Source organism: Balaenoptera acutorostrata, chromosome 2, assembly GCF_949987535.1.
Source record: "Balaenoptera acutorostrata chromosome 2, mBalAcu1.1, whole genome shotgun sequence".
NCBI classification, from domain to species: domain Eukaryota; kingdom Metazoa; phylum Chordata; class Mammalia; order Artiodactyla; family Balaenopteridae; genus Balaenoptera; species Balaenoptera acutorostrata.
Window position 1 is genome coordinate 157,812,700 of NC_080065.1, and position 144,179 is coordinate 157,956,878.

The 144,179-nt window shown below is 48.0% G+C and overlaps 1 protein-coding gene and 1 non-coding gene across 2 annotated transcripts; both read right to left on the bottom strand.

The window, feature by feature from the left end:
- Positions 1-364: 364 nt before the first annotated feature.
- On the bottom strand, positions 365-112,875 carry SH3PXD2B (SH3 and PX domains 2B). The gene is made up of 13 exons (XM_057541101.1): positions 112,631-112,875; positions 81,250-81,330; positions 67,294-67,369; positions 60,707-60,783; positions 48,327-48,418; positions 39,862-39,887; positions 32,684-32,818; positions 27,808-27,912; positions 23,078-23,195; positions 20,011-20,237; positions 17,912-17,961; positions 16,916-17,035; positions 365-6,980 (listed from the first exon to the last, which is right to left on the bottom strand). Exons 1-13 carry the CDS (start codon positions 112,703-112,705, stop codon positions 5,424-5,426), a joined length of 2,739 nt encoding a protein of 912 aa, XP_057397084.1. The 5' UTR covers positions 112,706-112,875; the 3' UTR covers positions 365-5,423.
- LOC114236402 (U6 spliceosomal RNA) lies at positions 81,034-81,140 on the bottom strand. The gene has a single exon (XR_003622371.1). It is a non-coding gene; the product is annotated as a U6 spliceosomal RNA (small nuclear RNA).
- Positions 112,876-144,179: the final 31,304 nt, after the last annotated feature.

The window sequence follows — 144,179 nt, forward strand, 5'->3', positions numbered from 1 at the left end:
TGGCTTGGGCAGTCCCTGTGGCCCAACCGTGGCTGCACCCTCCTACTTCCCTGCCCATCAGTAGGCAATGCCAGCGAGAGGTTCAAACTCCCTGGACATGTAAAGTTTTCCACCTTTAGGCACAGAGCCGAGATGTGGGAGATACCCAGTGAATACAAGGAAGCTTTCTCTTGGTTTCTGGACATTGCAGTTAAAAGAATCAAAGTACACTAGGGCCCAGAGAGAGGAGTCATCCCTATTTCTGAGCAATGCCCAAACCTAGCTCACACAGGCTTCTGTTTTTTGATCCCCAAATCCAGGCCAAGATGCCAGGGCACAAAGCGACTCACCCTTTCTTCAGCCAAATAAAATCCATAGACACATCTTCACAATGAAGCTTGAAACCAGTCAAGCACTTTTTTTTATTAAAAAAAAAAAGAAAAAGTCTAATGGTAAAGTATATAGTCTATACATGCTACAGCTAATTCATTGTTCATCACCCCTCCCGCCTCACATTATATATCCTCATGTATTTCTCGTGTGTGTTAAAAGGAAACAAAGACACCCCCAGAATGTGTCAACTTGCCAAGGGTATGAGGAGTGCTGAGATGTCCGGAGATCTCCAGCATCATCCTGTAAGCAGACGTGAGGTGGTGGGACAATGCTATCAGGGCCCACTGCTCCTGGAGGGATGCAAGAAATGGCCTAGTTACTTGGTGGCTCCCTGAAGCAGGAAATGTGGGTTGCAGCCAAGGTGACCAGTTTGTTATCACCCCGTGAGTGAAAGGGGTGCTGCTATTAACAATTGCATGGGCACAATGTCACAGACGGGCATACACTGGGGTAAAATACGGACACCTTAGTTGTGTTAGGATTGCTTATTGCCATCATAAGCCTGGTGGGTGCACCTCCTTTTGTATGTTTATAGAAGACCTGAAAGTGAAGGCTGCTGGCTGTGGCACTGGGTTTGGCCTCTTCAAGGACAACAAAAGTTGAGTCCCTTGTTCCTGACTGGAGCCAAGAAGGCCTATTTGGGAGTAGACGATAAAAACGGGAAAGGTGGAATGTTGAAACACAATGGGTGGCTTGAAAACTCCACAAGGTAGCACCAGAAAGCAGACGTTACCCCATGGGGCTGGACGGTCAAGTCTGTGAGAAGGGTCCTCAGCAGGTGGTCCATGAGCAGACAAAGACTCTGGAGCCTCCTGGTTTTAACTCTGCAACTCCACAACTCTGTCTGTGACCTCCACGGGCTAAGGTCCATCTAGACGTTAGAAGCTTAGCCAAGTTAGGAGCAATTCCTCCAGGCTAAGGGAGGGCTTGCCGCACCCTCAGGCCTCAATGCAAGCCAGTTTCCTACTCATTCAGGCTGCACGGTTTGACAATAGGGACTCTTTGGTCTATGGTCTGGTATGGTTGTTTGCAGCAAAAGCCCTGAAGGACGGGCTTGACAACCAAGGAGGGGACAAGACTGCCATGCGTGACTCAGGCTGTTACGTATACATTGTCACAGCCCAAAGTGAAGGGCAAGACCTGACCCAACCCTTAAAAACTCAAACAATGAAAGGATGGGAGCCAAGCCGAGCCACGAATGTTCTCGTTCTTGATGATGTTGAGTTGCCAGCTACCTGAGGCCAGGAGCGATTTCTACTTCATCCCACTCAGTGCCGTGCACTCGGTACAGACTAAATAAATACTAGACTGTCCATCCCTCAGCCTAAGAGTAGGGTCTTCCAACCTTGGGGAGATTTGGCATCTGTCCTTTAATGTGGCAAGTTTGTTTTCCTACATTCTACCTGGTAAGGAAATCCCCTGTGGGCCCAGAAATGTTTTAAGGTCAAGAACTTTGTATAAGAAATCAATCATGTGGTGGGGCTTTGTGGAGGACGTGTAACATGACTATTGGAAGCCTGGCGAGGCTCTAGCAATTTCCCGGCAGGGCAGGGCAGGGCTTTAAAAATGGTTTGAGCTGCAGTCCAGCTCCCCAAGTCTCATCCTGGGACAAGGACATAAACCCATCAAATGGCAAAGAAATTCTGAGTAAAAAACTTGAGTAAAGGCCTATTTTATCAAGTGGTGGTCCTAAAATGCAGATTTTCCAAAGATTTGGTTGCTATGACTACAAGCTATAGTTTTGCCCTAGGGTGTAAGATAAAATAGCCATCCCAAGAAAGTATGCAGGGGTGAGGAAAGGAATAAAAGCCATCCTTGCCTGCCTTTCTGGGCTGGCATTTGGCCTGTGACCTACTGACATGTGTGATCGTGGGGTCAGGAGAGGAAAAACCTAAATTAAGAGGGAGGGTCCCCCGTTTCCCTGGAAGCACCAGGAACATTTCATTGTTGATGGCAGAGGAAATGTCATGGGCACTGGGGAGAAAAAAACTGGATTCAAGTCTCAGCTTGGTCAATATTTGGATGACGCTGACTTCATCCTCTGAACCTGTGCTCTCATGACAGATTGGGGCTGACCCTAGGCACCTCACAGGGTTGAAGTGAGGATGAAATTAAAGGAGGGAGCGTGCGTAGGCACCGGTAACCTGCCCGGAGCCTGGCACAAAAGTTATTCCTATGGCCCCTGGACATTTGCCACGGTGGTGACTCCAGGGGATTTTGCATCTGCTCTATCAAATGTGCACAGAATGGTGGCTACAGTCCTGGATGGTATCAACCTAAGCCCCCAGGTGAGGACAGCTAGGGAGAGCCACCGGCCATCAAGACCGTCCCTTGCAGCTGCCTGGGGAAGTGCCCTCACCGTGGTAGGAGCTGGAGAGAGGAGTCCTCAGGCCACAGATGTGTCCTGAGGAAAGAACAGTGAACAGAGAGAAATGTGGCTGTAGTACCTTCCGTTCATGCCAGAATAATAATAATAAAAAGGCTAATTACTTTTTCATGTGCAGGGAAAATTTTCTATCCAGAAAAAGGCGGAATTAGCCCATTCCCACCCAGCTGACCCCTGGGAGGAGGAAATGAAGCCAAAGACAAACGCCTTCAGCGGAATCTGCACACAGAAATCCAAGCTCTTCACAGCCAGGCACGGAGTCACCCGCAGCCTGGTCTACACCCAGCGCCTAGTACATAGTAGGCACTCACAAAACACTAGAAAAAGGTCAATGAAAGCTGAGAGATAATCGGAAAAAAAAAAAAATTCAGAGTTTTGTCTTTTGAAATGTAGTCAAATCCTGCATGACAGCTTCACGAATGGTGTTTAAACCAAAATAGGTCAAAAACTCAGGAAAACGTGCTGTGGGGCCTCCTCCCGAGTGAGGGGACCTTGGAGGGTGGATGGCCCTCTCCCATTCTCCCTTCTGCCCCTGGCTGCCATCTTCCCCCCAAGGTTCTGGGAACAGGGCTGGGGGCAAGTGGGCGCGGCAGGGCACCTCAGGGCCCTGTCCCAAGATTGTCGGGGCGTGGGATTTACAGACCTACTGAAGGAGGGAATAAAGATGCGATTGTGGATCAGGGGAGAAGCACCCAGAGCCCATGTGGCAGTGAGGAGGGGTGGGGAGGGGAGGGGAGGGGAGGGGGGAGTGGAAGAGAGCTGTTTGCACATAAATTTTGGCACTGCAGGTGGACGGCGAGCATCCCTGGGGAAGCTGCCCTTGTGGTCCCAAAAGCATGGCAGCAGCTGACTACTCTGCATCAGAGATCTCTGGGGCAGGACAGGGCCACTTCCTCTTGTCCTGCAGAGTAGGCTGGGATGAGGAGGGGTGCTGCATTCTCACCCCCCAAGGCAGCCTGGACCCTAGGCAAGAGCTCTGGGCTGGAAGCCAGAAACCCCGGGTCCTCATTCTCGTTCTGCAGTGTAGCTGTGTCTCTATGTGACTCAGTGAACCACATCAGTCAAAATGGGTGCAAGGGCTGCCCTGGGTTCCTTCCAGGGAGACCACAGAGAGGGAGAATGCATGGAAAAAAAAAAAAAAAAGAAAACTACTCTTCGAGTGCCAGAGAGGAGCAGGAAGCAGCAGCAGAGAGAGACAGGAGGTTCTGCCTGGCCCTCGGGTCCCTGTCTCCTTATGGGACTACTGCCTACTCTGCCCAGTTTGCTGGAGACTCAGCTGCTGGCCCTGGAGCCACCAGGGTCCCTCAAGGCTGGCATGTGAGACCACCTTGGCTCCCTTTGCTCCATAAGCTCTATCCCCCGGCAGTGGGGCGGGGGGGGGGGGGGGGGGACACCAGCATAGGAGCAGGAAACAGGGCTCTGTGGCAGCACCGGGGCCCTGGGCAGCCGCTGTGTGGAGCAACCGTATGGGGTCCAGGGCAGCCTTCAGCAGATGCTACAATGGGTCGGAGGGGTGTTGGGTGTGAGAGCAGCCACCCGGCCCCCACGTGCACACCCCAGGGCAGCCAGTTGGCCGCCTGCTCCTGAGGGCCAGCTGGCGTCTCCCTGTCTCCGCCTGGCTTGCCTCTTACAGGGGGGAAGGGCACAGGCATGGAAGTCAGGCCAGCCTGGATGCAAATCCCCTTTCCTCCTCTTCCCAGCTAGCGTGCCCTTGGGCACATTGAACCCGAGTTTCCCCATCTATAAAACAGGTATAATAGTATCAGAGAGGGCTGCTGTGAGGGTTCAGCATGAATGTAAAGTGCCAAGTACAGCGTTTGGCACCTACTAGCTACTCAGCAAAGAGGAGCTCCCAAGGGGCGTGGCTTGTGAACGGTCCCCTTATTCAAACAAACCTTGAGATTCTTGCTCTAGGTAGGCAGAAGTGAAAGCCCCCCCCCCCCAAAAGTGGGCTGGGGATTCCTGTTTAAAAGCCCTGGGTTGGACCACAGCCTGCAGCAGGAAAGTGGAGCATGCTTGGAGCTGGAAGCACTCCTTTAGAACCGATCAGGGTCCCAGCACAGAAGGGAGGCAGGGTGGCTGGGAGGACCTCCAGGCCCACTCTTGGGGCAGTTGCATCTGCTTGAACCTGAGAGGCCGGTGGACCTGAGGCCTCGGGGAAGACATCACCTCCCTGGAACTGGCAACGGAGCTGACTTCTACAGGATGAAGTTCTTTCTGGGACCAGGCATTTTGGAAACCGAGTGAATCAAGTTGCTTGACATGAATGAACTGGGTGGGGTGCTGGGGCGGCGGGGGGGGGCGCTCTCCATACTCTGCCTGATCCGAGCAACAAGAGACCCTTTCTGTAGTTTCTCCAGATGATGGATTCCGGTCCTAGAGGCCTCAGAGAGTCATGGTCCAGCTGTTGGGTGGGCAGGGAAGCTGGGTGGCAATGCCACTGGCCTTAAGGCAGGGATGCTGAGAGAAAGGGGTGTGGCCTCTGAGCCTCCAGGGGATGCTGTGATGGGAGGGATCCCTCTCCACCCAGAGAAGGGAAGAAACCACAGTATTCCAGTCTTCCTTCCTTTGAAGCTGCGTGGAGGATGATAAATTAAGAGGCATATTAAATATGTAGGTAAAGCCGGCAGGGTCGTGCAGGACTTCCAGGCAGGAAGGGAGCAGGCTAGGGCTTCTTTCTGAGATAGTTGGAAGGAATCCACCCTTCCCAGGAGGGGGCCCCGCTTTGGACCTGGCAGAACCACCAGCCGCTGCTGTTCTTTTCCCGGACCTCGAACACCGTCCCCTCCTGGAAGCTGCTGGTACCTTCGTCTCCTTCAAAGTTGGCCACGGCCACATACAAGTCCTTGGGGCCGTCTGCATTGGGGAAGGGGGCTGCGGCCACTTTCTCCTTGTTTTCTCCCATCTTGCCCATCATCCGTGGCCCCAGCCCACCTTTGCCTCGCATGTCATCCTGTCCCCCTGAGGAGTTGGAGAGAAAAGGTTTGGCTTTTGGGGGGACAAGCAGGGCCCGGCCTGGGACAGGGGCTGCCTTGCCTTCGTTGGGCTCCCGCTGCGGCCCTCTGACCTCTGGAAGGGGCCCTCTGACCTCTGGAAGGGGCCTGGACGACGAGGAGCTTTTCTTGGGGGGCGGTGGTCTCCGAGGAGGGACCACAGGTCTCTGCTGGGAAGCCTCTGGGAGGGGAACTGGCACATTCTTAGACACGGGATCTGCGGTCTTGGCTGGCCTTGGAGGGGCTCTGCAGGACGTCTCCTTTGGGCTGAGCCCATTCTGTTTGCTCGTCCTGTCCTGGGCGCGGCCAGGCCCCTCCCCTGGGAGGAAGCCACGGCTGATGGCCACGTCCTGGCCTCCCCCAGCCTGGGGGCTGCTCTCTCCGTCCAACGAGGGTTTCTCTTGGGACTTGGCGGGCCTGAGCTTGCTCCTAAGGTTACAGATGTCCACTTGGTCTTCACCCTGAGGTGGCTCTGTCCTGGAGGAAGGAGCTGGTTTTGGCCTAACCTGAGGTTTGGACTTTAAGAAGGGATTCTGGGGAACAGCTTCCAGCTTCTCCTCCGGTGGGTCAGCTTTGGATTTGGAGACAGGTCGGAGGTTGGGCTTCTTCACTTCCTTGGCCAATACTTTGTGGCCACACTCCAGCCCCATCTCGTTTTTCAGCTGGAACAACTTGCTTTTGTCAGGTTTGGGCTCTGGTCTCCTGCTGTCCCGGGCTGGAGGCGTGTATTTGGTTGGGATCATTGGCAAGATCATGCCAGGAGGCTTGGGCGAAGAACCTCTGAGCTGCTCCATCCTCTGTCGCTCCTGCAGCTCCCCTTCCGACTTGATGATGGATTCTTTCCGGGGAGGGAGGCTGGGCTTCTCCTCCAGGTTGGGGTCCGAGATCTCCTCGTAGCCTGCACACGAGGACGTGTCTGAAGATGCTTTCCTTGGGACCTCCTTACCACCCTTCCAGTCTTTGGACCATGGCATGGCGGAGTCCACAGCCCCATGTGGTGCATCGGGTAGGGGCCGAGACGGGCCGACGGCTTCACTGCCCGTGCAGTTCTCCATTGCTGCTGCATCTCCCAACCGGAGCTGCGTCACCTCATTGGGCAAGGGAGCCAGAAAGTTGGGTCTTGAGGCATTGCTGGTCTTCTTATACTTATCGATGAAAGTCGCTGGGGCCCATCCTTCCTTATCTTCAATCTGAATGTACCACCAGCCGCTCAAGTTCTTCTCGATCACCTGGAAGGGAGGGCAGAGGAAAGCACTGAGTAGGTATGGTGTCAGGGCCAGTGGGCCAGGATGGTCTGGGAGAACCCACATGCAGCTGGGGTTCTGGAATCAGGGATTTTACATTCGTCAGATTCCCAGGCAATATCTATGGGGGACCATCTATGAGACCGCTGTGTATCAGAAACATCTTTTTTTTTTTTTAGATGATAACCAAAGGGTAGAATTTTTTTTTTTTTAAGATTGATTGATTGTTATGTTGGGTCTTTGCTTCTGTGCTAGGGCTTTCTCTAGTTGCGGCGAGCGGGGGCCACTCTTCAGCGCGGTGCGCGGGCCTCTCACTATCGCGGCCTCTCTTGTTGCGGAGCACAGGCTCCAGACACGCAGGCTCAGTAGTTGTGGCTCACGGGCCCAGTTGCTCCGCGGCATGTGGGATCCTCCCAGACCAGGGCGCGAACCCGTGTCCCCTGCATTAGCAGGCAGGTTCTCAGCCACTGCGCCACCAGGGAAGCCCTATCAGAAACATCTTACATGGGGGTAGGTGCTCGTGTAATTTTGGATTTCCTCAAAATCAGTCCTTGAGACATGAACTTGGGTGTAGGTAGTTAATTTGAGAGATGATTCCAGGAAGCCCAAGTGAGGAACTGAGGAAAGAGAGAGCCAGTTAGGAGCAGGTTAATGCTCTTGGGCCAGTGGGGCTTAATTTAACAGGGGTCCTCTGAGAGACTGTGCAGAATCAGACATTGGGGGTGGGGACTCTTATCTCCTGACCCCTAGTCCCTCCCCATCCCCAAGACATTAACCCGCCCCCTTTCTGGGTGATGCCCTTAGGCAGGCATAGGAGGTGGGAAGCAGTTGCGGGGTTGGGATACAGGGCAGGCCACCAGCAGTGTCTGCTAAAATTCTGAAGAAGTTCAAGGCAAACCCCCAATACAGCCCAAACTAGCCTTGATCGTTGCTCCTTTGGTTGAGCACCAGACAAAGCAGGTGGCTGGTGTTTATATGCCATGCCGTATGAAAAATGTGCATCCTTAAACGTGGGGATCACACCTAGCTCATGTTTAGGTACAGGGGAACTGATGCTGATGGAGGTACAGCAAACTTTCATCTCATCGCCCTCTGCCTCTGGGATACACACCCATTGACTGGAACGGTGGGTGGAATCACTCATGTTATTTAATATCTTATGTTTCCTGTCTCCTTTTTGTTTAGTACCATGTGGCTGAATTCACATGGGTGAAAAGTGCACACGCTGCATGTTATGGGCTGAATTGAGTCCTCCCCAGATTTCTATGCTGAAGCCCTAACCTCCGTACCTTAGATTGTGACTGCGTTCGAAGACAGAGCACTTTAAGAGGTAATTAGGTTAAAATGGGGTCATTAGGGTGGGCCCTAGTCCAATATGACTGTTGTCCTTATCAGAGGAGATGAGGACACACAGAACATCCAGAATGAGGGACGACCGCGTGTGAACACAGAGAGAAGGTGGCCAGCTGTAAGCCAAGGAGAGAGGCCTCAGGAAAAGCCAAACCTGCTGACACCTTGATCTTGGACATCCAGCCTATAGAACATGAGAAAATACATCTCTGTTGTTTAAACCACCCAGTCTTTTGTGATGGCAGCCTGAGCAAACTAATAAACAGCAATACCGCAGCAGGCTCTGTGCACAGGAGAGCTGATTAATGATTACAACCACCTGATGAGATGGGGATTGTCATCCCATTGCACAGATGCAGAACCAAGCCTCAGGAGAGCTGAGGAACTCGCAGAGGGTCACGCAGAAAGTCAGTGGGGGAGGCAGGAGTCAAAGGCAGCCTGGGGGCTTCCCTGGTGGTGCAGTGGTTGGGAATCTGCCTGCCAATGCAGGGGACACGGGTTCGAGCCCTGGTCTGGGAGGATCCCATATGCCGCGGAGCGGCTGGGCCCGTGGGCCACAATTGCTGGGCCTGCGCGTCTGGAGGCCGCGATAGTGAGAGGCCTGCGCACCGCGATGAAGAGTGGCCCCCACTTGCCGCAACTAGAGAAAGCCCTCGCACAGAAGCGAAGACCCAACCCAGCCATAAATAAATAAATAAATAAATAAATGAATAAATAAATTAAAAAAAAAAAAAAAAAAAAGGCAGCCTGGTGGGCTCCAGAGCCTGAGCCTTTACTACCCAGCCCTGCCCTGGAAAGTGGACCCTGCTTGGGGGGAAGCCGTGCCCGAGGTGAGAAAGCGCTAGGGGCCGAGGGCTGTGGGTATGGTTCTGCTGTTGCACTCTGCCACCCAGATCAGAGAGAAAGGCAGCCACAGACCCAGTGCAGGAGCAGAGGCTGGCCTCTGGGGCTGCAGTCCTGGGTTCTGGTTCCGGCTGCCTCAACAGCCCTGGGTAAGCCACAGGCCTGAGATGCCACATCACAAAACAGAGAGGATGGTAAGAACAGTAATGCCCACTTGTAGGGTTTCCATGATGACCACATAAGCTAATGCGTGCAACAGCACTTGGTAAAGGCTGAAAGGAAAACGTTACCTATTAGTATCAAATTACAGGGGAGAGCACTGAGAACGCAGCAGGCACGTGGCAGGCATATACTTAACACGTCCCACTGGAGTCTCTCCAGGAAAGGGTACTGATAAATGGAAGCCCTTTATGTGCTGGTGACCAGCATCTTATCAACACTTGGTAGCTCTGGTAATGACTGAAGGTGATTCTGGGCATACAAGTCATTGTCGGCACATCCGTGAATTCAGCAACTCTAAGACTAAGTATGTACGTGAGCAAATGAAAATAGAACAATAATCAAAATGAAATCTATCAATGAGGATTTGCTAAGCTTACACTCTACTATGTACTATGGCAGAAGCTCTCAACATTTGTGTTCTTAATTGCGATGTATGGGAGTTTTCATTTACTAGAGAGAAGCTAAGAGCTATTACGAATACAGTCAGTCATACCTCATTTAAAAAATTTTTAAAAATCAATTAATTAATTAATTAATTTCTGGCTGCGTTGGGTCTTCGTTGCTGCACGAGGGCTTTCTCTAGTTGCAGTGAGCGGGGGCTACCCTTTGTTGTGGTGTGTGGGCTTCTCATTGCGGTGGCTTCTCTTGTTGTGGAGCACGGGCTCTAGGCACGTGGGCTTCAGTAGTTGTGGCGCACGGGCTCAGTTGCTCTATGGCTTGTGGGATCTTCCCGCACCAGGGCTCGAACCTGTGTCCCCTGCATTGGCAGGTGGATTCTTAACCACTGCACCACCAGGGAAGTCCCCAGTCAAACCTCATTTTATTGTGCTTCACCTTATTGCACTTTGCAGATACTGCATTGTTTTTGTTTTACAAACTGCTCATTTTCACAATATTTCAAACTTCTTCATTGTTATTATATGTGTAATGGTGATCTGTGGTCAGTGATCTTTGATGTTACTATTGCAAAAAGATTATGACTTGCTGAAGGCTCAGACGATGGTTTGCATTTTTTAGTAATTAAGTATTTTTTAACTAAGGTCTGCACTTTTTACTTTAATACATTTATTTATTTTATTTGTTTATCTTTGGCTATGTTGGGCCTTCGTTGCTGTGCGCGGGCTTTCTCTAGTTGCAGCTTTCTCTAGTTTCTCTATTCTTTAGTGAGGTGCTCAGGCTTCTCATTGCAGTGGCTTCTCCCGTTGCAGAGCACAGGCTCCAGGCACGCGAACTTCAGTAGTTGTGGCACACGGGCTGTGCCACAGGGAAGCCCAGTCTGCACATTTTTTTAGACATAACGCTATTGCACACTTAATAGATTATAGTATAATGTAAACACAACTTTTATATGCACTGGGAAACCAAAACATTCATGTGACTTGCTTTATTGTGATACTGGCTTTATAGTGGTAGTCTGGAACTGAACCTGCAATATCTCCAAGGTTGGCCTGTAAAAGCAAATGCAAAATCACAAGAATGGAGATGAAAGAAAATAGCCTGGGCTTTAAAACCAGAGAGATTTGGGATCAAATCCCAGCTCCACCACTTACCAGCTATGTAACCTTGGACATTTACCTAACCTCTCTTTGTCTCAGATACATCTGTAAAATGGGCTGGGGACTTCCCTGGTGGTGCAGTGGTTAAGAATCCGCCTGCCAATGCAGGGGACACGGGTTGGAGCCCTGGTCCGGGAAGATCCCACATGCCGCGGAGCAACTAAGCCCGTGCGCCACAACTACTGAGCCCGCGTGCCTGGAGCCCATGCTCCACAACAAGAGAAGCCACCGCAATGAGAAGCCTGCGCGCCACAACGAAGAGGAACCCCCGCTCGCCGCAACTAAAACAAGCCCGCGTGCAACAACAAAGACCCGACGCGGCCAAAAATAAATAAATAAATTAAAAAAAATAAATGGGCTGAATGTATCGACCTCTTGGGACTTGTGTGAAGATCAGTTATGAAGGATGTAAGGTACTCGGCACAGATAAGTGTCTGTATCAACATTTAAAAAAAAATAAAATGGGCTGAATGTATTGACCTCTTGGGACTTGTTTGAAGATCAGTTATGAAGGATGTAAGGTACTCGGCACAGATAAGTGTCTGTATCATCATTATCATCGTATCATCATTAGTAAAACATGTTTTGAAGATACATAGACCAAGCAAGGAACTAAGGTATTCCTTGTAGCTCCACTGCTAGAACACTGTAGTTCCATGAATGAATTCTGAACACTAAGATGATGTTGAATTGAACCAGGAAGCAAAACTGGAGGAGAAGAAAACAAAGGATACAGCGTTTATCATAAGAAAAGAACTCTTGGTTAAACCAAAAACTGTAGGGTGAACTATTTCTCCCTCAAGTCCTTCAAGTCATCACTAGCAGAACCTATGCTGACATCACAGAACAGTAATAAAGCAGAGAAGTTTCAAGGATGGGTTACATCTGTGCTTCCTGGAAAGGAATGCTGGGTATGTGAGCTATTTATTGGCTCAGCTTTAGCAAAAACAGACAGAATAAAAGCCAGAAACGAGACAGGGGAATGGTTCTGGTTGAAGTGGGGGGTGCAACCTTGGACAGAGACTCCCCAACACCTCCAGAAGACCCCAGGGATCCATTTACTCCCTACTGCACACACAGTCAGCCCTCAGCTTCCGTGCATTTTCCGGAACACCTTGAGCTGCCCTAGGTGGATTTCAGAATGCTCTGGGCCAGGGAGTGCTGGTGCGTATGGGCAAATGCCCTGTTTGCCAGCACGCTCAAACAATGGTGTGTGTTTGTACAAAATGCTGGAAACTCATTGTCTTAAAGGAGAAGAAGGTTTTATCATGTTTTTCAGTGCTCTTGGGAAAAAACAAACAAACAAACAAACAAACTTTTATAATACGCAAGCCAGACTTCTGGTTTCAAGATGGGAGATGGAATGAACAGCGGTTTCCCCTTAATGCAATAAAGCCAGGAAACAAATGAATATCAGTACAAAGCCAAGCGCAGAAAGACGAAGGGGAGAAGTTGGTGGACCAGGAATTGTGAGGAACCACTGATGGGCAGAAGCTGCAAAGGGGGGCTGTGGCCCAGGACTGCTGCAGGGGGTTTTGTTGCAAAAGGTAGTAGCAGTGTGAGGCCTGCCAGACTTCGACAGGGAAGAATCTGAGACTAGGAAGGCCCAGGGGCAAGTGACAGGGGATTAACTGGGATACCACGGCAGAAGCCACAAGGCTGGTTGACCCCTCTATGCCCTTTATTCCATTCCTGTAGGGTAGGTGGTATGAAGGAGGTGATTGTTCACGAGTGGAACAGTGAAAGAATGAGCTTGGGTCAGAGACAAGACACTGCTCAGTGGCTGGCTCAGAAGTCCCCGATCTGGCACTGAAGCCAGTGGAAGTCAACCAGCCCTTTGTGTACACTCCCCAACTGGGCTGTTTGATTGCTGCCTCTTCTTGTACCGCCCAAGACAAGTCCTAACACCATGAAAAGAACTGAAATAAATACCAACACCACTGCAAAGGATTTACAACCGAGGAAAGAGATCATGAACAATAACATATTTAATATCCTTAGACAGATATAGAGGGGCATCAACATCATGAAAGAACAGGCTATTATGAAACAAGAACACGTAACTATGAAAAAGAATAAGTGCTCTTGGAAATAAAAATGATAGTTGTTGAAATAAAATAAGAAACAGACTGAATTGTTAAAGAGCAAATTAATGGATAAAAGATGAAGCAGAATGCTCTAGGAATGCAGCACAAAGGGATGAAGGTGGAAAATATGAAAGAAACGTTAAGAGACATGGAAAATAGGGGCAGAAGCTCCCATTCTGTTTCATAACCATTCCAAAAGGAAGAACAAAAAGAGTGAAGAGAGTCATTATTTAAAGAAGTAAAAGTGATGGACTTCCCTGGCGGTCCAGTGGTTAAGACTCCGTGCTTCCAATGCAGGGGGCAAGGGTTTGATCCCTGATCAGGGAACTAAGATCCTGCATGCCATGCGGCGGGGCTCCCCTACCCCCCCCCCCAAAAAAAGAAGTAAAAGTAGGAAAATTTCTAGGAAGATCTCCTGAGTCCTTAGATTGAAAAGACCCACCACATGCTGAGCAGGATATAAAAATAAAGAAACATACGTAGACATGCTTTAGTGAAACGTCAGCATTTTAAAGACAGTGAGGAGCTCCTGAGAAAATCAGAGAAATGACAGCTAATGAAAAGGAGAACAAGGACCAGGTGGATAGTAGCTGCTTCCCAGCAGCACTAGATGCAGGAAAAGAATGGGACAATCTATTCAAAGTGCCAAGGGAAGATGACTGGAATTCAAAACTCAATCACTGAAGAATGAGGGGAGAATAATATTCATTTTTCATAATGTCAAGAAAGCATTATGTACACAAATGAGGGCCTGCCCTTAGTTAAGGATTGAGATGTATGGTCCCATAGAAGCTAACGGAAGGGTAGGGAAGGGACACCATTGTGAACCCGGGGAGGCTTCCCAGAGGAGGCAGGGATTTGAAGAATGAGGTGGATTTTGATATGCCAAGTTCAGTTCTGAGAATGGCCTTGAGAGCCTTCTATAAGAAAGCAGGTAGTGGGCTAGGAGCTGGGTTAAAGGAAGGTTAAAGGCAGAGAGAGCAAGAGAGGTGGGGAGGGGCCAGTTGAACCAGTGGGGTTCAGAGGAAAGCAGTGAAAATAAGGCTGAATAGCAATGGGAGGAAGAACAGCCCTTGATGCGGAAAGATGTTAAGAGACAGGCATATGTTTCATGTCAGAAAAACATACATGTTTTAAACAGCAAAATGGGGGAACTGGGCACAGAATTATCCTGAAGCACAAGCAAGATGGCTGTGAGTTCTCTCTGTGGATGTGAAGTCAGAAAGAACAGATTGGGAGGAAAAAAAAAGGAGCAGATAAAAAGCCTTTTAGAGCCTTGGAGGTATTTTCACTGTCCCCTCAGTTTCTCTGTGAGGATTGGGATTTGCATTTTAAAAAATTAGTTTGACAGGCTTCAACCCAGGTTCTTTAAACACCCCTGCAGAGAGCCCTCCTGCTGTCTGCATGGATTAAAGGACACTTGGCTTGAGGAGAACTTTCTGGAGAGGCTTGGGCAGAATCAGTGGTGGTGAGACCCAGGATGCACCTTCGAGAAGTCACCTCCTCCCGGGCTCACTGGGCAGCTGCCCTGGGACTCGAGGGGAAGAGAGAGGGGGGTCAGGAGGTGTCAGAGCGGGAGGGAAAATGGCGGGTTCTTTGGAGGCCTAGAGAAGCGACTAAAGACCCTTAGGACACATGCCGCACTTATGCACTGGCTCAGTAATCACTTGTTCACTCTTTACGTCCTTCGTTCATTCAAACGTTCATTCATAAAGGAATGGCTCTCTGAGCACCTACTGTGGACCAGCCCCAAGGCCAGGGTTAGGGATGAGAATGAAGAAGAAAACACTCCCCTGGTTTTCTGGGTGTTAGCAGGAGGCTAGTGGGGAGATGGATTTTCATTGATTCAACAACATTTATTGCAAATCTATCACGTGCCAGGCACTGTGCTAGCTGTGGGGATACAGAAGTAAAAAACAGATATGGTCTCCATCCTCCTGAGATCCCCAAATACTGGGCAGATAAACAGCAGGCTGTCAATAGCCCTGGTTCTAATCTGGAGACAGACATGGGTTCAAATCCTGACTCTGCCACCTTTTGGCTGTGTGACCTTGGACAACACCTTTTTTCTGAGCCACAGCTTCCTCCTCTGAAAAATGGGGATTGTAATAGTCCTGCCTCACAAGAGTAAATGATGATATGATTAGGCGAGATATGGCATGTGAGGTGTTTAGTGCAGTGGCCGGCACCTAACTGCTATCCCATTACTTATGGGCTTTCCTGGAAACATGGGAAACACCTTCAAGCTCTAACCCCATGAGAAAGAAAAGAGAAATGGGAGGGGAGAAAGGATTTATGATGGCCTTTACGCAGGGAATGGAGTAGACAAGCAAAGAAGTGGGAAGTAAAGGGGAGAGGAGAGGCAATCAAGGAAGGAGGAGGTGATAAAAAGAGGCAAATCTATAGACACAGGAAATAGATCAGTGGTTGCCTAGGGCTGGGGCAGGGGCACTGAGAGGGACTGAGGGGACGTGGGGAGGGACTGCTAATGTGTACAGGGTTTCTTATTTGGGTGATGAAATGTTCTAACGTTGATTGTGGTGATGGTTGCACAACTCTAATTAAACTAAAAACCACTGAATTTTATACCTTAAATCACTGAATCGTATGGTATGTGAATTATATCTCAATAAAGCTGTTACTAAAAAAAAAAAGAATACAGAAATAGGAGATGGTGCCTAGAATCAAAAATCTCAAGTAGTACAAGCTTTTGTACAGCAAAGGAAACCACAAACAAAACGAAAAGACAACCCATGGACTGAAAAAAATTATTTGCAAATGATACGACCAACACGGGCTTAATTTCCAAAATATACAAACAGCTCATATAACTCAACAACAAAAAACCAGACAACCCAATTGAAAAATGGGCAGAAGACGTAAACAGACATTTCTCCAAAGAAGACGTACAGATGGCCAACAGGCACATGGAAAGATGCTCAACATCGCTAATTATTAGAGAAATGCAAATCAAAATTACAGTGAGGTATCACCTCACACGGGTCAGAATGGTCATCATTAAAAAATCTACAAATAAATGCCGGAGAGGGTGTGGAGAAAAGGGAACCCTCCTACACTGTTGGTAGGAATGTAAATTGATACAGCCACTATGGAGCACGGTGTGGAGGTTCCTCAAAAAACTAAAAATAGAGTTGCCATATGACAATGGCATATATCCGGACAGAACTCTAATTCAAAAAGATACATGCACCCCAATGTTCACTGCAGCACTATTTACAATAGCCAAGACATGGAAACAACCTAAGTGTCCACTGACAGATGAATGGATAAAGGTGTGGTGTGTACACACACACACACACACACACACACACACACACACACAATGGAATACTAGTCAGCCAGAAAAAAGAATGAAATAATGCCATTTGCAGCAACATGAATGGACCCAGAGATTACCATCCTAAGTGAAGCAAGTCGGAAAGAGAAAGATAAACATCATATGATATCACTTATATGTGGAATCTAAAATACGACACAAATGAACTTATCTATGAAACAGAAACAGACTCATAGACAGACAGAACAGACTTGTGGTTGCCAGGGGGGAGGTAGGTGGGGAGGGACAGACTGGGAATTTGGGATTAGCAGATGCAAACTATTATATATAGGATGGATAAACAACAACGTCCTACGGTATAGTACAGGCAACGATATTCAATATCCTGGGATAAACCATGATGGAAAAGAATATGAAAAAGAATGCATATATATGTATAACTGAATCACTTTGCTGTACAGCGGAAATTAACACAACACTGTAAATCAACTATACTTCAAAAAAATAAATTAAAAAAAAAAAAAAAGCATCACAGGTAGACAAAGGGAGACCACGCCCACTCACCTCCACCTTCAGGCCCGCCTGGAAGCTGATGCCATCAGGGATGGTGGTCTGGAATTCAGCAATGGTGTAATATTCTTCCTCCACTTGGGGTGGGATGGGAGGTTTGGGCAGACCTCGAGGCTGGTACAATTAAACACAGTGTTAAATCCACTATAAGTCCATTCCCATGGCGCTGAATGGGAGGCGCTAAGGGATTGGGGCACACAATCACCCTCAAGGGGGCGCTGGTGGACCCATTTGGATTCTAGGACAAAACAAAGGGGACCACTCAGATCATCGTCTTCTAGATAGGTCACTGGCCTTTCAGCTTTAGGGCAATGAGAAAAAACATGGGACATCTGCCTATAATCATGAAAATTTGGGGCAAGACAATATTCTCTGAACTTAAGAGGCAACAAGGGTTGTGAAATGAACACAGGTTTGCCAGTCAGACCCATTGGTGTGACTGTGGGCAAATCCCTTCCCCTCCTGGAGGTCTCAGTTTTATCTCCTGTAGAATGTGGGTAATAACAGGATCTACCCGGTGGGGTCACGGAGAGCATTCAACGAGTTCATGTAGTGAAACACCGGCATACTGCCTGGCACCCAAAAGGTGCTCAATAAATGGCAGACGTTAAAAAAAGAAAGCCCATTTTCAAAGTATTATTTACAGAGTTAAAAATGGAGTATGAAAGTAGAATATCAGAATGGCACCACAAGCGAAACGTGTGCCTTATCCCACTTTGGTTTCAAGTTACGTTATTCGAGAAGACTTATCTAAGATAAAGCGGAGTGGGCTCAGGAAGCAGAAAGTACATCCTGAGACCTAACTGTCACAAATCCATGGGCGAACTGTTTGATCTCCCTGGACCTCAGTCTTTCCACCTGTCAATGGGATTAGCTTCACAAGGCTGCTGTGTGGGCAGGAAAGAGTGCATCCTTGGAGAAGGCGAGGTGAGTGTCGGGGGGCTAGTCTCAGGTCAGGGTCTGGCTCCCCAGTTGCAAGGGTCCACTTACTATGGTCATATCCCGGCGAGGAGGGGGTCTCTGTCTCATCTTGGGTGATCCTATAAAGAGACGACAGATAAAATTCCTGAGGTGGACACCACGAGAGATCTATTCTCTCCTGCAGGAGATTAGGCGTCACATTTGGCACAGGCATCAGTGAGCGACTGCGATGCTTCCTGTGGGAGAGCCCAACTAGGAAGGGGACGCTCAGACTGGGTTCAGGACTCTCCATCAACAAGGGGATGGTGCCCAGTCCTGGAGCGATGGAAAGCTTTCCAGCAAAGGCAACAAGTGCAGGCTTCAGAGTAACGCAGAGGTGGGAGGCTACAAGTTATGTGACTTTGAGCCGCATGGTCCTCTTCTGGAGAGGGGGTGATAATGCCTGCCTCCTGGAAGCAGTGGTGGAGATGAAAGTCAACAATACAGGTGAGGCTCTTGGCATGTGGCAAGCACACAGTAATGTTACTGCCCCTGGCTTTGTGCTCTGGAACAAACCCAAATTAAACAATGCATAAACAGAGCCAAACAAACTTGGACTGAGGACTTCAGGGGTTTTTACTCTGGAGTTGGGCTGCTCTGGGTCTCAGGGTCAAGAGGACGACTCTGCAGTGGTCCAAGGCTCCTGGCTAAAGGCAGAACATTGAGGAAGGCACCCCACATGCTGTCAGAGCTGGTTTAGCATGGGTCTACACAGAGGTGTAGTTTGGTAGTTGGGGTGTAGAGGAGACTGCTAAACTCTTAAATACCCATTTCTCCTGTCTTCTATTAGAAAAATATCACAACAGAGTTTTAGCCACTTGACTGCCTACAGTCAAGACTACTACTATAAAGACTACATTTCCCAGACTCCCTTGCAGCTAGGTACTGCCATATGACTAAGTTCTGGCCAATGGGATGTGAGAGAGTAACAAGTCTGTAGCTTCTGAGTCCAGTCTTTCCCTGCCTCATTCTCCTTGGCTGGACTAGTGGTGAGCCCTCCTGGACCAGGAGGATGAGGGCAACACAAGATAGATACAGCATAACAAGACTCGTGACTGGATAGAGTTGCCATAGCAGCTCTGGACATATACCTGACTGCTCGGTGAGAAAGAAATAAACATCTAAATTACTTGCACCATTGTTATTGGGTGTATGTGTGTGGTAGTAGTGGGGAGTCTTTGCTTGAGCATCTGAACCTATATATCCTAACAGAGACACGGGCTTTCAGATTTTCACTCGCTCCTCTAGTGTTAATGGGAATCCTCCTATGCTCTTGCCCATGATAGGTTCCTGCCATGGCATGTCAGTGTTTTCTCAGAGTGGCTGAGAACAATTGAGAGACTCAAGAAGTTCATTGACCATAAGAGTCACTTTAAACAGCTGGAGAAGCCCAGCAAGGGGCAAGTGACTGCATCCTTGTGGCTAGTTTTTAGTCCTTTCCCAACAGACAGATTCCTTCTGCCTTGTACAGGGTCACATGCTTGAGGCTGGCATCCTGGGTATGCAGCAGACAATAATGAACCTACTCTCAGGTGTGCTGGGAACATTAAATGGTAAAATAGATACAAGGAAGCTTTGAAAAGCAAAATGAGTAAAGAACAATCTTCGGAGTAAACCCAACACAGGGTCCACTTTTTCTTCCCCTGGCTCAGAAATGAGGCCCTGCAGAGAGACCACTGGCACTTGAGTCAGAGGGACCTGGGTTCAAGTCCCGGCTCCACTGTTCACTAGCTGGGTGGCCTTGGACAAACCCCTTCATCTCTGTTTCCTAATCTGTAAAATAAAAGGAGTAGGTCCTTCAAAGGTTGTTACAAGGAATCAGTGAGACTGATTATAAGATTCCTGGCACCTAGTAGGGGCTTGAGAAACAGGAGCTCTGGCGATATGAGACAGTGGAAAAAACATGGTTTGAGTAGGAAAGTCATGTCTCTCCACTCAGGTTCTGCAACTTGCTGGCTGAATGATCTGGAACAAGTGACCTGGGGTTTGTGAGCCTGTTTTCTTATCTACAGGATGGCGGGCAGCAGGGCTGCCGTGAGGATGAGGGACAACATGTGAGGACCTCTGGGCACAGAGCCTGGCACACAGTAGGTGCCCAGCTGCCGGGAGCTCGGGTGGGCGTCACTTACTCTGCTTGACGTCACTGTCGGGCGCCGGGCGGCCTTCAAACCGGCCATCCCTCTGGTTGTTGAGCAGCTCCTTCTCCCGGCCCACGGAGTTCTGCTGCCGGGAGACGCCGTCCAGCTCGAGGACGCCTGCGTGGGCGGGTGAGCCGGGGCCCAACTTTGGGGCTAAAGGCTCCCCGCTGCTCTTCTTTAGGTAGGAGGCTGGGGCCCAGCCCTCTTTGCCCTGGTACCTGGGAGGAGGGGGAAGGATGCCCGTCAGGCTTTTCTGCCAGGCCCATGGGAAGAAGCTGCGCTCCTACTGTGAAGCCCACTTCGGGTCCCAGATGGCAGGAACGATGGACCACGAGTGCCCAGGGCCAGGGGCTGGCACACTGCTTGCTGCCTCCTGATGAAGCCTAAGCCCTCAGCTGGGCCTCCCCAATCTGGCCTCTCCTTACGTCCCCAGCCTCGGCTCTCACGGCAACCCCACGTCCCGCCCACCCCCACACACAGCTTGCGCTCTCCCAAAAGTTCCACCATCTCTCACCCCCCTGCCCCTGCTCTTAGAGACCCTCTGCCGGGAAAGCCCATTCTCTTTTGTGCTCCTTTTTCCCAGCTCTGCTTAATACCATGCCCCCTCTCAAGCCTTTCCCGAGCCTCCCTCCACGGTGCCCCCACTGTCTCCTGCACACCCCACAATCCCAGCACCTATAACACACAGTGACACTTGGCTGTGACGGTCCTGTCTCCCCACTTAGATCTCGAGCTCCTGGGGGCGGACATCATGGATGATTCATCTCTGTGTGTGAGGGCCCTCGCTCCCAGTGAGTTGAGTGAAGAAAAAAGGGGGCAAGTGGACAAACTGCCAGTGGACCTGGCAAGGGTGAGCAGCCACAAAGCTCTGCTACAGTCCTGGTCCCCGTACAGTCATCCCCACTGGGACAATGATGGTAACGAAAAGTGACACTCAGTAGGCACCTACTCCACGTCATTCCTGTTCCAAGCACTTCACAGCTATTGCTATAGTTCATCCATCCAACCTGGGGGTTGGCAGAAATGGATTCAGACCTAGAACGCTGGCACCAGAGTCCGTGCTGCTTTGCTGCCTCTTCCCAGAAGCCCCAGTTCCCGGCACAAAGCCTGGCATAGGCGGGGAGGGCCTCCAGTCATATTGCTTAACAAGGAGATTAAACACGCATTCAGATGAGAACGAAGCAGGTCGGGGGTTGGTTCCAGGGTTACCACAGGTCACTGAGCTTCGGAGTGACTGAGACCCTGACAGACCAGCTCACTGAATTCCAAAGGGAACTGAACGAATGTAACAATCATTTAATTCTCTGCACTATGGAGGTCGGTTCGATAGCATGACCAGAGGGGTTGATTGGCACCAGAGGTGTGCTGAAGCCGGCTCACGCCACTTGTGAGAGCCAACTGTTCATCTCTCTTCCCAACTCGGCGTTTAGCGCCACCACAGTGGGAGCTTAAAATCTGCCACGGTGGGAGTAGTTACACCACGGAAATTGGCAAACACCGCAACTCAAGAGCATTTTCCCTTGGAGAGCTGGCTGTTAAAATTGCCAGCACCCCACTGGTCTGAACCACAAAACAGGTGCCCACACCTTCGGGGACGACATCTAACAGACTGGAGATGATATATGGCAGGGTCACATCTCTTGTCAAGAATCACCTTAAGAACTAAATAGCACTGCGTTTCAATTAAAAAAAAAAGTCCTTTATAACTGGAAGCAAACTTAAGAGGAGGCAGCAATCTGCAGTTTGGTGTCTATCAATCTTAAAATATCCTCTCAGAAGGACTAAACCTTGTGCTAATTGGAAAACGTTAGACTACACGCAATCCGGGCATCACTATGAGATAGTTCATCACTTGGGGGCACAAAGCCATAAGCAGAGAGGCAACACATGCAACGCTGAGTGGGCTTTGGGGTCAGAAAGGTATGGGTTCAAAACCTGGCTCGGTCACTTTCTAGCTTCAGTCAAACCTTCTGAGGACCGCGGCAACATCCACTGCAACCTCATGAGGGACCCTGAGCCCAGTCGAGCCACCTGAATTCCAGAGCCACTAAGTTTGGGGATAAATTGTTATACAGCAAGGTAACACATACACTCCAGATATGTGAGTTATCATTGTCATTACTCTGGCTTCAAACCTCAGTTCTGAGGAAGTCTTCCTGACTCCCGGGCTGAGGAGCCCTCTTCTGTGCTCCAAAGTCCCCTGTGCAGCCCTCCTACACCCCACTTGCCTCCCTGCCCTGTACTCGTGTCTGAGTCTGTCTTCTATGCCTGTGGGTGTGAACTACTGTCTCTTTCTCACTGTTGACTCACCAGCTTTCAGTAGAGAGCTTGGCCCAAAATAGATTTTGGTGTACGTTTGCTGAATGAATGAAGGGTCACACACTCAGCCCCATGTGAGTGGTCCCAATGTCCTGCCTCGTATCAGGGCACAGACACCAGGTGGCAGGGACCTCAGGCTTCTTCTCTTGCCCGAATTTCCTGAGGTTGCACCCTGCCCGCCCGGGTAACCAAGGAGGGAGAGTTCCCCGGACTTTCATTACTAAAACTGGGAAAGTCCCAAGCAGAGCAGGACGAGTTGGCCACCTTACCTACCTATGAGCTTTCAATTCCATCGCATAGGTGAAAGAGCTGTGACAAAGTGTTGGGAAAGCCGGTCTCCACTGGACTCTGAGAGATGACGGCAAATGATCAGCTTTAGGACGGGCTACTGTCCGTGTGGTGTATAGCGTCCTGTTGCTCTCAGGGCGGGGCTGGAGTGGGAGATCACTCACACAGGGCAGCTTCAGCCTCCACTTACTCATTACGAGACACATCTGGAGGTGGAGACCAGTCTTGCTCAATTGGGTTACTGCTATCGGTGGTTCAGTGTGTTTAGAGACGGTTTTGCTTATTATGTAGTTTTAGAGAAGGATATGGGTAGGGAAGGAAGCCAAACAGCACAGAGGAGAAGCGTCCTTTTATAGCTCAGGCTGAAACCTCACCTCCTCTGCAACTGCTTACAGATATCTGTGCAGCTGGAGCCTATATGACCTGAAACCCACCCAGCTGCAGAGGGTACCTGATCTTCCACCAGCCTTCCAGGTTTTTCTGGATGACCTCCACCACAGCTCCTCTCTCCAGGTTCATTTCATCTTGGTCACGAGCTGTGTATGGGTAGATGACTGTGTACTTCTCCTCTGTGGGGACAAACAGATGTTGGGGTAAGTCAAGGACACTATAAGCCCCGGGACGTTGATGGCCAAGGCTGTGATCTGAGAGATGCCCTCGTAAGGACGGATTTCCTCCAAAGACTTCTGTGCACCATCTCTATTCCCACCCCCCCCGCCCCCGGCCCCCAGTAAGCGACCCTCACTTAGCCCTGGACGACCCTGTGCAAGCAGCAACAGGACACAGGACAAACGGCAGGTCAGTTCCTCTGAAATCCCTCAGCATCATACATTTGCACTCACCTTCCTCAAATCTGTGCCTCAAGGTCACCTTCCTTGACCTTGCCTTATGTAATAGCCAGACCCATGGCACCCTCATCCCCCTTACCCGGGTTTATTTTCCCCCCTTACCAGGAATTACCTTCTAACATACCAGATAATTTACTTATATTATGTTCCATGTCTGTTTCCCCCGCTAGAGTAAGAGCTCCAGGAAGGCAGGGGTTTGAGTCTGTCTTGTTCATTCCTCTACCTCTAGCACTGGGCACGGTACTGGGAATATTTAGGAACTATTTAGTAAAATAGTCAATGTTTAGTAAATGAACAAGTCCCGAAGGCCTGGTGGGAGTCACCTTGCTCATGCTGCAGCAGGGGCAAGGCGGATGTTAAACCCTCTGTGGCTCCTCTGCAGTTCTTAGTGGCGGAGGGTCAGGGACAAGCTGGATTTGGCAGCATATGGTTTGGGGTGGAATCACTACCAGGGAGGAGACAGCTAGCAATGTTCATTACCTAGCTGGTAGCTGATGTCCCTTTTTCATTGTTTTCAAGCCCCTGGATCCAACCACACCTGAAGCTTCAATTTTATTTTTTAAAATTTATTTTTTTAATTGAGATATAATCGACTTATGGGTGTACAACATAATGATTTGAGATATATATCATGAAATGATTGCCTGCTTCTATTTTCATTAACACCACTGGGGTGCCTTCCATCCCACTCTCAGTGGTTCCCTGCTCCTACCCCCAAAGCCAAGAGAGCTGCCTCCGGCTGTGTCCCTTCCACAGCAGGACCGTACCCCCGACCCCCTGCTGGGCCCCGCTGGCAGGGTTGTTCATTGTCACACTCAGCCAGGGCCCTCCAGAGAGCAAGAGCATAGCTCCCATCCCCAACACTGTCAGCAGTGACTGCTGAGACAGATAACAGATGAGTGTCCCAGGGGAGCCAGTGACGACAGGAGAGGGCTTTCCTGTTTTGGTTACATTGCAGCCCGCAGGGAGGGACTGAGCCAGCTGTGGGCTGACGTTGACGGTTAGTGTGTCCGGGCTGCCTCTCTCTCTTGCTGGGAAAACACCACAGGGAGGCGGAAAACACACAGGGCGTTTATTTATTTATTGATCTGGCCCCCTGACCTGCTCTGTGGGGGTTGAGCTGACTCAAGCTGCACACATCCTGTATACAGCGCAGTCAGCTGTTCTCCTCACTCACAGATACAGGCTGGGGTATGGGTGCTGTGAAGGGTGCTGGGGGTAACTCAACCCCGTGGATGCACAGGTTTCGTCTGGCCAGGTGAGAAGGGGCACTGCCTGGGTCCCGGACTAAGTACTGTCAGTACTACAGGCCCTGGACTCCTGGGGATTCTCTAGCACCCAGAGACCCTCTCTGGGCTCTGTAGGATGCTCAGGGTTCCCTAACAAAGGGAAGTGGGAGACCTTGTAGACTGCACGGTGGGTAACACTGCCTGCTTACCATCCGTCTGCCCTTCCTCTGGTGGCACTGCCAGCCTCCAGCCACATGTTTGGGTGAGGCTGACCTCGCCACCACCCAGAGGGATGGGGAGGGTGCATGACGCTGGCCTGGCCAAAGTGACTGGACGCCGTGATTAGTTCAGGGATGGCATGTGACCCAACTGGGTCAGTTGGAACCAACTGATTGTGTTGAAGGAGAAGCATTTTCTTTGGTGGGTGTCCCTGAAGGGTGCCTGGAACTACTGTCACCATGAGACAATGGTTCCAGCAAGGTGGAGAATGGGAGCTGAGGGTGGTGAGAATAAGCCTCAGGTGCCAAGGACAGGTAGAAAGGGAATGTTGCCTGCCATTCCAGTAAACAAAGAATGTTGCCGGCCATCAAGCCATGAGCCACTGCAGTCATCCCCAGCAGTGCACCCTGAGGGGAATTTGGGATGGAGAAAAACAGGAAGCATTCTGTGCTCTGGATACTGGCCTTAGATAGTTAAGATGCATATCTAAGGAATAATTTCAATGAGACCAGATTCTTGCATCTTTCTATTCATAGAAAAGCACTAAAATCATTAACTTAAGATATCTGTTTTTTGTGATTAGCAGTAATCTTTTGATGTTAGACTACATGTTTTGTTTTGTTTTGTTTTTCCAGCCAAAAACTCCTATGTATCCTGGTTCCTCCCTTACCTCTTTGGAGCAGTTCCTCAGAGCTATCTGAGAGGCTGTCTCCCGGCCTAGAGTCCTCAATAAGGTGCCTGTATAAAACTTAACTCACAACTTCTTGGTTGGGCATTTTTCTTCAGTTGGCAGACATTTTCAAGCTCCTGGATCCAGCCATGCTAGAAGCTGACCCTACCCTAGGGTTTTCAATGATATGAGTCAATACACTTCCCTTTTGCTTAAGCTGGTTTGACGTGGGTTTCTTTTCCCTGGCCACTCAAATGCACCTGATGAAGGGAACAGGTCACTGGCTCAGCATTACAGGGGCCCCCAGGCATCATTTTTTAACCTGGGAAACTTTAGGGCCCCAGGCTGACAAACACCCTAAGCTCCCTCCTCCCAAACCTACATGCCAACACACATGGTACAGACCAGATCACCGTTTCTCACATGCAGCAGGCACGGGCAGTCCCAGAGCATGCAGATGCAGGGACCCGGTTCCGAATACCGAGCGGGGAGGAAAACTCCAAGGTAGGCACCTTGACGCCAGCTGATGGCATACAGGTCCCCCAGAGTCCGGCGGCGGCCCATGGGCCGGGGCAGAGACCAGTATCTCCATGAGACTGGATGGGCGGCATGTGGGGGCGAAGGGCAGAAGGCAGAGGTAAGAAGAAAGCACTTCCAGTGTCTTGAGGCAAAGGCGGCACCAAGCACATCCTCCCACTTAGGAGCAATTATTTCTGAGTCTATGCCACGCCCCAGGTGTCTCAGAAGGACCAAATCCCTGAGTACTAACCTTGAACTTGAATGAAGAGCCACCCAATAGACACAATGCTACTCCCAGCATGATTATGAAGAGGTACTAAGAGAAGCCCTCACGGCAGGGGGAAGAAATGTACAAACCCTTAGGAAAATGTGGTCTCTCTCCCATCTTCTAGCTGTGTGACCCCGGGCAAGTGTCTCTACTTTCTGAGCTTCTTTTCTCATCTGTAAAATGGGGACAATAATCAGTCCCTTACAGAGACATGCCCCGTGGTAGGTAGGCATCATTAACTGTCTAAGGGAGCTATAGTTTCCACGCAGCACATGACTACCCCTTAATCTGAGTTGATTTTTGCACTTTCTCCTCATTAGCCCCACCCCTAGAGCCTGGTGGGCCCCAAAAACGCAGAGCAAAACAAAAGGCATTTTACTCTGCGGGTGCTGGTTGCAATAAAACTAAATGCAAACCACATATGCGTTTCTTTTTTTTGCTAACCTTTGAGCATAGAAATATCCCTTCTCCTTACCCTCTTTTCTGTTAAATACATACTCAAGTGGCTTTGTGTTTTCTAAACAGTCAACTAAAAGCCCCAAATATTCAACCCTAGGTAAGGCATAGCTCTATGATAATAACTGTTCCTAGTTATTTATTGTTTTAGGTCCTTTGCCAAGTGCTTTGCATGTGGGATCTAATTAAAAAAAAAAAAATCCCATGACGTAGATACCATCGTTTCCATTTTTAGAGGAGGTGGCTGAGGCATAGAAAGGTTAAGTTGCTGGCCCAAGACCGCTCAGCCAGTAAGTGGTACAAATTCAAATTCAGTGGTGAGAGTCAAGTTCAGGTCTGACTCCAAAACCCTACTGTTTATTAGCTAAAGTGAATTCATACTCTAGATTTAGGAATGCTCCTGGAGGGAAAGGGGAGTTGGCTGGGCCTTAAGATTTCTGACACAGCGGGAACCACTCTTTAGGATACCTGTAGGGAAAGTTCTCTGGGAAACAGAAGTGTGTGTGGGTGAGTGGAGAGGGTCAGCTCTGATCCCGACACCCAGTCCGGGCCATTAAACCAACACAGAAAGCAGACAAAGCAGAGATCTTTACGGATGGCTTCAGATGTCTTGTAAATGAGCTTGGAGCAGCCCCAACACCTTGGCCATCAGAATAATTCAAGGGAGGAAGAGTGAGGTGTTGACAGCGATCTGGCTGGGCCCCATCGAGGTCCCATGGAGGTATCAGGGCCCCAGCTCCAGCCAGGCTCACCTGGGTTGGCTCCCCAAGGCCCCTAAGAAAGGGCGGGCTTGCTCTGCCCCAACCCCAGGGCCTGGCTTCAGGTACACAGGCTCTTGGGCCTGAGTTTGTGAGCCACTGAGGCTGGGAGGCAGAGGCTGAAGGGAAGGGATTGGGTGAGGAGGCCCTCACATGGGTGACGGCCGGCGGCACAGGTCTCCCCGGTGAGCCCGAGGCCCCGGCTGCTTCCTACCTTCTTCAGGCTGTAGGGAAAACTCATCCTGCACACCATCCTGTCCTTCGAGGCAGGTTGCAGGGACCCAGCCCTGCTCTTCAGCGGTGCTGACGAACCACCAACCTGGGAAAATGAGGGTGCAGACTGATGTTAGTTGGGTCAGGTGTGAGGGCCGGGCGTCAGAATACAATATTAGATTCAGCCGCTACAGGAACCAACGCTCAGCGTAAGGCTCAAAAGTCACCATTTTATTAGTAGAACACAACTACCCATGTTAGCTGACTGCTAACTGCTAGAGACAGGCTAACAGGAAACCTGCTCGGGAGTCGGGGATGGGGGTGGGGAGAGAGGTTGTCCTAAAGGATGAGAGTAGAGAACGTAGCTCCCTTCACTAAGCTGTGCAAGGCACTAATCATTTTACTTGCATTATCTTATATCATCTTCACATTATCATTCCTACTGCACAGACGAGGAAACTGAGGCTCCAAGAGGCAAGACTCGTGCAAGTTCACACGGCTTACGGCTGAGCTGAGACTTGCACCCAGGGCTCTCTGATACTGAAACCACTGCCCTAATAACTTATCTGAGACACTGATTTTGCATCTGTTCGTGTCAAGGTAAATCTGGCTGCAGATATAACAGTTTGAGAGGCTGTTCACTGAGACTCGGGCCCTCCCGTTTTAGAGAAAGGGCTCTCATGGAGCCTGTGGTAGGCAGAATAACAATGCACATGGCAAAGAGTTCGAATTAAGGTCACAGATGGGATTAAGGTTGCTAATCAGCTGAACTCCCAAATAGGAGGTTATCCTGGCTTATCTGGGGGGGCCCAGTATAATCACAAGGCAGGCAGAAGAAGGGTCAGGGGGAGATGTGGCTAAGGAAGAAAGGCACAGAGAGGGGAAACACTGCTGGTTCTGAAGGTGGAGGAAGGGGTCACGAGCCAAGGGATGTGGCTGGCCTCTAGAGAATGGAAAAGGCAAAGAAGCAGATGCTACCCAGGCCTGCAGAAGGGAACACAGCCCCAGCAGTGCCTTTATTTTCATCCACTGGGGCCCATTTTGGGCTTCTAACCTCTAGAACCATATGATGATAAATTTGTGTTGGTGTAAGTCACTGAATTTGTGGTAATTCGTTATAGCAGCCACAGGAAGTTAATACAGGGCCCAGCTGGCTCTGCACAGCATAAATGGAAAAATAGGATCTGCTCCCCAAGATCACAAACCTCCAGGCCCTGGAGACCCCAAAGGAGAAGAGAAGGAAGGGGCAGACTCTGGACTAGCTTCCCGGTCTTACAGGGAGGCCTTTGCTTTTGAGCTCCCTGAGGCAGAAGCCACCTTCTGCTTTACTCGACTGGGTGCACCTTTTAAAATACACGTTTTGGTGGTGGCTGGGAAGTGTGTGTGTGTGTGTGTGTGTGTGTGTGTGTGTGTGTGAATGAATGGGGTTGATAAACCTGCGGAAAACCGGAAATCAGAAATATGCCACATATGCCTTCCTAAGGACTCCTATTTGTAGGTATCCGTGCGGGGTTAAGGAACGTGTCACAACAGCAATGACAGCAAAGATGCGCCAGACCGTCTCCCTGCTTCACACCTACGACTGACTGGCTGAGTCCTCACAGCAGCCTGTGAGCTGCATTCTATTACTGCCCCATTTTACAGATGGAGAAGCCAAGCTCAGAGAGGGGCAGTGACTTGACCAAGGTCACAAAGAAAGTGGCAGAGCCGGGATTCGACCCAGGCCATCTGGCTTCACAGCCTCAGCTCTTAACTACTGGCACAAATGCCTCATGCTTTGCTGGAGGGAGAGTAAATTGGTATGGCCACAGTTTGGAAGCAGGTCATTTGGCTGTATCTTAACATTTAAAGTATGCATATCTTACGGTCCAGCAGTCTTCTGCGTACCTAACCTAAAGAAACACTCACCTGGGCTTCCCTGGTGGCGCAGGGGTTGAGAACCTGCCTGCCAATGCAGGGGACACGGGTTCGAGCCCCGGTCTGGGAAGATCCCACATGCCGCGGAGCAGCTGGGCCCGTGAGCCACAATTACTGAGCCTGCGCGTCTGGAGCCTGTGCTCCGCAACAAGAGAGGCCGCGACAGTGAGAGGCCCGCGCACCGCGATGAAGAGTGGTCCCCAGTCGCCGCAACTGGAGATAAGCCCTCACACAGAAACGAAGACTCAACACAGTCATAAATAAATAAATAAAAGAACGTGAATTTCAAAAAAAAAAAAAAAAAAACACTCACCAATGTGCACACAGATATACTGTTCATACTAAAGGAAGATATGGCTTATAGTATGCCATATTTTCAAATAGTATGCAGATGTTAAAAGAATAAGAGCTAAATGTTGACTTAAGAATAAGCATGTTGCAGGTCAAAATGTATAGAATGATACACCACTGGGCTTAAAAAACCTACAAAATTATATATAGACCCATGAAATATGATGTGTATGTATGCGTGTATGTAGTTATATATATGTACGCATGTGCACATATATGTATACACACGTGTACAAATGTGTACATTGTGTACATACATATATACCTGTACAGAGTTTTCTTAAAAATAAATAAATTTATTTATTTATTTATGGCCGCGCTGGGTCTTCGTTGCTGCGTGTGGGCTTTCTCTAGTTGCGGCGAGTGGGGTCTACTCTTTGTTGCGGTGTGCGGCCTTCTCATTGCGGTGGCTTCTCTTGTTGCAGAGCACAGGCTCTAGGTGTGTGGGCTTCAGTAGTTGCAGCACGCGGGCTCAGTAGTTGTGGCTCGCGGGCTCTAGAGCACAGGCTCAGTAGTTGTGGTGCACGGTGCTTAGTTGCTCCGCGGCATGTGGGATCTTCCCTGACCAGGGCTTGAACCTGTGTCCCCTGCATTGGCAGGCGGATTCTTAACCACTGCGCCACCAGGGAAGTCCTATCACTGTACACATATTTATACACATGTGTGTATACATTTATCAAGAAGCATTCACCCCAAACTGATAGAAGGGCAATCTGGGTTTGGAAAGGGGACTAGGCCTGAAACTAGCGGAAAAAAATAGATTTTAACTTTATCATTAATGTTTCAAGAAGAACACAGCCATATATTACTTGGGTAAATAAAAGGTAATTAAAAACAAATGTTGAGTTTGTTGGCCACTTGAAGATCTGGACATACGCCTTTTCCCTGCTGTCCTCTAGACACACCAGGCTTGGCCCCCACCCCATCCTGCCTCCTCCCCTTCTCCCAGCAACGTGTTCTTCCTGATGTTGCTCAAGCGGGCAAAGCAAAGCGGGGTGGGGGTGGGTGGGTGCTCCCTTCTTCCATCCCCACGGAGCGTCCCGGTCATACCCACAGACTGCCTGTACTCATTTCTAGGAATTAGAACGTCACATGGCCTTGGGGCCAGCTGGAATTGGTTAGGAACTCCAGCTCGGCAACCTGTCACAAGATCTGGGGTGAGTGACTGAGTTACTTGGAGTCTTGGTGTCTTCAGCTGTGAAGCAGGGATAACAACTGCTGTACTGTGTAATCAAGAAGTTTTGGTTGGCTAATGCTCATCTCCTGACTAATGGAAACATGCTCCAGAGGCTGCTGGAAACAGTCTTTCCCTGTTTGTTGGACCTTAACTAGTCACTGGGATATCACAGAGATTGGCCCACTAATATTGCTAGTCAATGTCACATTTTAGCTACAACAAAGCCAGTGGGGGTTTATGCCACTTTTTCCTGGAAAGGATCCACTCATCCCTTGCTCCTTGCTCTCTGTCTTCAATGGTACCAATGCCCTATTGCAGCTAAAGAAGGCAAAAGGGAAGGAAACACATTTTTGAGCATCTATGTGCCAAACACAGGCTTAGGCACTCTCTATGTACTGCCCCATTTAATCCTTGAAGCAGCCTCCTTAACGAAGTGACCTGGATGGCTGTGAAATGCAGAGTTCAGGTGGAAACCCAGGCTAAGTGTCTCAGTCACATCACATTCTGTCCCGGCCAATGTACAGGCAGACCTCGTTTTACTGTGCTTTGCTTTACTGCACTTCATGGATAATGTGTTTTTTACAGATTGGAGGTTTGCAGCAACTCTGCATCAAGCAAGTCTATTGGTGTCATTTTTCCTATAGCATTTGCTCACTTCGTGTCTCTGTGTCACATTTCGGTAATTCTCCCGGTATTTCAAACTTTTTCACTCTTATTATATTTGTTATGCTGATCTGTGATCAGTGATCTTTGATGTTACTATTGCAAAAAGATTACGACTCGCTGGAGGCTCAGATGACGGTTAGCATTTTTTAGCAAAAAAAGTATTTTTAAATTAAGGTATGTACATTGTTTTTTTGACATAAGACTACTGCACACTTAATAGGCTACAGTATAGTATAAATGTAACTTTCTTTTGCACTGGGAAACCAAAAAATTCATGTGACTCGCTTTATTGCAGTGGTCTGGAACCAAACCCACAATATCTCTGAGGTCTGCCTGTAAGTGACCAGTGGTCCCTGTGATGGCACGTGGGCTGAGGCAGTGTGTCCATCCCACCAGAGCCCACAGCTGACAGAACCTTCATGAGGACTCCCATGGTAGCCAAAGGCAAATCAACAGAGCAAATTTCCAGTGGAATGCTGGACTCCGTGTCTCCAAGTACTCTGAAACCAGAAGGAATGTTCATAAAATGTGAACCTCAGGACAAGTCGACAACATCTGACCCAACAGGATGCTGGTGAGCTGTGACCAAGTGGAGTACTCAAGCACTATGATCAAACAAGGCCAGCTTTCTAGGAGGCCATCAACCAGATCCATGGAAACTGACCAGCCTGGATTGGCCATTGCAGCTTCTGCACTCCCAAGCGTTTCCTGTCCCAGAGGCTTGGTGACAGTGTAGGGTGGAAGGGAGGTGGTCTAGGTCCCCTACCTGACTCGTTCTTCTCGATGATGTCTACCACTTGCCCCACGCTGAGGCTGATCTCCGAGCTCTCCTGCTTCTGGTAGTCTGCCACCACTACATACTGCTCCAGGACCATGGGGTCCACCGAGGTCAGGTCGCCCCCTGGGGATACAAAATGCCATCACACAACCCATGTGTGAAGGAACAGGAGCCAGGGGGTAGGGTGGGTCAGGAGGACATTCCAAATAGAGAAAGAAGCTGTGACAGGACTTGTCTCAGGGTCACCTCATCCATTTATTCTTTCATTCATTTGCTCACTCAACCACCAAAATTTACCAAGTGCCTGTCCTTGTGCAGGCACTGTGCTAGGCACTAAGGATTCAGAGCTGATGTGGTACTTGCCCTGAAGAAGCTGACAGCGTAGTGGGAGAGTTCATTCATTCATATCTATCCATCCATTCATCCACCTGCCATTATTCACCCATCATCGTCCACCCAACTGAACATCCATTCATCATTCATCCAACCAAACATCCATCTGTCTAGCTATCCATTGCCATCCATCCATCCAAAATCACTCATCTATTAATTCACGAAGTCACCAGTGACGTTCCAAACACTCTATTAGATGCTGGGCATACTAAAGTGAATGAGACAGACATGACTCCTAGCCTCAAGTAGCTCAGTCTAGTTGGGGAGAGAGACACGTATACAAGTATACATGATTGCTAAGGATACAGGATAATACTAGTTTTTGATTGATGCATTGCTGGAAACAACCAGGATGCCAGACAAAGAATGAGTGGGAAAAGGATGCTACATTAAATGGAGCGGTCAGCAAGACCCCTCTAGGGAGGGGACATAAAGCAAAGACCTCCGAGGCAAGGAGGCATGAGGAGAATGGGGACAGAGTGGTGCAGGCAGACTGTGCGATGGGAAAGGGCCTGGAGCCTTCTAGGAACTGGCAGGAGGTGGCTGAAGTCCAGGAGTGAGCAGAGCGCGGTCCTGTATGAGATCACCCTGGCAGGCATGGGCCAGAGCAGGCAGGGCACGCTGGGCCAAGGCAAGAAGTTCGGATTTTTTGAAACCCTGAAGTAGAAAGCCACTGAAGGAAGGGCCTTTAAGAAGGGAATGACAAGATTTACATCTTTAAAAAGACAGCTTTGGCTGCCACATGGAGACTGGATTACAGCCTGGCAAGAAAAAAAGCAGGAGACCAGATGGAGGCCATGGTGTTTGCAGACAAGAGATGATGGTAGCTTTGGACCAGGGCAGGGGCAGCTGGGGAGAGGAGCCCCTGGGGAGGCCATTTCCACAGGATGTAGCGCTGTGTGGCCCTGGTTAAATACTAAGACATATCTGATAAGTAAGTGAAAAGATATCACAGAATATGGATGATGTCAAGGGACATGTGAGTTCAGACACTCCAGAGAGAGGGGGCAGCACTTTTAGAGCATCAGGCTGAATGTGATGGGAGGGCAGCCTGGCTTTTGTGGCCACTGGGCCCTGGTTTTCTGAAAGTCCTGATTCAAAGGATTCCCTTCTCTTGTTTCCATAAACCACTGAAATATCCATTTATACATTTCTGTGTCCAAATACACCCATAACGAGCCGATTTCGTGCATCTGTTCCCAACTCTGTTGGGTAGTATCTTATTGAAATTGGCCATGGTGGGAGTATTTACACCATGGAAAATGGCAAATGCCACAAAGCAGGGCTTCCCATCAGAGAGCTGGTTGTGAAGTATTTACCAGCACGCCGTTGCACCCCAGCCTCTGGCATCTAGAAGCAGCACAAAAGCCCTTTGTTAGAACCACGCGTTCTCCATTTCTGATGCGGAAAATCAGAGCAGGGCGTTGCAGCCGGGTGAAGAAGGGTCACCGCTTCTTGGCTCTGTGACCATGTTCTGGCCATTCACCCTCCCAGGCTGAGGGTAACGGAGGGAAATGGGAGGGCCCCAGGGCAACCTTGCCACTTGCACCCTGGGTGGAGAAAGCATGAGAAGAGAGAAAGAGAGGAGAAAAAAGAGACGGAAGATGGGGGATGAAGGCTCAGAAGTAGACTGGGAGGGAAGTAGCCCCACATGAATGCCTATCACAGGCTACACACTGTACATAAACTACCTCGACACAACTGCCCTGGAAGGTGGGTCTTACTACCCCCATTTTATAGACAAGAAAACAGAGGCTCAGACATATCAGGTGACTTGCCTTGGATCTCACCGCTACCTGGTGACAAAGCCAGATCTGAACCAGGTCCACCTGGTGGCAGTAGGTAAGGAAAGAAAAGATGATAGGAAGGAAGGGTAGTCTGAGATCTTGCTCTCCTACCCCACAGGTCCCCATGACCGCCCCCCAAGTCTTATGTCTTTGCAGCTCTTAGGGTTATCTTCACTACTGCCAGCCTTCTCCTCCTCTGTCACCTCCCACCCAGGTCAGGCCGCAGAGCTGACCTCCTTCCAGCCTCAAGCATGAAAGACCGCCCAAGACAGCCCGGCTACTTAAGCGGTTACATCGTTCAGTGGCCCCAGAGCAGGCTGGTCACTGCCCCCTTTCTGCTGTCCCTCTAGACAGTGATCTCTTGACTGTCTCCTTAACCCCCCGGCACTGTGCTTCTAAGAGGTACTCTTATGTGAATGAGTGAAGGCAGACGCTGGCTTGCTAGAGGCTCCTGGCTACTTGTCCTGGTCATTGTGAGCTGGGGACACATTCCCCAGTGAATGCAATAGGTAGAGACTGGGGTCCACAGTTTTTACCCCAGAATATAATCTGCCTCAGGGCTCAGAACCCGAGGAATGCATCTGCCCTTCTGTTTTAACCTCACGTGGGCTGCATCCAGGTAGCCATGCTTCCCTGTGCCTCAACTGGAGACAAAGAACTGGAGAGAGGAGAGAAGCACCCACTTCACAGTCAGGCTGGAAGCCTGCTGCCCGGGTTAGTGGCCAGAGACAGCCCAGGTCTCCCAGGCAGGCGGGCAGTGGGCTGGAGGGGCCAGGAGGTGTCCGTGTTCACGCGTGGGGATTCTCTGCTGCCCCTTGTGGCAGCCGTCAGGACTCCCTCCCGCAGAGCCATGGGTCTGATGTGGGAGGACCTTCTTGCTAGCACTCCATCACCTCGCTTCACCCACATCCTCACTACGCCACATCCTTTTCACCAGGGTCTGAGAAAGGCTTCTTGGGGCCAGGGGTGTGCAGGTGGGACACCCCGTGATTGGTCTCCATCCTGCCCCTCCAGTCCGTCCTTCATACTGCAGCCAGAGAGCCTGCTCAGAAGTCACAAAAATGGTCCATTTTTGTGCAAGGGGAGCTAAGAATGTGTTTTTATACTTTTAAAGATTTGTGAAGAATAAGAAGGAGAATGAAAGGAAGAGGAAACAAAAAATTATTATTAGTGACAGAGTCTGCACGGGGCTTGCAAAGCCTAAAATATTTACTCTCTGGACCTTTAGAGAAAAAACATTTGCCAACCTCTGGACTAGAACATGAATGGCATCTATCAAGGCTCAATAAATATTTGAACGAAGGAATGAATATTTTAAAACAGCTTTAAGTGACTTCCAACCTCAGGGAGACATTCAAATGCCTTCTCTCACAGCACTTACAACATTTAATTTTGTTTACGTATCTGTCTTTTCTACCATACTGTGAGGTTACTTCCCACATGGTGTTCCCATGGGGGGAACACCTTTTGCATTTCCCGGGGACCTAGAACACTGTCAGGCACACAGTAGGTGCTTAATAAACACTGAATGAATAACTGTGTCTGTCTTGTTCACTCAGCACAGAGGCTCAATGAACATTTGTGGTGTGAATGAACAAAGGATGAATGGAGACATCCAGAAACCCTTCCTGCCCTACACGGCTCAGGCCTCCTCCTGAGAACACACAGTGCTGAGTTACTGGCAGGCACCTGTCTATCTTACGAGCAACCAAATACTACTCCTTCTTGCCTGTAAGAAGGGATAGAGACTTTGGATAAGTCAGGGTCCAGTTAAGCCAGGTTACTCTGTCCAAAAAGTTCAATTGTTGCTACCCGGTTTTAACAACTGCTGGTGGCCCAGTTGTACCACATACAATTTCCAGCACTCTGATCAATGGGCTGATCTATTCATTTCTGCACCAGCTCTCCTAACCAGGCTGCCAACTGATTTGGGGTAACTATGAGCAGGGACAGGATCAGGGAATTGGGGGACTCACTGCGAACAAGACATGAAGCCAGGAACTGAGGAGGGCAGGGAACAGGGTCGAGGACTCTAGGCTGGCACGAGCACATCAGGTGCAGGCACAGGGCTCAGGGCTGGCACTTCTTCCAAGACTTGCTCAGGGGCCAGGTCTGAGCCTTACATATCCTTCCTGTTCTTCTATGACAGTAGCTTTTATTTCTATTTATTCACTTTTTATAGGAATGCGTTAGCACTGTTTTTTTAAAAAAATATTTACTTATTTATTTATTTGGTTGAGTCAGGTCTTAGTTGTGGCAGGTGGCCTCCTTAGTTGTGGCTTGCGGGCTCCTTAGTTGCAGCTCGCTGGCTCCGTAGTTGTGGCATGCGAACTCTTAGTTGTGGCATGCATGTGGGATCTAGTTCCCTGACCAGGGATCGAACCCAGGCCGCCTGCATTGGGAGGGCGGAGTCTTAACCACTGAGCCACCAGGGAAGTCCAACAGTAGCTTTTAGACTACTTTCCTGCCATTAAGTGGCTCAGAAAAGAGTGCATGGAGTTGCTTTTTCAGGACCAGTTCTTCCACGGCAGGATGCCTTCATTTTATCCAGAGCGCTCAACTTATCAAAACACCATTCATTTGATCTACTAGGAGTCTCTAACTAGGCTACGTAGACCATTTAGGTGTTAGGTGGAGACATCTACTGGTGGAGTGTGATATTGCAACCAGGCTCTATAATGCATAGTAATTGCAGTATCTAAAAGTTGATGCAGTTAGAACTAAGTTCTAGGAGCTACAAGTGTGAAATCAAAGTATTCCTAGATGAGAAATGTCATTCTTGTGGTCCAGCAGGGAATAAGAGGGAAGGAAAAGGTCAGGAGAAAGGAGGAGCTTTGACAGTGGAAGGGTGATTTTATCATTAAGGAAGTGCTATGAAATATTCATGGGACTTCCCTGGTGGTCCAGTGGTTAAAACTCCGCACTTCCACTGCCAGGGTCTCAGGTTCGATCCCTGGTCAGGGAAATAAGATCCCGCATTCCATGCAGCGTGGCCAAAATACAAAAAACAAAAACAAAAAAACCCCAAACAAACATAAAATATTCGCCAAAGGTAAAGTGCCTCATCTACCACAGAATTTTTAACATGATGAGTAATGGTAAAATATGCCTTTCTTCCTAGAAATTCACTATACTTCCAGTCTTGCTGAAAGAGCCAGTAAACAAGAGAATATTTCAATAAGTAAAGGGTAGAAAAATCAGGAAGAAAAGATGCTCCTTAAATAATCACATGATCTGTGAAATTTTGGTGGGAAGATTTTTTTCCTGCAGAATAAGCAGAATTTGAGGTCACATTAGCCAAAGTCTGCAGAAACCAGCCAGGCAGCCAGCCACAACAGGGAAATTCTGGAGAGAGATAAGCCTTCTTTAACTCAGAATTCTCACACAGAAATTTCAGGGCTTGGGCTGTCAACCTTAAATCCTTTTTGAATTTAATCAAGGAGGCTTGTTCTAACATAAAGGAAGTGTTCAAAGGTCAGATAAAAAAATAAGGCTAGTCCCAGCATGGGTTCTTAGTCTGAATGAAGAAAGATGCTATTTTCCACCCAGTTGAATTATAAATAAATCCATCTCCCATCATTGCAGGTGAATGATGTAACAGTGGTCACCACAAATTAGAGCTTCTTCTCTCTTTTCCAGACCAGTCCCCTCATCAAGCCTGTCCTGACTGAATACTTTTGTTTTCACAAACCAGAGCTGTCTGTTTCTTCTCTCCCTCCCACCCGTCCCCTCCGGGAAAGTCTCCGCACACTCAAAGCCAGAAACTCTGTGACCAGACCAAGACTGTCTGCTTCTCTTCTCCTCTCTGCTCTTTTCTAAGAAACATATCATTATCCTCAGGGCTCAAGGGCTATTTGTAGCTTTAGCAGGATGCCACGGCTCCGGCCAGTACCTATTAAGCTAGAAAGCAGAGCTGTAAACAGATTGGTTAGGAAAAGACCGGCGTTCACTCCAGATGCCATACCTTGAGGCAAAGAAATCCAATTCCTCTCCACTCTTCCTTGCAGGAATGGCCTTGGGGCCCATAAAGCTGACCACAGGCCTTGTACCCAGGGAGCAGTAAAGGGACCAGAGTTGTTGAATTTGGAATTGTTACTGATGCTGGACAAGAACACCTGTGTGCTCTGAATTAATAGCAGTAGCATAAAAACAGCACAAACATGTGTCTCTTACAACATGCCAGGCACTGTTCTAAGTGCTTTATACATATTATTATAAATTCTATAATACTCCTACAAGGTAGATTACTATCCTTATGCCCATTTTACAGATGATGAAACTGAGGCCCATGAGAGAAGGCATCCTTTTCCACTTTTGGAATCTCTGCATGGCCTCCTCTCCACCCATCCTTATCAACCCCCTCAAACTTCCTGGAGTTCTAGATAAAGAATTTAGAATTCCAGAAAGCTCTGAAGACCACATTGGCTCCAGATGTGGTATGGGCTAGGGCCTTTGCAGATGTGCAGGATGTTCTTGGGTTGCAGGAGGACAAAGCTGGGCGATTGTGAATCTAAGCTTATCAACCCCAGGCCTGTGAGAACTCAAATCTTTCCTCTGTGCATATTCAAATTCTCATCTTCTCTTTTTTGACATAAGGGTCCTGCTGTCCAGGGAACGGAAAGGGTGTTAGGAAGGAAGAGAATTGACTGTGGGGAGAGTGAAGTGAGTATGGGAGCTGCCTGCAAGAGCAGTTGTCACCGCCCAGATCAGTGGCTGATCGAAGGAAGCACAGAGCCAGGCCTGGTGCCGAGGCTGGCGAATGGATCAGGCCCAAATCGACTGCATGCTTGCACCTCCCAGCCTGCACGCCGTCCCCTCAGCCCCGAATGTCCTTCAACATCCATCCATCCATCCATCCATCCATCCATCCATCCATCCATCCATCCACATCACTGTATCCCCCATGTAGTGCCCAGGGCCTGGGCATCGCTCAGTAGGGGTATGCTAAACATCGAATGAGTAGGAGAAAACAGAAAATATTCTTACCAGATTTCTTTTTCCCAACATGTTCCCTGTACAGGAAAGAATAGGGGTGGGAAAGAGTAATGAGTCAATATCTTTTCTGTATTGCTATGAGTTATTCCGTTAGGAAACTGAGATTTTCCATCCCACAACATCTCCAGTGAATGAGTGTAAAATCCAAGCCAGTCCCAGGGACCCAGATTCTTTAAATTAAAAAAAAAGAATTCCTTTTAATTTTCTCCCTTTCCCTGATAAGTGCTCTGGTGCCCTGGGGACCAGCATCTCCACTCTATTTGTAGAGTAGGGGGCTCTGGGGAGGAGCTGATAGGCAGGGGGTAGAGGTGGGTATGCAGTCTGAAAACAGGAGTTAGGACCTCACACTGCACTAAGCCTGACGCCCTCCTCATGAGGCACGGTGGAGGCCTTGCCTCACTTCTGAGCAGTGCCCTGAGCTGTACAATTGGAGCAGGAAGTGCTCGGTGGTGAGTGGAATACACTAAAACCGGGGAGACATCTGGCTAGCAGTGAACCCAGCACATCTCCCTCACGGTGACACAGAGGACACTATTATGGGCTAGAGTCCATACAGAATGAGTAATCGCTCCCATACACTTGTCAACCACGTCAGAGTTTATACACAGAACTGCATTATGAACAAAATGTTACAAATCAGGTTTTACAACATACTTTTAAGTAAATTATCCCATTAGTAAAAAGCTTTCCGATGTTATAAAAAGTAAAGGGAGGTGATAGGATGGTTGGGTTGAGATAGATATTGTGGCAGCAGTAACATTAGCTAATACTACAAAATTCCTAATAAACGCTATTACCCTGTGCTAGGACCCTGCTAGGCACTTTTAGTTCACTCATTTAATACTCATAATAACCACAGGAAGTAAGTACTCTCTTGGTGCCCATTTTACAGATGAGGAAAATGAGGCACAGAGAAGTTAAGTAACTTGCCCGAGGTCACACAGCTTGCAAGAAGCACAGCCAGGGTCTGAACCCAGGCCTATCTTCATTTTAAAAAATTGAAATATAATTCAAATATCATAAATTTCATCCTTTTAAAGTGTAGAATTAACTGTTTTTTAGTATATTCACAAAGTTGTGCAACCACTGCCATCAGCAAATTCCAGAAAATTTTCATCACTCTCAAAAGAAACCCTGTACCCCTTAGCAGTTCCTCTCCATTTCCATTCCTTCCAGCCCTTGACAACTATTAATATGCTTGCTATCTCTAAGGATTTGTCTATTCTGGACATTTAATGTGAATGGAACCATATAATAGGTGGCTTCTTGTGACTGGTTTCTTTCATGTAACATAATGTTTTCAAGAGTCATCCACGTTGTAGCACATAACAGTGTTCATTCCATTTTATGGCTGAATAATATCCCACTGTGTGGATAAACCACGCTTTATCTGTTCATCAGCCATTGGGCATTTGGGTTGTTTCCACTTTTTGGCTATTATGAATAATGCTTTTATGAACTTTGTACACAAGTTTTTGTATGGACATATATTTTTATTTCTCTTGATTATAGATGTAGGAATGGAATTGCTAGGTAATATGGTAACTCTAGGCTTAACTTTTTTTTTTTTAAGATTTTTTTTTTTTTTTGATGTGGACCATTTTAAAAGTCTTTATTGAATTTGTTACAATATTGCTTCTGCTTTAATGTTTTGGCTTTTTGGCCCCGAGGCACGTGGGATCGTAGCTCTCCGACCAGGGATCGAACCTGCATCCCCTGCATTGGAAGGTCAAGTCCTAACCACTGGACTGCCAGGGAAGTCCCTAGGCTTAACTTTCTGAGGAATTGCCAGGCTGTCTTCCACAGTGGCTGCACCATTGTAGATTCCCACCAGCAACATAGGGAGATTCCAGTTCCTCCACATCCTCAACACTTGTTGCTATCTGCCTTTTTGATTCTACCCATGCTAGTGGGTATGAAGTGGTATCTCACTGTGGTTGGAACTTGCATTTCCTGATGGCTAAGGGCGCTACGCTGAGCATCTTTTCATATGCTTCTTGGCCATTTTTGTATTTTCTTTGAAGAAATGTCTATTCAGTGTCTGATTTTAAAGTCTGGGTTTTTAACCACCATGTAATCATGCTTTCGGTGTAACCTCGAAAGCGGGGGAGCAGGGAGCTAAGCCAAGCCCTGGAGCTTCGGGCTGCCCTCCTGTGTGTCTGGAAGGAGTAGCAGGGCCGGGCCCAGGGCTGGGCTGGGCCAGTCAGTAGTGATGTCCTCTGGCCAGGCATTACCCAGTGAGGCTCAGTGTCACTCCCCTGTGCAGGGGAGGGGGAGGGTGACAGTGGAATATCCCGGCTCACATTTCCTGCCACTCATTGTGGACAGGGTCCTGGTCAGAATGCTGTACCTGGACTGGCCCGCAGAATCCTCACATCAACCCTTGAGGGTCACTCCATTTAGCACGTGGAGACACTGAGGGCCAGAGAGGTGAGGCGTCTCTCCCAGGATTGGAACCCGGGAAGCCTGGCTGGAGCCCACTCTCCTGACCACACCCTGGACGGTCCGGTGGGGGATGTTGCCTCTTAACTGCTGGCTCCAGGACACACCAGCAAAGGTCTCTTAAGTCTGCTTCCATGTAAAGCCCTCTTCCCTCGCTGCCATCCAGGCTGAGGCCTGAGCCATGGTCTGGGATACCTGAAATCCCAGCTCCCACACTACCGTGTACCCCTGCTAGTTGTCTCTCTGTCCTAGCTGGAGCATGGGGGTGAGGGGCAGCAGGGGGCTCTCGGTTTCAAGCAGCAGCTTGTGTGGGCTCAAGCAGGCACGTTATTTTCTGTGCGACATGCTTAGGGTGATCGCAAGTTTACCCAGGAATGGTAGCGAAAACCTTCCTCTAAGAGCACCATTCATTTCTTTCCTTAGAAACTGCTGGGAAAGACTCCCAGTCTCCATCACAAGCCGTAACTCAGGTCTGAGCATCAGAATCCTGACCAAGGGACCAACCCCACTGAGCACCTGCCCTCACCATTCATTACTGCCTAAACAACAACCGAGGCCCAGCTGAGGCTGCCTGCTGTGGCCCCAAAGCCACCCTTGGGGTTCTCAGCACCCTCCTTCCCTCCCTCCCTCCCCTCCCCTCCTTCCTTCCTCCCTCCCTCCCTCCCTTCCTTCCTCCCTCCCTTCCTTCCTCCCTCCCTCCCTTCCTCTCTCCCTCCCTCCCTTCCTTCCTTCCTCCCTCTCTCCCCCCTTCCTTCCTTCCCTCCTTCCTCCCTCCTTCCTCCCTCCTTCCTTCCTTCCCTCCCTTCCTTTCCCTTCAAAGTCCGGCTTAAGGACAGGAAGGCATCACTAGGTAAGCACCTGCCATGTGCCTGACACTATCACTACCCTTTATGAGCAGGACATTGCCTAACCAAGATGAGAGCAAGGTTAGCCATGCCCACTTTACTGATGAAGAAAGAGAAGCTCAGAGAAGTCAAGTCACTTGCCCAAGGTCACACAGAGGGGAACAGACAAAGAGATTGAAAACTTCCCTTTCCTTCCAGGAAGCCTCTTCGAACTAATACATCTATTTCAGCAGGATGCTGGTTAGCTTATCTCAGCTGTTACTTTGTGCTTTCTTGGGGTACAGTCTAGGCTGTGTTTTGTATTTTTAGTGGATGTTCTATTTGTGCATGTGTTTGTGTGCGCACAGGCCACACGTATCCACATGTTCACATGGCCTTTCCCACCAGTATAGAAGCCCCTCTGAGGGCAGGTGCTGTTTTTCTCTTGTATTATTCCTGAAGGAAGAAAGGGAAATGATCATTAAACACTATAGATTGTGGTCTTTTTTTTTTTTTTTTAAACATTTATTTATTTTATTTATTTATTTGGCTGCACCGGGTATTAATTGCGGCATGTGGGATCTTTAGTTGAGGCATGTGGGACCCAGTTCCCCGACCAGGGATCGAACCCAGGCCCCCTGCATTGGGAGTATGGAGTCTTAACCACTGGACCACCAGGGAAGTCCCTGTGGTCTTTTTTTGTTTTTAAATAAATGGAGCAATAAGATTTCTTCTAGCCGGTCAAAAGGTTCTAACCAGAGGAAAAAACTTTAGATTCTCACCACATGCCAAATGTTGTAATGACTTCTAATCGATTTAATGAGTAAATATTAAAAGAAAACCCAAAGCATAAATCAACTAGAAAAAAATTAAGGGAACTATCTTGCACCTGAATGGTGACTGTCCTTCTTAGACTGAAAGCAAATGAAAGAAGTCACAACTAAAAAATTGGTCACCGGATTTGACTTCACAAAAATATAAAACTTATGTACATCATAAAATCCAGGAACAAGATATAAATGCACAATAAAAGGGACAAATATTTACCACAAACACGGAAAAGGCTAATTCCTTACTATATAAACAGCCTGTACAAATCAAAAATAAAAATAGCTCAAAAAATGTCCACTGGCCCCTAAGGCCCCAAAGGCAGGAACTAGGCTTGTTTTTCTGGACTTTCAGTGTGGGTGGCAGTTGTGGGAAATGTTTGGGGAGTTAACACACTTGAATGGTTGACCCTGTCTTTGCTGGGTTTTGCCCAGAGATGTGGGGGAAGGGAGAGCCATCTGGAAGGCCTGAGATGAAAGATTCTGGTCCTCCCATATGAGAACAAGCATCTCCACATGGTACCCACTTCTTCCAGTGATGTACAATAATCAAACGAACCAATTAGCTTCTCTCTTACCATCTCATAAAAGATCGCAGAACCCAAGCATCCTGGCCCTGGCAGCCAAGGAGATGTGAAAACTGTGTACCTACTATGTGCCAGGCACTGTGCTCAGCACTTCACACACATAGATTCAAACCTCACAATGATTGTGGGTCCCACATCCATGGATTCAACCAACTTCGGATTGAAAATGTTCACGAAAAAAATTCCAGAAAAGTTCAAAAAAACACAACTTAAATTTGCTATGTGCCTGGCAACTATTTATAGAGCATTTATATTATATCAGGTATTATAAGTAATGTAGAGATGATTTAAAGTATATGGGAGGATGTGTGTAGGTTATATGCAAACACTATGCCATTTTATACAAGGGACTTGAGCATCCGTGGATTTTGGTATCCATGGGGGGTCCTGGAACCAATCCCCCTGCCAGTAATGACGGATGACTGTACTATTATTCCCATTGAAGAAGTGAGGAAATGGATTTACCTTAAAAGTATAAGAACAAAACTCTAACTCCAGGAAACTGGGGAACAGGTCTATCTTTTGAATTATCAAGCATAATACCCAAGGGGGCTCACCACGATTTCAGCCTCCAAACTCCAGAAAACTAGCTGCTGACCATGTCCTAATTTTCCCACTGTTATTTCATTTCAGTCTCCCAATAACCCCATAATGTGGGTGCGGCAGGTGACACGGTCTCATTTCACAGATGAATTAAGCGAGGCAGAAGGGGAGGGGAGGGGATTGCTCTGCCCGGGTGGAACAGCTGGCTGCCTGGCCAGCAGACTGGAAGCTCCCTGTGGGCACAGACTGCATCTGCCATGTCACCTCTTTGTCCCCCCGTGCCCAGCCCGTGGGCCTGGCATTCAGCAGGTCCTCGATACCTATTTCCTGAATGGATGAACAATGCTGGTGCTCCGGACCGGGAACAGCGCCGGGTCTAGAACTCCCAGTCCTATGTTCCTTCTACAAGCCCAAGCCAGCCAGCAAGTGGGGAACGTCAGGCTGTGGTCACCAGAGAGCATGACAAAGCCCCCAGACAGCCTCCCCGACATGCCGGCTCCTCTAGAGGGCTGGCTCCCACCCTATGTTCCCCAGTGTCCTTCCTTCCTGCACGAAGGTGCCTGGACTCTTCTCAAGCACAGAGGGCTGACCCTAGCCTGGCTCTCTCCCATCTCTGTTGATAAGTTGGGCTGATGCCTGCTCGGAGCTGGGGACCCACTCACCACCCTCGCCAGGCAGGAGGCCAAAGACATCTGAGCATTAACATTCAGAAGGGGCGCCTGGGTGGCCGTTCTTAACCTCAAGTCCCTGAATGGGATTTGGCACAATTGAGGACCTCCTGAAACGGGGCATTTTTCTCGGGAGAAGGAAGAAAGCTTTTATTGGATTCTCCAAATGGTCCACGATCCCCCCCAAAGTTAAGATCTCTGGGAGGCTGAGAAGAAAATCTAGATGTCACTGACCCTGTGGCCCAAGGAACCCACACCCAGGTCAGATCTGCCCCTCGGGGGCTGGTTTTCCTCCTTCCCTGCCTGTGGGCACTGAGTCAGGTTGGTGAAGCACGGCCAAGTGTTTCTCTCCACATCTTGTCATTGGATTCCCAAGCAAAGCTGCGAGGGAGGTGCTGTCAGACCCCTCCCACGAGACAGGAGACAGGTGCAGGGGTGAGGAGCAGCCTGCCCAGAACCACTCAGCTTAAAAGTGGCCAAGCAACCTTCCTTGTGAAAGCCCATCACCTGGACGTCTTGAACAACTCTGGGAGTAAAAACAGCTACAGTTGGGTATCCAGAGAGGGAAAAAATACCACGGGCCACCACTTTTTGAGCACTTGGCAGGTTCCTGGAATTTTTACTTGTGGCAGCCATTCCATCATCACTGTAATCGTAAGGCTCGCTGCTATTCCCATTTCACAAGGAGTGAAATCGAGGCCCAAGGCTACACAGCTCATGAGTGGTAGAGGCGAGATTTGAACCTGGATGTACCCAACTGCAAACCCAGACTCACCCAGACTCTGTCTCTTAAGCCCAGTTGTCCCTTCTGTGGGAGGCACACACACAGAGCTTATGTGAAGACTCAGGCAGACCTGGGGAAGATCCACCTCGGCTCTTCCAACCTGTGTGACCCTGGACAAGTCTCTTTCCTTATTGTGAACCTCAACTTCCTCATCTGTAAAATGGGAACGATAGCTCCTACCTGGCAGTTTTGTGATAGAATGAAGTAGAAACTGAATATGTTAAGCTCCATATTCTTTGATTCACTTCACCTAGAAATTAGAATCAAAGCCAGGGGCTACCAGCCTGAGTTAGCAGTTTAACCCTGACTGCCTGGGAGCACTGTAGACAAAGGTCCCTTGAGAATATTTCACCATGTCATGTTATGTCCATAAAAGCTGGGGACTGTTTACTAGGCACAAATGCTAAAGACACCAAGAACAGAAATATTAGCCGGGATGGGCTGCAGGCCCATTAGCAGATTTACAGTTATTCTGTATCTTTTCAAAAAAAATTCATGTGTTGGCAAGGCATTCCCTTGCGATGTTTTGATTCAAAAGATTTACTGTGGTCCCTTACGGAATGTCATTCCCATGCTTCTGTGTGTTGGCTCTGAGAAGCTGTATTCACTTAACTCCGTGCTTGTCACAGGAAATGGTATTTATTGCAATATGCTGACTGTAGAAAGTTTCATCTGTGTGGCAGTTAAACCATTAGTCCTGAGCGATCAGCTCACCCTCTGTGATCTCCGAACTTGATTCTGCATGTAGCCGCGTGTATATATATAAATGGCCTGATTTCATGTGTTAAAACTCTTTGCTGCTTTCTCCTTACAGGTCTATTTAAAAAGTAAGCTTTGTGAGTTCACCAGATTCACTTCTAGAAAGCAACATGAGTTTTTCTAGCTCAGCCTACATAAAGTGCTTAGCACATGAACGCTGAACCGATGTAAGCCTGGGTCATTACTGCTGTCCTGGGCAGTGAGTTACACTCAGAACTAAGAGGAGCAGTTCACACTTCTCCCGTAACAGCGCCTGGCTGGCACTTCTCAGCCCTTCCTGACGGGGTCCCAGTGGACCCCTAACCCTGCCAGCTCTTGCTCCTGTGACTCAGGACGGTCCAGCACCTGTGGTCTGTGTCCTCCTCCCCCACTGCGATTTCTCCATTAGACAGATCCCTTCTTTCTGCAGACGTATATGATGCCTTTCCCCAAAAAGCGCTTTTAAAAAAGCATCATGCATCAGTCAGTGTTTCATGCTGGCACGGCTGTTGGTGCCATCAACTCTTGGCCAGCAGGCGGGTGGTACTGAGGTTCTGTGCGATGTGCACTGGGGGGCTGGGGAGATGCACTGCTTGGCATCAGGGAGCGCAGCCTGTCCGCTGCAGGGAGAAGTGAGATCAAACCCTGGCCCCGTCATTCACTAGCGACGGGACCTTGAGCAGGTCTCAGTCAGTCACTCACTCACATCCCTGATGGTCCTGGGCACATCTACCTTTGAGGACAAGGCACACAGTCTCTGCCTCGAGGGCTCACCGTCTCCCCTGTTCAGGTATGGCGGGTAAACGCAGTGCATTAGGGAATTCAGTAGTGCACTCGGCCAGCTTCCTTCACCTGTAAAACTCAGCTACGGCTACCTGCAGTCACTACGAAGGCTACCTGAAGTGAGGCCCGGCAGGGGCTCCACTGATGTAATCTAGTTTAATTTTTACTTAGCTTTCCTCCCATTCCTCCTGGGGCTGGCCGGCCCAGCGGGAAGGAGGGCTGTGAGAGTTAGCTCTAAGGAGATCCACAAACCAACTTACTCTTTGGGGGGATTCAGGTCCTCGGGTCTTGTTTCAAAGAACTGCAGCACCTCATCACACTGAGAGATGTAGGGGGGCAGCTGGATCAGGGCCTGGAGAAGAGACACACAGGTGAGTCCAACGGAAGGGAAGGGGTGTCAGGAATGCCATTAAGTCAGGAAGTCCTCAGACCCGGGCAGGCATCAGGATCACCTGGGGGGCTGGGCCCTACTCCCAGAGTTTCAGATTCAGTAGGTCTGGCGTGGGGCCTGAGAATATGCATTTCTAGCAAGTTCCCTGGTGATGTTGCCACTGCTGGTTTGGGGACCACACACACACCCACACACAGTAGATATACACACATATATATTACAGACATATCTGGACAAATAATATGTACATATTTAGACAAAGCAATAAATTGTGAACAAGGTCCTACTGTACAGCACAGGGAACTATATCCAATATCTTGTAATCAACCATAATGGAAAAGAATATGAAAAAGAATATATATATGTATAACTGAATCACTTTGCTGTACACCAGAAACTAATATAACATTGTAAATCAACTACATTCATTAAAAATATAAAAATTGTGAACTTCATGCCATGTCATTATTCTTCTACATCACCATCTCTACTGGATACTGGGTGTCTATTAGATAGATATCTCATGTTTTATTCAACTAGCTGCTTACCGGTGAACATTTAGGTTATTTCCAACATGTCTGCATGTCCCAACTCATGGATCTGAAGTGTTAAAGTGAAGGGACTATTTTATGATTTGGGTAGAAGTTAGAAGTTCCCAGATTAACAAAAGGCTGAAACACCTGGGACATCCCAATGCCCAAGTCCATGTTAATCTGCCCTTTTGGCTCATCAGTTACAGGAGCCTCAACTGTCCCTGCCCATGGGCTGGATCAGGAGGTAGTGAGGGGCACCAAGTGGGCCCAGGCATTTATTATGCTGGTTTCTCTACTAACAGGTATTCATTCAGTGATTCAATAGACATTTTCTTTATGCCCAGCCCTGCACCGATTTCTGTGGAAACAGGACAGAATTATAGGGTACATCCCATTATGAAATGATTTGAAACAAAGACATGGCTCCAAAATGAATAAAGAGATTAGTTTAACAAATGTTTCCTTGAGCCCCCCTCTGGCACAGGTTCTGAGGATGCAAATCTGAGTGCAGTAGGGCTGTTTCGTGCACACACTCTATTATATACTTCTGTGCAGGGAGAGGGCCAGTGCAGAGGCATGAATTTAAACAACACAGGCGTGCTGTGGAGTGAGGCGGGACCCTGCTCTCTCCGCAGATAGGCCTCAGTTCCCTGGTGCCTCTCATATGCCTTCTTGCCATGCTGAGTGTTGAGTCTGGAGTGGAAAAGACGTGTCTTGTATCTTCTGTAGAAGAGGCCTCTAAAAGCTACCCCCTCACAAAGTGATTTTCCAACCCTGCCATTGGGTTATGATGGACTAATGGAAAGATGGATGGGGGTCTCCAATGTGGTACCTTCTACAAGGCTTTCAGAAGTATTTTGACCTGTACGATCTATTTTTCCAATTTTTAAAAAGTATTAATTTTTAAATTAAATTTTACCACAAATTTTATTGTGGTAAAATACACATACATCATTACCGTCTTCGCCTTTTTAAAAAAATATTTATTTATTTATTTATTTATTTTTGGCTGCGTTGGGTCTTCATTGCTGCGCATGGGCTTTCTCTAGTTGCGGCGAGCGGGGGCTATTCTTCCTTGCGGTGCACAGGCTTCTCATTGTGGTGGCTTCTCTTGTTGTGAAGCATGGGCTCTAGGCACACGGGCTTCAGTAGTTGTGGCTCACGGGCTCTAGAGTGCAGGCTCAGTAGTTGTGGCACAGGGGCTTAGTTGCTCGGTGGCATGTGGGTTCTTCTCGGCCCAGGGCTCGAACCCGTGTCTCCTGCATTGGCAGGCGGATTCTTAACCACTGCGCCACCAGGGAAGTCCCTGCTCTTCACCATTTTTAAGTGTACAATTCAGTGGCATTAAGTATGTTCACACTGTTGTGGAACCATCACCACCACCCATCCATCCAAGAACTCTTTTCATCTTGTAAGACTGAAACCCTGCACCCATCAAACAACAACTTTCCACTCCCCCTCCCCAGCCCCTGGCAGCCACCATTCCACTTTCTGTGTGTATGAATTTGCCTACTCCAGGTACCTCATATAAGTGCAATCATACAGTATTTACCCTCTAAGTGACTGGCTGATTCACTTAGCATTATGTCCTCAAGGTTCACCCACATTGTAGCATGTGTCAGAATGTCTTTCCTTTTCAAGGCTGAATAGCATTCCATCGCACGTGTACAACACATTTTGTTTATTCATTCACCCCTTGGTAGTCACTTGGGTTGCTGACCTGACATGACCTTTGAGTCAGGCTCTGACTTTAAGCCACTTCCCCTCTCCTGATGCATGACCTGGCCCAAAACTAAAGTGGGGAAATCTGTAAGGTAAGTGGACATGTTTTAGTAGTGTGCCTTCCCTGGTCACTGTCTACTTTCTACGCTGGATAAAGATAGGATGAAGGATGCTGACCTAAGGGCCTGGTATTTGTGGCTCATTGATTTTTGCTCACTGATTTTTTTTTTTTATTAGCCTTGAAGTATCTCCTGCTCTGTAGCAAATCCCCAGGGACCAGCCTTTTCCAGGCCAGAGGCAGAGAGTGGATACATCCCATTTCCCATTTCTGACCCCCTTCTCTTTCTGGTTTGGAGCAGGGAGCATTCATTTTCCTGCTGTCTTGGGGCTCCCTGTGGGTCGCTCTTTCCTCTGAAATCCTGCAGCTCTTGCAGTTGGAACCACATAATGAAGAGGCTGATTATATGCTGGACCGTGGTGTGTCCTGGCTGCTTCGTGGGCAGAAATCGTGCGGCTCCCCCCAGACTGCAAACACAACGTTCCCTTATGTTGGCTCAGCACTTGATGGCTCCCAAAATGTGTTCGTCTGCATCATGTCATGTCATCCTGAAAGGGCTGGCCCACTTTAGAGATGGTGAAACAGAGGTTCTGGGGAAGTGACCAGGACTTGAGCCCCAAACCAGCGACTCCAGCTCCTCTACCCCAAATCCAGAGGAGTTCCTCCTGCACCTTCCCACATGCCTTGACAGTGCTGGGAGGACCCTGATGCCTGGTTGAAAGTATCTGCTGGATAAATGATGTGAGGAAGAGGCCTGGCCGTGGCCACGTGGCCCTGGGTAAGCCCTGAGGTGGCCATGGTTTCTGCCTAGAGGGGGCCTCTCTGCTGAAATGGGCAGAGACCCCGAATGGACCAGTGCGGAAGGGACGACGAGGCCCATGGAAACCTCCCGACAGTGCCAAGTTCTCTTTAGGTTTTGAGCAAATCCTAGGAGGTAAAAGCCAAACCAAACCCCCAAAGCATAATACAAAGCCAAGTTACTCATAAAAGGCAGCACCAAATGCTTTGATATTTGCCCCTTTCCTGTGGAACGACAGGATAACAGCAAAAACATGACCTGGGGCATAGCAATAGTTCCGCTTCTGAAATACCCCAGAATTGTCTCGTGTTTGGTCAGTATGACAAAGAACCGCAGTTCCAAGAAAACCGTGGTTCTGTTCCGCATGGAATCCTGGCCCTTTGGACAGACGTGGCTGCTCGATGCAGGGTCAAGAGGAGAGGTGAGGAGGGCAAGTCCTGCTTGCCTGTGTAATAATGAAATTTCAGACAGATGCAGCTCCTGGTTCTGGCTCTAGCCATGTCCTATCACCTCTGAGCCTCAGTCTGCTCATCTGTAAAATGGAAATAACTAACACCCATCCTGGAGGGCTGTGCTACAGAACAAGTGAGCAAGTGGCTGTAAGGTTTCCATCATATACTAGCTGCTTGATAAACATTCAGTTAACCCTCTGGCTCTCTGGACTGTACCAAGTACAATAGTGTGCTGTGGGACTTCCCTGGTGGCACAGTGGTTAAGAATACGCCGCCTGCCAATGCAGGGGACACGGGTTCGAGCCCTGGTCTGGGAAGATCCCAAATGCCACGAAGCAACTAAGCCCGTGCGCCACAACTACTGAGCCTGCGCTCTAGAGCCCGCGAGCCACAACTGCTGAGCCCACGCGCCTAGAGCCTGTGCTCTGCAACAAGAGAAGCCACCACAGTGAGAAGCCCACGCACTGCAACAAAGTAGCCCCCGCTCGCCGCAACTAGAGAAAGCCCATGCGCAACAACGAAGACCCAGCACAGCCAAAAATAAATAAATAAATAAATAAATAAATAAATAAATAAAATTTTATATATATATTTAAAAAATAATGTGCTGCTTCCAGGGGCGATTTTAGAGTCAGCAAGGTGATTCAGTTCAATCACAACGCCTCGGCTAGAGAGAGAGAGTTTGTGGTTTGTGTCTTCAACAAAATTTTAAGTGCACAGCACAGTACTGTTGGCTATTGTACAGCAGACCTCTAGAGCTGATTCCTTCTTGCTTGACTGAAACTTCATGCCTGTTGATTAGTAACTCCTCATTTTTCCCTCCCCCCAGCCCCTGGCAACCACCATTTCACTCTCTGATTCTATGAATTTGACTATTTTAGATAACTCATGTAAGTGGAATCATACGGTATTTGATCTTTCTGTGACTGGCTTATTTCACTTAGCATAACGTCCTTAAGGTTTATCCATGTTGTTGCGTATTGCCGAATTTCCTCTTTTTTTTTTTTTTCTTTTTAAAATTATTTATTTATTTTATTTTATTTTTGGCTGTGTTGGGTCTTCGTTTCTGTGCAAGGGCTTTCTCTAGTTGCGGCGAGCGGGGGCCACTCTTCATCGCGCTGCGCGGGCCTCTCACTATCGCGGCCCCTCCCGTTGTGGGACACAGGCTCCAGACATGCAGGCTCAGTAGTTGTGGCTCACGGGCCCAGTTGCTCCAAGGCATGTGGGATCTTCCCAGACCAGGGCTCGAACCCGTGTCCCCTGCATTGGCAGGCAGATTTTCAACCACTGCGCCACCAGGGAAGCCCCCCCGAATTTCTTCTTTTTAAAGGCTGAATAGTATGCTATTGTATGTACAGGCCACATTTAGGTTGATTCTACATCTTGGCTATTGTAAATAGTGCTGCAACGAACATGGGAGTGCTAATATCTCTTCTAAATCCTGATTTCAATTCCTTTGGACAAATATCCAGAAATAGGATTGCTTGACTATATGGTAGTTCTATTTTTAATTTTTTGAGGAACCTGCACACTGTTTTTCATAGTGGCTGCATTTTGCATTCCCACAAACAGTGTGCAAGATTTCCAGTTTCTCTATATCCTCACCAACACTTGTTGTCTTGTTTTGTTTTTTTTTTTACATCTTTATTGAAGTATAATTGCTTTACAACATTGTATTAGTTTCTGCTGTATAACAAAGTGAATCAGTTATATGTATACATATATCCCCATATCCCCTCCCTCCTGAGCCTCCCTCCCACCTTCCCTATGCCACCCCTCTAGGTGGTCACAAAGCACCGAGCTGACCTCCCTGTGCTATGCAGCTGCTTCCCACTAGCTATCTGTTTTACATTTGGTAGTGTATATGTTACTGCCACTCTCTCACTTCGTCCCAGCTTACCCTTCCCCCTCCCCGTGTCCTCAAGTCCATTCTCTATGTCTGAGTCTTTATTCCTGTCCTGTCCCTAGGTTCATCAGAACCACTTTTTTTTAGATTCCATATATATGTGTTAGCATACAGTATTTGTTTTTCTCTTTCTGACTTACTTCATGTTATTGTTTTTGATACTAGCCATCCTGACAGATGTGAGGTGATATCATATTGTGGTTTTGATTTGCATTTCCCTGATGATTAGCGACACTGAGCAACTTTTCATATACCTGTTGGTCATTTGTGTATCTTCTCTGGAGAAATGTCTATTCAAGCCTTTGGCCCATTTAAAAATTGGGTTATTAGCTCTTTTTGCTATTGAGATGTATAAGTTCCTTACATACTGATATTTTGGGGATTAACCCCTTATCAGATATGTGATTTGCAAATATTTGCTCCCATCTTGTAGTTTGCCTTTTCACTCTATAGATTATTTATTTTGCTGTGCAGGAGCTTTTTAGTTTGATGTATTCCCACTTCTTTATTTTTGTTTTTGTTGCCTATGATTTTCGTGTCATATCCATGAGATCATTGCCAAGAGCCCTGAAATAAATCCATGCATATGGTTAACTGATCCTCAACAAAGGTGCCAAGAATACACGGCAGGGAGAGGACAGCTTCTTCAACAAATGGTGCTGGGAAAACTGGATATCCGTATGCAAAAGAATGAAATTGGGCCCTTATCTTATACCGTACATAAAAATCAACTCAAAATGGATTAAAGCCTTAAACATAAGACCTGAAACTATAAAATTCCTAGAAGAAAGAACTTCCCCAACTTGCTTCCTGCGAGCGTGACCAGGCTCTGCAGAGCTTCCTCTGGTAGTAAGCAACAGAAGCTGGCTAGATTAAAAAACAGTTTTTGTTGCTGTTGCATCACTGTTTTTATTTTTACTTTTAGGGTACGTGATACCAGTTTTACATTGTGGTTGTGATATAAAATTTTCTCTAAAATATATATTTTTAAAGAAGTTAAAAAAGTGAATTAATATAAAGAAAAATATTAATAATAATATAGGTAGCAGAATATGGTAAAAATCTTCAGGGGAGGTCTCAAGGGACTGGAGTCTGGTAAACACTACTGTTATACTGCTTACAGAGTTTACTTTAAAATATTAGGGTTGGCCAAAATGTTTGTTTGGGTTTTTCGTAAGATGTTATGGAAAAACCCAAATGAACTTTTTGGTCAACCCAATACTACAGCACAGTAGAGGGGGTGGGGGAGGGAAGTGTTGGGAGTTTGGGATTAGCAGATGCAAGCTATTATATATAGGATGGATAAACAACAAGGTCCTACTGTACAGCACAGGGAAATATATGCAATATCCTATGATAAACCATAATGGAAAAGAATATGAAAAAAAAAAATATATATAACTGAGTCACTTTGCTGTACAGCAGAAATTAACACAACATTGTAAATGAACTATACTTCAATAAAATAAAAAATAAAAATAAAAAAATAAAATACTACAGCACGGGCATACACACTCACACGTTCAGAGGTGTGTATGTGTGTGTGTTAGATTTAACCTACACTCTAATAATGGTGAGTTAATATCTGAAGTACCCTCATCGGGAATGAACACTTCAGCAAGTAGGAGACTCTAATCACAAGTTCTCATTTCAGAAAAGGCTACTTTGGGGCTTCAGCTATCTTCACCTCTGACCAACACTGTAGCCTCTATTTACTAGCATAACAGTTGTTAGAAATAATTTTCTTCACTGGTGAAATGAGGGGTGGCCCTTGCATGAACAGAATATGGCGAGCCCAGCATTATACATCTTTCTTCATGGTACCCTGGTTCTAGGATTCTGAATCCTCTGTGTTCTACCTCTTCTTGAAGATTTTACTGTCAGACCATGGTTAGGATTAGCTGGTCCTGCCACTAGGATACCACTGCTTCTGTCTTAAGGAAACTTTCATGCAAAGTGATGTCAGACAAGACAGCTGGTATTTCACTGAGTTTATACAACAACTTGAGAGTCTGTTTAGGGAGCTGCTTGATAACAAATGCTTGTATGTGTGGCAGGATTTGGCTGAGTCTCGTTTTCATTGTGTCTTTTGATGAACAGAAGTCCTTAAATTTACTGTAGTCAAATAAATCAATCTTTTTATGCTTGGTACTTTTTGTGTCTTTAGAAGTCCCTCTATACCTAGAGATTATGAAGATATTTTCCTATTTTTATCTTCTAAAACCTTTTATAATTACCTCTTAACATTTAGGTCTTCAATGTACTTGGAAATGATTCCATGTGTGTGCAAGGCAGGGGTTAGTTATCTTTTTTGTTTTTTCCAATACGGATACCCATTTACTGAGGAATCCTACCTTTCCTCAATGATCTACAAAGCTGCTTTTGTTAGTATCAAAGTGTCCAAATACACATAGGACTGTTTCTGGGTTCTCTATTTTGTTCCAATGGTTGTCTGTCCTTGTGCCAACACCATACTATGTTAAATACTGTAACTTTATGATAGGTCTGGTAGAGCAGAAAGTTTCTTCCTAGCTGGTAGCTAGGTTTGGGGACATCTACAGCCTTCCTCTATCTTTACCTATTGGAAACTACCAATTTCTATCAAGATAAGGCGGACAGCGATAGATCAAACTGGCTTAAGTCAGCTCACAACAATGTCAATAACAGAGACCAAATGTTACATAAAGGTCTATGCAGTCTCTAAAAGACTTCACAGGCCTTGTAACAAAAGGGATGGTTTCATCTCCTTCCAGGAGGGCAGTTCCCTTGAAGCTAAGCCCAGGGAATTTGGCCAACTAAAACCCCCAAATAACTGCTCTGCTTCTTATGATGCATTAATAGCAGGGGTGGTAACTTCCATGCGGCTCATGTAACATAAGGTAACATAAGCAGTTTCTTCCCTGTGGTTAATCCAGGTCAATTCATGATCTCTGGACCATTCCAAGCATAGCCAGATGCAGGCAGCTGCTGCTGTCCCTTATCCCTCCAAGATTTTATGTTTCCTTTTCCAAATCAAATGTCCAGGGGTTCGGGAAGCCCTGGGTGAGAGGAAGGTATGACTGGAGAGAAGTTGGGTGGGCTGGGGAAGAAGCAGGAGAGCACATTTGGGCCGAGGTTTCTGGGAAGGTACCAGGTGGAACTTGCCAGCTGGCTAAGGTGACCCCAAGGGTTCAAAGTTCTTCCCAGCAGGGCCTGGACAAAGGAATTTTAGGCTCTAGAGGTTTGGAAAAGGGCAAAGAGCAAAGATCTGAACTTTCCTCTGAGATCTGGGAGGCAGCAGTGGTGTCTTTGTGCCTGAATGACGAGCCCTGCCCCTCATCCCCATCCCTTTTTTAAGGGTATCCTTAGGAGAGAGAAGAGTCTGAGTCTATCTGCTTCTATGAAACACACGCTTAACTATTTTGGCCTCTTGAATTTGTACTTTCTTAGAGAAGCCATAAGTGGTATGCAAGTGCCAAGTCCTAAAAGGGCTGGGTTCATCTCTCAAAGTCTCGAATACTGTTATTGTGAGTAACTTTGTTGGGCCTCCATTTCCTCATCAACACGAAGGGAAAAAGAACACGTCCTCCATGTTATTGGAGGGATGAAACGTGGTCATGTCTGGTAAAGAGGAGATGGTCAATCAGGAGTGATTTTCTGCCCTTCCATGACATCTCCTGCCAAGAGAGGGGCGTCTATCCCCACGCTTTCCCCCTTCAAAAATTTTTCTACAGACATATTGAGGTATAATTTATGCACCATGAAATTTACCCATTATAAGTACACAATTCAATGATTCAAATTCAAATTATAGAGTTGGGCAACCATCACCACATTCTAGTTTTAGAACTTTTCCATCACCTCAAAAATGTCCCCAACCTCATTTGCAGTCAATCTCCATTTCCACTGTCCCAAGGCCCAGGAAACTACTGACCTGCTTTCTCTAAATTTGCCTTTTCTGCACATTTCATGTAAATGGAATCATACAATATACAGTCTTTTGCATCTGTCTTCTTTCGCATAGCATCATGTTTTTGAGATTCATTCATCTTGCAGGATTAATCAGTATTTCACTGTCAAACAATATTCTATTGTATGCCTTATTCCACATTTTCTTTATCTATTCTCCAGATGATAGACATATGGATTGCTTCCAATTTGGGGCTATTATGAATTAATGCTGCTATGAACAATTGCATCCAATTCTTTGTGCGGACAGTTTTCACTTCTTGTGAGTATGTACCTGAGAGTAATCGTATGATAAATTTCACTTTTGAAGAAACTGCCAAACTGTTTTCCAAAGTGGTTTCCATCATATGTCTCCAGCAGAATAAAAAGCTCCACTTTCTCTCACATCCTCTCCTCTTGTGTGTCTTGTTGATTACAGCCATTCTGGAGGCTGTGTAGGCATCTCATCATGGTTTTATTTTTCATTGCCCTGATGATTAATGATGTTGAACAACTTTTTATGTGCTTATTAAGCATTGCATGTCTTCATGGGTGAAGTTTCTATTCAATCTTTTGTCTATTTTTAAACTGGGTTGTCTTTTCATTTTTGAGTTGTAAGAGTTGTTTATATAGTCTCAACACAAGTCCTTTCTCAGATATATGACTTACAAATATTTTCTCCTAATCTGTGGCGTGTCTTTTCATTTTCTTCATGATATCTTTTGAAGCACAGAAATGTGTAAGCTTAATGAAGTCAAACATATCAATTTTTCTCTTTTGGTGTTATATCTAAGAACTCTTTGCCTAAACCAAGGTCATGAAGATTCTCTTTTATGTTTTCTTCTAGAAGTTTTATGGTTTTAGCTTTTATATTTAGGTCTATGATCCATTTTGAGTTGAGCTGATTTTTTATGCATGGTGTGAGGTCAGGGACCAATTTTAAAAACTTATTTTTTTGCATATGGATATCCCATGATCCCACCATTTGTTAAAATGACTACCCTTTCCCACTGAATTTCTTGGTACCTTTGTTGAAAATCAATTGAGTATAAATCTGAAGAGTTTACTTCTAGACTCTCAGTTTTCTTCCAGTGGTCCATCTGCCTATCCTTACACCAGTACTACAATCTTTTCTTTCTCCCCCCAATAAATAAATAAATTATTTATTTATTTATTTTTGGCCGTGTTGGGTCTTCATTGCTGTGCGGGAGCTTTCTCTAGCTGCAGTGATGGGGGCTACTCTTTGTTACAGTGCACGGGCTTCTCATTGCAGTGGCTTCTCTTGTGCGGAGCACAGGCTCTAGGTGCGCAGGCTTCAGTAGTTGTGGCTCGCAGGCTCTGGAGCGCAGGTTCAGTAGTTGTGGCGCATGCGTTTAGTTGCTCCATGGCATGTGGGATCTTCCTGGACCAGGGATCTAACCCATGTCCCCTGCATTGGCAGGTGGATTCTTAACCACTGCACCACCAGGGAAGTGCTACGCCAGTACTACAGTCTTGATTACTGTAGCTTCATAAGAAGTTTGGAAAATGGGTAGTACAATTTTGTTCTCTAATTTTGTTCTTCTTTTTCAAAATTGTTTTGGCTATTCTGAGCCCTTTGTACTTCCTCATACACTTTAGGATCAGCTTGTTCATTTCTACAAAAAAGCCTACTAAGATTTTGGCAGAGATTGCATTGACTCTGTGCATCAACTGGGGGAGAAATGCCAATTTAACACTGTTGAGTCTCCTAATCCATTAGTATGGAATGTCTCTCCATTCATTTAGAATTTCTTTAACGTCCCTCAACCATGTTTTGTAGTTTCAGTATATAAACCTTGTACTTCTTTTATTAAATTTATTCCTAATTATTTTATTCTTTTTGATGCTATTTTGAGTGGAATTATTTTCTTAATTTCATTTTTGGGTTGTTCCCTACTAGTAGATGGAAATACAATTGATTTTTTAATATTTGTCTTGAGTCCTGTAATCTTACTAAGCTCATTTATAAGTTCTAGCAGGTTTTTTTGTGGACTCCTTATGGTTTTCTACAATAGAATCATGTCATCCGTGAATCAAGGCAGTCTTACTTCTTCCTTTCTAATCTGTATGCCTTTTATTCCTTTTTCTTGCCTGCTTAAACCAGCTAGAATCTCCAGTAAAATGTAGATCAGAGGTGGAGAGAGCAAATATACTTTGCTTTTGCTCCTGATCTTAGGGGGAGAAAGCATTCACTGCTCCATTTTTAAGGCATTTTTTCTATTCCTACCCTTCTCCAATCAAACTGCTAGTGATTTTAAGTTAGAGGAATAAATACTAAAGATTAGGGAAGGTACACAAAGAAAAATATGCTTCTTGACATCAGCCTCAAATCAAACAAAACATAACCAAAAGGCAGGGAGGCCCCTTGTGGTTGAGAACATTTAAGGGATTGGAAGCCAGCTGCACTGTCCAACAGGGGTTGGCTGAATAACTTCTAGAACATTCATGCACAATGGAATACTACGTAACCATTAAAAGCTGGTTCAAGAAGATTTTTTTAATAGCATGGGGAAATTCTTTTAATATGAGAGAAAAGAAAAAGAGCAACAAAAATAACACATATGGGATGATCTCAACACCATAAAGAAATGCATGCAGAGAGAAAGGAAATATGTAAAAACCTTCATAATTGCCATCTCTGAGTTAAAGGATCACGGGTGATTGGTTTTTCTAATTTCTTTACATTTTTTTCACCTGTACAGATCTTTCACAATGGGCATCCTGTAGTCAGAAAAGGAAAAGGAAAACAAAGCAAACAAACAAAAAACCCCCAGAACTACCCACGGGGAAGACACGAGACACAGGGAAGTGTTGGCGTTTCTCAGACTTACCTTACAGTATTCATCGATTGGTATCAGGCGTTTGACGGCCACGTCCCGAATGTGGCTCCGTCGGAAGAGAATCTTGCCTGCAGGAGATGAGAGTGCACACAGCGTTGTAAGGGAGCAGTGACAAGCTCTCAGCAGCCTGGGAGGATGAGGACGTGGCTGCCTCTGGTAGGCCTGAGTGGTACCTAAATCCCTGGCTGCCATCCATACCTGCTGCTGGACGTCCACAGGGCCTGGATGACCCCATGCTTGGTCCTCCAAAGCCCTGTTCACAGCTCTAGTGCAAGGGCTTGAGGGAGTGGGGCTCAGTGGATAACTTTTGGTGAGATAAGGGAGGCTGGAATCAAACCAAGGAAGGAAGACCTGATGATCGGAGGTCCCCTGTCCAACTGTAAGATTCTCAGATGCCGTGAGCACTTCAGCGAACACTCAGATATGCCCTCACCCGACAGCTCAGTCTCCTTCTCTCCTCTTTTTTTGCATACTTTCTGCTCTAGTCTGATGTTTTCCCAATACTCCACACTCTCTCATAATTCTGTGCCTTTCCCTCTGCCTGGAATACCTTCCCCATCCAACCTCACCCACTACCCCTGCTGGGAAACTCTTACACACTTCAAATGGGTTAAGAGTTCCAGTCTCTTTCAGAACAGACATGTGGTTGCCAAGGGGGAGGGGGGGGAGGGAAATATTGGGAGTTTAGGATTAGCAGAGGCAAACTAGTATATATAGGATGGATAAACAATAGGGTCCTATTATATAGCACAGGGAACTACATTCGATATCCTGTGATAAACCATAATGGAAAAGAATATGAAAAAGAATATATATATATGTATAACTGAATCACTTTGCTGTACAGCAGAAATTAACACAACATTGTAAATCAACTATACTTCAATAAAATTAAAAAAAAAAAAAAAAAAAAAGAGTTCCTGTCTCTGATTGTACACATCACATTGTCGATTTACATGTCTTCTTCCTTCCTACTAGTCATGGGGCTCCGCCCAAATAGGGATTGACTGGGCTTTAGTCAACTTTTTGCCCCTGCCACATGGCACTCACGTTTGATCAATGCATGAAGGTGGATTCCACCCGCCAGGATGACAAATCCCTTCAATTCCTTCCCCAATAAGTGTTTGTAACAGAGGGCTCCAAGCCCTCCTACCACACCGAATACTAACACAGTCCATTCACTACTTGCTGGGTGACATCTGAGCCCTGGGCTGTGGTACCAGAACCTCCAGTGTGACATATGGGCAGAGCACATGGGTCACAGGCAAAGACAAGTATATAAATGATGCCACTGAGGGTCTCAGGAAATAATCTAAGATGCTGAAACATTACGGGTGGGGTTTGTTTCAAGCAAATCAGCGGGTTCCCGAGAGTCTTAAAGGAGATCCTGTCATGGGGAGATGGTGGCAAAGCTCATGCACTGAGGATCCAGACAGCATGGCCACACCATTCTGGATTTGTCACAGAGATGGGGGCCAGAAAATCAGAAATAAGACATCAAGGAGCGACAAAGAGGTGGGGGATGGAGACAAGCCCCCCTGCCACACTCATGCGGGGCGACCAGGAGGTCTCTAGGGGTCAAAAAGGAAGGCACAGGGAGACCACAGCTCTCCAGACTGCAGAGCATGGAGACCTACTAAGAACTTCACCTACTTCTGGTCCAAGGAGGTAGGTCCTGGAGAAGAATTTGGGTTACGAGGCTGGCAGGGCGAGGAGAGGTTAACCACTGATCTGAGATGGTGCTGGTGAGACTGCTGTCTCCATGGGTCAACCTTGGGTGAGCAGGGACAAGACGGTAGGAAAGGCCCATAAAGAGTTTTCATCATAGGACAGAATCGAAAGGGATGATGGGAAACAACCTATTGACTTTTAAAGATTTGCAATGCAAGGTGGTCAGGGAGATTTGTACCCAAAAAGACCATATGGTTAAGGTCACATTTAAAATAATCTGACAACTTGCTCTTGGGCAAAAAGGCACAATCAGGAAATGAAGTAGATATGGTCAACCTAATAGTAATCCTTTTTTTGTTCATTTCTATTTAATTAAAAAAGAACCCACAATGAGATGAAATACATATTCCTTATATTCTTTAATAACAAGGATCTCCTTTCTTTATAATGGTGATGGGTTTAATTCTGATGAGTGAGTCAAATTTCTGATACACCACACTTGTTAGAAGAGAAAAAAATCTAGGAGAAAATGCATCACAGGGTTCATAGTGCTTGTCTCTGAGGGTAGAAGACAAAGCCTTTTTGTGTTTTCTTTATACTTTCCCCAAAGTGCCTACTATAAACATTGATTGCTCTGGGAATCAGAAAATTTTCATGTCATTTAAAACGAAAAAAGCAAATTGTGCAGCAAAGTGGGAAGGAGTTTACAACCTGGCCTCCCTAGAACCGATGATATTCCCTCATTCACTCCCTAGGGGCAGGCTCTGTGTGAGCCCTCTGTGTGCAGGCACTGGGGGCCTGCCTTCCTGGCACTGGTGCTTTCCAACAGGGAGGGCCCCTGCTGACATTCTGGGTGGGGCAGTCCTTCCCTGGGTGGGAGTAATAATTACCACCCTCATGGGTGGGACCACTTGAAGATCAGAATTCCTAGGAGAATCCTGAACCTTCAGGAAAAATAAGAAGTGTGTGCCTGTGAAGAGAAATCCTACACAGCAAACGCTTCCTGCCCTCTAATCTATTTCTCAAAATGGGAGAAGGGGTGCCTATCAAAAACATTTTGGTGCCTACCAAAAACATTTTGGTCCCAGTTTGGTATAATTTCCCCTTCTATAAAATCAGAGGAAGGGTGGAGAGAGGGGTGTACAGGCCTCTTACTGAGAAGGCTGTGACCTGACTCGAAAAATTTATAGTGGGCATGGTGCTAGCACCGGTCCGGCACAGGCTCACCTCAGAGCCACCATGGCCCAAGAGAATTCGCCTGAGGCCCGGCCTGCAGGGGCTGGGAGAGGACCAAGAGCTCAGGCGCCTTCAACGTCTCCTGGGGGTGGGACACAATGTCACTCTTCTTCCTGTGTGGCCTCAGTGAGTCTCTGGGCACATGTCAGGTGCCCTGCCAGCAGTGGGGACAGGAAGTCCCCTCGGCAGGAGTAGCACGTGCTGGGGAGGCCACAGGCTCCACAGGGTCAGGGAGGCCCCAGGCCAGTCCCAGGGGGGTCTATTCCTTCCTGTGCTGCCTTGGGAAATGCATTTACCTGTCAGAGCCTCAGTCTCCTCATCTGTAAAATGGGAGAGCAGCCCCTATCTCTTAGTAGTCACCTCCGTGATACACCAGCACAGGGCTTGGCCCTCCCTAGGTGCTTAAAAAAGGGTAATTACTTTGTTTAAAAAATAGGTTACATGATACTGCCTTATATTCTACAAGGAAGAGCACCTCTCCTTTCCCCAACCCCCAACTTGGTTTCTTAAGACCTGCCTCCGACAGGCTAATTCATCATTCATCCACAGCGGAGTGGAGTTACCGCTCAGGCCCTGGGCTGTGGGGCAGAACAGAGTGGCCAGCGCCCCCCTGGCCGGTGCCTCCAGGTGAAATGCGGATCTGCGCCTGCTGTGAAGCTTCTGTGTGAGTCACGGAGAAGGAGGGCTAGCGAGCCCCCACCCAGCCCTCCCCTCAGGCCAGCCTTCCTGGAAGGGGAAGGGTGCTCAGAGGAGAGAACAGCCTTTGGTGGGAACGAGCAGGCTTCTGTTTTCCAGAGTGGAGGAAGGCCAAACTGTAATTCTTATTTTTCAAGCTGCATCCTCTGCCAAGTTGGCTTCCCCAGCTCTTGCTGGGATGGAAAATTGCACAGGGCTGCTCTCCCCACCCCCCCGCCTTTGTGCTAACATGAAACTCGCTTTTGTTCTGCTGACGTGGCAGTCTTGGCAGAAAACTGACCCCTAGGAGAGGGGACGTTTCTCCCACCCGTCCCTGCCCTTGGCCTCGGCCTCAAGGAAAAGCTAAGAGGTGGGCTGGGAAGGGATGCTCCAGGGGTCTTAGGGCCCAACGGGGCCTCTCCAAGCTACAAGTGGGTGTCCTGAGCAGGAACAACGGAGCCAATTCCCTGAGAACAGCATTTTCATGAATTCGTGGGTGGAAAAGGATTACGTAACCACGAAAGCTTTCAGGGGCTGGGGAGAGGGTCGGCTCAAGTTCTTCCCTGTCCTGGGAAGTTTTTCCAGAGCTGGTTTTGCCTTTCACCAGCAAAGAGTTATAACTCACTGCTTTCCTTTTTTTCCTTGAAGAAAAATATACATTTAGAGCCCATTTCAACTTAAATATCCAGATTGATCATTTAAGTAGGACTCCAAGATATGAAAGGCCCCAAAATTCCAAAGGAATGTCCCAGGACCCTATTTCTGCCTTTACTGAGAACCTTCTATGTACCAGGGAGAGACGTTTGTGAAGCAGGGGTCACTGTCCCATTTTACAAATGAGAAACTGAGGCTCAAAGGTGGGGGGAGATGTCGTATGCTTGAGGTCACAGGACTGGGCCTATTGAACTCCAAAGCACATGCTTTGGGCGCTGAGATGTGGTTACTTCAGCTGGCATACCGGCTTTCCTCCAATAAGGAAAAAAATTCCAGTGTTCTCTCCCCACGGAAGAAATAAAAACATTAGGTTTTTTTAGGCAAATGATCTCCCAGTAAATGGGGGCCTGGCAAATACATCTACCCTGTCTCTAAACTCACTCAATGATGACAATATCCAGAAGAACACACTGATGTGCTGATTGCAAAATCCTGGAGTGGGGGAGGGGAGAATGGGCTCCTGGGTGATCCATCTCAGGGCCTGCCCCCTTGTCTGCATTACGAAAAAGATTTAAAGGGCTGCCAGCTCTAAATATTTGTGATTTAGGGTGATTGTCAATTTGCCGATTACCTGTACATAAAGATACTAGTAAGTGCTTAACTGCTGCTAGTTACATATCAGGCACTTACCTAATCCTCCTAACAACTCTATCATTTAAGTACCATTATGATCTCCAGTGTGCAAATGTAGAAATGAAACTCCATGTGCTTAAGTAATTTACCCAAGGGAACAGAGTGGATGATTAGGGGCACTGGGATTTGAACCTGGGCTGTCTGACTTTGGGCATGAATTCTGAGCCCGCCATACCTGTGACTGAATCCCAGCTCTGCCATTTATGCAAGTGATTATAGTTTCTCTGAGCCTCAATTTCCTCATCTGTGAAATGGGCATAGTAATGGCTGCCCTGCAGGATTGTTCTAAGGATTAAACAAGCTAATGAATGTAAAGCACTTAGCCCAGCGACTGGCCCACAATAGAGAGCTAATAAATGGTAGCTATTATTACTTGAAGCTATAACATTGGTTTGGGTAACCCAGTTTTTTGAGTTGAAGCCTTGATGTTATTCCTTTCGTAAGAATTTTTTTTGGGGGGAAAGGGACACTGAATGTCTTGAGAGCAGGGACCAGCCATGGTTGCATGAACTCCTCCACAGTGCCTGACACTCAGAAGGTGCTTGGCCCACTCAGGCGGGTATGCAGGCAGGCAGAATTTCTTACATGGCCCCCCAAAGATGTCCCACCTTAATCTCAGAGCCTGTGAATATAACGGAATCTCACTCCTGGGATCATGTTATATGATATGCCTCAGTTCATTTCAAGAGAGGGAGATTACCCTGGATTAGCCAAGTGGGTACAAGGTAATCACATGAGCCTTTAAAAGCAGACAGTTTTCTCCAGCTGGTGGCAGGAGGGGAAGTCAGAGATTCCAAGCACAGGAGAGAGATTCAGTGCCCTGTTGCCAGCTTGAAGATGGATGAGGAATACAGGTAGCCTCTGGAAGCTGAGGGGGTCCCCAACGGACAGCCAGGAAGGAAATAGGTATCTCGGTTCTAGAGCTGCAAGGAACTGAATTCTGTCAACAGCCTGAATGAGGTTGGACGTAGACTCTTCCCCAGAACCTCCAGGTAAGTGCCCAGTCCAGCCAAGACCTTGACTTCGGTCTTTTAAGACCCTAAACAGAGAACCCAGCTGAGCCTGCCTGGACTTCCGACCAACAGAGCTGTGAGATAATAAATGGGTATCGTTCTAAGCTGCTAAATGGGTGGTAATTTGTTATGCACAACAGAAAACAAACACAGGGGGTGCGGTGGGGGGCTGGGATGAATTGGGAGATTGGGATTGACATATATACGCTAATATGTATAAAATAGATAACTAATAAGAACCTGCTGTGTAGCACAGGGAACTCCACTTTGTTGTACGGTAGAAACTAACACAACATTGTAAAACAACTATACCCCAATTAAAAAAAAAGAAAGAAAACAAATACAGTAGCCATTTTAATAGATGCCACTCACTACACAAACTGTATGACCTTGAATTATTCTCATTTTAGAGATGGGAGAAACCGAGGTATCCCAGAAGTGAAGTGTCTTGCCTAAGGTCAAGCAGCTGGTAAATAGCATAGCATCTAACTCCAAAGCCCATATTCTTAGGCACTGATTTCAACAAATGACTGAGGTCTGGTCACTGGGACAATGCCTCAAGGAGGAGGAGGGGAGAGATCTGAGAGCTGTGTTGGGAGCCCAGAGGCCCCATCTGAGAGCATGTGTCTCACTTACCTGGAAGAAAGGGAATGATCCGCTGTTTGGGGTCCTTCTGTCCTCCTTCCATGGGAAATTTGTCCAACATCTGCATCTAAATGGGGAGAATAACAAAAAAATATGATAAATGCATCTCTGACGTTTTAAAGGAATTATGTGAACTGTGTGATTCGATATATAAAAGCTCACTTTGTTCAGCTTTTCAGAAACCCAAACTAATGGGGAAGCCAGTGTCAACTGGACCTAGGATATCCATGTAAACAATTCTCTAGGTCCATAGCTGCCAGACTAGTGAAGGCTCAGAGCTGGGAGGGACCATTCTCAGTTTCCCCGGGCACTCCAGCCACAGGACCTGAAGCGTGAACAACACCCCCAGAGCCCCCAGATTTCCACAGACGGCAGGTCATCCTGTTTCCTAAGAACTGCCAGGCTGTGTTCAGGAACAAACTATGGAGACTCAATTAATCTGGTTAGGTCTATACCTGCGAGATCATGACACGCCCCTGCCCCACTAAGAATTCCCCAGGCTGGCTCAGCTCCATGCCTGGCTCTGTGTCAGGCACATGGGGTGCAGCGATGAAAAGATTCAGTGTCTAGAGAGAGACTGACAAGTAAAATGGTCATTGCAGGGTGGTGTAGGAAGCACCTAGAGAGGTAGGTGCAGGCTTGCTGTGGGGCTAGAGGAAGCACAGGGATGGGGCACCCAAAACGAAAACCTTTCATGTTTTCTGATAACATTAAATGCCTCTCTGACATTTTAAGGAATAAATGTGAAGTATCTGACTGGATATACAAAATCACCAGGATCTGCTACTTGTGGTCGGGGGAAGTGACATACCTCGGGTCTCATCCTTAGTTGGCCATAATGATACCAACTGCCAACATGGCTTTACAGATTAAAGCTGGGCTGTGTGGTCATTAATGCTGTCACCAGATTTCTGGTTCTTCTCCTGAGCGCTTGGTAGATTTGTACGTCCCCACCCCCTTGAAGTGGGAGACGTGGCCAATTAAATGTGAGCAAGAGAGACATGGCTCACTTTGGGGTGGAAGAGTTAGGAGTGGTGCTTGATTCACCACTCTTCATTTCCATCTGCCACGTGATGGCCATGCTCCAGAGTGTGGCTTCTCTGCCAGCAAGGGTCCAGAGCCCCCAACAACCTCTGATGGACATGTAGCCTGAGTGAGAAATAAACCCTGTGTACAGTGAGGCTAGTTGTCATAGCAGCATATTGTAACCCATCCTGATTAGTATATGGGCCCAGGATTCAAGCAGAAGAAAAGGGAGTCCTGAGCCTCCTGAAGTGACGGCTGAATGTGAGAGGCCTGCCCATCATTTTACCTCAAGGAGAAAGTCACCCTGGCACTCAAGATGTGTCCCTCTGGATGTGGAGAAAAGGGAACCCTTGTGCCCTGTTGGTGGGAATGTAAATTGATGCAGCCATCATGGAAAACAGTATGGAGGTTCCTCAAGAATCTAAAAATAGAACTACCATATGATCCAGCAATTCCACTCCTGGGCATATATTGAAGATACATGCACCCCAACGTTCATAGCAGCACTATTTACAATAGCAAAGACATGGAAGCAACCTAAATGCCCATCACTAGACAACTGGATTAAGAAGCAATAAAAATAAAAACAAATTCACGAGAGGGAAAAAAAAAAGAAGATGTGGTGTGTGTGTGTGTGTGTGTATACACATATACATACACACACACACACACACATATACATACAATGGAATATTACTCAGCCATAAAGAATGAAATTCTGCCATCTGCAGCAATATGGATGCACCTAGAGAATATTATGCTTAGTGAAATAAGTCAGAGAAAGACAAATACTACATGATATCACTTATATGTGGAATCTAAAAAATAATACAAATGAATGTTTATGCAAAACAGAAACAGACTCACAGACATAGAAAACAAACTTGTAGTTACCAAAGGCGAAAGGGAAGGGAGGAGGGACAAATTAGGGGTATAGGATTAACAGATAGTAACTACTGTGTATAAAATAGATAAGGAACAAGGATATACTGTACAGCACAGGGAATTATAGCCATTATCTTGTAATAACCTATAGTGGAGTATAATCTACAAAAATACTGAATCACTATGTTATACACCTAAAACTAACATAACATTGTAAATCAGCTATACTTCAATTAAAAAAAAATGATGTATCCCTCTGATAGCATAAAAGCAGCTTCGAATAGCTTGGAGAAATAAGCACAGCTCTGGTGTAGGGGGAGGGAGGAGAGACCTGAAGTGGGAGGGAAGAGAAACAAGTTTACATGCCAAGCACAGGTTAGATTCTTTAGACACATCCTCTCACGAAATCTGCAGAATACCCCTTCAAGGTGGACATTATTATCCAGGGAACTGAAGTCCAGAGGAGTGAAGAAATCTGCAATGGGCCTGCAGCCAGCAAGGGGCAGGGCCAGAGACAGAAGCCCACAGCTTCTCTGCCATTGCATCACCCGCCTCTGAGATGCTACGAAGGCAATTAGAAAGGATTGCTCCCCAGCGCTCAGGAAACAGGGCCATTTATCCAGGCTGGAGCTCCCTGCCTCCTTAGCACTGTTTTATGTGACACCCCTGTGTAGGAGGGTCAGACTCAGCTTAGCTGGCAACCCTAAAGGGCTGCCCATGAGGCTGTGGTTTTATTTGTGATTTCCAACTGGCCCCTATTCTGTGCTGTGCGGTGATGGGGAAATGCTTGGTTCACCATCATTCAGCAGCTGGTGAGGCCACAGTGGGCCTTGCTGGAAAGGGAGGCTTCCCTTTTTGAATCCCAGGAGCTTTTCAATGCTGGCACATAGTAGGCACTCAATAAAAATTGGCTAAACCAATGAATGCACCTGAGTGAAATGTGGGGGTGGAGGCAGCTTCAGATGTTTGCTGAGTACCTCCGATTAATAATATTCACGTTACTAATATTAAATAATAATTAGTAACCACTACTAACTGGTTTGACTGTTTACAGTTAATCCTTCTCAGACATATGATTTTATCTGTCCTTCATAATAATCCTGTGAAAGCAATGAACAACCCCCATGTCACAGAGGGAGAAACTGGGGAGCAGGACACAATGAACTGCTTGAGGTCACACAGCTAAGTGGTGGCCCAGCCAGTTCAAGTATCTTAATCTAAACCCCATTCTTATCCCCTAAGATCACTCTCCTAGGCAGCTTCGGAGTGTCACATGAGCATGAAAAATCAGCCTGAGACCAGGTAAGTTTCATATTCCATGCACAGGCAAACAGCATGCTTCTTTTTTTTTTTTTTTTTTTTTTTTTTTAAATGAGGATCTTGTATCAGATGCGTATGTTTGATTGATTGATTGATTGATTGATTTTGGCTGTGTTGGGTCTTCGTTTCTGTGCGAGGGCTTTCTCCAGTTGTGGCAAGCGGGGGCCACTCTTCATCGCGATGCGCGGGCCTCTCTCGTTGCGGAGCACAGGCTCCAGACGCGCAGGCTCAGCAGTTGTGGCTCACGGGCCCAGCCGCTCTGCGGCATGTGGGATCTTCCCAGGCCAGGGCTCGAACCCGTGTCCCCTGCATTAGCAGGCAGATTCTCAACCACTGCGCCACCAGGGAAGCCCAGCATGCTTCTTTTTTAAAAGCAGGGTGATTAATCAACCTTAGCTGCAGCATCGTTTTAGAGATTTATAGGTTTGGCCTAACACTACATTCTTTTTTCCTTCTCAATTTTATTTGTGAAGACAATGTTGGAACACCAATCAGGGGCACTATTTTTTTTTTAAAGGTATACCCCAGTCATCTGTCCACTGTACCCCGCTTATATGCGCTCTCCCGGGTTCCTGTTGAGCCCCTATCTGAATGTGCACACACCGGCTAAAGAAGCCCTGCCCAGCACTGTATTTCCCTGTGGTCTTCACAGCTCTGTCTTAGAGAGTTACTCTCTCACCCTGTGTCCTCACTTGCTTCTATCCAGATAAGCGGAGCTCGAAGAGCTGAAGTGTCTCCCCAAGCGTTATTAATTTGAGGCAACAGACCTGGGTTTAATGTTGCAAACTCTAACCACAGACATTATCCCTGGGGACCAGACAGCCCTGGGGTTTAATCCTAATGATTCCTCATGCCAGCTGTGTGTCTTGGTGAGAGACCTCGCCTGATGAGTCTGATTCACCACCTGCAGAACGACAGACACAGCCTGCCGGGCAGCGTGGTTGTGTAAATGAATGGCTGTACGTGAACTGTATGTGGGGATGCACTGGGTCCTCAGCAAGAAATGCCCCCTCCTTGCACTCTGCCCACAGTGAATGTTATTCTGAGAATTATTTGGGAAAAATTTTCAGTATTTAATGAGACTGCATGTGTGTTTTTGTGTTGAGTATACATAACATAAAATCGATCATTTCAACCATTTGAAGTGTACAATTTAGCGGCATTAAGTACATTGTTGTGCAACCATCACCACCCTCCATCTCCAGAACCTCTACATCATCCCACACTGAAACTCTATATCCATTAAACACTAACTCCCCATTCCTCTCCTCCAGCCCTTGGCAACCACCATCCTACTTTCTATCTCTATAAATCTGACTATTCTTGGCACTGCATATAAGTATTTGTCCTTTGTATATGGCTTATTTCACTTAGAATAATGTCTTCAAGGTTCATCCGTTTCATAATATGTGCTGGAATTTCCTTCTTATTTATTTATTCATTCATTCATTTATTTATTTATGGCTGTGTTGGGTCTTCGTTTCTGTGCAAGGGCTTTCTCTAGTTGCGGCGAGCGGGGGCCACTCTTCATCGCGGTGAACGGGCCTCTCACTGTCGCGGCCTCTCTTGTTGCGGAGCACAGGCTCCAGACGCGCAGGCTCAGTAATTGTGGCTCACGGGCCCAGCTGCTCCGCGGCATGTGGGATCTTCCCAGACCAGGGCTCGAACCCGTGTCCCCTGCATTGGCAGGCAGATTCTCAACCACTGCGCCACCAGGGAAGCCCCTCCTTCCTTTTTAAGGCTGAATAATATTCCACAATGAGGCTGTGTTTTAAGGCTGGTAAAATTCCTCCCACTACCCAGGTCTCCTCAGTGGCCAGAGCTGGGCCTTCCAATAGAACTTTCTACGATGATGGAGATATTCTATATCTGTGCTGTCCCTTATGGCAGCCACCAGCCCTGGACGGCTACTGAGCACTTGAAATGTGGCTCCTGCGACTGAGGAGCTGAAGTTTTAATTTTATTTAATTTTAATTAACTTAAATGTGCATTTAAATAGCCTCACATGACTAGCGGCATAGGGCTGGACTCATTCTCCTCTTTTAGCCATATCTAGCTTTATTTCATTTTATCATCCCGTCAATGGTAACTGCAATCTGTATGACTGCTATTCGCAAGGACAGGTGATCAGAGGCCTGTGAGCTATTTTGTTTTTGGTTTTAGCGTGTCTGGGTTCACAGGCCACAAGCTGCTTCTATCCGGGGAACTGTCACACTTGGCAACCACAGGCTTTGAAACAGACACGGGTGGCATTCCAGACCCTCTTTAGGGACCCCCAGACCCGGGATGTCTGCAGCAGCAGGACCAGAGGCGTGCCGGGCAAAGTCCAACTGCAGACGGTATCCTTGGAAACGGGAAAGTCCACACCCCTCCCCCCAGATAATAAAAGGAAGTTGGGCTGAGGGTGCAGAGGACTGAAAATTGAGGAGGAAAGTGAGTCAGTCTTGGGGGGTAGGAAGGGGGGGGGAGCCACGTCAGGCTGCCACATCACAAGGGGAACGAGAGAACGCTCCATCAGCAGTTTTTAAGACACAGCTTGTGGTGGAGGGAGAGGAGACAGGCTGTCCAAGGAAAATACCGTGGAGGCTGGCGTGGAGGTCCACACGTGGTTCGCGTTAGCGGCAGGCTGGACTTGGAGAGGTTTCCTCCCTCACTGTGACAAAGGCCCCGCGTCCCAGAAGGGCAAGAGCAGGCAGTGCAGAAGGGCCGGGGTGACCATCGTGGGCAGCTGCAGGCTGGCGGGGAGTCACGTGGTTCTCAGAGCAGGACACGACAGCATACCTGGGCCTGCTCTACAGCACGTGGTTGGCTGTCTTTGGGGACTCTGTCCCCTCGATGAGCTGCTTTGTCTAAATGTCGGCATGCCCCTGGACATGCCCCTTGGAGCCTGCCGCCCGCCCCTCCTTGTCCGTCCACTTCTTTCCTGCTTGCTGTCCCTCCCAGTCAGGGCAGCATGTTCTCAGCCCGACCCCCTCACTGGGCTGCCTGGTGGCCTGCCCCGCCCCCCTCACTGGTACGTGGTAGGCACTTGGGATATATTTATGCAAAGAATGAATGAATCAATGGATGAACAAATGGATGAAAAAGTGGTTAACTGCTTTGGTCAACCATTGTCTAGGAGGGGAGAAATTATGTTCCAGGTGGCGGCAGCAGGACCTGCATTGGGCCTTAGACGCAATTGACCAACACACCTTGCCTCTTTCTGTTTTCCAAATAAAGAATTGCAGTTGGCCCCTCCATATCCTTGGGTTCCATATCTGCAGATTCAACCAATGGCAGATCAAAAATATTCGAGGGGGAGAAAACTTCCAGAAAGTTCCAAAGAAGCAAAACTTGATTCTGCCATGGCTGGCAACTATTTACATAGCATTTACCTTGTATTTACATAGCATTTACATTGTATTAGGTATTATAAGTAATCTAGAGATGATTTAAAGTATACAGGAGGATGATATAAGCAAATACTACGCCATTTAACATGAGGGACTTGAGCATCGTCAGATTTTGGTATCTGTTGGGCGGGGGGCATGAAGCGGGTGGTGCTGGAACCAGTTCCCCCAGGGATACCAAGGGATGACTGTGCTGTGTGAAAAAAAGGCAGCTACCATATTTTCTCAGCTCTATACCATCAATATGGCAATGGCTTTTCAGAGGGAAGGGAACAAATATTCCATTAAGCGTATAAAACATGTGGGAGGCACACCCCAATTTCAGAAGATAATGTCTGGGGAAAAGAGTGTGTCTCAGGGTCCAGCAAAGGCAGTATTTGAGTACAGATGGTTGGTGGAATCCTAGGCCAGGTGTTGACTAGGAGCTCGCTGGGATGTCTTCCCAGCTGGGCAAGGCCTGCCTAGGGAGCAAGAACTTCAGCCCCGCCCCTCCTACACCTGCTCCCAGCAAAGATGGGAGAATATACTCCCTTCCCCTTGGCTTCTGCGGTGGAGCCTGGGGGCTTCTTGGCAGACAGTCCCCAAAGCTCATTAAGTGCATCTGGGGCTACCAAACTCTCAGAAGGGGGACAGGCTAGTTCTATCCCAACAGAAACTGGAAACAAACGATGTTTGCTGTGTGACCTGGGACAGCCTCTCCTGTCGCCGGATCTCGGTTCCCTTCTCTGGGGAAAAACAAAGGCACAGATCAAGATGCCGCCTCCGGCTTGCCTTCAGCTCTGTGATGTGCTGCATTTGGGAAACGGATCCCCCGGAAAGCCTCCGTGCCTGGAAGCAGTCCCCTAAGCATGGAGCGTTCCTGCTTACAGGACACGTGTCATTGGTGCTCCTCTCGAGAACTCCCTGCCGGGCAGGGTGACCCAGCTGGCTCTGTGCATCCCCCTCACGCCACCCCCGCTGTCAGAATTCTGCAAGATGCCCAGCTCACGGTCCTGCTCTCTCACACTTCTGCATCTTCGCACACATGGTTTCCTCTGTGTGGGATGCCCTCCCCCATTCTGTCAGTGGGGCAACTCCTTACTCATTATCAAGACCCTGCTCAGATGTCACCTCCTCCAGGAAGCAAGCCCTGCCTGAGTTCCCTGGCTGGCACAGAGGACACTCTTTGAACACTTGCAAACATTTCACTGTGCCCTCTGTGAGGGAAGCCCTGGCTCCAGGGATGACCATGACCCTCGGCCTGGGGGATGCAATGAACTAGTGGGAAAACTCAGAGGGCAAAGGTCACATGGCACAGGGTGAAGCGGACCCGTCACGCATCCGAGGCGTGTCTGTGCAGGGCTCGTGTTCAGCTCAGAGCAGTCCTCTGCAGGATAGACTATGCCTGCATCTCACAGGGAGGTGCCGAATGGGCCTTCAGAGGGCAGCTGTCTTCAGAGGACAGAACTCTAAGAGTAGACAGATTCGAAGGCAATCCTGGACCTCCGGGAGGCAGGAGCACAGGCTTCAGACTCAACCACACCTGGGCCTGAGTCCAGCCATGCTCCTTATTAGGCACGTGACTCTGCCTCTCTGAGCTTCCCTTCCCCCATCTGTGACATGGACACAACACTGACTTCATGCCTGTAAGTGAGGACTAAATGCGACGGCGTATAAATGGACGTCTAGAGCATTTTAGTAAACAGTCGCCAATATTGTTATGACGTCATTCAACCAGCCACATTTCCGCTAGGCGCTGCCCTCAGCTCTCCAGGCATTCCTGTCCCCGCCCAGTGCCCTGTTCGGAGGCCAGCTCCCTCTGTTACACTCTGATGGACTCTCCAGAGTGTGCCCAGATGAGGGCAGAAAGGGAGGTTCAGAGAGGCTGAGGGCCCTGCCCAAGGTCACACAGCCAGTCAGGCAGAGGGCTGGGACCTGACACCAGGTCTTCCCACTCCAAGCCCAGGGCTCTACCGCCTGCGCCCTCACGTGAGTGAGACACGTTGCCAGATGTTAACCAGTAGTGGTGGGCATGACTATCAGAGTCCAGCTTTCCTGAGACAAGGGAGTTGGGAAATCATATCAGAAGGTGATCTGTCAGAAAGGGGACCTTTTTGCTGGTGACTGTGAGTTTCTTTTCCCATGAAGGAGCCTGAGTCATGCTCCTTCCTTCTACCCCAGTGGCCTCTCTGCAGACTGTTTCCTCTGCCTGAGTGTCCTGCCCCCACCAGAGGGGACATTTACTTTTTTGTCATTTACAGGTTATTTTCCCTTCTTTGGCAGCACGTCTCTGATTTCCTCTGGGGAATCTTCTACTCCTCTATTAGTCAGCATGGATGTGATGCTGATTCTACTCCAGTTCCTGGGCTGGCCCTGACTGGCCTGGCCATTACCCAAGATGAACCAATGAGACTTGTGCTGAAACCGTTGGGGTGTTCTCTTTTTCCCTTAAGTCACTGAGCTGACCGCTGGATACAGCTGGCTGGGAGCTGTGGCTGCCACCATACCAGACAACACCCTGCCTGGACACAGAGGAGACCAAGAAGTGGAGAAAGGCAGGTCCTGGTTGACCCTGTGGCCCCTAGATCCAGCCATACCTGAAGCCAAGTACCCTTAGTCTTCTCAGTTCCATTTAGCTAATCAATGTAATTTTTGAAGAATCCATATGGACTGGGTTTCTGTCATCTGCAACTAAAACACTTCTGACTAAAACAAGGTCTCATGGCCAGGAAGTGGCAGCATTTGGATAAAAGCCCAGGGTCTTAACCATTCTATTAAACTGGCATCACCGCCTGCTCTAATCTTCATGCCAGTTCCTAGCAGCAACTCACGCCTATCAATAATCCCAACAGCTGACATTAGCTCAGGGCTCGACAGCCCAGAAACTGCTCTCACACACATCATCACATTTTTACAAAAAGAAATTGAGATCTACTTCACATACCATAAAATGCACCCTTTTAAAGTGTTCAATTCAGTGGGTTTTAGTATATTCCCAAGGTTGTGCAACCATGACCACTATCTAATTCCAGAACATTTTCATCACCCTAAAAAGACACCCAGTTCCCATTAACAGTCTCTCCTCCTTTCTCCCTCCCCCCAGCTCCTGGCAACCACTAATCTGCTTTCTGTCTCTATGGATTTGCCTCTTCCGGACACACATCATCACTTTTAACTCCAAAGGAGCCTTGTGAAGTAGCCACTTGTAAGAGCAGCACTGCACAGCAGAGTGACCAAGACTGTGGACCCTGGTGTTGCCTGCCCAGCTTCAAATCTGAGTTCTAATGCTCATCGGCTGTGTGACCTTGGGCAAATGACTTAACCTTTCTGAGCCTGGGTTTCTTCATCTGTATCATTTGATAAGCTTGACATGAGGATTAAATGAGTCACTACATCTTGATGCTGAGCAGGCAGTACCTCAGGAATGCCAGCTGTTTCCTTATCATCACCCCCATGCTACCGATGAAGAAATCACAATCAGGCACAGAGGGGTTAAGGGGTGTGCCCATGGCCACACAGAACAGGTGGCTGGGCCCCAAGTCTCCTGACTGAGTCGTCTGCTGTTTCCATTACGCCACACTGGCCGAGCTGTTCCTCCATGAAAGCTTGACCCTCCCCATACTCTGAGCCAAGTTACTTCTGCAAAAGCCAAGGCTACTCGCCAGACAGGGAGGGAGGGGAGGGGAGAATCATGAAATCATCCAACTTCAGGGTGTCGCAGCCCCACGCGAGCCGGCCTCCTTGCCTGGTCCCTGGGATCAGCCCCTTCTTCCAGCTTCCCTCTCTCAGGTGCGGGGCTGGGGGGCGGGGCAGGCCATTTCCAGGACAGCAGGACCCTCTGGAATTCCAGGACTCTCCCACTCCAGTTGCCCATCTGGGACTCTTTAAAGCTGGCTTAAGCCCTGTCTTTAGAAGACTTTGTTACAGGAGGGGAGTCTAAGGCAGCTATTTATGTTGCAGCAAACCTCCAATTCTTACTAATTATGCTGGGGTTGGAGGGAAGGAAACCTCGCTTTTAAGTTCTGGTAGAAATAAGAAAGTTGAGTTAGAACAGGAGAGTGGAGGGAATGCAGGCTTCAGACCAGGATGCCTTGTGATCCAACCCTGGCTCAAAAACGTTCCCAAACAATGTCACCTTGGGCAAATCCCATGTGAGCAGAGCGACAGCAGATGACAGCTAACGCTTACTGAGCAAGGCACACACAACTGACTGAACTGTTACGACAGATGTGAGCAAAGTGCTTTCATTCTTAATACAGTATGTGGATGGGGAAACTGAGGCTCAGAAACATACAGAGGTGACACTGAGCTGAGACCTGAAAAGACAAAGCTGAGATGTGAGTGAACCCAGGTTTGCCTAACCCCAGAAGTCAAGGTCTGAAGCCCTGGGCGAGGCTGGAATAGGGAACTCGGTAACACAGTCAACTTCCCCACACACTGCCTGGCCCACAGGCTGCCAAAGGGCAGCAGTGAAAATTTCTATCCGTGCCACCAGGGCCTCCTGCCCACCCTCTTCTCATTGAACCTCCTCCTCTAGATGATGCTGTCCCACCCGCCCCACCCCTCTGGCCACAGCTAGCAGGCTCAGGGGTTGGACTCTGGCCCAGGATGCTGACACTCAGATGCTCTCTCCCAGAGATTGGAGCCGAACCCACCAACTCCAGTGCCTCGACACAGGGAAGGGCATTTCAACTTGGGGACTGAAGGTGTTGTTTGGGGGATGCGGGCCAAAGGGCCAGCGGAAGAAGCTGGTCCAGAGGGGCTGGCGGGAAAGGGAGTAGGTTCGATGGGAGAGCTTGTGGCCACGTGACACACGGCCCGGGAGCTGCCAGGCTTCCGGTGGGTCATTCTGTTGCTGGTTCCGGGCCCCTGTGAGGCCGGCTGTACTCCTGGCTCTGGTTTCCATCTGGTTTCTGCCTAAGCTAGCTGAGTGGGTGTCTGCTCTGTGGATGCCAATAATCCCTAGGCTAGCAATCACCCATGTCACTCATCTCTGCCCCCTCTGTTCCTTCTTGGAAGCATCAGGCAGGCAAGAGGCCTCTGAAAGCAAAAATATAGGTAGCACCGCCGCCCGTGTAACATAGACCCTCGGTGCACGAAAAATCAGTCTAGCAACTTGCAAAATATTTACCCAACACCCACGCTCTAAAGACCTGCCGAAATGGATCTACATAAATCACCCTTGTGTCTGGGCAAGAGGGTGTGGATCTCTGTCTTTCTCACGCAGGACCACGTTCGGAGGTGCTGGGCATTACTGCTATCATCTTTCCTGCCTTTCCTCCATGGTCAGCCCTTCCCCCACCCATGCCCATGTCTGCTCCTGCCAAGTCCCTTTTAGATGGTATCTTAACATCTTTAACATAGAGCCTCTTTGGGTATTGACATTTGGTACATGTTTGCTGCGGACCAGAAGAAAAATATCACTTGTATATGATACTGTTTGGTTTGTTGCATAGTGAACACAAAACATCACTTATGAGTTCATTACATATTAAGTAATTAGGTAACTGGTGTCAACTGCTGTCCAGTATGCAATGACTCTTGGCAATTTATAATGTAGATTGTTTGGTGATACTGGGGAAACAGGTTAGGAGCACATTATTATCTCCCCTTCCCCTTTTAAAATATTGGAACACAGGCTCTGAAAATTCTCTATTTGACATTTTTAGGAACAGATTAGGTCTGTTCAACCAAGGATGGCGGTGGTTAATGTCATCTCCAGAGAGAACATGGAAGGCAGAAAGAAAGACAGGCTGGTGCGTGGAGGACCTGGGCTGTCTCCTGATGTCCCCACAATGCCTTCTCTACATCTGATCACAGCTGTTCTCTCCAGGTCTCAGTCCCCACCTCCCTGACTGAGAGGCAGAGCAGGGACCAGATAAGCCCACTGGCCATCACATTCCTCAACCATACTGACTGGCTTCGAGATGAGCCTATGAAACACAACACTGTGTTTGCTGAGACTTCTGCAAAGTGACCTTTCACTCTTTCCTGCTAAGTGTGAGCCCAGAGCATTTTGCAACCACGTGGGATCTGAGGATAAAGGCAACATCAGGGAACTGGGAATTCAGAACAAGAGGAAGAAGCTGGGTGAGAGGACACAGAGGAGAACCCTGTATCAAGCTGCACCTGAAGCCTGCCAGTTTCCTTCTCCCAGGACCTTCTGTCACACCAGCCCCCTAAATCCCCCCCATCTACGTAGGCCAGTTTGAGCTGGGTTTCTGTCCCTTGCAACCAAAGGATCCTAACCGGTACACAGAGGGAAAGAAGACAGTCATCTCGATGAGGCCTTACATTGGCCTGCGAGGTATGTGAGCCCCTCACCAAGTGGCAGGGAACACTCATGGATTCAGGAAGCTGGGCAAGTTCCCATCTCCTCCTGAGGTCTGTGTTTTCTAAAGAACTTTGTTCCATCATATCAGGCACTGTGACTTTTCATGACACACTTGCTTTGAGTTGCTGGCCTTTGGTGACGTCAGGATAATGCTGCTGACCCATGGATTCGAGATCTTTTACCCGACTGGGGAGGGGCGTACACAGAGCCGTCCACATAGGCTCCCTGTGAGACTGGTGGTGCTCAGGGGGGTTATAGGTCATTCCTTCGTTTGTTCGTTCGTTCATTCATTCGTTCATTCATTCACCAAACATTGACTGGATACACAGGTGGCCTTCGCTGGCCAGGGAATGAAGTCAGACCAGGCTTCCCCGAGGATGAGACAACGAGGGGGCTGGAGGGTGCAGGAGGTGTTCCAGGTGAGGAAGCGCTAATGCAAAGGCCTCAGAGGAGAGGAGAAGGCGAGCATGGTGCCCTCAGAGCACGGCAGGCATTTTAGGAGCTGAGCAAGGAGCCTGATGGGGAGGGGAGGCCAAGGTGAGGCAACAGACGTGCGTCTGTCTTGAGAGCAGAACAGGGCCACGAGGTCTGAACACACTCAACAACTGAACTCACCAGCAAACACGATTACACAAGTTCAAGATCTGCACTTCAAAGCCAACAGAAACGATCTCCAGATTAGCCTCCGTTCTAGAGCAGTCAACAGGAGCCTTTCTTTTATTTGGAAAATATCGAATATCAAAGCATAAAGCAATACAGCCCATTACTTATGTCCCCAAAGTGATGGACCCTTTTTTGAAAAATATAGAACGCTCCTCAAATTTGCGTGTCACCCCTGCACAGGGGCCAGGCTAATCTTCTCTACATCATTCCAATTTTAGTATATGTGCTGCTGAGGTAAGTGCATAGACATCATTTTAAACAAGAACACTGTGGCTCTGAAGTCAAAGTGGAAAGTAAGTCCAAATAAACTCTTTCCCGCCTTGCAGCTCACTGGAGACCCCAAATCCTTACCTGGAGATCAAAGAATTTGCTGTAGCGCCGATAAATGGCCTCCGTGGAGCCGCTGGACCACGTGACACGGATGATGTAGACCTGCAGAGAGGGACGGAGACAGGCGTTAACACCAAGGGGGTCTTTCCATCTCCAGGACTCAAGACCAAAGCAGTTCAGAGTCAGAAAGACCTGGGTTTGAATCTCAGCTCTGCCCCTGACCAGCTGTATGACTTGGACGGGTTACTTGCTCTCTCTGAGCCCCAGCTTCCTCTTCAATAAAATGGGTCGAATAACCCCACCTCTGAGAGTTGTGCAAAGGATTACATGAACTCAAGTATAGGAAAGCATAAGCACCCTGCTCATCTCAGGAGATGCTGTTACTCTCACGATTTCTTACTCCCCACTCAATTCAGAGAGCCACGGGGCTGGCTATTTTGTCAGCCACATTCTTAAAACTTTGACTTGTCAGAAGTCACAGCAACCTGCGGCTCTTAGCTCTCTTGTATTTCTCATGAGCTAAGCCATCACGCCATTTTCTCCAGTTAGGGCCTGGGCTGAGTCATCTTTTCCCTCTGCATGACAGTTTCTCCATCTGTAAACTGGGTTAACAGCATCTGTTTCCGCTGCCTCCCAGGAGAGTGTGAGGATTCGATTAAGACGGAGGATGGAGAGCCACTTTATAAACCACAGGGCCATGTTTTCAATCTCTGTCACAAGTCACAGCACACACAGAAAATAACACATTGACAACAAATTTGGGCAAACCAAGGTGGCAGCAGGAGGTCACAGCATCTGGCTGGGGGCTCTGGTGGCCCCGGACACCACCTGGATACTCAAGGGATAAGGGGTCAGCACATCCATTCCTGGCTTGCACAAATTATCTGTGGTTACAGGGTAATTTTGACACTTAAAACATACATATGTGAAAGCTGCCTGGAAACAGAGAAATGCTGTATAAACACGAGGGGCTAGGTGTCATTAAAGAGGCCATGGGGGTACACAGGCAGGGCCCCTGCCTCTGTGAGTGGAGGGTGAGCTGGGGAGACAGCATGTGCATAAGTGAAGATAAGTAACATGTGCGCAGTGGACGTCTGTTATTTTTTGCCTGGTACTGGTTAACCTTTCTTTCAACCAGAGTGCCTTGACTTCTCTCCTGGGAGCCTCCTTCCCTACCTCAACGCAGTCCCTGAGACACCAAGGTGGGTACCACTGTCCACAGTGATTGGTTGAGGAGTGAGCACATGACCCACGCCGGGCCAATCAGAGCCAGTAAGAATCAGCCCCGGACTTCTGCTCTGACCCCTGAGAAAGATAAGCTCTCTTTCTTTGAGGTTGCTAGGCTGTTAGGATGCAACATGGAGATGCCAGGGGGCCATCTCATCATCGCTTGGGAGGAGCCTGCCTGAGAATGAGGCCAGTATCAGTAGATTCCTGATGACACAGTCTGACCCTTAGGTCCAGCTTTGCCTGTAGCTCAATCTACTCCTTGTCTGTCCAGTTTCCTGAGCCAGTAAATCCTGGGCCACACCCAGGATTATTATAATAATTCCACACTCTGGAATTATTTTTGAAGCCAGTTTAAGTTGGGTTTCTGACACATGTAATTTAGCCCTGACGGATGCAGGAAGGGGGGCAGGAGAGATTGCTGAAGCTTGAAGTCATCATGGTGTACCTTGAAGGACATGTAGATCTAGAGAGTAGGAGAGGAAAGAAGAGACTGTCGATGGTGAGGGATAATGGTGGAGCAAAGACGAGCTCAGGGAGTACGGGGGGACCACGCCTAGCAGTGGTTTCCAAAGCGGTTTTAGACAAAGTCTCTTCCCAAATGAGTTCTTGCTACGATACCTTCATTCAAAACAGGAAAAGGAGGAGCTGTGGGGGGCCAGAGCCAGAGCCCATTGTGAACACCAGGTACTTATGGGAGATTTTCCAGGCGAGAAGAGATGAAAAATGGAAAGACAAATCAAGACAAGATGGGAGGTGCCCTTGAATGCCCAGCTAAGGGGTTCACCAGGAACAACCACTCTAAATCCAACATCTATTTCATTTCAGCGAAGCAAGGCAGGAAGGAAGGCATTTGGACTTTAGACTCACACAATTTCCTAACCCCCAGGGCCTCAGTTTCCATCTGTAAAATGGGGTCATCGAGCCCATCTTACATAGAATTGTGATGATTTTCGGAGGTAAAGCTCTGAGCTCCTTGCCTGGCAGAGAGGAAAAGTTCAAGAAATCTCAGTACCCTTCACTCTGAGTCCCCAGTGCCTACCCGGCCCAGTTCAGAAAGACAGACTATTTCAACACCAGGGATTCAGGTATCCCACCTCCCCGCCCCTTGTTTGTGCCCACTAGTCCTGGGTACCTCATAGAGCCAAAAGACAGGGCAGGGCATCCTTTGGGAGGCAGAGTCACCCTGAAAAAGTGATTTTACGACAAAAAGAGCTGTCTCCAAAGCCACCTGAATAGTCATTAGTCTTATTAAAAAGAAAACAGGGGAATTCCTGGTGGCGCAGTGGTTAAAAATCTGCCTGCCAATGCAGGGGACACGGGTTCGAGCCCTGGTCCAAGAAGATCCCACATGCCGTGGAGCAACTGAGCCCGTGCACCACAACTACTGAGCCCCCGTGCAACAACTACTGAAGCCCGCGCACCTAGAGCCCGTGCTCCGCAACAAGAGAAGCCACCGCAATGAGAAGCCTGCGCACCACAACCAAGAGTAGCCCCTGCTCACCACAACTAGAGAAAAGCCCACGCGCAGCAACGAAAAGAAAGGAAGAGAGAGACAGAGAGAGAAAGAAAGAAAGAAAACATCAATTCTGCTTAACCAAGACTCCAGCATGTCAATTTAGAATGGCTCCCGTTCATTCATTCACTCTACAACACTTATTAAACACCTCTTGCGTACCAGGCCCTCTGCTAGGTGCTGGGTTACAACGAGGAGCAGGACAGCCTCGGACCCTGCCCTTGGAGAGTGGGAAGATGGGCAATAAACCAGCAGATGAGGAAATACGTATATAATTTAAGTTACAGTAAGTGCTAGGAAGGACCCCAAAGCCTGCTGTGGTAGCGCAAGATGGGGATGGTGGCGGTGGGTGTCCTTGGGAGGGAAGGTCCCTCTGAGGAAGCAGCCTTTGACCTGAGACCTGAAGGATGAGGAACTGGCTTGGGGAAGAGCTGAGGAAAGTGTATTCCAGACAGAATGAAAAGTACAAATGAAGACATGCAGGCTGGAAAATGTTTGGAATGTTTGAGGAACCGGAAGGCCATCATGGCGGGACAGAGCTGTTAGGGAAGGGGATGTGGCCAGGGGGGGCAGCAGCTGCATCACGAGGGTCTTACAGGGCTTATAGGCCACGGTGAGGGATTTTTATTCTATTGAAGTTTTGAGGGGTGCAGGGGGCTGGGGAGGAGGCGTTTGACGTAATTTAATGTATGTTTTAAAAAAATATCCATCTATATGCCTCTGGCTGCTGTGTAGAAAATGGTTTTGAAAAGGGGCAGGGAAACTAGCAAGGGGGCTTTTCCATATCTGAAAGGGACCACGGAACTCAGCCAACCCAATGGCCCCACCTTCCAGATGGGTAAATGGAGTCCCAGAAAATACCTTACCAAAGGTCCCCATCCTGGGGGATGTATAAACAAAGTCTGTATGACAATCTGCGAAGGACAATGCCAATGTGGATTAAAAACAAGAAAAAAATAAAAGATCATCAAAGATTTTAAAACCAACCCAAAGCATACACCCATAAACAGAAAAAAAAAAAATTCTGCTTACATAATTCATTCTTGATCTCTTGTTTACAATTTAAAAAAAAATAAACTTTATTTAGTTAGTTATATTTATTTATTTATTTTTTTAGGTGTGTCACTCTATTTAGGTGTTCTTTCATTTCTGTCAGTAATATTTTGTGGTTTTCTTCTAATTTTCATAAAATTTTATTTATCCAGCATTTTAGAATTTTATTTATTTTTATATACAGCAGGTTCTTATTAGTTATCCATTTTATACATATTAGTGTATATATGTCAATCCCAATCTCCCAATATTTATTTATTTATTTACTTTTGGCTGAGTTGGGTCTTTGTTGCTGCACGTGGGCTTTCTCTAGTTGCAGCAAGCGGGGGTTACTCTTTGTTGCGGTGCGTGGGCTTCTTGTTGCAGTGGCTTCTCTTGTTGTGGAGCACGGGCTCTAGGCGTGCGGGCTTCAGTAGTTGTGGCACACGTGCTCAGTAGTTGTGGCTCGCGGGCTCTAGAGCACAGGCTCAGTAGTTGTGGCGCATGGGCTTAGTTGCTCTGTGGCATGTGGGATCTTCCTGGACCAGGGCTCGACCCCATGTCCCCTGCATTGGCGGGCGGATTCTTAACCACTGTGCCACCAAGGAAGCCCTTGTTTACAATTTTTAAAGTTCTGTCCCTACGGTACAAGAACTCTGTAGCAGATCTAATTGGTTTATTGGAATCAACCTCTGAACACAATGTCTGCATTTTTAGGCACAGATCTAACTTTTTGATGAGAATTGTCCCAATGTAGGGCTTTGGCCTTGCCCACGGTTTGGGGACTGGTGAAAGAGCCCATGCACTGGGTTCTAATGCCAGCCCTGCTGTTGGGTGAAACTCACAAGGTACCAATCTCTCTGGCCACAGTGTCCTTCTCTCTAACATGACGACAACAATCTCCCCTGAGGACTCACTGCAATAACTAAGGTACATAGGGCTTTGCCAATGCCCAGCACACATGAGCTGTGCAGTTCGTTTCTCCCTCATGGCAGGTATCTGGTATTCCTCCTTATCTGGTACCTCCTCTCTCCTTTTGGTAATAGCCCCTGATTTCCCTTGGAGGGTCACCTTTCTCCCTCCCCTAGTCTTTGTGATAGGGAGTATCATGTGTCCCAAGCCTGGCCATCCAGAATCTACCAGCCCATGATCCCAACAATGGTTCAGGGATGGGCACGTCACCCAAGCCAGGCTGCTGAGACTCAATTCTGAGACTTCTGATGGCATGATCAGGAAAGAGACCCTTTTCCCCACTGCAGTGGCGAGCTGGGAGAGCTCCACACTGTGATTTAAGACGTAGAAAGCACAGAAGCAAGCAGAGCTCAGAGGGAGAGAAAAGTGGCATGTCCTGTGACACTGCTTGAACCCCTGCACCTGGCATCCCGGACATTCCACACACACAAGCCCAAACCTTTTTTCTTATTTAAAGTCAGTATGAGATAGTTTTTGTTACTTGCAACCAAAGCATTCCTAACACATTTGACCTTGGCTTTTGGATTATATCCCAAACCCAGTTAATACTCACTGGCCTGGTGTTAAGGAATTAAAAGCAGACTTTTTCATAGCAGCATTAGTCACAATAGCCAAAAGGTAGAAACAACCCAAGTGTCCACTGATAGATGAATGGATAAGCAAAATGTGTAATATTATTCAGCCTTAAAAAAGGAAATTCTGACATATGCTACGACATGGATGAACCTTGAGGACATTATGCTAAGTGAAAAAGACCAGTCACAAAAAGACACATATTGTGTGATTCCACTTATACTAGGTATTTAGAGTAGTCAAATTCATAGAGACAGAAAGTAGAATGGTGGTTGCCAGAGGCTGGGGAAAGGGGAATGGGGAGTTAGTGCTTAATGGGTTTGGGAAGATGAAAAGAGTTGTGGAGATGGATGGTGGTGATGGCTGCACAACAATGTGAATGTACTTAACGCTACTGAACTGTACACTTAAAAATGGTTGAAATGGTAAAATTTATGTTATGTATATTTTATCAGTTTAAATAAATAAGTAAATAAATAAATAAGCAGATTTCCTTCAGAGATTTACATAGTACATGTCATGCTCCCTGGAAATGACACTTATAACTTTCTCCCTGGTGTAGCCCTCAAAACGCGTGCTACATATCTGAAGAACTTATATCCAGAATATATTTAAAAACAAAAAACAAAAAACACAACTCAACAGTAAGGAAACAACCAACTCAATTACATGATAGATAAAAGATCGGAATAGACACTTCATCAAAGAGGATATATGGGGACCTCCCCGGTGGCGCAGTGGTTAAGAATCCGCCTGCCAATGCAGGGGACACGGGTTCAAGCCCTGGTCCGGGAAGATCCCACATGCCGTGGAGCAACTAAGCCTGTGTGCCACAACTACTGACCCTGCGCTCTAGAGCCCACGAGCCACAACTACCGAGCCCACGTGCCACAACCACTGAAGCCTGCGAACCTAGAGCCTGCACGCTGCAACAAAGAGTAGCCCCCGCTTGCCACAACTAGAGAAACGCCGTGTGCCGCAACGAAGACCCAACGCAGTCAAAAATAAAATAAATAAATAAATTTATTTTTTTAAAAAAAGAGGATATATGGATGGCAAATAAGTGCATGAGAAGATAGTCAACATCATTAGCCATTAGAGAAAGGCAAATTAAAACCATGATGAAGGATCACCACGCATCCATTAGAATGGCTAAGATAAAAAAAAAATACTGACAAAAACAAGTGCTGACAAAAATGTGGGACCACTGGAACTCTCAGACATTACTGGTGGGAAAACAAGATGGCACAGCCACTCTGGAAAGATCCTTGATGGATGCTGAACCATGGGGTGAAAGGTTGTTGGAGAAAAGGAGAGTCATACGGGGTGAAGATATCACCCCAGGGATTAGTCTCCCAGCAAAGGGAAAAATGTCCCTTTTCAATGGAGAGATCTGGCGACCACAACTGTAATAGGTGATCAAACCTAGCGTGACCAAGAAGAGGGATAATTAGACCCTGAGGTGATGCAATAGGAAGTATACAAAACCTTCTGTCAAGTATTGTCACCAAAATATTTAACCTGAATCTCAAGTCTCTTGACCTAAGTTCCACTTCATAGGAAGTACAGGAGGGAGAGGAGCAAGCTAAATGACATGTAAGGAAACAATCAGATAAATCCAGAATGTGGGATGGTCTACAAGTCTACTCCTAGGGCATAGCTCAAGTGCTACCTCCTCCAGAAAGCCCTCCCTGACTGCTCCCGCCCCACCAATATTAGGTTGGGTCTCCCTGGTGCATGTCCCCTTGGCACCTACTCCCCCATCACAAAGTCGACTACACTTTACAGCAACTGCTGACAGCAGGAACCATGCTTGTCTTGCACATACACTGAATGCTCTATGCCCAACTCTGAGCACAATGGAAAATCTGTACTTTGTGGAAAAAAATGAGGAAAACACGAAGGTGCCAGGAGGTCAAGCCCTCTCTGGCTCCTGTCCTGCTTCACCACAACCCCTCCCTCTGGGAATGAGCAAGCACAGAGACCACACTGGTGTTCGAGGGCCATGGAGGAGGCCTTAAACCGGAATTAGCCACCAGCAAAATCCCTTCTTACACAACCTCAGCATCAGGGCCTGCGTGATTTGCAAAGTCTAGACTCCACAGGTCTGGGTTTCTCACAGGGCCTCTGTGTCAACAGGGCCAGACGTCCTGGGTTTCTAAACTTCCTCTAAGTCAGCCACGCCAGGGTGCTTGGGGTCGAGGTGGGCAGATGACTGGGTCTTGCTCTCCCCCAAATCCTCGCGAGCTTGCAGGCCACGCTAATACCTCCCACGTTGTCCTAGAGAGGGATGGAGGCTCAGAAGTGCAGTGACTTGCCTGAGGTCACAGGCTACACAGTGCAGAGCAAGGACTCTGACCAAGCTTACCTCTAACCCTGACGGCCTTGCTGCACCAGGGAATCATGCCCCCACCCAGCAGCTGGGCCACAGTTGGACCAAGGAGATGGCTGCTCATTTTTCTACCTCTTCCTCAGAGCCTGCTGGGAGGCTTTTGAGTTCAGGGCTTAACAGGGCCTGGATTCACCCTCTGCCTCCATCTCAACTAGCTGCGTGGTCTTGGGAAAGCAGCTTTACCTCTCTGCGACACAGCTTCCTGCTCCGTAAAGAACGGGGATCGTGACAGCGTGATGATTAAATGAGAAAATGCATGGAGAGTGCTGAGCTTGGGGCCTGGCACACGGTAAATGTTCCATAAAGAGAAGCTATCATCCTCCTCCTCACTGTGAGCTAAACACAGCGACATAAAGCTGAGGGGACCTCGCCCCTGCTCGTTGTCTCTGCAGGTGAGCCTCCTGCAGCCCACCCTCCAGTCCCCATCTGTCCCCATCTCCCCCGTGTGCTGCCTCCTCCACTGTCTTCTCCAGGCCCCAGGGGCGTGCAGAGGGACTGCCCCTCCAGGGCCTGGGAACACAGGCCCAGCTCACCTGAGCCTGGGGCACAGGTCTCCCAGCTGCTGGGTGAGTCAGGGCCCTGATCCCTCCCCGTTGGTGTCTGGGGGGAAGACCCTGCCACCTCCCACCCCAACCCTTGGGCCTCAGCCTGAGTGCAGGGGAGCAAATGTTGGGCCACCACACATGTGAGCCTGCTCGGTGCCGGGGCTTTAGCAGCCCTGGCCTTCCCTCCTCTACCTGGGGGTGAGGACCATCCCAGGGAGTCCCAGGTCAGTCTGACTTGCCAGGAGCTGCCGTAAAGAGGATGAGAAATCCCACGTGTTCATAGATGGAATTAGGTGTCTTGTAGCCTGGGCCACAGTGACCCCTGTCCTCTGAGGACCACCCTGTCCCGGGGCCTCCAGAGGCCACTTTTCTTCAACTTAGACTGCTTTTGGAAGACAGAAAAGAAAAAAGCCCCCTGGCAGATGCCAAGAGTTCATCTGTGGACCCCCACCTCCATGAGAAGTACCACTTGTTCCACCTCACAGCCACAGCTGACAGGTCCAGGGATGGTCGTTTCTCAGGAACCTGAAATCAGACCTGAATATATCGGCTCCATCCGAGAGGATGCTGCTGCAGCCAGAGCCACCTCCAGTTTGTGACAGACATTGGGTCTGCAGAGAGGGACGAACAAAGGAGAGGCAGAGAAGGGAGAGGCAGGGAGAGCCCTGCTTGGCTCCTGCCCACACTCCAGCTCCTGCTTCTAGGGCCCACCTGCCCACCCAGGGCCGCTATGATGCAGGGGACTGGCCTTCTAGTTAATTTCCCTCTTAGCATGAAGAACGTTTGTGTGCAACTAAAAGAATTCTGTGGGGCTTCCCTGGTGGCGCAGTGGTTGAGAATCTGCCTGCCAATGCAGGGGACACGGGTTCGAGCCCTGGTCTGGGAAGATCCCACATGCCGCGGAGCGGCTGGGCCCGTGAGCCACAATTACTGAGCCTGCGCGTCTGGAGCCTGTGCTCCGCAACAGGAGAGGCCGCGATAGTGAGAGGCCCGCGCACCGCGATGAAGAGTGGCCCCCGCTTGCCGCAACTAGAGAAAGCCCTTGCATAGTAACGAAGATCCAACACAACCAAAAATTAATTAATTAAAAAAAAAAATTAAAAAAAAAAAAGAATTCTGTGATATAGGGGAAAGTTCAGGCATTATCTTAGGTAAAAGAACAGTCTAAAACAACATAATCTAATCTCAAAAAAATTATGTATACAGTATATAAGTGTATGTGTGTGCTTGTGTATATTTCATTTGTGTATTACATGAATGCCGACTTAGTTAACACAGAACCAAAGCTCCCAGGGGAAACGAGGGCTGGGATCCTGTGAGCCTCTGATCACAACATTTTCATCCACTGATCAATACACAGCCTTGCTGTATGTTTCTGTTTAATGACACCTTATTTAATGTATATTGTTGATTCATTAAGCTTGAACTCATGGCCAGTGGCACTGTAACTCATGCCTGAACGAAGCTTACCTAACACCTCCAAAAGACACATCACAGCCTGAGCTTAGGAACACTAGACAGACCTTTAGCACTACGCTTGAGGCCATGTTAAACAGCGAAATGACCAAAAAAAGCACAAGAATGTATACAATGTGGCAATAGAGACCATGAAAAAGACACTTGTTCAGAGTATAAGAGCTGGAACAAGAAGGCAGAGGTCGCCTTGTTCAACCCCAGCTGGGAACATGCACCTCAGGCCACACAGTTTTTGCTGCCACGCACATGCCCACATCTGCAAGCGACTGGGAAAACACTGCAAGTACTGATGTCGGATTAGAAATAAATTTTAGCAAGCAGGCAAATTCCCAAATACGGAATCGGCAAATAACGTGGATTGACTATATTGTATATAAAGTGTGTGTGTATGTATATAAACCACTGATATATACATATATATATATAAACATGTATATATATGGTTTGCTCTGGGTTGGTAGGAATATGTTAAGACTTTAAAAATTCTCTTCTTGAAGCTTTCTTGTATTCTCCAGATTTTCTACTGTGCATTTTCTTTTATAATCAGAACGAAAAAGTCACTTTCCTAGGAGAACAGGAAGAAATGTGTCTGTGACACACTCTCTTGTCTGGAACACCAAGGTTGAACCCTATCCTCCCTCGCTATCTCGGCTCAGTCCTAGGGCCGTTCCTCTGGAACATCTTTCCAGATCACGGAGCACCTCCTGGGTGCAGGTACAGCCGATGACAGAGGTGGGAGTGTGGGATGGGAGGAAGCCGGGAGTCGGCAGAGGGTGTCTTAGCCCTGACCTCACTTTCTAATTTCGGTAAAGTCTTTTGCCCCTTTGAGACTTCGTGTTCTCTGAAAAATGGGGATAAGGACACTCATCCTTCCTAACTCACGGGCAAAGATCGAATGAGATATTTTTTTACAGCTCCAGAAATGGAATCTGTGTTGGTTAGAATCTCCGCTTGTGGCTGGGATTTGAGGGACGATGCCCCATAAATGCTTCCTTACTCCTCCGCAGTCACCTCCTTTGGCAGGTCCAACCCAGCCCAATGGAGTGCGGGCTCCCAGTGCCCGGAGGGACCCCACTAGACACACAGAAATTTATGCTCCATTTCTAAGGTCAGGTCATCCATGAATAAAGATTTAAAACAGAACAAAGCTTAGAGGCCCTTGAACAACACCTGGAGCCAGGCCTGGGCACGGCTAAGTAACAGAAACAGGCGAGCTCCAGGCAGCTCTGCTTAACTGACACGCCTTATCCCTGCAGATCCACTGGCCCACACCTCTGCCCATGGCCGCAACTCTTGGAAAGGCCCCAGAACTCCATCGGTAAGCCATCCCCAGGGCAGGATGATATGAAACAGCTGTTGCCCCACCTCGGGAGCACTGTGATCTCATATGCTTTCATCACGTGAACTAGAGAACATGAGAAGGTGTTTTTGCCCCGTGAATAAGATCCCTGAGGCACGGGGGAATGTCCTCCGATCTCACTTTGCTTTGCAAATCTCTATGGTGGGGTTTCTAGGGCTGGCAAAGAATCTGGCTGTAATTCCCCGCTGATATTAATTAGAAGGGGTGTGGCTTCTGCACTCGTCACATGACTAAGTGATTACATTTTGATCTGGGTTGCAGTGGCCAGAGGTTTAAATCTGGGGGAGGGTCTGGTCCAAGCGCTTTTCAAAGTGACGGTCTTTTCTTAGATCACTGTCTCAAGGTATGCAGGAGCTCGGGCACAGCAGCTGGTTTTAGGTGATTCAGGGCTCGGCACTAAACTGCAGGGAATCCCATAGTGAGAAAGTTAGTCTCTGCCATTCCCTTCCCACCCTGACTGGCTCAGAAAGTTGGCAATAGTGGCTTTTCAACACCCCTTCCAACACTTGCTGGTCTCATTTCCTGAAGAAGGGACAGAAGACCTCAGGGCAGGCAACACTTGCCAGGAAGAACTTTAACACACTGATTTTCTTTTTCCTTTCTATTTCGTTTCCTTCTATTTCTAGCGAGGGCCGCTGGTTTTCCATTTATGATGGACAGCTAAAGTTTCCCTTTAAAAATAATCAAAGTAAAAGAGTCAATTTGAAGAATACTGAATTAAGAATATATAGTACAGGGGGTTTGTGGCTATGCCAAACGTTGTGATGGTGCCGATAGGATGATCAACAATGAGGGCAGTGCTGTTTTAGTGAATTCCTTGCCATTCTCACTCTGTCTGGAGCTCTGTTGTTTACAGGCCAACAAGCCCACATTTCTCAAGCTGGAAGCCCTCTCCCGGCTCTACAGTGCTGGTGGGGAACCTGGAATGACCTGGGAGACCAAAGAAAACATCTAAAGAGAGGGCACCAGTGGGACAGAGAGAGTTGGGGCTCTTTTCCTGCAAGGGCTGTGAGAAAGGAACATCAGCAAGACAGAGCTCCGTGCTCCATTAGCAATGTCTGCCCTGGGCACCGGGGACTGGGAGGATGTGTACGGCACACATCCCTGATTCTAGAGCAACCCCTCCATTTAACAAAGGGACTGGGGGGTGTAGCGACTTACTAAGGATTCCACTCTTAGCTATGGACTCTTTCCACTTCCACGGCAATATCCAAATTTCCTTGCAAGTTCCTCATGCCCCTCTGGGCCTCCTGCACAATGACTCCCCCAGAAGACTTTAAATCTGGAGAGTTCTTAGGTGATTAGGCCAGCGGTCAAATTGTCCTGCAAGAAGCCCCAGGCTCCTGGTGAGGTGGGTCGGTCTCTGGGTTCTCCATCCTGGTTTCCACTAGGCACTGCCACTTTTAGCTCTTCTATATATGGAAGAGGGTGTAACCTGGCAGCCTGCAGGCCCAATCGCCAGACCCTGTGGGTCCGCACTGCCACAAGGCAACCATCAGTGGAGACTTTAGACAGGGCCTGGGCTCCTCCATTGCCCACAGTCCTCCTTTGCCTGCTTCAAGCCGACAGCAGGGGGGTTCCAAGACTTTAAAATATACAAAAACCCTGCTCTAGACCGTCCCTCATTTTATAGTTGGGGTTACGAGGTCAGAGAGGGGAAGGGACTTGCCAAGGCCACACAGCGTGCAAGGAGGAGAATTGGAACCAGACCTAGGGCTCCTCCTGGGAGGTGCTGAGGATGCCGGAGTTCCACTCCAGAATGCTGTTTCTCAGACCCGAGAAACAGCAGAGCCCTTTTTAGACAGAGGGAGGAAAAACTCTGTCTCTCACGCAGCATACTGAGGGGCTACGGCTTCTGCTCACAGATCACACAGTTTCTGCAGCAAGTCCTTAGCCCAGGATAACTAAAGCTGTCCTGCACTGCAGCCAGAGCAACCTTCATTAAATACAAAAACACGTGCAGCCCTGAAATCAAGCAGCAGTGTTAGCTTCAAGATCTAGATGAACCCACTTCTTGCAGAGAGGGTTCCTGGGAATATGTCCAAGGGAGTCCAAGAGTCTATAAACCCTGGTTTAAGAAACCAACTTTAAAAGGTTAAGTGTGACCTCCCCGGCCACCCCAATAAAGCTCCCACACTGGCTGGGTTTCTGGGTTGGTGGTTCCTGGGAGCAGCTTGGTAATGACTGGCTGGGCTCCAGATCCACCTCATTGGCTATCTGCTGCCCAGGCTTAAGGTGGAGGACACAGTCTGGGGGCGGGGGGGGGGGCGGGGAGGGGGGGTAGGAGAGAGGGAGGGAGAGAAAGAGAGAAGGGTGGAGGAGAGTGGGAGAGAGCAAGGAGAGGGAGGAGAGTGAGGAGAGGGCAGAGGCAGTTGGATGGGCTCCACCGGCTTAACTAATGGGAAACATGATTCTGCTGTTCCCCGTGGAGACCACACGTTCCCTTCGGTTCCGATCTGTCAGCTCTCTCCAGCTGTCTGCCCAGCATCTGGCCTATGTAGGTCAGCACTTCCAACCTCTTTCTGGAATTGCAACACCCGCAGTGTGTTTGATTTCCTAACACTCCAGAGCAGCATTGCCCCCAGAAGTGCTGAGGTACGCATATTTATCTTTTTAAAGAAGGTACATTAAGTTTAATCCTGGAGAAATGCCGCCTGAGTGTCATGATGCCTTTGAAACCTAGGATGTCAGAGTGAGGCAGGACTAAGGTGAGTGGGGGGGGGGCCCGAGATAAAATCAGCAACCACACTGGGGAACCTGCCGCTATGCGCTGACCCTCTGCAAGGTGCTTTACCAACATCCTGTCAATCATCACGAAACACCTGGCAGGAAGGGGGGGGGGTGCCCTCAGGTTGGGGAGGTGGAAACCCAGGATGCCACCACGCCTGAGGTCACGCAGTTGGGAAGTAAGCGACTTCAGTTCCAAGCCCAGCTCCTTCAGCCTCCGAAGTCCCTTCTCCTCCTTCCAGATCCCCAAGGCCAGGCCTCGGCTCTCCTGGTCCCAGGCCAGAGCTTTCCTGTCCCGAGTCAGCAACAGAAACCACCAAGCTCAGGCGCCACAGCAAGTGACACTCCGGGGGTGGCCGGCTGCCAATTTTTCTCTTTTCAATTAAGTGATTGCTTGGAATGGGGCCCAAAGACAAGTGCTTGTGGTGTGAGTGGCAGAGAAGATGCTCCTTGTCCCCAGCCCACTCAGGCGGGTGGTGGAGCTGAGGTCTCAGACTGCACCTGGGGGCAGAGGGGTGCCAGGCCAGGAGGTTGGAGACAGGGTCGGTCTCTCCAAAGCACAAATTGAATCGTGTCTCTCCTCTGCTTCAAACACCTCAGTTCATTCATTCATTCAGCAAATACAGACAAGAGCACCTACTGTGCACCAGGCTCCCTTCCGAGGGCTGGGGATATGGCCGTGAACGAGGAAGACAGAAGCCCCCGTCCACCTGGAGCTTTCAGCCTAGTCGAGGAAGACAACAAAGGCATGTCGGGGCTTTAGGGGGCCTCCTCCTGCTCCCACCTGGCCAGGTGCTCCCTTGCCTCTGGCCCCTGCACCTGCCACTGCCTCTGGAGGAAGGATCTTCTCTCCCTTCACCTTTATAGCAACTCTTCACTTCCTAGGTGTCAGCTTAGAGGCTGCCTCCTCCTGGAAGCCTTACTGGAGACCCCCAGTCTGGGTCTGGCCTCCTTTCTCTGGGTTCCCACAGCCACCAGGGCTGCCGTCGCTCAGCACACATTCCTCTGGGTGTGCTGTTCTCTTCACGTGACTGTCACCCCACTCCCCTGGGAGCCCTCAAGGGGCAGGGGCCAGATCTGTCTCATTCACCACAATCTTTCCAGTGCCTGGTGACACTGGGCTCTCAGGAACTGCCTGGTGGGAGACCAACAGGCGGACAGACAAAAAGCCAAGACAGGGCCACACAGTCATAAATCAAGGTGACCTCACTCAAGGCTCTCTGAGTCTGGGGTAACAATGCTCTTGGAATGGCTGAGTGAACAGCTCAACTGCCAAGGGTGCTGGAAACAGAACCAGCTTTGTTACAGAGAAGAATGCAGGCACAGGGCCCAGCCCTGGGAGAGAAGTCCACGTTTCACCCCAAGACCTCTCTGGACAGGCGATGGAGAAAAAGAGAACAGCGCAGGAGCAATTCCAATTGCAGGTGGAGGCAGCATCCCAAACCATTTGAGTCAGGGCAGCCCGAGGGAATTCTTAGGAGGTGATGGAATTAGGCTGCATCCTGTCTCGGGTGGTGGTTACAAGAACCTACGCACGTGTAAAAGCTCATGGAATGCTATACCAAAAAAGGGAATTTTCCTGCACAGATGTAAGTCAAAAATTAAAAATAACAATCACTCCTTAGTGTCATTAAAAAAAAAAAAAGATAGGCACTGGCTTTAGGGTACCCAGGTATGATTCTCGGCTCTACAGTTTAAAGCTGTTGTGGGACTTTACAAGTCATTTCATGGCTCCGAGCCTCTATTTTCTCATCTGTAAAATGGAGAGAATAGTCGTACCTACTTTATAGGGTTGGCTAAGGATTCAACAGGCTAATGCAGGACAGGAGCTTGGCACATGGCCTGACTTACAGGAAGCTTTGAGTGCAATCACTGATAACCCCATTACAGAGGTGAGGCACGGGTGGCTCAGGCCGGCCAACTCAAATCTTTTGAGGTGAACTAAGTTAAAGGGAAAAGTCACGAATGTCACTCTGTGAAATCTAATCAACTGCCTCTCCCTGGAGCCCATCTTTCCATGACTGCCGGAGTCTCACCCAGATGGCGAGCAGCATGACCCACTTGCAGGGCCGGCCGGGTGCAGCACCTCCGTTCTTCTAGATGGAGACACGGAGCTGGTGGAAACACTTGCTGGACCGGGTGTGCAGCGCCAGCCCGGGCCTCTGGCTGCCAACTCACAGCCTTGCACACATCTGGCCCGAAGCAGCACGGGGAACTTTCCAATGGCAAGCAGAGGTGCTGGCAGCTGGAGCCAGGCTCGGCCGAAACCAACCTGAAGGCTAGCTTTCTAGGAAAGCCTCCAAGGCAGGCACTGAGGGCTCGTGGAGATCTCCCAGGCTGCCAGGCCTCAGAGGAGCCCAGGGCAATGCAGGAAATGGAGCCGAGAGAGGGCCTCTCCTGTGTTAGCAGGGTTGCCTAGGGGGGAGAACTGGGCAGCCAACAAGAGCACCCACTATGTGCAAGGCACACAGGCAGTAGGGATAAAGCTGTCTGAGTCATGAAAAAGAATCAAAATGGGCCACGTCTATTGGGCTGATTGGGCACTATGCTAAGTCCTTCATTTATGTTATGTCACGGGATGTGGTGACATTGGCTCACACGAGGTCACACAGCCAGCATGTGGCAGAGCTAAGATCTAAACCAGGGCCGTGGGGGACTTCCCTGGCGGTCCAGTGGTTAAGACTCTGCGCTTCCACTGCAGGGGGGACGGTTTGATCCCTGGTCGGGGAACTAAGATACCGCATGCCACGTGGCGTGGCCAAAAAACAAAATAAAATAAACCAGGGCTGTGGGACATGTTGAAAAAAGCCTGACGTATGTGGTCAGATGGGTCTTGGTTCACACCTAAAGGGCCCAGCACAGTGCCTGGCACACAGTAGGTACTCAACAGAAAAGACAGTAGTAGAGTCTTCTCATAGGCCACAGGCCCTCTAAGAAGCGCTTTACAGCTGCTGTTGGAGCACAGAGGGGATGAGGGCTAATTCTGTTGGTGGCACTTGGAGAGGCTTTCCAGATGAAAAAACAACTGCTCTGGATCTTGAGGGATGCATAGGGGTTCTCCAGCTGAGGACCAACACTAATGAGCACTTGTGAAATCCCCAGCACTCTGCTCTCAGGAACCCTATGGAGTGAAGCTTACTATCCATCCCATTTCACACCACAGTAAACTGATGTTCAAAGGGGTCAGGGGGCTGCTCCAAAGCCACACAGCTGTTTATGGAGGATGCCAGAATTCGAACCCAGGTTTGTTTGACTCCAGAATGCCCCTTCCAGTCCCCCAACCAAAGCCAAAGACACAGCAGAAGAAAACTGCAGAAGCTGACTGTCTAAACCAGAACAAGAAATGTGGGGTCCCACAGGCAGCGTCTCGGGGAGTTTCAGGCTACAGCTGCCAGCTCCTGGGTGAAGGGGCCCAAGAGAATGCTGTGAGCTCTCTAGCCACACCATGTGGAACAGGCAGCCCAGTCTCAAGACAGCAGCAATGCAAATAGCACAGACTTCCAGTTGGATAAACCTGGGTTCCAATCCTGGCTACACCACTTCCTTGAGCAAGCTACTCAGGAGCCTCAGTTTCCCCATTTGGTAAATGGGGATGCTAATACAGTCAGCCCTTGGCATCCAAGGATTCAACCAAGCTCAGATAAAAAAAAAAAAAAAATTCCAGAAAGTTCTAAAAAGCAAAACTTGAATTTGCTGTGACCCAGCAACTACTTACATAGCATTTACATTGTACTTACAGCTATCTACATAGCATTTACATTGTATTAGGTATTATAAGTAACCTAGAGATGATTTAAAGTATTTGAGAGGATGGGCAAAGGTTTTATGCAAATACTACACCATTGTATATTAGGGACTGGAGCATCTGTGGATTTTGGTATCCATAAGAGGCCTTGGAACGAATCCCCCCGTGGATACCAGGGGATGACTGGAATAGTATTACCTGTCTCTCAGGGCTGTTGTAAAGTGTAAATGGGATAATGTCTGTGACATACCTGGTACAGTGGTGGCCCTTTGCCCCCTTCCATGCAAAAGTAAGTTCCTTAGGCCCAAACCAAACCCAGATCATTAGGTTGAACTAAGTGAAATTGCCACTTGTTAAGTCAAAAATTGACAATTTCATATGGTTCAACCTAGTAGCATCCCAAGGGGTTATAATATTATATCTGTGCCCACTGGACTAGACTGAGAATTAGTTACTTTTCTCTTGAGTGTTTACTATGTGTCAGGAACTGGGATGACTCCTCCATTTACAGATGAAGATACTGAGGTTCTGAAAGGTTAAGTGACGCACCCTAAACAGCACTGGTGGAAAGTGACAAAGCCAGGATTTACACCCAGGTCTGGCTGCCTCCAAAGCCTGTGCCTTAACCACTATGATACAATGCTCAGTCTGGTGTCAGCGGGGGGTCATCACAAGGAATCCAATTCTGAGTCAGCTGAAGGATATCATCAATGGCCATCATCCTAGAATCTTGGGACCCAGGGATTGAGAGAGCCCAAGAAGTTATGGTTTCATTCAAGGAACACGCTTGGCACCTGTCCTTAGACTATGAGGGATTCAGGGTCTGGTGGGAGAGGAGGAGACGAGTCAACAGAGTCATACCCAGTGTATGAGCACCACGATGGGCTTGGTCCACTAGGAACCTCAGCATCAAAGCTGAGTGCCCTGGTTGGGTGACAGGCAGAAAGGGGTCAACTAAGATTTCTAGGATACTCCCTAAACAACTGCCCCCTCCATATAAATGCAGCTTCATCTTCCCGTCCCACTGGGCTTGGGGACATGAAGAAGGAGGAGAAAAGAACTAGATGAGAATGTAGAGGGACTGAGCTCTCAAACCCTGGGGACAGCCATCTATTAGGGGTATCAGAAGGGGAGTAGGGATTCCTCCACCAGATAAAGTAGGGGGGCTGCAGAAGTGGGTTCCAAACTTTGTACAGCCAAGTAGCCCCTTTTCCCACATGGAATCATATGTGGTCCCGATGGTCAGGTTCTGTGGGTTCCCTGGCCACCCCTGTACCCATGCCCTGCTGGGCTCCTCATCTGGCAGAGACTATTCCTCCCGGCCTTGATGTGAACCCCTATGTGGACTTTTCTGCCAGCTTCCTGCGCTTCATACACAAGTGTATGAGACAGGAAAAAAGGGAACAAGGGAAGCAGGGTCCCCTCTTTCTCCCTCCCTCCACGAAGCTTTCCTGACTCTGCTGTCCTACACTGTCCTCTCCTCTCTAGAGAAACCTGGGATAATACATAAACATATAATACAATGTAAAACAATGTAACGGCTCACAACCACCAATGGTCTTGATGTGTTTCCTATGAAGCTACACTGTATTACTGTTTCCACCCAGCAGTGGTGGAAAGTAAGACCTAGCATGTGAAGTAACCTGTTCCACAGGGTTGGTAATAAAGTCTAATGGCAGAGTCTGAGGTCTTAACAAGCATCCACGTTTCTACCACCAGAGACGAAGCTTTGGTTATACTTCTTCCCAGACCCTTTTTCTATATGTTGAAGTAGTTTATGAAATTAAGATCACATTGTATATACATGATCTTTTTCACCTGTGTTATATGGTGAGCATTTCCCCATTTCATTAAAAATTCTTTCAGCAAAAATTTTAAAGGATCCTTAGTAGTCCATTTATTTAATCATGCCTCCAATGATAAACATTTTCAGTATTATTTTAATTACCACACTGCTAAATATCCAAATATACAAATCTTTGGGGAAGACTGCTTTTAAATCTTAGGGGGGTGCATCCTGGACTAGTCCATTTAGAGTATATTTCTCAAGGTGTGGTCATTCCAGATCACCTGTGTCACATCATTCGAGGTTGCTTATTAAAAAAGCGCATCACTGGTCAGGGAATGGTAAAGATGATGATGGTAAAGGTAATATAACACTAACAGGTAACTATTTATTCAGTACTTTTATGTGCCAGGCACTGCTTTAAACCCTTTACATAAAATAACCCACAGTAGGTACTATTCTTACCCTCAATTTACAGATGAAGAAACTAAGGCACAGAGAAGTTAAGTCACTTACTAAGGTCACACACTCTGCCGGTCACCGGCAGAGCCAGGTCAAATCCATGCCTAACTTCCAAGTCCAAACTCTTAAACTTCTACCCAGAAGTTTTTCACCTTTTTTTTTTGTGCCACGGAGCCCTTTGGCAATCTGATGAAATCTATGGTCCCCTTCTCAAAATGATTTAAAAATGACTAAATTAAAGCACATAGCATTCCAAATGAAATACTGAATTGTAATAAAAGTGTTTCAAAAAATAAAATTATGAACATATGTACACTTTTATTAATGCAATAAATAACAAAATCCAGCAGTGGGTCGAATAACACCACAGTTCTGAAGCAGTGATGAGGATAAATGCAACTGTAAAGTGACGTGAAAATATCTGTGAATTTCTACTGGTGACAAAGTCACAGGTATTACTAATATCACTGAGGGTCGCTGCCTTCATTCATAATGGAAGGCGATGCTAAATTGCTATTGGAGGTTAGTGAGAATAAAGATGTACTCTTCCCCCTTCCAAGTTCAAGCACCCTCCGAATTCTACCCATAGTAAAAACTCTGCTAGTTGGTTTTCCCTGTTCCAGAGCACCCACCTCCTCTTGACCCCAGCTCAGAGCGCCACCTCTCTGGTCCAGCAGGGAATGGGGAATGGGCAGTCCAGGCCTCAGACCCCTGCCCTGTCCCCAGAGCCCTACTGCAGGCCCCACCACAGCCCTTATGCCGTGGTGACGTGTTCCAAACAGATGGTGACCTCTATAAGGACAAAGGCTGCCTGGTCATCTCAGCCTCTCTTTGGCTTGGGGCCAGGCCTGGCCCAGGGCAGACAACAAACCCACATCTGTGCAATTGACTGGCAGCCAATGGTGGCCCGAAGCCACAGGCTGCTGATTCACACCTTGGCTGGGGAGGAGGAAATGGTGACGCCACTGAGTGGGTTTCTGGCTTTCTTTGCCAGTGCACTAGGCAGGGGGTCCATGCAATTCTGCTTAATTAAGCAGAATAGAAAATATTATTCTTATGTGCTTTAAGGTAACATTTCCCTTCAAATCTAGGGGGTGAATTGACTATACCCTTCTTTATATTCAATGATAGGCAGCAGAGCCAAGTGTCATCCTGGGCAAAGTACTTCATCTTTCTAAGTCTCAGTTTCCACATCAGTGAAATGGGCTAATAACAGTACCCATGTAGCAGACATTTGTTGTTTCCACTTGTCCAGGCTCCATGCCCCCTTCTTCCAGCAACAGCGCTCTGCATCTCCTACAACTATTGGCAATTTCAGTGGGACTGTGGATCACAGTATCCTGCCCTTGCCTGACCAAAGGATGGTCAGGTGATTTGGCTGGGCCAATCAGATTCTCTCCTCCTGGAACTGGACTCTTGAGTGGCCAAAGGGACTGAGGGATGGAGCAGGTGCCTGCTTCTGATGCCCACAAGCAGTTTCAACGCCTTGGATGGCTCCAGCTGGCCAGGTCCTTCCTGTGACTGGGGGCTGAGCCAAGTTCTGCCAGAGCCATCTTTCCAATACACTTCCTATGGCTTAAGTTCGTTAGGTTCATTTCTGTCACTTGCAGCCCAAGAATCCTGACTAATACTCCTTACCTCACAGAGCTGCTGCTCAGATTCAGTGACATAAAGCATGAAAAGCCTGGAGAGTACAGTAAGCACTCAAATGAACGATAGCTATTCAATAATAATAACAACAATAAATGATTGTTAAGTCTTGAGAACAACACACATTTGGAGTTATTTAATCCCTCCCAAATTTCAGAATTCCTACTGGCTATCATAGATCTCTTTAATATTTCCCATCCCTCCCTCCCTCTCTAACTTTATCTTCACCTCCCTCCCTCTCTAACTTTATCTTCACTGTCTGCAGTCCTCCTGTGGACAGGTGCTCTCTCTCTCTCCCAGGTTTGTCTGTGTCTGCCCCCTCCACTCTCCTGTGAAAGGTGTTCCCACAGCCCATCAAGCCGGGGGAGTGCCCCTGAGTCCCAGCTCCTCCCAACCACTTCCATCTTGGATACCTCTGATCCTGAGCCCTGGCCGTGTGTGTGTGTGTGTGTGTGTGTGTGTGTGTGTGTGTGGGGTGGTGGTGGGGGGAAGGCGTGGCCTTCTTGAGGGTAGAGTCTATGCTTTCTTATGTATGTATGTATGTATGTATGTATGTATTTATGCCACGCCACGCGGCTTGTGGGATTTTAGGTCCCCGACCAGTATCGAACCCAGGCCCTCGGCCGCGAGAGCACAGAGTCCTAACCACTGGACCGCCAGGGAATTCCTCATGCTTTCTATTCTTTTGTGGTTCTTGGGCCAGTCAGAAGCCCCCAGATCCTTGGGGCCCCCAGCCACCTGTCAAGCTCCATCTCTACTACTCAAATCTCTCCTGCTTTTTTCAAACACGCCACATGCCAGGGTTTCAGCTTCCTTTCCCTCCTGTTCTGTCTGCCTGAAATTCCTTTACCCTTCTCTACTTGACAGCATCCCTCCCATGCTTTGTGATCAGCCTTGGGTCACCTGCACTGCATTGCCTTCTCCAAGTCCAACTTCCCCAAAACCCTAAGGCACAGGCCTCTGCTCATTCCCAAGTTCCAGGCTAGCCCTGACAGGCCATCTACCCTTCTCTCAGGACACTGACCTCCGTGAGGTCTGAATCCCTGCTTTGCGTATCTGTGTATCATCCCTGTGCTCAAAAGTGCCTGGTCCCTAAAGGGACTTACCTTTGTTCAGTGAATGCTCAAGAAACATTATCAGTATTACAAAGTACGAAGGTTTCTTGCTTGTTGTTGTATTGAAAGTGGTAGTTTCAGCAGCATTGCCAGATAAAGCACAGGATGCCCCAGGAAATTTGAATTTCAAATAAACAATGAATAATTTTTTAGTGTAAGTAGGTCCCAAATATTACATGTTTATCTGAAATTCAGACTTCACTGGGCATCCTGTATTTTCATTTGGTAAATCTAGCAGCCGTAAGTTTTGGGATGGCCGGGGAGACGCCTGCAAAAGCAGGCGGGAGAGCTCTGCGTGCGGGCGCACGCGTACACACACACACACACACACACATGCATGCACGACAGATGCACCTCTGTTCCCTTCTCCCTTCACCGTTTAAAGAAGGCCCCAGGCTTGGGCTCATTGCCCGCCTGCAGGCCTGCACCTGGGCCAGCACGTATGAGGAGAGAATGCCCTGTAGTTTAGATAATGGGGCAGAAGAAGGATGGCTTGCAGCAAGGCTCGGGCTTGCGGGCTCCTGGCAGAGTCCCTGAGGAGTGAGCCACACCAGCCCCTGCCCACTGGCCCCCTGACGGGAGACACCGGGCCTCCCAAGTCTATCACATCAGCTAGTCCCAATGTCCCGGCAGGGGGCAGGGGTGCCAGCTCTGCCACCCAGGATCTGGATGACCCCACTGGCAAGGGCTCTGTGAAAAGGACCACAGGGTCCCAGTCTCTGGGCAGTACCCCGGGCCAGGAAGCTGCAAGGACGGCTGCCCCAGCGGCATCCTCTCAGGCATTCCGCACAAAAGCTCATTTAATTTCCCCACCAAAGCTGCCCACTTCCCAGAGGAGAAGGCTCAGGGCCAACAGCGAGTGGATGACAGTAGGTCCCAAATATGACGTGTTTCTGTGAAATTCAAACTTCAGACCAGAGCCCAGCTGCTGGGCGCAGAAGCCATGCTCGCAACCCTCCGGCCACGCGGCCTACTGAAGAAGCCTCATCTTCTCTCGTTGCGCCAAGGGTGTTCATGTCTCATCACTTGCGCCCACCAGGCCTACAGGATGCTCATCTAGCAGCTCCCTTTCCTGCAGCTGCAGTGACCTGCAGCTGGTCTTGGCCTCCCAGGGGAAGGAGAAAACTGAGTCACACCAAGCAAGACCGTTCACCCTATCAGAGCTCTTTCTCCAAGGAAAAAAGCACGCATGATTTGCAACAGGATATGAGTGTCCTAGATGAGAAGTAGTACCATGCATGGAGTGGTCCCCTAGGCCTTTTTTGGCAGTGTGGTAACTCTGCCGCTTGCTGACGGCCGTGCACCTCCGGGTGGGTGACAGGCGGTTGGATGATCTGCCCAGGGGAGTGGGGCACAACTCTAACCTGAATGACCTCAGGGTGCAGACTGCTGAACTCCGGCCTGCAAGTCTTTCCAACCTATTCAGATATAAGCACTACAGGAGGGAGGGCCAGGCCACTGAGCAAGGAGCATTTCAACCAGAAAAGCATCTGCTCAGGCCTTCCACCCCTCGTGGTATTTTAAACTCATCTCTTGCCACTTCTTGGGCTGGAGGACTGGAAAGCCACATCCAGAGCCCTGGTTCCATGGCAGGAGTTGGGGGAGAGTCTCGGAGGCCAGCCTCCTCCTCTGGGGAGGACAGGCTCTTGGAGGAGCTGGAGAATTCTGCTGCTTCAGGACAGGATGAGGTGGTGGGGATGTGGGAACCTGGCTGGAGCTGCCACGGCCTGGCACTGCTTCTCTTTTAAAATGAGCATTCGCTGTTTTTTTAGTTTTACTAAAAACAGGAATATGTGTTCCCCACAGAACATTTGGAAAATAGAGAAATGCAATGCACAGATGAGCAAAAAAAAAAAAAAAAAAAAAAAAGAGTGACATATTTTATCAGCTATGTTTCTGTGCTTTCACAGACGCCTTCACTTGTAACCAGGTGCGAGTCAACCTGAGCACGTTGTTTTGCCACCAGCTTTTACTACTTCATATTCCCATGACAGAAGATGGAATACATTTTTGCCATCTCGATGGTATTCTAGCTCGTGGATATAGTATGTTTTATTTATCTTGTTCTCTACAGATGGGTGTTTAAGTGGCCCCCAACTTTTACTATCATAAATGATACTATGTTTGTACACTCCTAATACAGCTCATAGTTATTGAGCCCTTACTCTATGCCAGGCCCATTTAATCCTCACATCAGCCCTATGAGATTGGAACTATCATTATTCCCATTTTACAGGTGAGGTACAGAAAGGGTAAGTAATTTGTCTGGGGTCGCACTGTTGGTAGGTGGCAGGGCAGGGATCTGAAGGCATGCTGTTTGGTGTACTTTCCCTGCTTACCAGAAGCAAGGAATGGCACAGGTTCAAAGTCTGAACTAAAGGGACATTTAAGTAACTCTTGAGCTATGACAGCCCCACCTGCTTTGATCTTGAGACAACTGCAAGAGCCCAGAGTGTAAGAGCCCAGGCTGAGGATGACCCGGCAGGTGAGGTGAGAGGCCTGGCTCCTTGCAACCATGGACCAGAGGCAACAGGACGGCACAGTGCAGGTGACAAGGTCCATCATTTTTCAGTCAGAAGAAAGCAACAACCATTTAAAAAAAACCTACCCGAGGGACCTTAACGCCTACGGAGGGTACTACCTCTGTGTGACGCAGACAGGGTGCAGGACGAGAACCACCTGTAGAGGAGGTAGGCGGGCTCTGCGTTGCTCACGGGCCTGTCCCAGGGCAGCAGGGTGTCCCGCCTGGGGCCCGGCACCCCAGAAATGCCTCATGAATGAAAAAGCATGGAAAACAAATAGCAGGCCCCTAGGGCAGGAGGCAGGAGACAAGAGAGAGGCAGAGATGTGGAGCATGGCTATTACTATCGTTAATGCTAGTTTTCATGACTACCACTGATTGAGTGCCCTTTATACAGAAGGCATCAGGCTCAGCAGTGTGTGAGAAGTGCCCTATACCTGTAGGTAAGCACTATTACTGCCCCCATTTTACAGACCCTTGGGGAGCTTGTCTGCAAGGTCACCCAGCCCAGGAGCTCATGAAGAGAACTCAAATCCAGGTCCTTTCTTCATGAAGTAATGGTGCGTCCATAAGAAATGTGCTAGGAGCTGGCATTTATCCCTCAGCAGGAGGGATGGAGAATAGGTTGAATGCATACATTATCTAAACAAGCACACAATCATCTTAAAAGGGTGACACTGTCCTCATTTTCCAGATACAGAAACTAAGGCTGGGGGTTGAGTCAGTCACCCAAGACCATGCAGAACTTGAATGTTTGTCTCTGATACCCAAGTTCTTTCCACTCAAGTTTGTTGGCCCGCCATGCATGTTTCTGCAAAACAGGGTGCCAGGATGGCTGGGATGCTGGGGGCAGCAGGGGATGGGGCAGGCTGGAAAACAGAATGCAGCTAATTTGGGCAGCAGATTCACAGTTTGTTCCAGACCACTGAGCCTGCCAGCCAGAGGTCTCCCACAGACTGAAACGAGAACGTTGACAATAATGCCTAATAAGGGCGTGACCCATCCTGCAAAAGTCAGTTGCTCAGAGGAGAGACCCGTTGCTCTTAGAGTCTGGCAGGTGGAGAGGGAGGTTTCAAGGCCAGCAGCACAGAGCCTGCCAACCCATCACTCCGGGGGCACAATCAACCCAGAGGTTCCCTGGGGTGAGAATGACTAAGGGTTGGTGGCAGCTTGTGCTTCATCAGTCCAGGCTGAGTGAATGAACAGTGAGATGAGGGAAGGGCCAGGATGGAGAAACTGGGGCCTGGAGGCTTAAATGATCCACCCAAGGTCACTTGGCTCAGGGGTGGGATCACAGGGCTGCACGTACGTCACATCGTACGTCACATCACGTACTGTCAATCCCCATGCTGCCACTCTTTGCTGTGTGACCTCAGGCATGTGCCTGTACTTCTCTGAGCCTCCAGTCTCAAGGGGAAAACGAGAACACTAACGTAACTATCTGAAGTACCAGGATCCTGAGTGTATAAATAAATCCTATAAATGAATAGAAAACCAATAACTCAATATACCAAAAAAAGGGGCATAAAATAAAACAGGCAATTAACTCATAGAAGAGGAAACTCAAAAGGCTGACAAAGGTGTGAAAAGATACGTAACTTTACTAGCAAGCAGAGAAATGCAAACAAGCACTGCCATGAGATACTATTCCGTACCCACTAAAAAGTCTGACAATTCGGAGTGTTAGCAAGGAGCCAGAGCAAAGAGACCCACAGACACTGCTCCCAGGGACGTTAAATGCGCAGGTGAAAATGCACAAACCCCAAGAGCCAGCAATCCTGCCTCAGCTGTACGGGCCAGGAAGCAGCTACAAGTATCCTAAAAATCTCCTACAGGAGCTCGAATAAACAGGGGTATATTCATAAATGGAATATGAAACAGCAGTTAAAATGAACTGAAGCTACATGTACTAACACAGATCTCAAAAGTGTAATGTTTTGTAGTTTTAAAACTTTCAATACAAGATCTTGGGGACTGCTGAAAAGGTAAAAACATTAAAAGGTACATGAGGCCTAGCTGGGAAGGGGACTGATTGCCACAGGGCACAAGGGATCTTTTTGGGGGTGATGGAAATGTTATAAAACTGGATTGTGATGGTGGCTGCACAGCTCCATACATTTATTTAAAGAAATCAGCCAATTGTACACTTACAATGGGTGAATTTATGGTATGTAAATCATACCTCAGTAAAGCTACTGAATAAAAAAATCATATCTATTGGTCTATTTTTAAAATGTGCATGGGAATGACAAGCACCAAATGTAGGATACTGTTTTTATTTGTGGGGGGGTGATTGTTGGAGTGGGTGCACAGGGGGCTTTGCATTTGCAATACTTCATTTCTTAAAAAATAAAAATAAAAATGATTTGAAATGAATAGGGCAAAAGGTAAAGATCTGACAGCTGGATGGTAGATTGACAGATATTTAACTTATTCTATGTATCTGTATATTTGAAATAGTGTATTAGTATAACGGAAAAGTACCTATGTTAAAGGGCTGTTGTGATGACTAAATACACATAGAGAGCTTAATCCAGTGCCTAGCCCACAACAATGGATTAAATTTCAGCTGTTAAGATTACTGCTTCTATAACTACTTCTAGCATCTTGCTCTTCTTGACATCTAAAGATCTCAAGTCAGAGCAAGCCAGTATTTCCTGGCCCCTGCTAAGGGAGACTTTTTTCTAACCCCAAGGCTTCTGTACATCCCTCTCCAGTGTTGGAAATGGGGCGATCCAAAAAACCCTGCAAAACCTACAGGGAGCACTTCCTCCTCCCCTCAAGCTGGAAGATAACCTAGCTGGGGAGGGTCTCCCAGGGTGTCACACTTGAAAGCCCCCTTTCCATTCATTTAGAAAGCCCTAGGCTCCACGGCAGGAAAGATGCAGGCAGAGAAAGGCCAGCAGACAGAGTGCCAGTGGCCCCAGGGAAGCTCTCTCCAGATGATAATACTGTGTGTTGATATTACTGTCAACAAAAATCCCTACCCACCCATGGGGATCTCAGAGGCCCTGGGAGCTTCTGCCTCTGCATTCTCCAGATGTGGCCTACGGCTCTGCCCTTGGGCCCACTGATGATGTCTCTGCCCACAGGCGAAGGAGGCTGGGGCCAGGCAGTGATGAAGATGCCGCCCTGATCATGGAGAAGATGCCATTTAAGGTGGAACAAGTGGCCCAGCCTTGATGGGCAGCCCTGAGCTCCTGGTGAAGCTCTCCAACGAGATCTACAGCACCTGTGACCTGTTCGCTCCCAGGCAACTGAGTGATGAGACAGGTGGAGGCTGAAGTAGCTGTAAATAGGGAGCAGGTGGTGGGAAGCCTCCGTAACTAACTTGCATGTTCTCATGCAGTGGTTGGGGCAGGGCGGTTAGAAGTCAGGGCGTGTGTGATTTTGCCCTCCTGGGGGACATGTGTGGAGACATTTTTGGTTGTCACAATTAGGGAGGGGGATGCTACTGGCACCTAGGGGGTAGAAACCAGAGATGCTGCTGAACATTCTACCATGCACAGGACGGCCCCCCACAACGAAGAACGATCTGGCCCAAAATATCAACAGTGTTGAGGCTGAGAAATTCTGCCCTAGAGGGACGCAGCACTATTTACAATTTGCAGATTATAGAAGCAGCTTAGAGAGGTAAACTGACCAGCTCAAGGTCACACAGCAGGAAGTGGCCAAGCCTAGGGCTGTCCAACTCTTCTGCTCATGCCATCTCTCCAGAGTGGCTGGGCCAACTTCAGAGAGGAGGATATACCAAATGGGAAAAAAGTCCAGGCCCATGCCAATAGCTACCTCCATGCCCATTCTTTCTAGAGTGGCAGGGGCAGGTATGGTTTGAGAACAGGAGCAGGGGTCACTGGCAGTTGCTGGTGAGTTTCCTGCCATCACAGCACTTAACTTTCTCTGTTCCTGTGGATGACTCAGGCTTCGGTTCAACCCATTGCCCCTATTCATCTGATGAACCCAAAAGGCTGGGTAGAAGGGAGGGGACTCCCTTGAATCACAGGAGTAACTAAACCCACATGCAGAAAAATAAATTCTTGGTGAAATCCCTCCTCATGTGACTTTGGCATGTTCCCAGTCAGAGTAACATGGATACCACAGGGCGGGGAGGCAGGCATCTAACGGTTACGGAATGTCAACCCTGTCAGTCACAAGATCCCTTCTCCTAGGAAGTGGGCACCATTAACCCCATTTTACAGATGAGGAAACTGAGGGTCAGAGAGGCCACACAGCAAGCTGGACACCAAGATTTAAACCCAAATCCATGTTAATATTTAGAGACTTGTCTGAAAGAGCCCCTAAAAAGTGGTTGAAGGCTTACAGAGATGCCCCTCAGAGCTGCCGCACCTCCAAAAAACTGGCAGGGAGGGATCTAAACAGAATGAAAAGCCTCAGAGTGATCACAAATGATGGCAAAATTCCCAGTTCTTAAGAGGACTTTGCGTAGGGAAACTACGGTGTATGAAATCTGCAAAGTGGTGTGACCTGGTGGAATAACACTTTTTGGGGTCGAACATACTTGGATTTACATTCCTGTTCTGGCCCTGACTGTGATCTCAGGCATAGGACCTCATCTTTCTGAGCCTTAGTTTCCTCATCTGTCAAATGGGCTTAAGAACCTGTGCCTGATAGTTGTGTGACGAGAGAGGACAGGAGGGAGTGGACGATGATGCCCATTTCTTGGAGGCTGTATGTATTCTGGTGTTCCCAGCTCACAGATCTGGTGGGAGGCAGCATGGGGAATTTCAGACTTCCTCCTGTCTGCCATATTGGTAAAAACTGTCTTCATAGCAAAGAGGCAACTCAGTTACACACTCAACAGGCTCAAACAAGAAACCAAGATTTGGCAGCATTTGAAACAGTTAAAAAGAAAGGGGGTGCGGGGGAGACAATTTAGCCCAGCTCTGGAATCAAGGGAAACTTCACTCTATTTAAAGATGCCACAGGTCCAGGAAATAGCTTCCCACCGCCTGGCTAAGGCTTGAATAACTGGCTGCCCAGCCAATAACAATACAGGCTCACACAGCACACCCTTTCTCGTAGGGAGTGCAGAGTGGATTCCCGGCTATCTCCTTTCAGAATTGTATAGACTATTCGTGTAAGGCATGTAGATCTGCTATATAAGAACGAGCCTCTTAAGAAAAGAGATCCAAAGACGACTTGCAGGGAGGTCAAGGAGCTGAATTTAGCCAGCCAACGCCCCTTGCTTTTTATTGTTCTATACTTCTTTGTTAGGATTTTTTTTCCCTCCCTCTTGCTCTTTTTTCCTTCCTGGTTAACTTCTCTGCAGCTAGGCGCTGCCACTGCTCCCTTCTCACCACCAGAGACACCATAGCCCCCTTCCCTCCTGCAGAGAGGCCTCCCCAAGGCCTCACCTGGGCCCAACACCCCACAGCCCCATTATCCCTCTACCCAGAACCTCTGAGGTGGTCCAAGGGCACCTTGAACCCACAGATTCAGCTCCTAGGCTGGTGTGGAACCCATTTCCCATCTGGCGGGTCACCATCTACCCCAGGTACACCTTCCAGAGGCAGGGAAAACCGAATGCAGCTCCTCCTTGTTCCAGAACCTGAAGCTTCCCTGCGCCTCAGCCCATCTGAGGGTCCCATCTGCAAAATGAGGCTACTGGCCCATTTTTTCAAGTCCCCGCCAGCTCTAAACAAGATTCCCATTTTGCCAGGGAAATACCAGGAGAAAACTTTCATACATTTTTAAACAGAAGTTATTGGAGAGAAGGGGCAGGGATTTTTTTCTTTTTTAAAAAAACTTTTTCATGGTGCAGGCACTCAAAGGATCCATTCTCAGAGATCTCTATCGCTCCGGCTGTCTCCTCCAAAAGGACGGAGCCAACTTGGCGATCCCTGCTGGGGCTACCTGTGGCTGGGCACTGCGGGTCTGAGCGCCTCCAGACAAGGAGGGACAGGACGGGCGGCCTGAGAACTGGCGCCTCTCTCTGTCTCTCTGTCCCCTACACCGGCCAGACTTTGCCACGGATGGGCAGGGCGGGAGTGGGGGGGACAAGGAGGAGACGGAGAGGGGGAGAGGGGCGGCAAAGAGACGAGGGGGGGACGAGGCGGGAGGACACGGTGGAGGAGCGGAACAGGGCAAAAGAGAGGAGGGGGAGGGGGAGAGAGGGAGGAGCCGGGAGAGACCCGGGCCGCGCAGCAGCAGTGCCGAGAGGGGAGAGGAGGGGAGGTGGGGGAGAAAAGAGCAGGAGGCAGAAGTTTTCAGAGCCGGGGGGGCTCTAGGTCGCCCCCGACGGGGCACGGGCTCAAGGGGGCGTGGGGGTCGCGCGGCACTCACATAATGCTTGTTGGGCACCCGCCGCTTCTGCACGTCCAGCACCTTCACCTCCACGATGCTGCGCCGCGGCGGCATGGCCTCTCCTCCGCGGGGCCGAGTGCGGGTGCTGGGGACGCGGGGTGCTGGGGCGTGCCGCAGCGGGCCGGGAACAGCCGGCCGAGCGGTATCCGGGGGCTGAGCGTGATCCAGAGCCCGGTCCGAGCACGAGCCGCCGCCGCCGCCCTTCGCTCCGCGCGCCCTCCGGCCCCGCCGCCGCCCGCCCCCGGCCCGCCCCGACCCGCCCCCCGGCCCGCCCTCCGCGTCGCCGGCCCGCCCCCCCTTAAAGGGCCCGGCCCCAACGCCCGCCCCCGGAGCGCGGACCCGGCTGGCCCACGTCCGGCCTCGGCAGGGCCTTTGTCCCGGCGGCGAGCCCCCGCGGCTGGGGGAGGGGACGGGCGCGCATCCGGCGTGCGATCACTGATTGACCGGTGGATTCATTCCCGCACTCACTCCTTCTGATACCCGCGGTCTGGCCCCGGATGTGAGGGCCAGACTCCAGGGTTCAAACTCCGGCTCTGCTGCTAATCGACTCTGTGACCTTGGGCAAGTGGCTTAACCTCTCTGGGCTCAGTTTCTTCATCTGTAAAATGGCCCTAGTGCTACAGCCTCCCAACGGGGGCTGTCCTCAGGATTAAGTGCATGTGACGTCGGTGGCACTATAAATGTTGATAGTTGTAAACTCAGCCCCAAGCCATGGGGATTCAGGGAGGAGCAAGAAAAGCCGCCTCCCCTCCGCCCCCCAACAAATGCAAGTACTATATAATGACAACAGTAGCAGCAAAACAGGGTGAGAGGGTGGTGAATGAATGAGGGGCAGTGGATGCTTGTTAACAAGGCCACTGATTCCCAAATGTGGAGCACTCATTCTATGCCAGCTGCAGTGCCTCCTGCTTTTTTTTTTGAAAATTTCTCTTTGAATTCTCAGGACAACTGTGGTGGTGGGGGGTCGGGGGAAGGTGGTTGACCCATATTACAGAGGAGGTGACTGAGAGCAGCCTCTGGAGTCACAGAGCTGGTGGAGGGACCCCATCACTGGCTGGCTCGAGGCATATTCCACAAGTTAAAGCTAAGGGTGGCCGGAGCTGCTCCACATTTCTTTATCCAGTGCCTCCTGTAGCCCTGGCTGGGCACTGAGTCATTTTCAGGCGGTACTGGCTGAGCAAACATCTGAATGAGTGTACACATAATGCATGGATAGGAGGTTTAGGCCCCTGGCCAGTGTTCTCACACTAGTAAGCAGTAAGCAGGGGTCTTTCCAACAAACCACACAGCTTCCCTCCAGGCCTGAAAGAGCCCAGGGCCCCTTACCACCCTGGGTCCAAGGTCAGCCTTTGAAAGAGGGTGGGGGTCATCCAGAGGACGCTTTTCAGCAGCCCTGGCCAGGCCACTGGAGAGTTTGGTGCTGATTCACTTTGGATCTGCCCCACCACTTGCCCCTCTGACTTTCTTGCCAGGTTTTACCTTGCTCTGGTTCTGGAGGCTGGCCGGTATGGATTTCACTGATGGGTTTCCTGTCCTCTGGCTTCCTGCTGGGCTTGGTTAGTGGGGGTCCTTGGCAGGAGACTGAGGGCAGGAGAAGAGAGAGTTCTGGGTATTCACTTCCCAGGCTTCCTTCCTGCTGGGTTGTCCCTGCCAAAGGCACCTTCCCCATACCGGCTCTCTCAGGGCTCCCTCTAAGGGTGGTAACAGTCCTGCCAGTACTGCACCCTCGTTCTTTGGTTCCTCAAGCCCTGCCCACACCTTTATAAATGGACTCTTTAATAAACTTTCCTTTGTGACCCAGTTTGTGGGTGGCATTTCCTTCATGCTGGGACCCTCACTGATATAACTCCTGTAAGGCACCTTCTTCTGAATCATAATTGCAAGTCAAAGAGTGTGGAAATGTCCAGTATGTTGAAGGCCTGGCTTTTCTGTGCCTATTGCCTCAATCCTCTGCATGAGCCAAGCCCTCCTAATAAGGCAGAACCACAGAGGGCAGACGCTAGAGGAAGTCTGTGAATCAGCCAGCTTCCTTGGTTTTCCCAGAAAGGCAATGAGACCTGTCCCCAGTCGCGCCCTGAGCAGCAGAGCCAGTCCCCAGCCCTCCCGAGTGTGTTCACCTCTTGCGCTGTGGCAGACCTGGCCAGGGGAGACAAACCTTCCCCCCACCTGCCCGTAGCAGAGATACAATACCTGCATCTTTCCACACCCTTCCTTTTTCTTTTTCTTTTCTTTTTTTCTATTGTAGTGAAATATACATGACATGAAATCTACCACTTTAACCATTTGTAAGTGTACAGTTCTGCGGCATTAAGTGCATTCACACTGTTGTGCAACCATTACCACCATCCATCTCCAGGACTTTTTTGATCTTCCCAGACTAAAATTCTGTACCCCTTAAACACTAACTCTCCATTCGCCCTCCCTAAACCCCTGGCAACCACCACTTACCAAGTGTGAGACCTTGGACAAGTCGACCTGCCTGTACCTCCATCTCCGCATCTGTAAGATGGGATAAGAATAGCCACTGACCACATAGGCTTGTTCTGAGCTCTAAATGAGATAACACAGGTAAAGCACGTGTATCTTTGTTACTTTGCTACCAGCCAATCTGTTACCCCTAAATATCTCCTTTTAACCTGCATCCAAATCCCAAAGCTAATTTTAATTCTGACTCTGCCTTGACCTACATTCACTCTTCCCAGTCCTGACCCTCTTTTTAGCCCCTGATTGCATGTCCCACCTCATCTGCCACCAGTTGTCTCCATTTTCCCCATGTCCCAACAATAGAAATTACTTGTCATCTCCAGAAGAAAACATATTCTGTTTTTTCCTACCAACATGCCTTGGCATAAGCTATTTATTTCCCCACCTTCTCTGCTGGTGACCTCTTATTCAGCCTTCAAAGCCCGGCCTGAATGTCACTTCTTCCAGGAACCTCTGCCTCCCAGATATGTAATCACTTCCTTCCCTCACTAACACTGTTGTCTTGTTGCAGCCATCACACTGGGCTGTAACTAATGACTTTGCCAGACTCTGAGCTCCCAAGGAACTGGAATGGGTCTTATTTGTCTCAAATCCCCCCAGCATTGGCACAGACCAGCATAGAGAGGCCCTGAGGAAATGCTTGTAGGATGAATGAACCCATCTCCATCTCCTTAACTCAAAACTCAGTCCTCACCGGCCTCGTTAATCAGAACTCCAGGCTGGGCTTGTTTTGTCCCTACCCATGCCCCAGAGACGTCTTCACGCCAAGCTCCATTCTATCCACACGGCTTCTGGGAACACTGGCATTCTCCCTGATTGTGGTGTGGAGCAGACAGGGTAGAGAAGATGGTAAATCTGCCACTTTACCTGACTTTATCCTTCTAAATTCCTGTCTCAGAAGTGCACTTTGCAAGTCTGAGAGCTACAGACCATAGAAAATCAATGCTAGAGCCAGTGGACCGCAGAATTCCATATGGCAGGTTTATTTGGGAGGAGGGCTACACATTCGAGGAGCATTGAGTCCATCAGCGTGAATTAAGTTCTGGTCTTTTTGTGATTTTTAGTGTCTGCCGGGCTGGCAGGTTGCACTTTTCCCAAATCCCAAGTTTCCAGGATGGACAGCCAGGCCCAGGAAGCTGAGGCCTGCTCCTTTTCTGCTTCTCGCTGTCAACTGCCTCTGAGAAGGCACCAGGATTCTTTCCAGGACAAAGCAGGAGCCTTGGAAAGAGACTCCTCCCCACCCCACCCCCAACTGCTGTCTGATTGGCTGGCACGGCAAGAGGCTCCCAATTAACACGGCTAAGCCTGCGAATACCAAATACCGAGTGGCCAGGCACATGTGGTCCTGTGGAATAGGTCATAGGTTGTAAGGAAGCAGGCCTTAAAGCAAAACTCCAGGTGCCCAGGAGGCAGGGCAGAGCCTCCGGGAGTGGGGAAGAGGTTGAGTGAAGTTACCTCCGGGGCAAGAAGGCAATCATGATTTCCTTCCTCCCATCTCCCATCTTCTTCCTCTTTCTTGGAAGCCAAAATGATCTTGCTCTGAAAAGGAAGCTCTGTTCATGACGCTCCCCTGCTCAGAACCTCCCACAGCCTCCCACTGTTCACAGATGTTCATGTGCTTTAGGTTGGCATTCAAGGCCACCATGACCTGGTCCTTTCAGTACTGCTTTCATCTCACCCTATTTTGTGTTTATAAATTGTGCATATAGCTGTCTTTTCCCTACTTTTTAAAGAGTTGTGTGTGTGATCATGTAACTTTTATCCAGCACGTACCAAGTGCTATGTATAGCACCAAACATTCCATATCCATTTCCCTAACTTGCCCAAAAAATCTGCAGTGTGAGAATTATTTTTCCCATTTTCATGTGAGAAAACCAAACTTAGAGAAGATGCCAAGAGTCACAGCATGGAAAGGTGGCGAAGCTGGGATGTGAACTCAGAATTACTGGGCTGCTTGACCTGTGTTCTTTCCACTGAAGCCAGAGCCCCCTTGAGGAAGGGCTGGTGTCTTCTAAATGTTTGTATCCACTCCCCTCCATTAATAGGTGTCTCTCTGCTATATACTGAATGTTTGTGTCCTCCCAAAATTCATGTTGAAATCAAATCCCTAATTTGATGGTATTTGGAGGTGGGAGGTCTCTTGGAGGTGATTAGGTCATGAGAGTAGAGACCTCATGAATGGGATTAGTGCCCTTTAAAAGAGACCCTGGGGGGCTTCCCTGGTGGTGCAGTGGTTGAGAATCTGCCTGCCAATGCAGGGGACACGGGTTCAAGCCCTGGTCTGGGAAGATCCCACATGCCGCGGAGCAACTAGGCCCGTGAGCCACAACTACTGAGCCTGCGCGTCTGGAGCCTGTGCTCCACAACAAGAGAGGCCGCGATAATGAGAGGTCCGCGCACCGCGATGAAGAGTGGCCCCCACTTGCCGCAACTAAAAAAAGCCCTCGCACAGAAACGAAGACCCAACACAGCCATAAATAAATAAAAATTAAAAAAAAAAAAAAAAAAAAAAAAGAGACCCTGGAATTAACATACACACACCTAGATATAAAACAGGTAAACAACAAGGACCTACTGTATAGCACAGGGAACTACACTCAGTATCTTATAATAACCTATAATGGAAAAGGATCTGAAAAAGAATATATATATGTATAACTGAATCACTTTGCTGTACACTTGAAGCTAACACAACATTATAAATTAACTACACTTCAATTAAAAAAACGAAATTGTGTAAAATCAGAAAGTCATGAGATATATGTAAAAGGAAGCTTATGAACGAACATTTTTAGAAATTTAAATGTAAAGAAAGCATCAGTTTGCATTTATTCATGAGCTCATTATTTACAGTAAATATACAATAGCAAAAACTTCAGAGAGTGAAAATAAGGAGGCCCAGTGAAAACAAAAATTTCAAGGCTGCAAAAATTAACAGTGAAACATTATGTTACTACATTGTATCTAGATGTATATGAGCTATAAAGGGCTCCTAATTCTTGTTATTAAATGTAATATTTCATAAATAAATAAATAAATAAGACTCCAGAGAGCTCCCTTGTCCCTTCTGCTATGTGAGGACACAGTGAAAAGACAGGCATTTATGAACAGGAAGTAGGCCCTGACCAGACTCTAAATTAGCACCTTGATCTTGGAATTCCCAGCCTCCAGAACTGTGAGAAGTAAATTTCTGTTTTTTTTTTAAAAATAAGCCAGCCAGTCTATAACATTCTGCTATAGCAGCCCAAAAGGACAAAGACACCCTGTAAAGCCATCCTCTATCCCCAGCTAGATGGGTCGTTAGAAAAGGCCAGTTAGATAATATCTATAAAAGCCAAGTCCTCACCCCAGACCTCAAGGACCAGCAGGATCTGGCCTCTGCTGACCTCTTGCCCTCATCTCATGCCCCTCCCTTGGCACACTCCCTCCACCCACTCTGGCCTTCTCTCCATTCCTAGAACACTCACCACTTTGCACATGCTGTTCCCTCCTCCTGGAATGCTTTTCCTTCAACTGGCCCATTCCTGTCTTTCAGGATTTAGTTTAAATGTATCTCTTTGGCGGCTCTTCCTTAAGTAGCCCCCCTCATATCTCTCCCATGTGTATTTCCTTCACAGCACTTACCACCATTGTCATCTGTATTAAGAAAAACTGCAGTTCTTCCCTCCTACAACTGTTTCTCTCCTGTGTGTCTCCTTTACTACTCACACAGAACACTTCACTTCTGGTCACCAAATATCTGGAGGTTTCCCCCCACATCAAGCAATTCTCTGTGACAACAGCTGGGTGTCCTATAATTTAACTCAATTCTGACACTATCTACCTGGAGATAGTATCAGATCCCACAGGTTAAGGGCTCAGTCCCACAAGGTTGCTCCCACCCCACTTCAGACACCAATTGTAAGTAGTAGGTTCCCAGGCTACCCATGACCCACTCCTCAGGTTCAATTAATTTGCTAGAGTGGCTCACAGAACTCACAGAAATGCTTATTTATGTCTACCAGTTTATTAAAGGATATGATAAAGAATACAGAGAAATAGGTGAGGGAGATTAAGAAGCACAAACTTCCAGTTGCAAAATAAATGAGTCATGGGGGTGAAATGTGGGGGGAATATAGTTAATAATTATATAATACCCTTGTATGGTGACAGATCATAATTAGACTTATCATGATGGTCACTTTGAAACGTATACAAATATCGAATCACTATGCTGTGTAACAGGAACTAACATAGTGCTGTAATTTTTGTACTTCAAAAACAAACAAACTCATAGAAAAAGAGATAAGATTTGTGGTTATCAGGGTTGGGGGTGGGTAAAGAGAATTGGATGAAGGTAGACAAGGTTACAAACTTCCAGTTATGAGATAAATAAGTACTAAGGATGTAATGTACAACACGATAAATATAATGAACAATGCTGTATGTTATGTATGAAAATTAAGAGCGTAAATCCTGAGTTCTCATCACAAGGAAAAATATTTTTTTCTATTTCTTTAATTCTGTATCTATATGAAATGATGGAGGTTCACTAAACTTATTGTTGTCATTTCATGATGTATGTAAGTCAAATCATCATGCTGTACACCTTAAACTTAGACAGTGCTGTATGTCAATTTTATCTCAATAAAACCAGGAAAAAAAAATATAAAAGAATACAGATGAACAGCCAGATGAAGAGATACATAGGACAAAGTCTGGGAGGGTCCTGTGCACAGGAGCTTCTGTCCCCATGGAGCTGGGCTGGATTGCCCTCCTGGTGTGGATGTGTTCACCAACTTGGAAGCTCATAGAAGCCCCTACAATTGTAATTTTATGGAGGCTTCCTCACGTAGGCATGATAAGTTATTAACTCCATTTCCAGCCCCTCTCTCCTCTCTGGAAGATTGGAGTGGGGCTGAAAATTCTAAGCTTCTAATCATGGCTTGGTCTTTCTGGTGACCAGCCCCCAACCAGGAGGCATTCAGGAGGCCATCCAGAGTAGCCTCATTAGAACAAAAGATGCTCGTAGTGTTCTTATCACTTAGGAATTTCCAAGGGTTTTAGGAGCTCTGTGCCAGAACTGCGGGCAGAGACCAATATATATATTTTTTTATGATCTCACATCATCCTTTTATTTATCTTCAACTAGAAGGTTGGCTCTATGAGGGCAGTTCAGTCTGTCTCATTAGTTATTACCCACCAACGCCAACGTGGTGCCCGCAGGCTCTGAGTAAACAGTTGCTGACTAATGAATGGCTGTCTTCTCCACAGGAAGGGCAGGCCCTCTTCTTTCCCACAGTGTCTGACCCCTCCTAACTGTTCAGCAAATCTTTGTTGAATGAATGAATGAATGATGGATGAATGCATGAATGTGTGAAAGATCACGTTGATCACAAAAAAGGTTTGGGCTTACATTTCAGATCAGTGAGCACATACTCAAGAGGCCCCTGAGGGGACCAGGCCTGGTGACTCTCATCTTGTTCACAGAGCCTGGAGAAACTTGCAAAGACTAAGTGTGTTAAAAAAGTAGAGGTCACCTGCAATTGAGCTGCTTCCCAAAGTCAGATTGGGTGCATTTCCTCATTTAGCCACAAGGTGGCAGCCTGTCATGGCCGCCAAGGCACCACTGCAGTCACCCCCCCCAACCCCGCCCCCCAACCACCAAGCCCCCACCAACCCATAGGAGCAACAATGACTGTTTAATCGTCCCCAGTGCTTCCCACACCCAACATTCCAAGGTGAATCTATGTGCTTAGTTACCCTATAAGTTTGTTCCAATGGATATGAAGGTTATGATTCAGCCTTGCCTGCTCAGATAAAGTGTATCAGAGCATGACCCCAAAGGGCAGGTAGCTCAGGGAGCCCAGTTATGTATTCACTAGTATTTATCTATCACTTGTATGCAAGTATTTATCACTTATACAAAACAGGTGTTTACTGAGCCCCTAATATGTGCTAGGCACGTTACGAGGTGCTTGGAATACATCAGTGAACTGAATAGGGAAAGATCCTTTTTCCTGTGGCGCTCATGTTCTAGCAAGGAAGGCAAACAAAAAGCAATAAACGGGGCTTCCCTGGTGGTGCAGTGGTTAAGAATCCGCCTGCCAATGCAGGGGACACGGGTTTGAGCCCTGGTCCGGGAAGATCCCACATGCCATAGAGCAACCAAGCCTGTGTGCCACAACTACTGAGCCTGAGAGCCACAACTTCTTTTTTTTTTTTTTTTTTTTTAATTCAACAGATATTTTATAAGCACCTACTTTGTGTCAGGCACTGTGTAGATACACGGGCAAATTAGACAGGGTATTGAAACAGAATTATAATAGGATATGAGAGATGATATGAATATGATAGAATTATGCCCAAAGGGTGTGGTCCCAGGGGTGGGGGTGGAGAGGGACAGGAAAGAAATATTAGAACTTGTCTGCATATTTTTTATCTCACACTTTAAATTTTTCTATTTTTGTATTTTTTAGATAGACATCATTGGTCCAGTGACACACATATAATTTATAAACAGACATAGGTAACTATGGTGTGTAATTGGTCGTTTAGAGAACACTGCTAAATGAGACCAGAAACAGGAATTGATTGAGGTGTGATCTGAGGTGTGGAGGACTCAGAATAACTTCCCCTAATAAGCAATATTTGATCTGAATGCCCCAGGAAGCCTGTGATTTTGCCAGCAGGAAAGTGGAGGGAGCATGTTAGTCAGAAGAAAAATATTGCAGTGTCTTTCACATGTGTGAAAGAATATGACACTTTAGAGCCACAACTTCTGAAGCCCGTGCACCTAGAGCCCGTGCTCCTCAACAAGAGAAGTCACCGCAATGAGAAGCCCGCGCACCGCAGCGAAGAGTAGCCCCACTCGCCACAGCTAGAGAAAGCCTGCGTGCAGTAACCAAGACCCAATGCAACCAAAAATAAATAAATAATTTAAAAATTTTAAAAAGCAATAAGCATAAGAAATAAGGCAATTGTACAGCACGCCAGAAGGTAAAGTGTGTTATGAACAACCGATCCAAGCAACAGGGCTCAGGAGGCAATGGCCTCCACTTCCAGAACCAGGCAGGACACACACTGGGAAGGGAACTGGGCTAGAGCTACCTGAGAGCCCCCTGCCCCAGGACAACGGACCTCTGAGGGCTCTGTGCTTGGTTACTCTCACCAGAAAGAGACTGAGGGGTGGACCTTCAGAGCAGGGGTTCTGAAGGAGAGTCACAAAGAGACCAATGCCAGGGACTGGGCAGAAAAGGGTCTCAGTAGTGGTGGGAGCCTCAAAAGACCCTACAAAGCTTACCCTGAGAGACAGAGCTATAGGTGTGCCCGAGATACAGCCAGGAGGATAGGGAGGGAGGCTGCAGTGGTTTTGAAGACAGCTGGGGGGATACAATCATGTCGCTTCCTGCTTGTCTCCCAGGGACCTGAATCCCCATCTCCAGCAAAGTGCTTGCCTTGGCCTCAGGCTCTGTTTCCCCAGGATCCCGGACTGGGAGAGAGGTGTCTGTTTGGAAGCTGCGAAGTGGCACCTCTTGCCACAGGGACTGAATTGTGGATCAGGTGAAATAGCAGAGAGAAAAGAATCAGACAGACCTGTGGAGAGAAGCAGGAATGGGAGGTGAACACAGAGTCCTGGCTTCCTTTCAGGCCAGGGTCAGACCCTTCCAGAAGCCCCACTGCATCTCTGTCCTGTAGTTACTTAATACACACCAGTGTCACTTTAATCCCTCTTTTTACTTGTAGTAGGTGTGAAACTCAGGTCACAGATGTAGGTGTCCGAGAACGACATCATTTCTTAATTTTCTTAAATCAGCTTAATTTTTGACCCTGCCTCCAAACTGCTCAGCCACTCTTGGGGTAACCCCTCCCAAGGTTCTAACAGGATTTCACACTAAGTGAAGCCCCAGTAGCTTTCTTTCCATTCATCATGTCCAGCCATTCATGCCGAGTCACCCTTGGCTCTGGCCCATATGGTCCCTTCATGTCCCCTGCATGGCAGGTCCACACCCTGCTAGGGGCACAGGATCCCTGGGGAAGCTTGAGGTCCAGCGTCCCTGGTAATTCCAGGGTCCTCCTCAAGGTGCAGTCTGGGAGCAGGCACAGCTCCCTTCTGCTCTCAGACCTACAGACCCTCCTGCTCCTCCCAAGCCTGGGGAGGGCTCCTTTTGTCCTGGGGGAAATTCCTTGTTGATGCCCACCAGCCAAGCACCCCAGAACACACCTGTAGGCAGACACACCTGTGGGTGTGTTACCTGCCTCTTTAAGAGGGACACACACCATGGGGAGCTTGGGCATCTGTGGGAGAGAGCATGAGGAGGGGCTTGTTAGGGGCTTGGGGTCTGTGTTGGAGGGTGTAAGGGACGGCTCGAAGAACCAGGGTTTGTTCTAGGTTGGTGCTGTCAGGAAGTAGGGGTAATTGGATGATCAGGCAGTACTGTTCACCTAGGAGGCAGGAGAAATGGAGTAGCAGTCACTTGGGTCAGGCAGGAGGGGGATGTTTGCTCACTTGGGGGTGGCTTGAGGGTGGTTGTTTTCACCTCTGCTTGGGTGTGATGAAGGAGTGTTCACTTTTTATTCTGTTCCATCACTGTCACAAGGCGTCCTCATCTGACACTGACGTTCTGGGAAACTGTGTATGTTCAGGACGGACTGGCACAGCCTGGCCGGGAGCAAGAGGCCAGCTGTTAGCCGTCGTCCAGCAGGCCTGCTTCTTCCTTTCTCACCCTCTTCTTCAAACCCTGTTCTCCTCAGGGGGCTCAGGTTTGGAAGGGAAAAGCCCTGCTTTAAATCTCCCAGGAGGCAAGGAAGCCCGGAGCCTGCTACCTGCTTACGTCAGGGAAGAAGGGATGTCCACAGGGAGGAAACAGGAATTCATTTGTAGGCACGTGTTTCTGGCCTCATGGGCTTGGGGGGGGGGGTCTCTGCTGAGTCTAACCAGGGTCCCCATGGCAGGTATGGGGCTCCCCACTTTATAGAACCAAAGCTCAGAGAAGGGAAATGTATGCTCTAAGGTCACATAGCTGGCAAGCAGTAAACTTGGATTGCAGAACTCGTTATTTAGTTGTTGACAGTCATTTTATGTTGAGAAAGAGGTACAATTTGAATCAATGATATGAATCATCAGCCTGGATGTGCTGGAAAACACTGCAGCAAAAAACAGATAAAGCGGAATAGAAAAAAAAAAAAGAAACCCAAGAGGAGATGGGCAGGTTTAAACACCCATCTCATTCTTTGGTAGGTCAAATAGGTAAAAACCACATATAGACACAGAGAACTGGTTCTTGACTTTTTGGAGAATCTAATGAGCTCGATGAACTCTTGCTCCAGTAAAATGCACATCTGGAGGTAGGTTAGTATTTTACACGTATCTGAGGGGCTCATTCCACCAGCCAGGAGCTCCTTGAATCCCTGATACTGAAGACTTTAATCATAATTGAATCCAAATGTAGGAATCAGACTTAAATTTGAACCCCAGCTCCACGTCTCTGGTGATGTGACTTTACACAAGGTATCGAACCTCTCTAAGCCTTAGTTTGCTCATCGGTGAAATGAGGATCACAGAGACATTTCTTAGACAAATATTATATGATATCACTTATATGTGGAATCTAAAAGATAGTACAAATGAACTTATTCAAAAAACAGAAACAGACATAGAAAACAAACTTATGGTCACCAAAGGGGAATGGGGTGAGGGATAAATTGGGAGTTTGGGATTAACAGATACAGACTACTATGTATAAAATAGATAAAAAAAACAAGGACCTACTGTATAGCACAGGGAATTATATTCAATATCTTGTAATAAACTCTAATGGAAAAGAATTTTTTTTTAAAATTTTATTTATTTATTTATTTATTTTATTTATGGCTGTGTTGGGTCTTCGTTTCTGTGTGAGGGCTTTCTCTAGTTGTGGCAAGTGGGGGCCACTCCTCATTGCGGTGCGCAGGCCTCTCACTGTCACGGCCTCTCTTGTTGTGGAGCACAGGCTCCAAACGCGCAGGCTCAGTAATTGTGGCTCACGGGCCTAGCTGCTCTGTGGCATGTGGGATCTTCCCAGACCAGGGCTCGAACCCGTGTCCCCTGCATTGGCAGGCAGACTCTCAACCACTGCGCCACCAGGGAAGCCCCTGGAAAAGAATTTTTAAAAAGAATATATACATATATATATATGTATAACCGAATCACTTTGCTGTACACCTGAAACTAACACAACATTGTAAATCGACTATACTTTAATAAAAAAATTAAAAAGCAAAATAAATTATTTTTTTAAAAAAACACAAGAAGACCCCAAAACAAACAAAACAATAACAACAACAAAAAAAGAGACATTTCTTGCAGGATCCTGGGGGGATTAAATGAGAAAATTCTTGGAAAGGGCTCAGCACAGAGCCTGGCACACAGCAAGTTCTGAGTGGATGGTGGCTTATGCTACTGTTACCATTAGAATGATAGTGGAGTTCATGGACACACCAAATCTTGTCCTTTGCAAAAAATATACCTTTTTTACTGTGCCCATGGACCAAGCACAAAAATGGATCCTATCTGAAGCCAGTAAGAACAGTTATTTTAAACACAAAAGGCAGAAACTGTATTGTCCATACCCTTTGCTCACAAAGCAATAAAGTGAGATGTGAATAACACATGTTTAAACTAAAGGAAAAAACCCAAACTACTTGGAAATGGAAAAAACAAAACAAAAAACCATTCTCCTGAATAGATCTTGGACCCAGGGGGAAATCAATAAATGTGCTTTTATTGTGATGAAGAATCAGTTGGCATTTCTGCCTGTGTCCCAGGGATTAGCGGTGCCCTGGTTTCCCTGAGTCTGACAGTCTCCAGGGCCATTTTCTTTTCTCAGCAGAGTTAAGGACAGACAGTGGAGTTTTCTGTAGGCATGGAGAGGTGCAGGAGGACCTGGGGACAAAGGCCAGGGTAGAAGAGCCTCCTGGGAGTGGAGCCAGGACCACAGTGGCTTTGACTGTGGCCCTTATTGTGAACTTAATTAGTAAAAGGGAAATGGATTCCGGAAGATAGAGGCTTTCCAAATGGATGCATTCAGTGGCATTGGGGACAATCAGGAAGTACTAAACAGAAATGGAGATCAGTATTGATTGCTTTGAATTTGAACAGGCTGGGAAGCCAGAGAATAGAGTTGGGCCTAGAACATCAAGATTCTGAACGGAAAGCAAGTAGAGATAATACGGAACGTGGGGGAAAAGAATGACTATGTATGGAGTAAGAAAGGCAAAAGGAACAAATCAATTAGAGAAAGATTAATAATTGAGTTGTATTTAAAAGCCAGCCAGCTAGCCCAGGAAGGGGCTGGCGTAAACAGAAGGAAGAGTTGAAAGATGGATGGCTGTGAGTTGAAAGATCATAAGTAATGAGAGAGGCAGGGCTTCCCCGGGCACTCATTGGGTTTTTGCTCTGACAGAAGACAGACAATGGAAGAACATTTTTGTAAATGTCCTTCATGAATTAGTATCTTGAATGCAAATGGAAAGCAAGGTCATGAAGGCAATGATGACAGACAATTGAGATGCATTAGTGACTCAGGTCCGGGGAGGCGTCCTGGAGCCGTGGAGAGCTTGCTGCAGGAAAACGTAAGAGATGATCATGGACAAAGATGAATGGAGTTTTTCAAGAATGCTGAGATGGTTGGAGGGAAGACCTTTTTACTCTTTAGAAAAGAACTGTAAGATCACATTTGAAACAAATCTTTGCAGGGCAAGAGAAGCGCTGAACACATTACATACTCCAGAGAACTGTGGAAAATCCCCGTTTGACATGAAGATTGTAAGAGGTGCTGAATTAAATATCGAGCACGTGGTAGCTATTGTATTCATTTATTAGCCAACGTTAACCGTGTGCCCCCATGTGCCTGGCACTATGGTCACATGACAGTTAATATTTACCTAACACTTGCTGAGCTCTGGCATAAGTTCTGTGCATATATTAGCTTATTTAATCCTCACAGCAACACTGAGAGGGAAGTGCTATTGTTATTCCCATTTTCCAGATGAAGAAACTAAGGCACAAAGGAATTAAATCTTTTCACAAGGCAGAGCTGGGGCTAGGGTGAGCTGCGTGAGGCACTTGCCTCAGATGCATAGTTTAAAGGGGTGGGGGGCAAAAGACCCTCAGTAATCAAGATAAGTAATAAGTACTATGTAAATGCAATATTTAAAGAAACCAAAATTAATGCAGAAAAAAATCTATGATGAATAAAATACAAGAATTTTAAATAAAAACGGAATCAGCTAGGTCACACAGCTTGTAAGTGGCTGAGGCAGGATCCAAACTCAGGCTGCTGGCTGCAGAATCCATGCTATTAACCACTACCTCATACTGCATTCGAAATTGACCAACGGGCCATATCTGCCCTTTTTTCCTCTCTCTGCCCAGTGCCCATTCCAGGGCCTGGCACATAGTAGGTCCACAGTTCATGTTTGTTGAAAGAATATTGAACGAAGACATGGGCCTTGTTCTCAGAGGCTCTCATACCACCTACTATGTGCCTACAATTGTGCTATGGGCTTGCTGTGTGTCACAGATTGTACGTGTTTTATAGTTATTAGGATAAAGTCAAGCTAAGCCACGGGCAGTGGGAGCCCAGGGGTAGGAAGGACGCCTTCAGTCTTGCCATGCTGTGGCAGGCTTTTAGAGGGGGTGACATTTGAGCTGGGCTTTCAAGGGCTGATGAATTTCTTTGGGTAGGAAAGGGGGAACGCTCCCTAGTGACATGGCTGAATCCCCATGCATTGTTGAGTCGAGAAAACTCGTCTGCAGAGTGATGTTTATTATGTGGTAACATCTACATAAAGAAACCTTCTCCAAGTAAGCATATGGCTGCACACATGTGTGGGGAAAGATCTTGGAGGATGAACACCAAACTCTGGGGAGGGCTGCACGGGGGTGTGGGGACTGGAGGGGTCTCGAGAGAGCCTTCAGCTTTACATACAAGGCTTAGCTTTTAAAAAACCAGAAGACAGCCATTATTGCTTGTGTAATTAAACATTATTTTTTCAAATAGATTGAGGAGGATCTCTAGGAACTGATATGGAGTAGTTTCTAAGATGCATCTTTTGAGATATAATTGACATATAACATCATACTAGTTTCTGGTGTACAACATAATGATTTGATATTTGTATATATTGCAAAATGATCACCACAATAAATCTAGTTAACATCCATCATCACACATAGTTACAATTTTTTTCTGGTGGTAAGAACTTTTAAGATCTACTCTCTTAGCAACTTTCAAGCATACAGTACAGTATTATTAACTTATAGTCACCATGCTCTGCATTACATCCCCATGATTTATTTATCTTATAACTGGAAATTATAAGATAATTTTGACCCCCTTCACCCATTTTTGCTCCCCGGCCAGAACCCTGCCTCTGGAAACCACCAATCTCTTCTCTGTATTTATGTTTTTTTATTGTTGTTTTTTGATTCCACATATAAGTGAGATCATACAGCATTTGTCTTTCTCTGACTTATTTCACATAGCATAATGCCCTCAAGGTCCATTCATGTTATCGCAAACAGCAAGATTTCTTTGTTTTCATGGCTGAATAATATTCCAGTGTATATCTATATACATGCATACACATATGTATACTACATTTTCTTTATCCATTTAACCATCAATGGACCCTTATGTTATTTCATGTCTTGGCTATTGTAAATAATGATGCAATGAACATGCAGGTGCATTTATCTTTTTTAGTTAGTGTTTTCATTTCCTTCCAATAAATACCCAGAAGTAGAATTGCTGGATTGTATGGCAGTTCTATTTTTAATTTTTCTTTTAACTTTTTGGCCGGACCACACGGCATGTGGGATCCTAGTTCCCCTGACCAGGGATCAAACCCTCACCCCCTGCAGTGGAAGCACAGATTCCCAACCGCTGGTTTGCCAGGGAAGTCCCTATTTTTAATTTTTTGAGGAAACTTCATTTTGTTTTCATTGGGGGCTGCACCAAATTACATTCCTACCAACAGTGCACAAGGGTTCCCCTTTTTCCACATCCCCACCAGCACTTGGTATTTCTTGTCTTTTTGATAACAGCCATTCTGACAGGTGTGAGGTGAGATCTCATTGTGGTTCTTTTTTTTTTTTCATTGTGGTTTTGATTTGCGTTGCCCTGATGATTAGTGATGTTGAGCACCTTTTCATGTACCTGTTAGCCACCTGTATGTCTTCTTTGGAAAGATGTCTGTTCAGAACTTCTGCTCATTTTTTAACTGGGTTGTTTGTTTTTTTGATGTTGAGTTGTATGAGCTGTTTATAAATGTTGGATATTAATCCCTTGTGGTATACTGTTTTTATTACCATAGCTTTGTAATATAGTTTGAAATCCAGAAATGTGATGCCTCCAGCTTTGATCTTCTTTATCAAGGTTGCTTTGGCTATTTGGGCAAGATTTATTTTTATGTGCAAAAAAGCAAAGGGCAGGGCTTCCCAGGTGGCGCAGTGGTTGAGAATCTGCCTGCTAATGCAGGGGACACGGGTTCGAGCCCTGGCCTGGGAAGATCCCACATGCCGCAGAGCGGCTGGGCCCGTGAGCCACAACTGCTGAGCCTGCGCGTCTGGAGCCTGTGCTCCGCAACGAGAGAGGCCGCGACGGTGAGAGGCCCGCGCATCGCGATGAAGAGTGGCCCCCGCTTGCCACAACTGGAGAAAGCCCTCGCACAGAAACGAAGACCTAACACAGCCAAAATCAATCAATCAATCAAACATACGCATCTGATTCAAGATCCTCATTAAAAAAAAAAAAAAAAAAAAAAGCAAAGGGCAAAAAAGTACTTATAGCATGTGATCTTTTTTGTGAGAAAGAGAAATAAGACTCTATGTATATATGTATATGTATCTATCTTTTTGTTTTGTAAAAATGGTACATGGGAAGAATAATGAAATCATGGGAATGATTACCGATGGGAGTAGGTATGAATGGAGCAGAAAAGATAGGAATGGAAGAAAGAGACACTATCCTTTTATAGTTTTTGACTTTTGAGCCATGTAAGTAGTTTACCTAATCAAAAAATAAGATGAAATAGAAATGATGGGAAAAGCGACCCTAAGTTTGAATACAAATAGAAACAAATGAAGCTGTCTGTCAAATTGATACCAACCACCCAGACAGTGGAAGTAGTTCCATGACTGTGACTACGTACTCTTCATCAGATATGTATATACATATTTTAATTTATTTAATTTACTTATTTTTGGCTGTGTTGGGTCTTCATTGCTGTGCACGGGCTTTCTCTAGTTGCAGAGAGTGGGGGCTACTCTTTGTTGTGGTGTGCAGGCTTCTCATTGCAGTGGCCTCTCTTGTTGCGGAGCACAGGCTCTAGGTGCGCAGGCTTCAGTAGTTGTGGCACGTGGGCTCAGTAGTTGTGGCTCGTGGGCTCTAGAGCACAGGCTCAGTAGTTGTGGTGCACGGGCTTAGCTGCTCCGAGGCATGTGGGATCTTCCCGGAGCAGGGCTCAAACCCGTGTCCCCTGCATTGGCAGGCAGATTCTTAACCATTGCGCCACCAGGGAAGCCCCATTGGACATATTTTAAGGATGAAAAGAGCTTCAAATAAATCATGAACTTTACTTAGTGGAGTTTTTGTTGTTGTTGCTAGTGATATTGGTGTAGTAGTTTGTGTGTACTGTGAAACAGAGTTATATATTGATGTTATTGTGAGCCAGAGTTCTCACTCTGGAAGAAGGAAGATGCAAATAAGAATGGCGGAAAGTGCCAAAGAAACCTGTGGCGTTGGACTTGAATAGGGACAATCATCATAAACTAATAACTAAAACTAAAGTAAAGCAGCAGTGAGCACATCTATCCCCTAGGTGTTGGTATCTAAATACCATTTCTCACCAAAAGGAACTCTTTGACCAAATGGCAGATTCCTGGTTTGGGGCAAGGAGAGTACAAGGTAACTCTGGAGCATAAAGACCAATGAGGACAAGATGAAAGGACAAAAAGGACACAGGAGTCTGCCTGAAGGGGCTCCCACTGGTCAATTCGGGCATGATTTAAATATCAAAAAGAAAAGCAATGGGAATGGATTATAATATACTGAATTTTTAAAATCCATGAATTCATAATGACATTGAAGAAGAGGAAAGAGAGTTCTCTTTTAGAGTATCAACTAATACATTTAGAAGGGATAAAAGAAGTATAAAATCACCATTTTGCAACCAATAATTGACTTCAGGCAAAGATCATGAGTGAAGGTTAAAACCCATGCGTGAAATGTTGTTGAACAGAGCTGTCCCATGATCTTGCAGAGCTGTCCTACACTTATCAATTACAAGAGGACTAGGGTACAATGAAGCAATCTGGCGGATATTATTTTCACCAAGGGTGAGGGCCATCGACTCTTCCCTGCTCAGACGGATGCAGTGAGCGCTCATCCGAGAGGCTGCACAGTAGAGCTGTTATGTACACAGGCTGTGCCTCCAGACTGCCTGGGTTCAGAGCCCAGCTTAACCTCTGTGCAACCCTGGGTACGTATCCTCTCCGGGGCCTCATTTATAAACTGGAAATACGAATAGAATTTACTTCCCAGGGTTATTGTGAAGGTGAAATGACCTGGCCTGGGGAATGCCCCTAGAACGGAACACACTGGACACACAGTAAGCGCTTAGTTTAAGTGTTGGTGGCTCTTATCACCAGGGAGCCACACTGCCTGGGACACAGACGACGCTCAATAAATGTTATTTTCATCCTTTTCCTCTCTCCTCCCCATCTGGCAAATAGCACCTGGGCTTTGGGGCTCTTGGGCCTGGGTTTGACCCTGGTTCTCCTATTGAGTAACTGAGTGACCTTGGCTGGAGCAGCAAACCTCTTTTAAAGGCTCAGTGTTCTGAATGGGCCTTTGCAGGATTATGGTGAGGATTAAATGAGAAGGCTCATGAAAAGAGCCCGGCACATAGTAGGTGCTCATTAAAAGGTAGCTTTTACTGGCTGTCATGTCAGCTGGGGGCTGTTGGGGTTTTTGGCTCTTTAATCAAGAGTCCTGTCTTCCTGACTCCTGCCACATGGGGGCAGTCACTGCTTTCTTATTCCCCATGTGCTCTGGGAGGACTTCTTCCAGCAGGTGGCTCGCTCGCCACCAGAGGGCTTTGTCACCTCTCTTAAAAGCATCCTTGAGTGGACAGACAAGAGTCCTGGGTGACAGACAAACCCATCAGATTCTAATTTGTTTCTCAGTCGATTGCTTCTTCATCTGAAATGGGTGGTTAGACAGCCCATCACTCCAAGCTCTCTCTGGCTGGGACTGCCACGCCCATTCCAGGCACCCTGCTGGGGACCCAATCTTCTAGAGAGACCGTGCCCGGGTACACAGGTGAGCCCCCGCCTTATCCTCCATGTGAAAGGGGAGTAACTGGTGGCAGTGCCGTGCTTGGAGATGCTACAGTTGCATAGTCAAAGATGCGTACTCAGCCCATTCATCTGCCTTCTGCGCTATGAGCCCTCACGGATGCGGAAGGTGCAGGGCATGATTCAACTCCAGGCTTAGTAAGTCGGTTTTCACTCATTCACAGTTTATGATGGTTTCACCCAGGGGGCTGGATTAATGCTTAATGTTACTGGGCAAGGCTTGCTTGGGGATGGAGAGGAGACACTTCTCCAGTGAGTCCTACCTGCCCAACAATGTGCTAAGGGCCCTGCCAGGGTCAGAGGGAGAGAGTGACTTGCCCAAGGTTACACAGCTAGGAGGGGGCAAGCTGGATCTGAACCCCAGCTGCTGGACATTAAGGAACCAAGATGTGTCCCCCCATTCTCCATCCAGTACCAAATTGGCAGCCTTTGTGGAGGGTCAGCGCTGTGCCCAGGCCTGTCTGGGGGTCTCTGGGAGACTCGGGGAGAAGGGTCAGCCTTGTTGGCAAGATAGGACCCATTTATTACTATTATTATTTATTACTACCCTCTGAAACCCTGGAGGAAGAGAAAGAGAACCAGGCTCGAGGAAAAGGAGCAGGGTTTCTCCTCCTCCACCAGACTGACGATTGAGGAAATGTTTTCCTTCTACTTATATTTCATCTCGGGCTTCTTAAAACTGTTCTTTTTCGGTTGTTTGACTAAACATATATCTCTGTGAACATTTGCACAGATTTTTTATTGTCTTGTCATTTTTTTCCTAGTGACTGGTGTTGTACACAGAGTCTGGGTTCTGGAGTCACGCTGACCTGGTTTTGAATACTAGCTGTGTTGCCAAATGAGCTGTGTGACTTTGGACAAGTAACTGAACTTCTCTGTGTTTCATCTTCATCTGTGAGATGGACATTAGAACATCTTTCTCATGAGGTTCTTTAGAGAGCTTTAAAACATACTTTCTATTAGGAAACATTTCAAACACAAATAAAAACCATAGAAAATACAGCTTAAAGTCCCATGTGCTCACGTGCTCACCTTGTAGCTACAACAGTCTTCAAGTTCTAGACAGTCTTGTTTCATTAGTTCTTTCACCCATGTCACCCCCTTCCCACTGGATTATTTTGAAGCAAATCCCTATCATTGTGGCATTTTACTTGTAAATATTGCAATATGTGTCTCTAAAAGATAAGCACTCTCTTTTAAAACATAACTTTAGAGAGGCTTCATGGAGCTTATTCTCTGTGGCCAGGATTTTTAATAAAATGTATTGGATCTGATGAGAGCTCCCATTACAGCTTTTCAAGAATAGTTATAATAAACATTCCAAATGCTCTTATTGATTGTTGGAACATCTGAATGCAAACACAAGCAGCAGTTGACCGTAAGACTACCGTGTTGTAATCTGGTTACAGTTATATTCCTGAAGATCATTTGCTGGGGGAGTGCTACCTACTGAACTATGTTTTTACAACCCTTTGAGGTGAGAATGACTATCTTCATCTGTAGGCAAGGAAAAAGAGACACGGAGAGGTTAAGGCTTTCCCCAGGTCAACAGCAGTAAGTGGTGGAGACGGAATTTGAAACTAAGGCCTGTTAGACTCCAGAGCCCATGCCCTTTCCTCTGTCTTGTGCTGTAATCTTTAGAATTTTGATTGGCTTCTCTGTTGAGACTGTAAATTCTTCAAGGTAAGGGCTCTACCTTAGATGACTATTTCCACAGTTCCCAGAAGTTTGATGATGGGCTAACAGAAAGTCCAGAGTAATCTCTGCAAATTGGTACTTAAAAGCAAAGCTTGGGGCTTCCCTGGTGGTGCAGTGGTTGAGAATCCCCCTGCCGATGCAGGGGACACGGGTTCGAGCCTTGGTCTGGGAGGATCCCACATGCCGAGGAGCAACTGGGCCCATGAGCCACGACTGCTGATCCTGCGCGTCTGGAGCCTGTGCTCCGCAACAAGAGAGGCCGCGATAGTGAGAGGCCCGCGCACCGTGATGAGGAGTGGCCCCCGCTCGCCGCAACTGGAGAAAGCCCTCGCACAGAAAAAATGAAGATCCAACACAGCCAAAAATAAATAAATAAATAAAAATTAAAAAAAAATAAAAGCAAAGCTTGTCGTCATCATCAGCATCACCATCAGTGTGAACGAACAAGTGCTTGTTAAATATCTCTATGTGGGACTGTACTCAGACCCTGTGGGGAGTAAAAGACACAGTCTCCATCCTCAAAGTTACTTATAGAATCTGCCAGATATTGATTCAGACATAACAGCAACAAGATGGGAAAATGGGTTGGGTATCTTACTGCCTACGAGGGTGATTTCTTATCTGCCTCAATGGCCTCATGTTCCACATGAAGGCAAAGATGTGAGTATGGGCTGAAAAATATTTATCTGGGCCCACTTTGTGCCACAAACAGTACTGGGATCTACCAGTACTAGGGAGAGATAGTAGGAAACAGGATAATGGGGCAGACAGACAATAATATAGACGGACAATATACAGCAAATGAAAAAACACACAAGATATTTTGAAGTAGGGGTAAGTGCTAGAGGGAGACAAGCAGGGTGATGTAATAGAGGGTAACAGGGAACGAGAAGACCTACTTTGGATGGGGTGGTCGGGAGGACACCTCGGAGAAGGTGACATCTGAGCCACGACCTGAAGGTTGAGCCACAGGCAGCCAAGTGAGAAGCCACAGAAGACTCATTCCAGGCAGGGAACTGCACATGCAAAGGCCCTGAGGTGGGAACAGGGTTGTGGGACAGGAGAGGGCCAGCGTAACTAGAGCATGCTGGGCAAGGAGGAGAGTGTGGTAAGGTGAGATCAGAAACATTGGTTGGCCAGGACCAGATCCCATGGGGCCTGTGAGGCCAGGGGAGGAATTTGGTGTTTACTCTCCACGTGATGAGAAAGCACAGGATGATTTTAGAGCAGGGAGTGGTGTGATGTGATCTGACCTTGTCACTTTCTAGATCTAAGTCCCTCCTCTGAGCTCTGGGTGCTGAGGGCTCCTGCATCCAGCCAGCGGCCTTGGTGCAGCCCTGGCGCTCACCTCTCTGCAGGGAGCCACGCTTCTGGTCTGGACAGGTCCAAACACGAGATAGAGCTGGCTCACCTGCTTTCCTCCTGCCTCACCACCTCCAGAGGGGTCCTTCTGAAAAGCGAAACCACATCCCTCCCTGTGGCTCCCATCACCCTCTGGATAGAGTTCAGTCACTTTAGCTTAACTGGAAGGTGACCCCATGACCCCATGACCTCTGGGCGTTTGTCATGCTCTTCCCACTGTCTAGAATGCGTTCTCCCATTGGTTAATCTGGTGACTTACTAATCATTCATTGAGGCACTTCCTCTCAGACGCCTGCCTGAGTTCCCAATGTTCGGCAAGGTGCCTTTTTCTACTGGTGTACTTTTTTGGTGGAACAAAACAGAATACTCAATGAAAAGATGCTGAAGCAATGAGAAACATCATTCATTTAACGAGTAGTCTAGAGATAAGACAGTTCCAGAGTTGGTTAATTTAGGCACAACTAGGTTTTCCCTCTCTACCATCTCATTGATGGTGTTGACTCTCCTCAGGGTTGCAAAATGGCTGCCACATCTCCAGACAAATATGCATATGACATTTGGAGAAGATGTGATAATTTCTTTCTTGTAGCAGGGGGCAAAAGCTTTCTCAAGAGTCCCTCAGGTTCCCTTGGCCTGGATTGGGTCAACTGCATGTTCCGAACCACTTCCAGATGAGGAATATGGGATTACCTGATTAACTCAAATCAATCAGATTCTCTCTTTGGAGCTAAGGAAGGATCGTCTGATTGAAACTGGGGTTTTATTAGCAAGGGAGGAAGAAAGGTTATTACCTACTGTGGCAGTCAGCCTCCAAGGTGGCCCCAATGATCTCATCTGCTGGCATTCATATCTTGTGTAGTCTCCTCTTCCATTGTGCTGGTTGGTCCGTGTGACCTATAGCATAGGGTAGAAGAGATGGCATGACACTTCTGAGATTAGGTTATAGAAAACTGTGGTTTCTCTCTTGGCTGCTCTGTGGATCACTCGTGCACACTCTCCTTCTCTTGGATCACTTGCACTGGAAGAAGCTCTGTCATGAGCAGCCTTGAGGAGAGGCTCACATGACCAAGAGCTGAAGCCTCCAGCCAACAGCCATGTGCGTGTGCTTGGAGCAGATGCTCCAGTCCCTCCACAGACTGCGGCCCTGCTGACAGCTTGACTGCAACCCCATGAGAGACCTAGAGCCGGGACCACCCAGCTGAGCTGCTCCTGGGTTCCTGACCCTTAGAAACTGTGGGAGATAATCAGTGTTTGTTGTTTTAGGCTGCTTAGTTTGGGGGTAATTTATTATGTGGCAGTAGATAACTAATACAGCTGGGACACAACAGTGGCTACCATGGTGCCCCCCACCCAAGGGGTTGTCCTCCTATGGCCTGCGAATCACAATCAGGGCATCACTTCATAATCTGTGTATGTCTCTTCCCCTGTCGCCCACAAGCTTGTGAATGCCTGGATTTTTCATTTGCTTGCGCTCAAGGTTCTAGAGTGTGTACATGCATGCCTCTGTGTGTGTGTGTGTGTGTGTGTGTGTGTGCAGTCAAGTCACCAATCTTTTCCTTCAAGGCTCCTTCCTAATGGGCTCTCTCTGGACTCAGGAATGTCTTATTTCCTCTGTGTACCCCGGGTCTAGCACAGGCCTTGGCACAGAGTAGCCTCAGAGAATACAGAGAAAATCAGTGCAGTTAACAGGATGCTGGGGCAGGTGAGAACCCACTTTGCTGCCATGGCAACCACAACATGGAGAACTCAGAGCAGCCGGGGCCCTGCTAAGGAGCTGGGAGGTTTGGCAGTAATTTTTCTGTGAAATGGCTCAGGGAGGTGGCAGTTAGTCTCTATTCTCACCACCTTGGAAAGAGGGCACCCAGAAGCATGGGGGTGGGGTGGGGGAGGCAGCCAAGTGCCTTTGCCCGCTCGGTACACTCCCAGGTACAAAGCCCTCTCGCTTCCATGTCCTTAGTGGTGCCTCATCATAACTCCTTCAGGCCTGCCTTTTGTTTACTGAAGACCTACTATGTGCCAGTCTCTTGGCTGAACATTTTATGCCCAGCTCTGGTCTATAAGCCTCACAAGGATCAGCCACGGGAAGAGTTAGGTAAAAGGAGGATAAGCAGAAGGGTGGGTAGGATGGAAAGAATATTCCAGACACAGGAAATAGCATGTGCAAAGGTCCTGGGGTGAGAAAGAGCATACAGTTGGAACTCATGCCTCCTTGGCTCCATAAATGACTTTTCCATTATACACCCTGAGGTAAGTCCACTTATTACCAGCACCCACAATATGAAAAGTTCTTCCCATCCCCTCCAAAGGGGTGGGATCATAGAGAGTTGTTAGTGTCATGGTTTGGAAAACAGGCTGCCTGGGCCTGGCTCTGCCCCTGAGTAGCTGTGCTTACCTGGGGTACTGACCTCAGTCTCCTCATGTGCCAGATGGGGATAATAGCAGAACCTACCTCATAGGGTCTTTGCATCACTAAATAAGCTTATGGATGGAAAGCACTTACAACACACAGGTGTCATCTTGTGGGGAACAGAGCTGTGCAGAGGCAGACCCCAACTGGGTCCCTCAGGAGGGCCGCCCTCTTGGGGGACAGCCGGGACAAGGGGAGGGTTGGCCATCGCCCTGCTGAAGTGGGGCATGCCGTTAAGTCCATTCTAGCCTCCCGCTTCTGCCTGAGCCCCCCACTCCTCTGCACTGATCAGAAAGGACCCTTGGTGTAAAGGGTTGGTCCTTTGCCTGAAGCCTCCAGCTTCTGAGAGTTAGAGACAGTGTACGGGGGCCCATTGTCTCCATTTCCAGACAGTTCCAGACAAAACCAAGCGTGACTGCTTCGGAGGAGCATGGGGGTGAGACAAACCTACTATTTTAAGGCAGCTACAGGAGCTCCGTGTGCGTTCTCTTGCCACAGGCTTGTCAGAGGAGCTGGAGCAAACCTGAGAGGTCGGTCAGGGGGGCCGGTGCAAGCCAGGGGCTGGGCGAGGGGAGGGCTGACTCACATACAGACCCCGGGAAAGTCATGGTTGAAGAGGAAACCAGGTGCCGCAGGGGGACCCCTAGTGAGGGCATCCACAGGGGGCAGAGAAAATGTTTCAAATCACAAATGCCCACAGAGATCACGTAGGCTGATGCCTCCATTTTATAGATGAGGAAACTGAAGTTCAGAGTTAGGTGTGGTGGTGGGAGAGGCGTAGTTTTCTTTACTTTATAAATTGACACACATTTTTTGTTTTGTTTTAAATAATCACTGTGTTAAACAGTTCAATAATGTATGCCACCTCAATGCCTAGGTTCTTTGTGGTATTTAAAAAGAACAAAAAAGATGTGTGTGAACTGACTTAGATCTCTAAGACTTGTTAAGAAGAAAAAAAGCTGCAGAAGAATATGTACAGCGTGTTACTAATTATTAAAAAACAAAGCCAAGCCAGGATGACACATTTCAATAGGTCCATGTGTGTGTATATATATATATATAAATATATATATATATATATAAATAAATAAATATATATATATATATATATATATATATATATATATATATATATATATATATATATATGAAGGCCTCAATAAAGTTCTGGAAAGGCGTTCATCAAGTCATGTAGGATGGTCACTTTCCAGAGGGGACTGGATGGGGAGTGTAGGGCAGAGGGAACCTCAACTTCATCAGGACGGTTTTAATTTTTAAGAGAATCTTCTCATATATTACTTGTGTCATTCAAACATGGAATACAAAATATTTTTAAAATTATTGGCAAAAGTTTGTTTGACCCCGGGGTTAGATTTGTCCAGAAAACATTTCTCTTCTGGGTATCAGACCTAGTAAAACCCTGACCTCTCCTCTCTGAAGCCTCAACCCTGCCACCCCCATCATGTGTTGGATTTTGTAAAATACAGAAAAATGATGAAAATGCTAATTAAAAGACACTCACCCAACTCCATTTGCCCAAAGGCCGTGAGAAGATGTGTTTTCTCAGGATGTCTCCGGCTTCCGGGAAATTCCCGAGCCCTGGGGGCCAGGCTGACGGGGGGTGGGGGGGGGGGTGGGGGGTGGGTGCTCTATCCCAGGCGTGATTAGAGGTGGGGAGAGGTGGGGCCTCTGGGCTTCCTCCTTCACTTGAGTCTGTCCCCTCCCCCTTGTGTGTTTCTTCTACTCTTTGCCTTGAGACGAGTGGTCAGCACCCTGGATGCTTTTCCCAGAAAAAGGCAGTTACCATGAGTTAACTATGTTCCCAGATTTGATCTTTTTTTCTAAATTAATTTTTAGGAGCACAAATCAAACAAGAAGACATTCTCCTCCGGGGATGAACACTATAGAGGAGGCTCAAGTCCCTCTGGACAACCCTCATCTCCAGCAGCCGCTGTTAGCAGTTTGATGTGGATCCTTACAGAGCTTCTCCCCTGCATTGTTATCTAGTTATTTGTACTCATAAAACTGTCTATTTCATTGTTGTGTACTGTGTGTGTACACGTGTGTATGTGTGTGTGCATACTTGTGTGTGTACTGTGTGTATATATATGTGTATGTGTATTGTGTGTACATTTGTGTACGTGTGTACTTGCGTGTACATGTGTGTGTAGGGTTATTAAGCATGCCTGGAGCCGGCTCTGCACGTTGGGTAACTGTTGTTTGATGTCACTAGACTTTGCCCCATGAGGCAGCCCTGCCTTTGTCCTGTTCCTTGTTTTCCCGCTGCCTGGTGCACAGTAGGTGTTTGCAAGGGCCCCTGCACTTCAATCTCAGGCACTGCCTCCACCTGGGCACTTGGGCACCACATCAGATATCCTGAACTCTGCCTCTGTTCTTAATGGTGCCTCAGAAGGGAGGCTAGTCGGTGTCTGGGCGGGGAGTGGCCTGTCAGAGCCGCTCTGGTGGAAGGGATGGCCCAGGAGATCTGAGCTTGTCCAGCGACCTCCCGGAGAGAAGAGGCCAGTCTGGAGGCAGCTTCCAGGAGGGAAAAAGAGAGCACTGAGATATGAAGTAAGCCTCTTGACCACAGGAAACAGGACTACCCTCTTACCCTACTTTTGTGGAATTAATAATCAGATCAGCTAGGACCCAAGGCTCTCGCTGCCCAGCTCTGCATTTGGAGACAAGTCCCCTCTCGGGCCTTCACTTTCTTACCTGACTGACCATGCTCTGTCCCCAGCATATAGTGGGTTCTCAATCAGCCTCAGGTTATATTTTCTTAAACCAAGGGCCCTACTGTGCATCAGATATGGTGCTGAACTCTGAAACAAACTTCAATTTGATAAACGTTTATTGGTCCTCTGCTGTGTGTCAGTATCCATTAGGATGTTTTTGGTTGCATGTGACAGAAAAAAAAAAAAGCTCATGTAATTGAACAGCCAAGGGTAGTTCAATCCAGGACTTTTGGGTTTCTCCCTATCTACTTCATGGGTTGGCTGCTTCCATAAGGCATCTGCGTCAAGCAGACCTTCCATCTGTGGTCTAAAGTTGGCTGCCAGCAGCGCCCAGAGTTAAATCTTTCTTCATTCACATCATGCAGAGAAGGACAAGCACCTAGTCTAGCGTTTCCAGCAAAACCTTGAGATTCATTCCTGACAGGTCATCTTGGGTCCCAGGCCCTCCCCTGAACCAGTCCGGCCAGCTGATCCATGGGCAGTTAAGTGGCCAGGCCACTCATAGGTCAACCCTGGCGTGGGGTCAGCCAACTTCCCTGACTGCCACATAGACCAAGGTTGGGGAGGATACTGGGCAGCAAACCCCCTGTGCCCTGAAGGCTATAGCAACACTCACCCTTCACTCACACCTGCAAGGCTGGAAGACGGAGTGAGTTTCAGTAGAACATAGGTGAGGACTGAGGTGCCTGTGTCCATACACGGGAGCTGGGCTATGTGTCCTGGAAGAAGAGGTGTAACTACCGCAGTGCTTTAAAAATCACCTATGAGCATCCTAGCTTCTAGAACCTGGATCTCCCAACAAAGAACAAGATCCATTATTTCATGAACGAGGAAACAAGAAAGTCATGACTTGCCTGGATCACGCAGAAGCTCTGTGGCCCAGCTGATGGTAGAATTTAAGATTTTTAATTCCCAGTGGAGTGCTCAGCTTAGTGGTGTAATTGTTGCACCAAAGGTCACACCCATGCGGGGGGGGGGGGGGGCGGGGATGGTGAGTAAACGCTCCTAAGTGGAGATGAGTGGGGTGTGTGCCACGGGGGATCACCCCTGGGGTGTCTTTTCATTATGCTGGTGGGCCTGGCCCTTTCTAGTCCGATGTGACCCCACACTCCTGTCTGATAGGCTTCTGGTTACTCCCTGGTGGGCAAATCCCAGAAACTCACCCTGAATTCTTGGTGTTGTCTCTCTGGAGTCATAGAAAGAAAGTGGATGCAGAGGCAGAGAGACCTACCATTTGCTGGCTGTGTGACCCTAGGCAAGTTCACCTCTCTGTTGCCTCCTCAGCTGTATAATGAGACCAACCACCCCTACCTCTCCAGAGGTTCAAGAGGAAGAAACAAGATAAGATATGTGAAGTGTCCAGCATGATGCCTGCCCATGGCCAGTGCCCAAGAAGTGTGCATGGTTCCCAGTGGGGCCACAGATAGTCCATTCCCTGGGCACATGCTTGCCCTCAGAGTAGCTACAGGCTTCCTCCTGGGAAGGAATGGGGATTCTGCCTGGTGTCTGCAGGTTGGGCTAGAATTGCTTCTAGAATGATCCAGGCCAGCCTGGGAGCACCACTCCTGGACCTGATCTGCCCACTGGCCGCCCACACTCTTAGGAGGCTCTTTTCCCCAGCCCTGCCTCTGGGGCTCCAAGGTGAGGCTTCTGGGCCACCCGCCCAGATAAGCTGCAGGATTAATACAGGGTGACTCATGTGCAGAGAGGGAGGCCAAGACAGGGGATCAAAACAAGACAAAGAAAGACTTCTTTTTTCCCCAGGGATTATGAGAGGCTCTGAAAGGGCCCCACACATCATCTATTATTCATGGGGCCTGAAGGAGCCCGTGCAAAAATCCCAGCTGGAGAGCAGGGTGGGGTGATGGGGTAAGAAGTGGCAGGCACCTCACCCAGCGGCAGCCCCTCCAGGCCAGTTCCCTCCCCAGTCAGGGGGAGCTAAGCTAAAGCCTTCTGAAGTGACCTGTGTCACCTATTGCTAGAGGATCTGCATTGGGAGGGGCACGCGGTAGCAGGTTTCCTCAACACCAGGCCTTTCTGCAACCTTAGTGTTGTGGCCGTCCAGCTGTGCCACGTATAATGGCTAGTTAACCCCATTGTATGGATGAGAAAACTGAGGGGCAGAGAGGAGAAGTGACTTGCCTAAGGTCACACTGCTATGAAGTAGCCAAACTGGGAATGAAGGAAAGGGAATCACTCATATGAAAGGGGATCAATATTTGTTGAGCATCTACCATGTGCCAGGCACTGCTCTGGGTTCTGGGGATACAGCAGTGAACAAAGCAAAGTCTCTGCCCCCGAGGGGCTTATATTTTATTTGTGAGGTGAGATGCAATAAGCAAGCAACAAAGAAATGTACGAAATAATTTTAAGTAAGGATAAGTGCTAGAAAGAAAAACAAATGGGGTGAGGGAATAGAGACAATGAAGGACAGGATGGCAGCAGGGGCAGGCTGCCATTATAGATGGAGTGACCAGGGCAGGCCTTTCTAAGAAGGTGACATTTGAGCTGAGGCCTGTATAAAGCAAGGGACTGAACCCTGTAAAGATTCAGAAAAGCATTCCAGGTGGGGAGAACAGCAAGTGCAAAGGCCCTGAGGCTGGAGGGTTCTTGAGTGTTCAAAGCACTACAGGAAGGCTGGGGTGGTGCAGGGTGGGCAGAGTGGTAGGACTTGGGCTCAGAGCGGGAGGAGGGGCCGGAATGTGGGGGACCTTGCAGGCCGTGGCAAGGACAGATACTTGTGTAGAAACACAAGGTGCTGTGGCCCCTGAGTGGGAAGATTTGTACTGTGCACCTCATGGTCTCCTCTCTGGGTTAGTCCAGGTTTCCTGGCCTCCTTCCCTTCTGAAGGAACCAGGGACACTCAGCCTGCAGAAGAAAAGAAATGGGAGTTCACAAGTCTGTCTTCACACATCAGCAGAGCTGCTGCCACCAACCCCCACCTCATCCCTACCATTTCTTTAGCTTGGCTGCCTGGTGCCAGGCCTGGGAGATGTGCACATCATTTTGATTAATGTATGCTTCGTGGCAACCCTGGGAGGAGGCATCCCTACATTACAGATGAGAAAACAGAGGCTCATGAGGATGGACTTACTCAAAGTCACACAGCTGGCTGTGGAGCTGATTTGAGCCCAGACATCAGAGACGATGCTCTTAGCCCAGGGCAGGTTTTGAAGACCCTGACATGTCTGCTGCTGGGACCCCCTCCAGACCCACAACCCCTCCCTGTTGAGGCAGAGGTGCACTTACGCACCGGATGCTCACATCTCCAACCTCCCACCCTCGGGCTTCCTGCAGGGACCTTGGATACCCCATCGGTCATGAGCATTATCAGCCTCTGATAGAGAACCACAGGCCCAGCTGACTAGGGAGTTTCTGGTGAGAAATTCCATCCCAGCGCCTTTTTGACCTATTACGAGATGAGCAGCTGTGAGAATGGAAAATGGAGATTCTGTTGGAATC

Coding starts and splice junctions, on each gene's coding strand:
- SH3PXD2B (XM_057541101.1), bottom strand. CDS start 112,705: ATGCCGCCGCGGCGCAGCATCGTGGAGGTGAAGGTGCTGGACGTGCAG. Junction 48,419..60,706: donor CAATCGATGAATACTGTAAG/GTAAGTCTGAGA, acceptor TCTCTTCTCCAG/GCCCTGATCCAGCTGCCCCC. Junction 6,981..16,915: donor AGGCGGGCCTGAAGGTGGAG/GTGAGTGGGCGT, acceptor CCTCCCTTCCAG/GTGATCGAGAAGAACTTGAG.